The following is a 135,000-nucleotide window of genomic DNA, read 5'->3' as shown; positions in this document are numbered from 1 at the left end:
CATGATAACAAGTTTAGATAGCTGCCCGCTAGTGCTGAGCGATTAACCTGAATGTCGGTTATTTTTTGTTTTTTAAACAACTAATTGACCGACATAGGTTCAATTATTTGAATTTAATTTAAATTTCAAAAACTTCTGTGAGGTTAATGCGCACATTGCAGTTTCTCTAGAGAGAAATCAGATCCAGCCTGAACTGTGCGGTTTAGTAAGGAGTTGCAGTTTCCAACATGGCCAATATTCTACGTAGTTTAGCGCATAAAACATGGTCATTAACTACAATGACCATAATCCATTGCGCATCTACTTGTCCGGTCTGTGTCTGCTACGGAAGAGACAGAAGATTGCGCTATTTTGAGGGGATATAGTGAGCAGTTGTTGCTTCACGAGGTATCTCTACCTGAAAATTCATAATCAAAGTGATTGATAGTTGGTATTCAGCAGTCCTAAAAGTATGCCTTATTTACTGAGAAGATTTGATCAGACCGCATCGGTCAACAGCTCTATAGAGATGATGACCTGGAATTAAATAATAAAATCATCAAATAACACAAATATAATATACACAACAACCTGAAATAATTTAGTATTATGATGGTAATGTGATGGTTAATAAGTGATCAGCAGTAATGGACAGTCACTACCATCACGGGACTTGTATTGTTTTATTCTGTTGTTACAGCATTCAACCCACATATTGCATTTCATGTTAGAAAAATGACCAAAACCGAAATAAAAAAACATGAGAATTTTTTCATAATCGAATCAAAACCGAACCGACTTCAAAAAGCACTAATCACTCAAACTAATTTAGCAATCAAAAAAATGTTATCTGACATGGGCTTATTGACTGACTATCAGTGACTGACTTAACAAGAGAAAAACTGATGATGCACAGGTATATTTCGAAATTGCATCTTGTGCATTCCACTATTCTAACTCGCAACAGTAAATTGAGACTCAGACTGAGTTCCTAAAATAAATACAAATAAAAGGCCTTCCATGTAGTAGACTGTCTAAATTAGAGTCGGAGTGAGGTGGCCTTGCTCATCATATTCTGTTTAGTTGAGTGGATACGGGCGGCTGCAGTAAATACTGTAGGTCTGTTTGGCTACACCTGGGTATCCAGGTCAGAGAGAGAGAAGAGAGAGAGAGCGAGAGAATAGAGAGAAAGGGACCGGGGACGGGGGAGAGAGTTGGACAATCCAATCATTTCATCAGGTCAGTGATTGTATGTTAATTAATTGGCTAAAATAGCAGTATGATAATCCTGTATAATAATCCGATGCATTAATCCCGTTCTCTCCTGTTTTAATCAGACATATTAAGTCTGTGAGTGACGGGCCAGCCATCAGCTGATGAGGCTAATAAATTCTAGGCAGATCACACTCACACACACACACACACGCAGCCCACATACCCCCTCCCTTCCCTCACACACAGTCTATTATTCTGCATCCTCCTGCTCCCTCCTTCCCCTCCTCCCTCTCCCCATCCCCCACCCTCCCTGGGGTTGCTAAGGCCCTCCTCATCCACTCTGGTATCCAGGATACGGAGACACACTCAGCCGCCTGATTGGCTGCTCGCGGTAGGAAGGTAAAAAAAAAAAAGAAAGAAAGAAAAAAAACTGCGATCCAGGGAGTTGGATGGATGGTTGTGCTAGTGTAGCTTCAGGCAGACCCCAGCACCATTTTAGCTTCAGAGTACACTTAAAAGGGAGCGCAAGAGAGGGAGGGAGAGAGAAAGAGAGAGGGAGATAAAGGGAAAAGAGCTGCCATGTTAGAGGAGCACAAATAGCTGTGTGGACGTAACCCAGATACGGGACGAGGAACGACAGAAGAGGACGGAGGACAAGAAAAACTAAAGGAGGTGGAGGGGAAATGAGGATTGTATTGAGAAAGATGCAGCATTATCTCTACCTCACGTCCTGACAAGACGAAGAAATAGCGAAGACGGCGAGAGGAAGAGAGAAGAGGGAGAGAGAGAGAGGGAGAGAGAGGACGTGGAAAACAGGGAGGGAGAGAGAAGAGGGGAGTGCTCAGACACAGGCAGCAAGGCGTCGCAGTGAAGCAGAACGAGGGGAGCCTGGCGGAGAGAAGAGGAAGAGAGAGGCGGAGGACAGGCCGGCTGGCTAGTGAAGGAGGAGAAGAAGAGGAGGAAAGAGACGGACAGGGGGGGAGGGGTGAGGGCCCTGCCGGGGCCTACGTGATGGCTCGCGGTGGTGGCGCTCACCGCGCCCGGCAGCGTTTGGGCTACCTCAACACATTGCTGCGCTGCAACCTCCACCCAGAGACTCAGAAGGTGGTGGTTTTCATGATCATGATGCTGCTCGTCATCATCAACGTAGTGCTCATGTTCCTCCTGGCCTTCTAGTAGAGAGACACACACGCCGACGTCACACACACATACACACACGCCGCGTATCGTCGATCAAGGAAGACAGAGAGGAGGAAGGAGGAGGAGAGAGGGAGGATTCCCTGGTGGAGAGTTGGGGGTACAGCTGTGGATGGGAGTCCAGGATAAAAGGACGAGACCACAGGTAAAACCGAGCAAAGGATGAGCTAGACTGGGAAGAGTATAGGACCACTATGCTGCTGCTTAGCCCAGAGAGTGTGTCGGACGGGTTAGCTAGCTTGCACCATGGGGGTTGTTGACAAACCGTGGACGGTAGCAAATATTCTGTCTTGTACATTTTGAAAATGTTTGGTCTGTAGTTCAGTGTTTTCCTATGCCTGTGTTGTGAATGTGTGAGAAGAAGAACCGGTTGTGTTTATTATTTGTGTATGTTTGTGTTATTTATGTGTTTGAACATAATCCATTTCTCTGTTGTTGGGTCTATTCTTAACAATATGGTGTTGTACGTTGAGAATACGTGCGTTATTGCTTGAATGATAATTGGTCCTGTGTGAATCTACAGAATGCGTTTTGTATAGGCCACTGTTTAGCACCAGTTATGTGCTAAACATGAGATATCTATGAGATATATGTAGGTTACAATGTTTAGCACGTACAGATGAAGTCGGAAGTTTACATACACTTAGGTTGGAGTCATTAAAACTTGTTTTTCAACCACGCCACAAATGCCTTGTTAACAAACCATAGTTTTGGCAAGTCGGTTAGGACATCTACTTTGTGCATGACACAAGTCATTTTTCCAATAATTGTTTACAGACAGATTATTTCACTTATAATTCACTGTTTCACAATTCCAGTGGGTCAGAAGTTTACATATGCTAAGTTGACTGTGCCTTTAAACAGCTTGGAAAATTCCCGAAAATGATGTCATGGCTTTAGAAGTTTCTGATAGGCTAATTGACATAAGTTGAGTCATTTGGAGGTGTATCTGTGGATGTATTTCAAGGCCTACCTTCAAACTCAGTGCTTCTTTGCTTGACATCATGGGGAAATCAAAATCAATACTGCAAACTGCAAACCATAGTCTGAAATGTCCTCTGGTCTGATGAAATAAAAATAGAACTGTTTGTCCATAATGACCATTGTTATGTTTGGAGGAAAAAGGGGGAGGCTTGCAAGCCGAAGAACAGCATCCCAACCGTGAAGCATGGGGGTGGCAGCATCATGTTGTGGGGGTGCTTTGCTGCAGAAGGGACTAGTTTACTTCCCAAAATAGATGGCATCATGAGGAAGGAAAATTATGTGGATATATTGAAGCAACATGGGAGCAGCAGGGTAGCCTTGTGGTTAGAGCATTGGACTAGTAACCGAAAGGTTGCAAGTTCAAATCCCCGAGCTGACAAGGTACGAAAATCTGTCGTTCTGCCCCTGAACGGGCAGTTAACCCACTGTTCCTAGGCCGTCATTGAAAATAAGAATTTGTTCTTAACTGACTTGCCTAGTAAAATAAAGGTAAATAAAAATAAATAATAATATCTCAAGACATCAGTCAGGGAGTTAAAGCTTGGTCGCAAATGGGTCTTCCAAATTGACAATGACCCCAAGCAAACTTCCAAAGTTGTGGCAAAATGGCTTAAGGACAACAAAGTCAATATATTGGAGTGGCCATCACAAAGCCCTGACCTCAATCCTCTAGAAAATTTGTGGGCAGAACAAAAAAAGCGTATGTGAGAAAGGAGGCCTACAAACCTGACTCAGTTACACCAGCTTTGTCAGGAAAAATGGGCCCAACTTATTGTGGGAAGCTTGTCGAAGGCTACCAGAAACGTTTGACCCAAGTTAAACAATTTAAAGGCAATGCTACCAAATACTAATTGAGTGTATGTAAACTTCTGACCCACTGGGAATGTGATGAAAGAAATAAAAGCTGACCTAAGACAGGGAATTTTTACTTGGAATAAATGTCAGGAATTGTGAAAAACTGAGTTTAAATGTATTTGGCTAAGATGCATGTTAACTTCCGATTTACACTGTATATAACCGTCATACAGTCGAAGGAAGCATGTGGATGATCCATGTGGTTGGGTCAGATGTGTGTGTTTACCGCTTGACTGCTCTCGCTAGGGTTCAGCTGCATAGAGCGAGGGGGATCAGCTGTGTGTGTGTGTGTGTGTGTGTGTGTGTGTGTGTGTGTGTGTGTGTGTGTGTGTGTGTGTGTGTGTGTGTGTGTGTGTGTGTTTCTTAGGGAAGGGGATCATATGTGCCCTGGTTAGCTATGTGTGTGTGTGTGTGTGTGTGTGTGTGTGTGTGTGTGTGTGTGTGTGTGTGTGTGTGTGTGTGTGTGTGTGTGTGTGTGTGGAGCATTAGGGGCTTGGAGCGTTGCCATGAGGGGTGACGAAGCAGCTCAGGACACAGAGAGGCTGGTTTGAAACGGACGCAGGGGTGTGATGAGAGGGGCAGTAACAAGGCCTAGAGCTACTGACCAGGAGACTCAGGGAGAAGTGCACTGTTTACATCCACCGCCTGGCAGAGATACACTCACATTACAGTGTGTTTTTATGTTTGGATTCTCCCTCTATGTTCCCCCTCTATACAAACTCATATTGATGTCCCAGTACAGCTAATACTACAATATTTATGTCTTCAACCTGGTTTCTACTCACTGTGAAGGGAGATATTCTGGTGTTTTGTTGTATAATGATGGCAGGATCAGTAGAGGAGAGAAGAGGCGAGATGGTGGGTGTGTCGCCTAGCAACAGGCCCAAAGACCTCCTCGCCATGACGATGGATCGATGGCAGGACAGACATAGAAATAGACACTTAGTAGATCACCCTAACCAACAGAATAGACGTAGAAATAGAAACACATAGATTACCCTAGCCCCCAAAGAACCGACATGGAAATAGATACAGAGATCGTGTTCTGGTATCATTTAGCCTCTGCTTGACCTTCTGAAGGCCTTGCATAAGTATAGGAGCCTGCACTTGAGGAGTTACATTATAGTTAGTTAGTTAGTTGTGGCTTTTTGAGCAATAATACAATTATGACAAGCATCCTTTCCTGAGTGTTGTACTTGCTCATGCTATAGAAACAGGAGATAGGCTCCTGCCCTATGGGCCATTCTGGCTTTGATAAGGCTTACTGCTACTATGGAAGAATGACACAAATGCCCCTCTGACGCCAGCATGATGTTGACGCAGTAATGTGTGTGTGTTATGTGGCAGTGTGAAATACGAGCACTGCAGTACATTTATAAGTAACGCAGGCTTTTTAGCTCTCTCTCATTCTCCCTCTCGATCTCTCTCTCTCCCTCTTTCACTCTCTCTTTCTCTCTCTCTCTCCCTCTCGATTTCTCTCTCTCTTTCTGTCTCTCCCTTTCTCTCTATCTCTCTCTCCCTCTCTCTCTCTCTCGCTCTCTCTCTCGCTCTCTCTCTCTCTCTCTCTCTCTCTCTCCCTCTCTCTATCTCTCTTATCTCCACATTGATCTCTGTCAAGCCCCTCTCAGACTCAGTGGCTTGGCTCAACAGAGCAATCAATGCTTTAGGACCTGTCTCACTTAGCTTATCTAGGGCTGTAGCAGCAATATTATCATGTTGTGTCTGTTACTAAAATGTAGCTTACTGAGTAGAAATATTGTTGTTACAATGTCATCATCTTTGTGTTGGAACAACATTGTGTACATCTTGTGTTATAAATGTAAAGTCATCCCTTGTGTGATGAATGGTGTTCTATAGGTTGTTTGTGTCATGTCTTAAAGTCACACGTTCCAGTTGAGTGATACCGGACAGACCCACTACCTTGTAAATCATGTCTCTACTCTCTATATCAGCCACTTTGTCTTCCAGTGATGTTATTGATGTTATTTATAGACCAGCTTCACCTTGTTTTACAAAGTCATCCATTCTGAATGAAGAACAGACAGAGTTTTTCCGGACCACCTGACCAGGGAAACCTCCAGGGCCCCTGGTCAAGAATACAAATGTGGGCCTTCATAAAGTATTTCAAGCTTGTTCACCATGTATTACAAATGTTGTACATTTTTTGTTATGTCACTGTGAAGTCCTCCCATACTGACCTGTGTTGACCCCTGTCTGTCCCCTCTCCTTTTCCCCTCCCTAGCTGATCAGTGATGGCAGCTGTGTGTACGCCGAGGCCCTGTGGGACCATGTCACCATGGACGACCAGGAGCTTGGCTTCAAGGCGGGGGACGTCATCGAGGTAGTGGATGCCACCAACAAGGAGTGGTGGTGGGGACGCATCCTGGACAGTGAGGGCTGGTTCCCAGCTAGCTTTGTTCGGGTAAGAAACTAACTCTCCATATCTCCCATCTCTCTTCTTCTCTCTTTCTCTCACTCTTTCTCTCTCCATCTCTCTGGGAAACTGAAGACAACATCAATTAAATACTCTTTACCTTGCTTATCTTTGATATCTATTATTGCTGCTACAGTACAGGGTTAGATGGGAAGCTAGAGCTGTTGTCGGCAATTTGGGGCAACTGTGAAGCATTAGTGTAAAGGATGTGAAACGGCTAGCTTAGTTAGCGGTGCACGCTAAATAGCGTTTCAATCGGTGACGTCACTTGCTCTGAGACCTTGAAGTAGTAGTTCCCCTTGCTCTGCAAGGGCCGCGGCTATTGTGGAGCGATGGGTAACGATGCTTTGTGGGTGTCAGTCGTTGATGTGTGCAGAGGGTCCCTGGTTCGCGCCCGGGTATGGGTGAGGGGACGGTCTAAAGTTGTACTGTTACATTAGCTCATTATAAATAAATAAAGATAAAGATTGTTTTCTTTTTTTTTATGTTGACTTTCTTATGGTCCTTACTTGCTAAATGAATGTTTGTACATTTTCTCAGTTGATCCACATAGGTAGCCTAACTGAAAAATAAGACAGTATAAGAAATGATTGTAGCATCTAAACTGATCTGTTAGTGAAGGTATTCTATAACAATGACCCTTTCTTCTTGGTCCCTGTAGTTGCGTGTGAACCAGGATGAGCCCATGGAGGAGTACCTAGCCCAGCTGGAGGAGGCTGGGGCTGGGGAAGTGGACCGGCCAGGGGTGGGTCTGATCCTGGGACCAGGCCTGCCGTGTAAGGACCAGATGAGGACTAACGTTATCAATGAGATCATGGGCACAGAGAGAGACTACATCAAACACCTCAAAGACATCTGTGAGGTCAGTAAAGTTCCATTCAGACAACATCACTGTCTGCCTGTAGACCCTTTCCTTTGACACAGGCCATTATAGGACTTTTATAGGACTATTTGCATCAAAAACTCCCTGAAGAATCTGTCTTTTGTGTTCAAGTGTCTCTAAATAATCACACCAGCCTTTGTACCATCATAACCAGCACACAGGACATGTATTTCTGAACAATACAACTTCGTCCAATAAGACAAAATATATTCTTCAGTTTTAACTTGTTTATTTCTGGGAATTCTTAACATGTAAAATCAGGTATAAGTCTGTTCTACATGAGGTACCATGAGTCTACTGTTCCTCTCTCAGGGTTACATCAAGCAGTGCCGTAAGAGGATAGACATGTTCACAGAGGAGCAACTGCGGTGTATATTTGGCAACATCGAAGACATCTACCGCTTCCAGAAGAAGTTACTGAAAGGTCTGGAGAAGCGGTTCAACAAGGAGCAGCCGCACCTCAGCGAGATCGGATCCTGCTTCCTCGAACATGTGAGTATTGTACAGCACACGATCCACTGGGATTCTTCACCTGACTTCTGTCAGCCGTGACCAACCGCCTAAATTCTGTCTTATGTAGCAAAATTTGAAATAGTTTTACATTGGATAAAAGTAGAGACTCAGAGCTAGAAAATTATATATCATACACTGCAGTCGAGGAACAACGGGAAAGTAATTCTGCTTTTAAAGTGAGTAAACTTGTAACCCCACTTTTGAGTAAATGGCCTTTGAATGTTTTGGTTCACCTACTGGAGAACTCTTCTTTGCCTACACCTATTCAGCATCATTCACACCTTTTAAGTCTTAGTTCCACCTATCTCTTTATGGATTCACATGTGAGACCATGTGGTAAACACATGCTATATCAACGTTTATTTGTCACATGCACAGGATGCAGAAGGTGTAAACGGTACAGTGATAGTACTTGCATAGTAGCAATATCAAAAACAGAAAGTGTCCAGATAAAAATATTTGATCAATATTTGATCGTTATTAGATGACGCTTACCTGGCACACTTCTCTAAATTGATGGGTCGTGTGAAGGAAATGCTATAACCACCCCCCAGCCACATCTAGCTGAGTGGATGGGTCACTATTGTCTAGACATGTACACATGTTCATGAAATACAATCGATGGCCGTAATCACCCCCAGACACATCTGCTAATTTGATGGGCCATGTAATAATCCAGCCTAAGTGGAATCTTTTGTTTAGACATGTAGCTAGCTAGGTAGATAGCTAGCTAAACAATGAACTGTCATAACCCCAACTCATGCTACTACCAGTACAAACATTGTACTAGACTAGGTTCAATGTTAACTAGCTAACATTAGGCTATAACTAGCAATGCAAATGGATTTCTGATTCAAATAATATTACTACACAGATCATACACAAGCCAGCAAGCTAACGTTTGCTAGCTAACTAGTAGTATTCTTTAACTTGCAAAAATAATGACTTTCTGACAAAATTAGAAACTTATATCTGGAAAATGTAGCTAATCTCTTACCTGTATATATGGATGAATGCTTCACGGCAGACTGGAACCTTTGAACTATGTTTTGTTTGTAGCTACATCTTGTTTGTCCAGCTTTGTGTGAAGTCACTGGTTTACACTGACCATGGAATGTGCAGAAATTAGGCCATCACTTTTTCCTACTGATCTGTCAATAGCGCCTGCTAAATTCAGGGTATCAATGTTGTTGAGAAAAATACCAGAACTTTTGTAGTTATCGATAGTTAACGTTATATCATTCAAAAACGGCATGGTAGAAAGGACTGTCAACACATACTGAACAGCTCACGTTATAGACAGAAGCATGCTACGTGGCAGACCAATCCAAACTCATCTCCCGGCATGTCCAGCCCATTCATTATCTCAACCAATCATGGCTAATGGGAAGGTTCCCGCTTTTTCCATGGGTAAACCAACTAGGCTCGTAATGTTACAACTTTATTCATATTTATGGATGGAATACAAGTCTGTTATTAAGGCACATGAAAGTTCACATGTTCCAGAAGGCATTAGTGACGTGTGGCATACACCTAGTTTCATGATGCATTATGTAGCGTTATGGCCTGCATAACGCTACATAATGCTATCATAAACATGACATAACATGACGTAATAGGGGAAATTAAATCTGCTTAATAGATAACTACTGTATTATTATACACACTTGTTGGGGATTCAAGTCAAGCAACCTCTCTGGAGCCCAAACATTCATGTAACATTCCAGCAACCATCAATTTCGCCATTTTAAACCACCATTTTAAACTGCCATGTTAACGTCTCCTGTCTCCTCCTCACCCTCCTCAGCAAACAGACTTCCAGATCTACTCGGAGTACTGTAACAACCACCCCAACGCCTGTGTGCAGTTGTCCAGACTGATGAAGACCAACAAGTACGTGTTCTTCTTCGAGGCCTGTCGTCTGCTGCAGAAGATGATTGACATCTCGCTGGATGGCTTCCTGCTCACGCCCGTTCAGAAGATCTGCAAGTACCCTCTGCAGCTGGCCGAGCTACTGAAATACACCAACCCTCAGCATAGGTAAGTACCCTCTGCAGCTGGCCGAGCTACTGAAATACACCAACCCTCAGCATAGGTAAACACACACACACTTGTACTGTGCACACATGCAAGGAGCCGCACGTATTCCTTCTTATCTCCCAATTTCGCTCTCTGAAATCTCTGAAATTTATTTCAGAAATCACAAGACACTGATAGGTTATTAGTTGTGTTTCGTTTTTAAGTCGAAAGTTATTACAAGTCTATCATTAGTCTAAAACAATCATATAAGACTGAGAGGGCCTGATGTGTTTGTCTGTTCTGGGCAACCCAGGGACTATAAGGACGTGGAGGCTGCCTTGAACGCCATGAAGAACGTGGCCAGGCTGATCAACGAGAGGAAGCGGCGCCTGGAGAACATCGACAAGATCGCCCAATGGCAGAGCTCCATAGAGGACTGGGAGGTGAGTAACGGTGCATCGAGGGTAATGGAACAGAATCCATGACTAGGGCCAGGACGTTTTGCTGACCAAGTGACTTGTTCTGGAAACATGTTGCCAGGACACAACTTTTTTTGGCTGAACAAACTCTGTCTGTAGGCTCTAACAGATGCTTGGTGTGTGTTTGAACATCCTCAGGGAGAAGACATCCTCAGTATGAGTTCAGATCTGATCTTCTCTGGAGAGCTGACGAAGATCTCCCAGCCTCAGGCTAGGAGCCAGCAGCGCATGTTCTTCCTCTTCGACCACCAGATGGTCTACTGCAAAAAGGCGAGCAGCACTGTTAAAATGATTGTTATAATGTGGACATGAAGCTGGTAAGGGTTACGGTTGAGGCTACAGTTGTGATTGAACCATAATGTGGACATTAAGCTAGGGTCACGGTTAGTTTCCAGGTAGAACGCGTTTGGGTTGCGCGTAGATTTTTACATGGAACATCCAAAAGTTATACCTGGAACCAAAAAGGGATCTTCAAAGGTTCTCCTTATTTGGCTGTTCTCCTATGGGAACAGCCAAATAACCATTTTAGGTTCTAGATAGAGTGTAGGGATGTTTATGAAGTGGGTTAGTAGCAGTTCTCTCCCCCCTATAGGACCATGCTGTACTATAAGGATTAGAGTTAGTAACAGTAATATATAACAGCATTATCACGTATCCCTATGGTTTTTTCAGGACCTCCTGCGCAGGGACATGCTGTACTATAAGGGTCGTATGGACATGGACCTGATGGAGGTGGTGGATGTGGAGGACGGGAAGGAAAAGGACTTCAACGTGTCGGTGAAGAACGCTCTGAAGCTGCGCTCGCTGGCGGGGGACGAGGTCCACCTGCTGTGTGCCAAGAAGCCCGAGCAGAAACAACGCTGGCTCCGAGCCTTCCAGGACGAGAGGACGCAGGTGCAGCACGACCTCGAAACAGGTGAAACAGTTATCCGTCCCTCTGTCTGACATGCCACAGTTTGAAAAAGGACCCATTCTTACTTAGCTTGCTAAGCTAAAGCAACTCAGACATACAGAATGAGTAGAAAACACTAATAGAATACTAGGAGACTGCAATGAACTGCTTACCTGTAGTATTACTAGTCAGCTGTATAAAGCCACTGGGTGTGTATCCTTTCCTATTAGTAAAAGGTGAGCTGTGTCCTCCTGTCTCTCTCTGCCCCAGACTACTGCTGTATTAATAGTTTGTGATAAACGTTTCTGACAGTGGCTCCGGTCAGAGAATCAGGGAAGAGGAGTGTATGTGTAATATGTAACAGCTAATGGATCAGAACGTTGTTAATCGCTCAGATAAAAGGAGCTATGAATCCATTGAGCTGCCCCCTTCGCTCCTCAGCCATAGTCTCTGGGGTTTATCTGGGCTGTAAACAGAGTATGCGGATATTCCCGAAACCTTTCATCCAACAATCTGGCCTTCTATTATTCTGTTCCCTCGTAATAGCTGGGTATTGATAGGTGGCACAGGCAGAATGAATCTGTGATATCCACATTGACTTGTGACCTATGTGGTTTCCTCTTCCAGGATTCTCCATCACTGAGGTCCAGAAGAAACAGGCCATGCTGAACGCCTGCAAAAGCCATCCAGCTGGGAAGCCCAAAGGTATGTCTGGGTAATGGGTGCATGGCAGGAAAACTCCATTTCCATGGCTGTTTGGAAGGGTAGCAGATTACGTGTTGTGCATGTTTAGTTTTTTTTAAAGAGGATTACGTTTGCCAATATTTATACAAATGTTGTTTATCATATGTGCTTAATATTCATATAAACCACTTTAGATTAAAATGCAGTCGTAATCACCCCCCCCCCAATTATCTCTATGGATGTTTATAAACCCTAGTCTCTCTATGGATATGTATACCCCCAAGTCTCTCTCTATGGATATGGATAACCCCTTGTCTCTCTATAGATATATATAACCCCTAGTCTCTCTATAGATATGTATAACCCCTAGTCTCTCTATGGATATGTATAACCCCTAGTCTCTCTATGGATATGTATAACCCCTAGTCTCTCTATAGATATGTATAACCCCTCGTCTCTCTATAGATATGTATAACCCCTAGTCTCTCTATAGATATGTATAACCCCTAGTCTCTCTATGGATATGTATAACCCCTAATCTCTCTATGGATATGTATAACCCCTAGTCTCTCTATAGATATGTATAACCCCTAGTCTCTCTATAGATATATATAACCCCTAATCTCTCTATGGATATATATAACCCCTCGTCTCTCTATAGATATATATAACCCCTAGTCTCTCTATAGATATGTATAACCCCTAGTCTCTCTATGGATATATATAACCCCTAGTCTCTCTATAGATATGTATAACCCCTAGTCTCTCTATGGATATATATAACCCCTAGTCACTCTATAGATATGTATAACCCCTCGTTTCTCTATAGATATGTATAACCCCTAGTCTCTCTATAGATATGTATAACCCCTAGTCACTCTATAGATATGTATAACCCCTAGTCTCTCTATGGATATGTATAACCCCTAGTCTCTCTATGGATATGTATAACCCCTAGTCTCTCTATAGATATGTATAACCCCTAGTCTCTCTATAGATATGTATAACCCCTAGTCTCTCTATGGATATGTATAACCCCTAGTCTCTCTATAGATATGTATAACCCCTAGTCACTCTATAGATATGTATAACTCCTAGTCTCTCTATAGATATGTATAACTCCTAGTCTCTCTATGGATATGTATAACCCCTAGTCTCCCTATGGATATGTATAACCCCTAGACTCTCTATAGATATGTATAACCCCTAGTCTCTCTATGGATATGTATAACCCCTAGTCTCTCTATGGATATATATAACCCCTAGTCTCTCTATAGATATGTATAACCCCTAGTCACTCTATAGATATGTATAACCCCTAGTCTCTCTATGGATATGTATAACCCCTAGTCTCTCTATGGATATGTATAACCCCTAGTCTCCCTATGGATATGTATAACCCCTAGTCTCTCTATGGATATGTATAACCCCTAGTCTCCCTATGGATATATATAACCCCTAGTCTCTCTATAGATATGTATAACCCCTAGTCTCTCTATGGATATATATAACCCCTAGTCTCTCTATAGATATGTATAACCCCTAGTCTCTCTATGGATATGTATAACCCCTAGTCTCTCTATGGATATGTATAACCCCTAGTCTCCCTATGGATATGTATAACCCCTAGTCTCTCTATGGATATGTATAACCCCTAGTCTCCCTATGGATATATATAACCCCTAGTCTCTCTATAGATATGTATAACCCCTAGTCTCTCTATGGATATATATAACCCCTAGTCTCTCTATAGATATGTATAACCCCTAGTCACTCTATAGATATGTATAACCCCTAGTCTCTCTATGGATATGTATAACCCCTAGTCTCTCTATGGATATATATAACCCCTAGTCTCTCTATAGATATGTATAACCCCTAGTCACTCTATAGATATATATAACCCCTAGTCTCTCTATGGATATGTATAACCCCTAGTCTCTCTATGGATATATATAACCCCTAGTCTCTCTATAGATATGTATAACCCCTAGTCACTCTATGGATATGTATAACCCCTAGTCTCTCAATGGATATATATAACCCCTAGTCTCTCTATAGATATGTATAACCCCTAGTCTCTCTATGGATATATATAACCCCTAGTCTCTCTATAGATATGTATAACCCCTAGTCTCTCTATAGATATGTATAACCCCTAGTCTCTCTATAGATATGTATAACCCCTAGTCTCTCTCTATGGATATATATAACCCCTAGTATCCCTATGGATATATATAACCCCTAGTCTCTCTATAGATATGTATAACCCCTAGTCTCTCTATAGATATGTATAACCCCTAGTCTCTCTATAGATATGTATAACCCCTAGTCTCTCTATGGATATATATAACCCCTAGTCTCTCTATAGATATGTATAACCCCTAGTCACTCTATAGATATATATAACCCCTAGTCTCTCTATGGATATGTATAACCCCTAGTCTCTCTATGGATATATATAACCCCTAGTCTCTCTATAGATATGTATAACCCCTAGTCACTCTATGGATATGTATAACCCCTAGTCTCTCAATGGATATATATAACCCCTAGTCTCTCTATAGATATGTATAACCCCTAGTCTCTCTATGGATATATATAACCCCTAGTCTCTCTATAGATATGTATAACCCCTAGTCTCTCTATAGATATGTATAACCCCTAGTCTCTCTATAGATATGTATAACCCCTAGTCTCTCTCTATGGATATATATAACCCCTAGTATCCCTATGGATATATATAACCCCTAGTCTCTCTATAGATATGTATAACCCCTAGTCTCTCTATAGATATGTATAACCCCTAGTCTCTCTATAGATATGTATAACCCCTAGTCTCTCTCTATGGATATATATAACCCCTAGTCTCCCTATGGATATATATAACCCCTAGTCTCTCTATGGATATGTATAACCCCTAGTCTCTCTATGGATATGTATAACCCCTAGTCTCTCTATGGATATGTATAACCCCTAGTCTCTCTATAGATATGTATAACCCCTAGTCTCTCTATAGATATGTATAACCCCTAGTCTCTCTATGGATATGTATAACCCCTAGTCTCTCTATGGATATATATAACCCCTAGTCTCTCTATAGATATGTATAACCCCTAGTCTCTCTATGGATATGTATAACCCCTAGTCTCTCTATGGATATATATAACCCCTAGTCTCCCTATGGATATATATAACCCCTAGTCTCTCTATGGATATGTATAACCCCTAGTCTCTCTATGGATATGTATAACCCCTAGTCTCTGTATGGATATATATAACCCCTAGTCTCTCTATAGATATGTATAACCCCTAGTCTCCCTATGGATATGTATAACCCCTAGTCTCTCTATAGATATATATAACCCCTAGTCTCTCTATAGATATGTATAACCCCTAGTCTCTCTATAGATATGTATAACCCCTAGTCTCTCTATGGATATGTATAACCCCTAGTCTCTCTATAGATATGTATAACCCCTAGTCACTCTATAGATATGTATAACCCCTAGTCTCTCTATGGATATGTATAACCCCTAGTCTCTCTATGGATATGTATAAACCCTAGTCTCTCTATAGATATGTATAACCCTAGTCTCTCTATAGATATGTATAACCCCTAGTCTCTCTATGGATATGTATAACCCCTAGTCTCTCTATAGATATGTATAACCCCTAGTCACTCTATAGATATGTATAACTCCTAGTCTCTCTATAGATATGTATAACTCCTAGTCTCTCTATGGATATGTAAAACTCCTAGTCTCTCTATGGATATGTATAACCCCTAGTCTCTCTATAGATATGTATAACCCCTAGTCTCTCTATAGATATGTATAACCCCTAGTCTCTCTATAGATATGTATAACCCTAGTCTCCCTATAGATATGTATAACCCCTAGTCTCTCTATAGATATGTATAACTCCTAGTCTCTCTATAGATATGTATAACTCCTAGTCTATCTATTGATATGTATAACCCCTAGTCTCTCTATGGATATGTATAACCCCTAGTCTCTCTATAGATATGTATAACCCCTAGTCTCTCTATGGATATGTATAACCCCTAGTCTCTCTATAGATATGTATAACCCTAGTCTCTCTATAGATATGTATAACCCCTAGTCTCTCTATGGATATGTATAACCCCTAGTCTCCCTATGGATATGTATAACCCCTAGACTCTCTATAGATATGTATAACCCCTAGTCTCTCTATGGATATGTATAACCCCTAGTCTCTCTATGGATATATATAACCCCTAGTCTCTCTATAGATATGTATAACCCCTAGTCACTCTATAGATATGTATAACCCCTAGTCTCTCTATGGATATGTATAACCCCTAGTCTCTCTATGGATATGTATAACCCCTAGTCTCCCTATGGATATGTATAACCCCTAGTCTCTCTATGGATATGTATAACCCCTAGTCTCCCTATGGATATATATAACCCCTAGTCTCTCTATAGATATGTATAACCCCTAGTCTCTCTATGGATATATATAACCCCTAGTCTCTCTATAGATATGTATAACCCCTAGTCTCTCTATGGATATGTATAACCCCTAGTCTCTCTATGGATATGTATAACCCCTAGTCTCCCTATGGATATGTATAACCCCTAGTCTCTCTATGGATATGTATAACCCCTAGTCTCCCTATGGATATATATAACCCCTAGTCTCTCTATAGATATGTATAACCCCTAGTCTCTCTATGGATATATATAACCCCTAGTCTCTCTATAGATATGTATAACCCCTAGTCACTCTATAGATATGTATAACCCCTAGTCTCTCTATGGATATGTATAACCCTAGTCTCTCTATGGATATATATAACCCTAGTCTCTCTATAGATATGTATAACCCCTAGTCACTCTATAGATATATATAACCCTAGTCTCTCTATGGATATGTATAACCCCTAGTCTCTCTATGGATATATATAACCCCTAGTCTCTCTATAGATATGTATAACCCCTAGTCACTCTATGGATATGTATAACCCTAGTCTCTCAATGGATATATATAACCCCTAGTCTCTCTATAGATATGTATAACCCCTAGTCTCTCTATGGATATATATAACCCCTAGTCTCTCTATAGATATGTATAACCCCTAGTCTCTCTATAGATATGTATAACCCTAGTCTCTCTATAGATATGTATAACCCCTAGTCTCTCTCTATGGATATATATAACCCCTAGTATCCCTATGGATATATATAACCCCTAGTCTCTCTATAGATATGTATAACCCCTAGTCTCTCTATAGATATGTATAACCCCTAGTCTCTCTATAGATATGTATAACCCCTAGTCTCTCTCTATGGATATATATAACCCCTAGTCTCTCTATAGATATGTATAACCCCTAGTCTCTCTATGGATATATATAACCCCTAGTCTCTCTATAGATATGTATAACCCCTAGTCACTCTATAGATATATATAACCCCTAGTCTCTCTATGGATATGTATAACCCCTAGTCTCTCTATGGATATATATAACCCCTAGTCTCTCTATAGATATGTATAACCCCTAGTCACTCTATGGATATGTATAACCCCTAGTCTCTCAATGGATATATATAACCCCTAGTCTCTCTATAGATATGTATAACCCCTAGTCTCTCTATGGATATATATAACCCCTAGTCTCTCTATAGATATGTATAACCCCTAGTCTCTCTATAGATATGTATAACCCCTAGTCTCTCTATAGATATGTATAACCCCTAGTCTCTCTCTATGGATATATATAACCCCTAGTATCCCTATGGATATATATAACCCCTAGTCTCTCTATAGATATGTATAACCCCTAGTCTCTCTATAGATATGTATAACCCCTAGTCTCTCTATAGATATGTATAACCCCTAGTCTCTCTCTATGGATATATATAACCCCTAGTCTCCCTATGGATATATATAACCCCTAGTCTCTCTATGGATATGTATAACCCTAGTCTCTCTATGGATATGTATAACCCCTAGTCTCTCTATGGATATATATAACCCCTAGTCTCCCTATGGATATATATAACCCCTAGTCTCTCTATGGATATGTATAACCCCTAGTCTCTCTATGGATATGTATAACCCCTAGTCTCTCTATGGATATATATAACCCCTAGTCTCTCTATAGATATGTATAACCCCTAGTCTCTCTATAGATATATATAACCCCTAGTCTCTCTATAGATATGTATAACCCCTAGTCTCTCTATAGATATGTATAACCCCTAGTCTCTCTATGGATATGTATAACCCCTAGTCTCTCTATAGATATGTATAACCCCTAGTCACTCTATAGATATGTATAACCCCTAGTCTCTCTATGGATATGTATAACCCCTAGTCTCTCTATGGATATGTATAACCCCTAGTCTCTCTATAGATATGTATAACCCCTAGTCTCTCTATAGATATGTATAACCCCTAGTCTCTCTATGGATATGTATAACCCCTAGTCTCTCTATAGATATGTATAACCCCTAGTCACTCTATAGATATGTATAACTCCTAGTCTCTCTATAGATATGTATAACTCCTAGTCTCTCTATGGATATGTATAACTCCTAGTCTCTCTATGGATATGTATAACCCCTAGTCTCTCTATAGATATGTATAACCCCTAGTCTCTCTATAGATATGTATAACCCCTAGTCTCTCTATAGATATGTATAACCCCTAGTCTCCCTATAGATATGTATAACCCCTAGTCTCTCTATAGATATGTATAACTCCTAGTCTCTCTATAGATATGTATAACTCCTAGTCTCTCTATGGATATGTATAACCCCTAGTCTCTCTATGGATATGTATAACCCCTAGTCTCTCTATAGATATGTATAACCCCTAGTCTCTCTATGGATATGTATAACCCTAGTCTCTCTATAGATATGTATAACCCCTAGTCTCTCTATAGATATGTATAACCCCTAGTCTCTCTATGGATATGTATAACTCCTAGTCTCTCTATAGATATGTATAACCCCTAGTCTCTCTATGGATATGTATAACCCCTAGTCTCTCTATAGATATGTATAACCCCTAGTCACTCTATAGATATGTATAACCCCTAGTCTCTCTATGGATATGTATTACCCCTAGTCTCTCTATAGATATGTATAACCCCTAGTCTCTCTATAGATATGTATAACCCCTAGTCTCTCTATGGATATATATAACCCATAGTCTCCCTATGGATATATATAACCCCTAGTCTCTCTATGGATATGTATAACTCCTAGTCTCTCTATAGATATGTATAACCCCTAGTCTCTCTATGGATATATATAACCCCTAGTCTCCCTATGGATATATATAACCCCTAGTCTCTCTATGGATATGTATAACCCCTAGTCTCTCTATGGATATATATAACCCCTAGTCTCTCTATAGATATGTATAACCCCTTGTCACCCTATGGATATATATAACCCCTAGTCTCTCTATAGATATGTATAACCCCTAGTCTCTCTATGGATATGTATAACCCCTAGTCACTCTATAGATATGTATAACCCCTAGTCTCTCTATAGATATGCATAACCCCTAGTCTCCCTTTATATGTATAACCCCTAGTCTCTCTATAGATATGTATAACCCCTAGTCTCTCTATAGATATGTATAACCCCTAGTCTCTCTATGGATATGTATAACCCCTAGTCTCTCTATGGATATATATAACCCCTAGTCTCTCTATAGATATGTATAACCCCTAGTCTCTCTATGGATATGTATAACCCCTAGTCTCTCTATGGATATATATAACCCCTAGTCTCCCTATGGATATATATAACCCCTAGTCTCTCTATGGATATGTATAACCCCTAGTCTCTCTATGGATATGTATAACCCCTAGTCTCTGTATGGATATATATAACCCCTAGTCTCTCTATAGATATGTATAACCCCTAGTCTCCCTATGGATATGTATAACCCCTAGTCTCTCTATAGATATATATAACCCCTAGTCTCTCTATAGATATGTATAACCCCTAGTCTCTCTATAGATATGTATAACCCCTAGTCTCTCTATGGATATGTATAACCCCTAGTCTCTCTATAGATATGTATAACCCCTAGTCACTCTATAGATATGTATAACCCCTAGTCTCTCTATGGATATGTATAACCCCTAGTCTCTCTATGGATATGTATAACCCCTAGTCTCTCTATAGATATGTATAACCCCTAGTCTCTCTATAGATATGTATAACCCCTAGTCTCTCTATGGATATGTATAACCCCTAGTCTCTCTATAGATATGTATAACCCCTAGTCACTCTATAGATATGTATAACTCCTAGTCTCTCTATAGATATGTATAACTCCTAGTCTCTCTATGGATATGTAAAACTCCTAGTCTCTCTATGGATATGTATAACCCCTAGTCTCTCTATAGATATGTATAACCCCTAGTCTCTCTATAGATATGTATAACCCCTAGTCTCTCTATAGATATGTATAACCCCTAGTCTCCCTATAGATATGTATAACCCTAGTCTCTCTATAGATATGTATAACTCCTAGTCTCTCTATAGATATGTATAACTCCTAGTCTCTCTATGGATATGTATAACCCCTAGTCTCTCTATGGATATGTATAACCCCTAGTCTCTCTATAGATATGTATAACCCCTAGTCTCTCTATGGATATGTATAACCCCTAGTCTCTCTATAGATATGTATAACCCCTAGTCTCTCTATAGATATGTATAACCCCTAGTCTCTCTATGGATATGTATAACCCCTAGTCTCCCTATGGATATGTATAACCCCTAGTCTCTCTATAGATATGTATAACCCCTAGTCTCTCTATGGATATGTATAACCCCTAGTCTCTCTATGGATATATATAACCCCTAGTCTCTCTATAGATATGTATAACCCCTAGTCACTCTATAGATATGTATAACCCTAGTCTCTCTATGGATATGTATAACCCCTAGTCTCTCTATGGATATGTATAACCCCTAGTCTCCCTATGGATATGTATAACCCCTAGTCTCTCTATGGATATGTATAACCCCTAGTCTCCCTATGGATATATATAACCCCTAGTCTCTCTATAGATATGTATAACCCCTAGTCTCTCTATGGATATATATAACCCCTAGTCTCTCTATAGATATGTATAACCCCTAGTCTCTCTATGGATATGTATAACCCCTAGTCTCTCTATGGATATGTATAACCCCTAGTCTCCCTATGGATATGTATAACCCCTAGTCTCTCTATGGATATGTATAACCCCTAGTCTCCCTATGGATATATATAACCCCTAGTCTCTCTATAGATATGTATAACCCCTAGTCTCTCTATGGATATATATAACCCCTAGTCTCTCTATAGATATGTATAACCCCTAGTCACTCTATAGATATGTATAACCCCTAGTCTCTCTATGGATATGTATAACCCCTAGTCTCTCTATGGATATATATAACCCCTAGTCTCTCTATAGATATGTATAACCCCTAGTCACTCTATAGATATATATAACCCCTAGTCTCTCTATGGATATGTATAACCCCTAGTCTCTCTATGGATATATATAACCCCTAGTCTCTCTATAGATATGTATAACCCCTAGTCACTCTATGGATATGTATAACCCCTAGTCTCTCAATGGATATATATAACCCCTAGTCTCTCTATAGATATGTATAACCCCTAGTCTCTCTATGGATATATATAACCCCTAGTCTCTCTATAGATATGTATAACCCCTAGTCTCTCTATAGATATGTATAACCCCTAGTCTCTCTATAGATATGTATAACCCCTAGTCTCTCTCTATGGATATATATAACCCCTAGTATCCCTATGGATATATATAACCCCTAGTCTCTCTATAGATATGTATAACCCCTAGTCTCTCTATAGATATGTATAACCCCTAGTCTCTCTATAGATATGTATAACCCCTAGTCTCTCTCTATGGATATATATAACCCCTAGTCTCTCTATAGATATGTATAACCCCTAGTCTCTCTATGGATATATATAACCCCTAGTCTCTCTATAGATATGTATAACCCCTAGTCACTCTATAGATATATATAACCCCTAGTCTCTCTATGGATATGTATAACCCCTAGTCTCTCTATGGATATATATAACCCCTAGTCTCTCTATAGATATGTATAACCCCTAGTCACTCTATGGATATGTATAACCCCTAGTCTCTCAATGGATATATATAACCCCTAGTCTCTCTATAGATATGTATAACCCCTAGTCTCTCTATGGATATATATAACCCCTAGTCTCTCTATAGATATGTATAACCCCTAGTCTCTCTATAGATATGTATAACCCCTAGTCTCTCTATAGATATGTATAACCCCTAGTCTCTCTCTATGGATATATATAACCCCTAGTATCCCTATGGATATATATAACCCCTAGTCTCTCTATAGATATGTATAACCCCTAGTCTCTCTATAGATATGTATAACCCCTAGTCTCTCTATAGATATGTATAACCCCTAGTCTCTCTCTATGGATATATATAACCCCTAGTCTCCCTATGGATATATATAACCCCTAGTCTCTCTATGGATATGTATAACCCCTAGTCTCTCTATGGATATGTATAACCCCTAGTCTCTCTATGGATATATATAACCCCTAGTCTCCCTATGGATATATATAACCCCTAGTCTCTCTATGGATATGTATAACCCCTAGTCTCTCTATGGATATGTATAACCCCTAGTCTCTCTATGGATATATATAACCCCTAGTCTCTCTATAGATATGTATAACCCCTAGTCTCTCTATAGATATATATAACCCCTAGTCTCTCTATAGATATGTATAACCCCTAGTCTCTCTATAGATATGTATAACCCTAGTCTCTCTATGGATATGTATAACCCCTAGTCTCTCTATAGATATGTATAACCCCTAGTCACTCTATAGATATGTATAACCCCTAGTCTCTCTATGGATATGTATAACCCCTAGTCTCTCTATGGATATGTATAACCCCTAGTCTCTCTATAGATATGTATAACCCCTAGTCTCTCTATAGATATGTATAACCCCTAGTCTCTCTATGGATATGTATAACCCCTAGTCTCTCTATAGATATGTATAACCCCTAGTCACTCTATAGATATGTATAACTCCTAGTCTCTCTATAGATATGTATAACTCCTAGTCTCTCTATGGATATGTATAACTCCTAGTCTCTCTATGGATATGTATAACCCCTAGTCTCTCTATAGATATGTATAACCCCTAGTCTCTCTATAGATATGTATAACCCCTAGTCTCTCTATAGATATGTATAACCCCTAGTCTCCCTATAGATATGTATAACCCCTAGTCTCTCTATAGATATGTATAACTCCTAGTCTCTCTATAGATATGTATAACTCCTAGTCTCTCTATGGATATGTATAACCCCTAGTCTCTCTATGGATATGTATAACCCCTAGTCTCTCTATAGATATGTATAACCCCTAGTCTCTCTATGGATATGTATAACCCCTAGTCTCTCTATAGATATGTATAACCCCTAGTCTCTCTATAGATATGTATAACCCCTAGTCTCTCTATGGATATGTATAACTCCTAGTCTCTCTATAGATATGTATAACCCCTAGTCTCTCTATGGATATGTATAACCCCTAGTCTCTCTATAGATATGTATAACCCCTAGTCACTCTATAGATATGTATAACCCCTAGTCTCTCTATGGATATGTATTACCCCTAGTCTCTCTATAGATATGTATAACCCCTAGTCTCTCTATAGATATGTATAACCCTAGTCTCTCTATGGATATATATAACCCATAGTCTCCCTATGGATATATATAACCCCTAGTCTCTCTATGGATATGTATAACTCCTAGTCTCTCTATAGATATGTATAACCCTAGTCTCTCTATGGATATATATAACCCCTAGTCTCCCTATGGATATATATAACCCCTAGTCTCTCTATGGATATGTATAACCCCTAGTCTCTCTATGGATATATATAACCCCTAGTCTCTCTATAGATATGTATAACCCCTTGTCACCCTATGGATATATATAACCCCTAGTCTCTCTATAGATATGTATAACCCCTAGTCTCTCTATGGATATGTATAACCCCTAGTCACTCTATAGATATGTATAACCCCTAGTCTCTCTATAGATATGCATAACCCCTAGTCTCCCTTTATATGTATAACCCCTAGTCTCTCTATAGATATGTATAACTCCTAGTCTCTCTATAGATATGTATAACCCCTAGTCTCTCTATGGATATATATAACCCCTAGTCTCCCTATGGATATGTATAACCCCTAGTCTCTCTATAGATATGTATAACCCCTAGTCTCTCTATGGATATGTATAACCCCTAGTCTCTCTATAGATATGTATAACCCCTAGTCTCCCTATAGATATGTATAACCCCTAGTCTCTCTATGGATATGTATAACCCCTAGTCTCTCTATAGATATGTATTACCCATAGTCTCTCTATGGATATGTATAACCCCTAGTCTCTCTATGGATATGTATAACTCCTTGTCTCTCTATAGATATATATAACCCCTAGTCTCTCTATGGATATGTATAACCCCTAGTCTCTCTCTATGGATATATATAACCCCTAGTCTCTCTATGGATATGTATAACCCCTAGTCTCTCTCTATGGATATATATAACCCCTAGTCTCTCTATAGATATGTATAACCCCTAGTCTCTCTATGGATATATATAACCCCTAGTCTCTCTATAGATATGTATAACCCCTAGTCTCTCTCTATGGATATGTATAACCCCTAGTCTCTCTATGGATATGTATAACCCCTAGTCTCTCTATAGATATGTATAACCCCTAGTCTCTCTATGGATATGTATAACCCCTAGTCTCTCTATAGATATATATATAACCCTAGTCTCTCTATGGATATGTATAACCCCTAGTCTCTCTCTATGGATATATATAACCCCTAGTCTCTCTATAGATATGTATAACCCCTTGTCACCCTATGGATATATATAACCCCTAGTCTCTCTATAGATATGTATAACCCCTAGTCTCTCTATGGATATGTATAACCCCTAGTCTCTCTATGGATATGTATAACCCCTAGTCTCTCTATGGATATGTATAACCCCTAGTCTCTCTATAGATATGTATAACCCCTAGTCTCTCTATGGATATATATAACCCCTAGTCTCTCTATAGATATGTATAACCCCTAGTCTCTCTATGGATATGTATAACCCCTAGTCTCTCTATGGATATGTATAACCCCTAGTCTCTCTATAGATATGTATAACCCCTTGTCACCCTATGGATATATATAACCCCTAGTCTCTCTATAGATATATATAACCCCTAGTCTCTCTATGGATATGTATAACCCCTAGTCTCTCTATGGATATGTATAACCCCTAGTCTCTCTATAGATATGTATAACCCCTAGTCTCTCTATGGATATATATAACCCCTAGTCTCTCTATAGATATGTATAACCCCTAGTCTCTCTATGGATATGTATAACCCCTAGTCTCTCTATGGATATGTATAACCCCTAGTCTCTCTATAGATATATATAACCCCTAGTCTCTCTATGGATATGTATAACCCCTAGTCTCTCTATAGATATGTATAACCCCTAGTCTCTCTATGGATATGTATAACCCCTAGTCTCTCTATAGATGTGTATAACCCCTAGTCTCTCTATAGATATGTATAACCCCTCGTCTCTCTCGTCACAGCCATAACATTACCACGTAAAACATTTAGTAGCAGATTTGATTCTGGATGCCATGATTACTAACCCCGCTCTGTTCTCCTCTCCCCCAGCGGTGACCCGGCCCTACTATGACTTCCTGCTGCGTCAGAAGCACCCGTCTCTGCCCAGCACCGTACCCCAGCAGCAGGTCTTCATGCTGGCTGAGCCCAAACGCAAGGCAACCACCTTCTGGCAAAACATCGGCAGACTGACGCCTTTCAAGAAGTGAAACGTCGGAGAGGAGGATTCGAGGAGGAAGGCTAACGCCTGAACTGACTTTTTTATCCCCAATCCTTTTTTTTCCTTCTCTCGTTTTGTTCTTTGTTATACATAATGTTATCCTAATTCATATACTGATTATTGTGAAAGATCAACATGATGATGATAATGATGATATTTTTTCTTTGAGAAAGCACTTTATAGGTTGGTTACAATCAGACTTGGGAATGGTTCTCCCGGACATCGTGTATACGTTGGGAGAATGTTACTAGGACTATTTTACCTGCTACTGCTACTACAACTTCAACCAAGCACCGATTGGTACTAATATTACTACTGCTGTGTGATCATGTGACTGCCAATGAGGCTCCTCTTTTTGGAAAGACGTTGACTGACGCAACTAAATGATTATTTCCCCCCAGTGTTTTTGTTTTGTTTCGACAAATGCCAACTGTTCACAGTGCCAGATCAATTTTGCTTTTGTATTTAAGTTTGTGCTGTGTCTGCTATTGAAAAAAAGGTGAAAAGGGGGGATAAAGTTTATTGTACTTCTCTTTGTGCAAAGATGTTTTCCTGGTTTATTTTGAGCATTTCATAACAGTCGATACTTAAGGGTTTGGGTGTGGTGGGGTCTTAATGTTTGTGTAATCAAACAGTCTGAGAAAAACAAATGGTGCCCAGATTCGATTCTCAATTCTTCACAAATCTCCCGTTTGAGTTGCAGCAGCCCACAAACACACACAGTCACCTGACCTTTGTCATTAGCCTTACACTGTGCATATGAGTAATTAACCCCTTTATGGATGTGCCATCTGAAGTGTGTCCTGGATGCTTTGAAATAGTGTGAAGAGTATGTTTTACCTTTTATCAACCCTTGCAATTGCATTCATTTAGCAACATTTTCAAATTCAAGATGTATTCTCCTACTGTGGCAAAATGAGGCTCGATTTAAAAAAAAATATTTAACCGTCATTTAAATAGGCACAGTTAAGAAAACATTATATTTACAATGATGGCCTACACCGGCCAAACCCGGACGGCGCTTGGCCTATTGTGCGCTACCCCATGGGACTCCCAATCACGGCCGGTTGTGATACAGCCTCTAGCGCTGAGATGCAGTGTCTTAGACCGCGGCGCCAGTCGGGAGCTTGATTGAAATGGTACAACTGCACTTTCGTCCCCCTGGTAAGTGCAATGCCACAATACCACATGATTTCATATAATCAGGACATTTAACAGACTTTAAATATTGAATATTGAAAGTATAATGTTAGATTTTTCTAGCCTGGTCCCACATCTGTTGTGCTTTAGGCAACATTGCTGTCATGACAATTCCACAAGGTCTTTGCAAGAGCACAGAAACAGACTGGTATCCAGGCTACTTCTTTTCCATACAAGTTTAACAGGGTGGATCATCTTCTGAAAGTTCTACCTATTTCCTCCATGTCCCCAGAGGCTTCAACAGGACGTTTTCTGTTTGTCTGCGACACCTTTCAGAAGTCTTCATTTGTCGATGAATATTCATGAGTTTCTGGCAAGACAAAGTTGACTGTTGTGACAAAAATGTATTTTTGTGTTCCTGCTGATGAAGAGACTACAGGGAGCTTGAAGAGTCCCAGGAAGTAGGTTAGCTGGGCGAGATGACAGCGAAACAACACCTACTACTGATGCTTTTCATCTCGCTTCGCTGTCCAAAAGAACTACAAATTCACATTTGAGAAGGGTAACCTATTTTTTAGACGATCTGAGGCACTGAATTGTCAGTGCGGTGCAGACAATGTGGGTTTCTGTCTACTAAAATCGTAAAGATGCTAAAGACTGGAGTCATAAACCTTGCCTTGTATGCCACCTTCTTAACATGATGGCTGAGGCTTTTTTTATGATTCTGATTTGTCCTTTCCATTTCCAAAAAGACAAACTGATCATATCAGCGGCTCAATACATATAACACACATTTATAATCAATCAATTGACCATGGCTGCTGTATATTGACTGTGATCAGGTTCAAGAGGCCTACAATATGATGGGGTTGACAGAAAGAAGCCTGAATCCAGCTTTCAGTTGGAGATGTTTTCCTCTTCAAAAGAAAGTAGCTCGGTAATGGATTGCTCTCCCCTGGGATCCACTGTGATGTCTGGAGAACCGGGAGACACAGAGGGATGTGTGTGTGTGTGTGTGTATGATTTCTAAAACAAAGTGTGTGTCTTGTCGCCTCGAGGTAGAGATATGGAACATGGCCTCTCAGAATTCAGTATGCAGCTGTCACGAGGGTTATGCAGCACTATAACTCACCTGTCACGAGGGTTATGCAGCACTATAACTCACCTGTCACGAGGGTTATGCAGCACTATAACTCACCTGTCACGAGGGTTATGCAGCACTATAACTCACCTGTCACGAGGGTTATGCAGCACTATAACTCACCTGTCCTGAGGGTTATGCAGCACTATAACTCACCTATCACGAGGGTTATGCAGCACTATAACTCACCTGTCACGAGGGTTATGCAGCACTATAACTCACCTGTCACAAGGGTTATGCAGCACTATAACTCACCTGTCACGAGGGTTATGCAGCACTATAACTCACCTGTCACGAGGGTTATGCAGCACTATAACTCACCTGTCACGAGGGTTATGCAGCACTATAACTCACCTGTCACGAGGGTTATGCAGCACTATAACTCACCTGTCACGAGGGTTATGCAGCACTAGAACTCACCTGTCACGAGGATTATGCAGCACTATAACTCACCTGTCACGAGGGTTATGCAGCACTATAACTCATCTGTCACGAGGGTTATGCAGCACTATAACTCACCTGTCACGAGGGTTATGCAGCACTATAACTCACCTGTCACGAGGGTTATGCAGCACTATAACTCACCTGTCACGAGGGTTATGCAGCACTATAACTCACCTGTCACGAGGGTTATGCAGCACTATAACTCACCTGTCACGAGGGTTATGCAGCACTATAACTCACCTGTCACGAAGGTTATGCAGCACTATAACTCACCTGTCACGAGGGTTATGCAGCACTATAACTCACCTGTCACGAGGGTTATGGATCCCTATAACTCACCTGTCACGAGGTTTATGCAGCACTATAACTCACCTGTCACGAGGGTTATGCAGCACTATAACTCACCTGTCACGAGGGATATGGATCCCTATAACTCACATGTGACCAGGGTTTTGATAGGGTTTCTTTTGGATCCACACAAGCATTCTCAAACAGGCAGAGACCATATGGATCTTGACGCTGGACATTCAGGTATCTATGGCCTAGCGTGGTAGAATAACCTTGGTTTAAAAGCAGCATTCGTCTAACATTTTCCCAAATGGTTTATTTTGACATTTGAGAAGGTTTGGTCAATTGGAATTACATTTGTTACGTCATGATGTTTTGACTAAATTGAAGACTGCATGCATAGACCTAAACAGATGTTTTGTAGCTAATGTTGTGTTTTGCCTTTAAAATGCAGTCAGTGTTTTTACAACCTCTGCAGAACATGGCAGTTTCTCTGCTTTGATATGTCAATATCAATCAAAAAGTCGTTCAAATGTCAAAGGCGATTTTGCCCACGACTGAACTGCATGCCAAACACTCCTAAAAAAACATTTTCAAAAAGTCTGTCGGTCTGGAGTTGACTGACTCTTACTAGAGCTATATACTGTATACTCCCCCTGCCTCTCCACAATTTGTACACTCATTTTCGATCTATTGAGACATCATACAATCAATACTTTTTCACTGTCACTAATTAGCAAATGATTACCGCCCCCTCCCCCCAATCATTAGTTAATTGTAGTGACAGAGTAATTACACCTGAACTGATGCTATTGTTGTTGTTTTTTTTTACCTGTATTTAACTAGGCATTGTTATTTAACTAGGATCATTGATGACCTGGTTCTGAATAGACATCTTTAAACTCATATGTCCCTCTGGTGAGAAGGAAGAGGAGATACAGTAGACTACTTCAGTCTTTCAGTGGTATAAAAACAACCCCAAACATTTCTCTGAATGGTGAATTCCTTGAAATGGTGACTGAGCATTTTTTTATTTGACCTTTAGTTTGACCTTGAAGTGGGCTGGTCCAAAGAGAATGAAATGTCCTCTGCAAGAGAACTGTTCTGCCAACGAGTCATTGTTAACTTATATACTGATGTACACATTTCTATTTTCTTGGGTTGGGTGAGTTCTTACTTTCAGTCTCGTTATTTTCAGAAACACATTAAAACACTGAGAGTTCCAATGTTTCAACTTAAATATGCGTGCTTGTAAAAAAAAGGTTTAACTATAGTTTGTTTTAATTACGAAATGAAAAAGGAGGTGTTTGTATGGTTGTTTACATATGCACTCAATTATGGGAAAAATAAAACGATTCAATATGTGTCACTGACTGAATCATGTCCATTTCCGGATCTAATATATATATATATATATATATATATAATTATATTTTCAGGACTCTCCAGAGATGTTCGATCGGGTTCAAGTACAGGCTCTGGCTGGGCCACTCAAGGACATTCAGAGACTTGTCCCGAAGCCACACCTGCATTGTCCCGGTCATTATCTTGTTGGAAGGTGAACCTTCACCCCAGTGAAGTCTCTGGAGCAGGTTTTCATCAAGGATCTCTCTGTCCTTCGCTCTATTAATCTTTGCCTTGATCCTGACTAGTCTCCTAGTCCCTGCGCTGAATAACATCCCCCAGCATGATGCTACCGCCACCATACCTCATCGTAGGGATGTGCCAGGTTTTTTCTAGACATGACGCTTGGCATTTAGGCCAAAACATTCGATCTTGGTTTCATTAGACCAGAGAATCTTGTTTCTTAGGTGCCTTTTGGCAAACTCCAAAAGGGCTGTGATGTGCCTTTTACTGAGGAGTGGTTTCCGTCTGGACACTACCATAGAGGCCTGATTGGTGGAGTGCTGCAGAGATGGTTGTCCTTCTGGAAGGTTCTCCCATCTCCACAGAGGAACTCTAGAGCTCTGTCAGAATGACCATCAGGTTCTTGGTCACCTCCCCCAGTTTGGCTGGGCAGAAAGGTCTATAAAGAGTCTTGGTGGTTCTAAACGTCTTCCATTTTAGAATGATGGAGGCCACTGTGTCTCTTGGGAACCTTCAATGCTGCAGACATTTTTGGTATCCTTCCCCAGATCTGTGCCTCGACACAATCCTGTCTCGAAGCTCTACGGACAATTCCTTCGACCTCATGGCTTGGTTTTTGCTCTGACATGCACTGTCAACTGTGGGACCTTATATAGACAGGTGTGTGCCTTTATAAATCATGTCCAATCAATTGAATTTACCACAGGTTGACTCCAATCAAGTTGTAGAAACATCTCAAGGATGATCAATGGAAACAGGATGCATCTGTGCTCAATTTTGAGTATCATAGCAAAGGTCTTGAATACTTATGTAAATAAGGTATTTAATTTATTTATTTTTATAAATTTGCAAACATTTCTAAAAACTCATTTTGGCTTTGTCATTATGGAGTATTGTGTGTAGATCGCTGAGGAAATGTTTTTATTTAATCAATTTTAGAATTGAAGGCTGTAAGGCTGTAACGTAAGCTGTAACGTAACAAAATGTGGAAAAAGTCAATATACAGTACCAGTCAAAAGTTGATACACGTACTCATTCAAGGGTTTTTCTTTATTTTTACAATATTTTACATTGTTATTTCATAGTTCTGATGTCTTCACTATTATTCTACAATGTAGAAAATGGTAAAAATAAAGAAAAACCCTTGAATGATAGGTGTGTCCAAATTGACTCGTACTATATATATATATATATATATATATATATATATATATATATATATATACACACATTACATTACACACACACACTACATGACCAAAAGTATGTGGACAACTGCTCGTCAAACATCTAATTTCAACATCATGAGTATTAATATGGAGTTGGTCCCTCATTTGCTGCTATAACAGCCTCCACTCTTCTGGGAAGGCTTTTTCCACTAGATGTTGGAACATTGCTGCGGGAACTTGTTTCCATTCAGCCACAAGAGCATTAGTGAGGTCGGGTACTGATGTTGGGCGATTAGGCCTGGCTCACAGTTGGTGTTCCAATTCATCCTAAAGGTGTTCGATGGGGTTGACATGTGGCGGATTTAAGCAGAGGTGACATGGGCAGCATCTTGCCGGGGGTGGCATGGGGCGCCCGCACCCAAAAAAATATTCTGAATGTTGACATTTGCGCAATTGGTTTTCTATCGCTCATTTGCATGTCACGTCAATGATATAAATTTCACCATGTGGGACTGTGGGTCAATTAACCTTGTCAGAGTGGGCGCCCTGATTCTAGTTTGTGAGCTAGGCAGGCTACTGTCTGGGAAGGTCTCCCACTCAGAAGTACGAGATGCGGAGGGGGGCGGGGGTAGTTTGACCTCAGGTCTCCCCACTGGAAGCCAGAAGTAGGGAGAGCGAGGGAAACTATCAAATAGCACACCTCTAATTTTGTACAGTACTAATGCATTTAGTAATGCAGTTAGGTGTGCAATTTAGTTTGTGTTTCCTGTTTGAAGTGCAATAATCAGGTTCTCTTCTTTATAAGTGTTATCGATGTGTGATATGGAATTTGTGCAATTTAGTTGTGTGTTTTTTGTTAGCAATAGGGTAATAGCATAATAATTTGATTCTCTTTTTTATTTGAATTTATATACCACAATTTGTTTCAATTTGTCTTTGTTACATCTTTTTGATATTTATTAGTCTTATTTTATATATATATATATATGTTTTAAATGTTTTGATTATCTATTTATGTTGTTCCAAATGTCTGAATAAAAATTAGTTAATGCATAATGGTGCTTTTTTTGTTGGGGCGGGGGCTGTGGGGGGTCGCCCAGGAGGCCATACAAGCTGGAACTGCCACTGGGGATGAGGTCAGGACTCTGTACAGGCCAGTCAAGTTCTTCCACACCGATCTCGACAAACCATTTCTGAATGGACCTCGCTTTGTGCAGGGGGCATCGTCATGCTGAAATAGAAAAAGGTGTTCCCCAACATGTTGCCACAAACTTGGAAGCAAAGAATTGTCTGGAATGTCATGGTATGCTGTAGCGTTAAAATGTTTCCCCTTCACTGGAAGTAAGGGGCCTAACCTGAACCATGTAAAACATCCCCAGACCATTATTCCTCCTCCACCAAACTTTATAATTGGCACTATGCATTCAGGCAGGTAGTATTCGCCTGGCATCCACCAAACCTCGATTTGTCCGTTGGACAGCCAGATGGCAAAGCGTGATTCATCACTCCAGCGAGCTTTACACCACTCCAGTTGACATTTGGCATTGCGCATGGTGATCATAGTCTTGTATGCGGTTGCTCGGCCATGGAAACTCATTACATGAAGCTCCTGATGAACAGTTCTTGTGGTGACGTTGCTTCCAGAAGCAGTTTGGAACTCGGTCATGAGTGTTGCAACAGACAATTTTTACACACTACACTCTCCAGCACTCGGCGGTCCCGTTCAAGCTCAATGTGTAGCCAACCACTTCGTGCCTGAGCAGTTGTCGCTTCTAGATGACAACAAACTGAATTGCACAAAAAGGACTTCACAGGCAAGGATATTGCTGCCAGTAAGATTGCACCAAAATCAACCATTTATCGGATTATCAAGTACTTCAAGGAGAGCGGCTCAATTGTTGTGAAGAAGGCTTCAGGGCGCTCAAGAAAGTCCAACAAGCGGCAGGACTGTCTCCTAAAGTTGATTCAGCTGCGGGATCGGGGCACCACCACAGACTGATATTCTGCAAAAGGTACAGGCATTGGATGCTGAGGATTGGGGTAAAGTAATTTTCTCTGATTTTCCCGGATGCCCCAGACAAAGCTTGTCCGGAGAAGACAAGGTAAGCGCTACCATCAGTCCTGTGTCATGCCAACAGTAAAGCATCCTGAGACCATTCATGTGTGGGGTTGCTTCTCAGCCAAGGGATGCAGTGCCCTAGACCACTGCACCACTCACAATTTTGCCTAAGAACACAGCCATGAATAAAGAATGGTACCAACACATCATCCGAGAGCAACTTCTCCCAACCATCCAGGAACAGTTTGGTGACGAACAATGCCTTTTATTATTTGTATTTTACCCCTTTTCTCCCCAATTTCGTGGTATCCAATTGTTAGTAGTTACTATCTTGTCTCATCGCTACAACTTCCGTATGGGCTCGAAGGTCGAAAGACATGTGTCCTCCGAAGCACACCAACCAAGCCGCACTGCTTCTTAACACAGCACGCATCCAACCCGGAAGCCAGCCGCACCAATGTGTCGGAGGAAACACCGTGCACCTGGCGACCTGGTTAGCACGCACTGCACACAGCCCGCCACAGGAGTCGCTAGTGCACGATGAGACAAGGATATCCCTACCGACCAAACCCTCCCTATACCGGATGACGCTAGGCCAATTGTGCGTCGCCCCACGGACCTCCCGGTCGCGGCCGGCTGCGACAAAGCCAAGGAGCGAACCCAGAGTCTCTGGTGGCTCAGCTAGCACTCTGCGATGCAGTGCCCTAGACCACTGCGCCACCCGGGAGGCCCGAACAATGCCTTTTCCAGCATGATGGAGCACCTTGCCATAAGGCAAAAGTGATATCAAATTGGCTCTGGGAACAAAACATCGATATTTTCGGTCCACGGCCAGGAAACTCCCCAGACCTTAATCTCATTGAGAACTTGTTGTCAATCCTCAAGAGGCGGGTGGACAAACAAACACCCACAAACTCTGATAAACTCCAAGCATTGATTATGCAAGAACGGGTTGCTATCAGTCAGGATGTGGCCCAGAAGTTAATTGAGAGCATGGCAGGGCGGATTGCAGAGGTCTTGTAAAAGAAGGGTCATCACTGCAAATATTGACTCTATGCATCAACTTCATGTAATTGTCAATAAAAGCCTTTGACACTTGTGAAATGCTTGTAATTATACTTCAGTATTCCACAGTAACATCTGACAAAAATATCTAAAGACACTGAAGCAGCAAACTTCGTGAAAATTTATATTTGTGCCATTCTCAAAACTTTTGGCCACGACTGTAGACGCTGAAGGCAGATAGGAGACATATGGTCCACCTAGTGGGCATTTAAACAATGACTTGCATTATCTGACCAGATTACTGCAGTGAGCCTGAAAACAAAAGGTATCACCATGGGCTTGCTAGACGCAGGCTTCAGAAGACAGCTTGGAGCAAGTGTTTATAGTGGTCAGCTTAAACACCATATAGCCTGGGTCCCCAGAAATGTGAAGGTGACATGATTCAATGAAATTCTTAAATAAAAACAATTGACAATTCTCATAATTGTATTTTTTGGTCTTTCTTGAAAAAACAAAAACAAAAAAAACACATAAAACATTACAAAACAGATTCAGTAACTGAGGTGACATCTTGTAAAGGCACTATAGACGAGCAAATCAAAGACAATGATATATTGGTAAGTTCTGGTGGAGCCTTGAGGTGACGAGCAAACAATGTCAAGTTCTGGCTTCCTTAAAACAGAGCATCTCAAATGTGTATTTTCTTCCAATAGTGCTAAGAAAATTCTAATCTATTTAATCCATTCAAATAAATCCAGGATAAAAGTTTAAAACCTGTTAAAGTCTGTAGCTCTTGGTGTGGTTAAACCCAAACCAATAACAGAAAGGAATCTGTAGAAATGTTCAGGTGTGATACATACATTACGTCTGTCTGCACAATGGCTTTAGTATTTGAATCCGCTTTCAGCTAATAGAATTAAACACAAACACGCTCGCATGCATACAAATGCTCTCGCTCCATCACTCACTGTAGGATGGAGTCCGAATAGTTGTAAATTGCTTCCTTTCCTCAAATCCTATCCTTTGTGACCAGAAATAGATTAACTGTCATGACAGGTCTGTGTCATCCTGCTAGCTTCCTTTAGGGCCAGTACTTGAGTTGAACTGAAATTGGTGCCTGTACTCATTTTGGGTGCCAGATACTTTTTAGCTAATGGGAACAGGAGCTCAAGCAGTCAAACATTGGAGGTGCCTGTACTCAGGTCCGGTGAAGTAAAGCACTGTTCAGGGTCTCATCGTTTCCTTTCTCTTGGACCATTGGCCTATCTAAGACCTTTAGGACTCAAGTCTGTGTCTCATCTTCCATGGGCAAAGAGCGTGAATAATGTTTTCGTGTTGGATATCAGACATCTGAGACAGAGGCTTAAAACTCAAAAAGGCCAATTTTCCCATAATACGAAAATGGCCAACAGACAAATGTTAACACAGCATCCCCCAGAGAAATAAATGCATCCTAGCAACATTACCAAAAACAAGCAACGAAAACAATTGTTCTGCACAGCATTGTGTGTTAAACTCAAGTTACCAGTTTGTGTGAAATTAACTTGTTCCTTTCTTTTAATGTTTCACATTAAGAAATGGCATCGGTGATTCAAAATTGCAGTTTTCTTTCTTTTGTAGTTCATTAGAATGTTTCTTTTTGATGATTTTGCATTAGTCACGGAAGGTAGATTGAGCTAGTGTTATTTCTTCTTTTACACTGAGGTACAGAACATTAAGAACACCTGCTGTTTCCATGAGACTGACCAGGTGAAAGGGCAGCATCCCTGTGGAATGATTTTGACACCTTGTAGGGTCCAGGCCCCAATGAATTAAAACTGTTCTGAGGGCAAAGGGGGGGTGCAACTCAATATTAGGAAGGTGTTCCTGATGTTTATACACTCAGTGTGTATACACACGCATTCAACTCAATATGGATCCCAACAGCAAAACAAATTCAAACTCCCTTTGCACCACTTAATAGAGTTAGCTATAAAAATTGCAAGGCGGTACACAAAACACAACTTAGCCGTCAGACACAAGATATGCAGCAGAGTGAGTGAAGGATTCTTGGACAGCATCGTTCAAAACAGGAATAGTCAGCAGTAGGAATATTCCCTTCATCCTGTTCTGAACACACCTGGTGTTGTTTTGTAGTTGGGCTTCAGATTCACAGTATGCTTGGAAAGGAAGAACAACGAGACACCGGAGAGCGTCATCACCAACTGGAGTGTGAATGCATATCTACGATCTACTGACCTGAAGAGAGAAGCAGAGAAACAGTTGATTAAATACACAGTAATAATATGTATTGTCGGTCTATCAACACATAAAAGTACTTCTACTGACAGGGGGTATTATCCTAATTGACATGAAGCTATTGCCCACAGCTAACCTTCCCGCCCAACAAAATATATATACCCTACCTGCATTTAAATATTTCCTGACTAGAAATTGTAACCATTATGTATTCTGGTGTCAGTGCTGTTTCCCAGTGTTCATTCCCATCCATATTGACCAGAGAGAATATGATATGGAGGATGTATTTAGTACTCACAGTGCCATCACTTTACCACTGGGGGGGAACATAGCTGTAGGTGGGCACGCCTGGGTGTCGGTATGTGGGCATTGTAACTTGGTGGGGGGTCGGGGAGTGCGTCAACAAAGTTCCTGGAGAAAGGAAGGAGGTGGGAGAGGTCCGGAAATTAGACAGCGCAAAACCCATTTATTTAACACTGTTGCGACCAGATTATATACATTAAAAAAATACATTAAAAATGGTAAACGCATTAGAAAAAAAATTCTAAATGGAACTCGCCGGCTGACATGGCCATAGTGGTCCCTGCTATCATCCCCATGGCTATGCCATTGTGGGGGCGGGACTGGTGATGCATGGGCGGGGCATACATGGCTGCTGGCATCCCATTGGACTGGACCACTGTAGTGTGATGAATGACATGGGGTGGGGCTGCGTACAGAGGCTGTGTGTAGTAAGTGCCTTGCTGCTGAGAGAGAGAGGGCAAAGTGTTAATAGGTACAGTTTTATGAAACAGAATGTAATATTTTATATAGTTGAAGTCGGAAGTTTACGTACACCTTAACCAAATACATTTAAACTCAATTTCACAATTCCTGACATTTAATCCTAGTAAAAATTCCCTGTCTTAGGTCAGGAAAATAACCTGTCACCCAACATCAACAAAACAAAGAAGATGATCGTGGACTTCAAGAAACAGCAGAGGGAGCTCTCCCCTATCCACATCAACGGCACAGCAGTGGAGAAGGTGGAAAGTTTTAAGTTCCTCAGTGTACATACAGTTGAAGTCGGAAGTTTACATAGACCTTAGCCAAATACATTTAAACTCATTTTTTCACAAATCCAGACATTTAATCATAGTAAAAATTCCCTGTCTTAGGTCAGTTAGGATCACCACTTTATTTTAAGGATGTGAAATGTCAGAATAATAGTAGAGAGAATCTTTTATTTCCTTCATCACATTCCCAGTGGGTAAGAAGTTTACATACATTCAATTAGTATTTGGTAGCATTGCCTTTAAATTGTGTAACTTGGGTCAAACATTTCATGTAGCCTTCCATACGCTTCCAATAGGTTGGGTGAATTTTGGCCCATTCCTCCTGACAGAGCTGGTGTAATCGAGTCAGATTTGTTGCTTCAATATATCCACATAATTTTCCTGCCTCATGACGGCATCTATTCTGTGAAGTGCACCAGTCCCTCCTGCAGCAAAGCATCCCAAAAAGTACAATCTTAGTCCCCATGTGCAGATGCAAATCATAGTCTGGCTTTTTATGGCGGTTTTGGAACAGTGGCTTCTTCCTTGCTGAGCGGCCTTTCAGGTTATGTCGATATAGGACTCATTTTACTGTGGATATAGATACTTTTGTACCCGTTTCCTCCAGCATCTTCACAAGGTCCTTTGCTGTTGTTCTAGGATTGATTTGCAGTTGTCGCACCAAAGTACGTTCATCTCTAGGAGACAGAACGCGTCTCCTTCCTGAGCGGTATGACGGCTGCCTATCAGAAGCTTCTAAAGCCATGACATCCTTTTCTGGAATTTTCCAAGCTGTTTAAAGGCACAGTTAACTTAGTGTATGTAAACTTCTGAGCCACTGGAATTGTGATACAGTGAATTATAAGTGTAAATAATCTGTCCGTAAACAATTGTTGGAATAATTACATGTGTCAGGCACAAAGTAGATGTCCTAACCGACTTGCCAAAACTATAGTTTGGTGGTTGAAAAATGAGTTTTAATGACTCCAACCAAGTGTATGTAAACTTCCAACATCAACTGTAACTGCCTTAATGTTGCTGGACCCCAAGAAGAGTAAATACCAATACTAAATATCAGTGCCACAGTGAGACAAGTACAATTACAGTAGCAATAAGCAGCAAGCTAATGTGTATCTGAATTGTCTAAGGCAGACAGATATTATTACATTCCGTCTGACCTATGTAACTGTAATGACCTTGTAACAATGCAGCGATAAATACCAATTCTGCAGTACAACAAATAAGATAAACAGGTTCAGTTACATCATACTACTTCAGACGGTAGAGGCAGATGATCTCAGTTGATTACTGACTGACTGACCTGTGTGTAGGGTTTCTGTTGGGGGTAGGTGCTCCTCACAGGGAAGACTGCTGCAGGATAGAGGTTGGGTGATGAGGAGTAGGGTGGGACAGCCCCCGTGGTGGGCGAGCAGGTCATTTTAAAAGGAGTGCCCGGAGCGTAACCTATAAGAGAGGGTTTCAGAGATATAAACACACAACAAGGAGAGGTGTTGTTAACACACCGTCTAGGGTATTACACATTTTAACAGGGACCCCCCCCCCCCCCAAAAAAAATCAAATTTTAGGCCTATGTCCATAGGCAGGGTTCCCCAACTGGAGGCCCGTGGACCGAATTTGGTCCGCCAGTGGTCTTATTTGGCCCACCACGTTCTGAGCAATAAAAGAAGCCACTGCGCATGGGGACAAAGATCGTACTTTTTGGAGAAATATCCTCTGGTCTGATGAAACAAAAATAGAACTGTTTGGCCATAATGACCATTGTCATGTTTGGAGGAAAAGGAGGAAAAGGGGAGGATTGCAAGCTGAAGAACACCATCCCAACCGTGAAGCACAGGGTGGCAGCATCATGTTGTGGGGGTGCTTTGCTGCAGGAGGGACTGGTGCACTTCACAAAATAGATGGCATCATGAGGAAAGGAAAATTATGTGGATATATTGAAGCAACGTCAAGACATCAGTCAGGAAGTTAAAGCTTGGTCGCAAATGGGTCTTCCAAATGAACAATGACCCCAAGCATTCTTCAAAAGTTGTTGCAAAATGGCTTAAGGACAACAAAGTCAAGTTATTGGAGTGGCCATCACAAAGCCCTGACCTCAATCCTATAGAAAATGTGTGGGCAGAACTGAAAAAGTGTGTGCGAGCAAGGATGACTACATACCTGACTCAGTTACACCAGCTCTGTCAGGAGGAATGGGCCAAAATTCACCCAACTTATTGTGGGAAGCTTGTGGAAGGCTACATGAAACGTTTGACCCAAGTTAAACAATTTAAAGGCCATGCTACCAATTGAATGTATGTAAACTTCTGACCCACTGGGAAAGTGATGAAAGAAATAAAAGCTGAAATAAAATCATTCTCTCTACTATTATTCTGACATTTCACATTCCTAAAATAAAGTGGTGATCCTAACTGACCTAAGACAAGGAATTTTTACTAGAATTAAATGTCAGGAATTTGAGTTGAAAATTGAGTTTAAATGTATTTGGCTAAGGTGTATGTAAACTTCCAACTTCAACTGTAATATACACACACTACCAGTCAAAAGTTTGGACACACCTATTCATTCCAAGGTTTTTCTTTATTTTTTACTATTTTCTACACCATGGAATAATAGTGAAGACATCAAAACTATGAAATAACACATATGGAATCATGTAGTATCAAAAAAAGTATTAAACAAATCAAAATATATTTTATACATTACATTTTTCAAAGTCCATATTATGGCAAGAACCGCTCAAATAAGAAAAGAGAAATGACAGTCCATCAGTACTTTAAGACATGAAGGTCAGTCAATCCAGAAAATGTCAAGAACTTTCAAAGTTTCTTCAAGTGCAGTCAAAAAAAACATTAAGCACTATGATGAAACTGGCTCTCCCGAGGATTGTCACAGGAAAGAAAGACCCAGAGTTACCTCTGCTGCAGAGGATAAGTTCATTAGTTACCAGCCTCAGAAATTGCAGCCCAAATAAATGCTTCACAGAGTTCAAGTAACAGACACATCTCAACATCAACTGTTCAGAGGAGACTGCGTGAATCAGGCATTCTTGGTCAAATTGCTGCAAAGAATCCACTACCAAAGGACACCAATATGAAGAAGAGACTTGACTGGGCCAAGAAACACAAGCAATGTACATTAGACCAGTGGAAATCTGTCCTTTTGTCTGAGGAGTCCATATTTGAGATTTTTGGTTCCAACCGCCGTGTCTTTGAGAGATGCAGAGTAGGTGAACGGATCATCTCCGCATGTTTGGTTCCCACCGTGAAGCATTGAGAACGTGTGATGGTGCTTTGCTGGTGACACTGTGATTTCAAGGCACACTTAACCAGCATGGCTACCACAGAATTCTGCACCAATAAGCCATTCCATCTGGTTTGCACTTAGTGGGACTATCGTTTGTTTTTCAAAAAGACAATGACCCAAAACACACCTCCAGGCTGTGAAAGGGCTATTTGACCAAGAGGGAGAGTGATGGAGTACTGAAAAACCTTTGAATGAGTATGTTTATCCAAACTTTTGACTGGTACAGTATACCACGGGTATAACAAAACATGTATTTTTACTGCTCTAATTATGTTGGTAACCAGTTTATAATAGCAATAAGGCATCTTGGGGCTTGTGGTATATGGGCAGTATATACCACAGCTAAGGGCTGTATCCAGGCAGTCCGAGTTGCGTCATGCATAACACTAAGGTTGTGGGTTCAATTCCCAGGGATCACATACAAAAACAACCTATGCACTCACTGTTTATTTTATTTTATTTCACCTTTATTTAACCAGGTAGGCTAGTTGAGAACAAGTTCTCATTTGCAACTGCGACCTGGCCAAGATAAAGCTTAGCAGTGTGAGCAGACAACACAGAGTTACACATGGAGTAAACAATTAACAAGTCAATAACACAGTACAAAAAAGGCGAGTCTATATACATTGTGTGCAAAAGGCATGAGGAGGTAGGCGAATAATTACAACCTTGCAGATTAGCACTGGAGTGATAAATGATCAGATGGTCATGTACAGGTAGAGATACTGGTGTGCAAAAGAGCAGAAAAGTAAATAAATAAAAACAGTGTGGGGATGAGGTAGCTGAAAATGGGTGGGTTATTTACCAATAGACTATGTACAGCTGCAGCGATCGGTTAGCTGCTCAGATAGCACATGTTTGAAGTTGGTGAGGGAGATAAAAGTCTCCAACTTCAGGGATTTTTGCAATTCGTTCCAGTCACAGGCAGCAGAGTACTGGAACGAAAGGCGGCCAAATGAGGTGTTGGCTTTAGGGATGATCAGTGAGATACACCTGCTGGAGCGCGTGCTACGGATGGGTATTGCCATCGTGACCAGTGAACTGAGATAAGGCGGAGCTTTACCTAGCATGGACTTGTAGATGACCTGGAGCCAGTGGGTCTGGCGACGAATATGTAGCGAGGGCCAGCCGACTAGAGCATACAAGTCGCAGTGGTGGGTGGTATAAGGTGCTTTAGTGACAAAACGGATGGCACTGTGATAAACTGCATCCAGTTTGCTGAGTAGAGTGTTGGAGGCAATTTTGTAGATGACATCGCCGAAGTCGAGGATCGGTAGGATAGTCAGTTTTACTAGGGTAAGTTTGGCGGTACAAGAGTAGGCTACATGCAGCTCTCTGAGAGGGACTGATAACTTACCTGTGGGGAAGGCTGGGTGGTTGGCTCCAGGGTGGTACATGTTGGGAGTGTAAGCAGGGCCAGCCGAGTACCCCCCAGGAAATCCGGCTGCAGGGTCAAAGGTCATATATAAGTGACAAGAAAATCAGAAGCGTCAGACATACATTTAGAGAAACAGTGTGTGTTAATTACCCCGTAGTCTGTCTGGGTGGTATACATTTCCCAATCCATTACACACTAGTTACACTGCTTACCTGGGTATCCTACTAAATGTCCCTTAGGGTTGACATAGGGGACCCCTGTTGGTGCAGGGTTGTACACTGGGTTCATAATGCACTCCTTTCAGATACTGCAACAAAGACAAGACACATTTTTGAGAAAATATATTAAGATTGTAAAAAATAAAAAAAATAGTATTTTATTCCGTGGCTATATAACTAGCTAACGTTACATTGATCAATGATTTTTGTCATAATTAGCTATCATACGGCGCCTTTTCGCTTGATGCCTGTGGTTAAATGTAATGGGACCCTTGCCTTGATCGCAGCAGTAGCTAACGTTAGCAAGCTAAATGTATGTTGGTTATCGAAATATAAAATGCCTAGCGTAGCTAGCAAGCTAGATTTAAACAAACTAGATTTAAAACATGTTATTTTCCGTCTGTGCTGATAAATAACATCAGATAGCTATACTAATTTAGCTAGCTACCTAACAGACATGCATTTATCAATAGGCGATGCAGTAACTCCACAAAAACACAAGGGCCGGGCGTTTAGCATCTAACGTTGTCTATGTATCGTGTACTGGCTCTTCCAGTCACCCTTCAACTATCTCTTCGTCTTTGCCAATATTGGCAACATGTTTAACAATAGATGTCAACTGTGATGTTTACCTCTAGTTTTCAATGATACTCACAGTTGTAATTCTCAGTTTCCGACTGCTGTTCTTTGGCTCGACTCCTTACTTTTGGGTATTGTATTTTGGTTCTCACTGTCTGGTTGAGTTGACACTTTTTTATGCTTGGCTCACTGCACACTAAAATGATCCAGCAGCGGGCGTCACTTCCGAGTACAGCTTGTGGCGCTTTCATGAAAACTGGGATCTCAGGAAAAACAAGGTAAAATCATGACGTTATAGTGATCTTTAGGTCGAAAAGTCGGAGGCATCTTGAAGGCATTGATATCGTAATTCAGGGATTTCCGAGTTCCCAGTTGTTTTGAAAGCTGTATGAAGCTCATCTTGCCCATGTCACATGATGTGGTACTGTATAAAATGTTGACTTTCGCTTTACTGTCTCTGGGTCTGGGACGGCATTTATGTGAAACATTTTATACTCCATTATATAACTCGTATATCCCAAGTAGAGTAAAGAAAACACTGATGCATAGGCAACGTCCGTCTGGAACCAAATAATTACGAAGTTGTACAAGTTATCATATTGGACATGTTTAGGTGCTGGCATTTCTCAGCAATAAATTATTCATACAAAACCGGTATCAAACCTCAAAGAAGCATTCTTGCAGCCATCGAATAACAATTCTAGTCATGAGTATTACAGTATTATACAACGGGTTGGTCTAATCCTGAATGTTGATTGGTTAAAAGCGCATTCCAGTCGGTGTCTATTCCACAAATTTCCACCCGCTAAATCTATGACCTTAACCCTCCTGCTGTGTTCCGGTTTTCTCTCTGAAAAATGTAGTTATTTTAATCTACAGGCCATAAATAGCAAATAGAAGTTCAAAACAAGTAATGTTCACAAGAACTTCAGTTGATAAAAAGGTTTAACACAACATTAGGTGTTAATATATGTATTATTATGGATTTATAGCTGGGGCGGTCATTTTGGACCCGGGAACACAGAATGAATTAACATAACTGGAAGGTTAAAATGCCAATTTACTCTGTTCCATCTGACTGTGCAATCGACTGTCTCATCAGCCCAGGCAGGGAAGTTATAAACTTGATCTCCAATATAAAAAGCATATAGACATTATCACATTTCTTTTAGTCTAACATTCAGCCAGTCGAAATCATGAATCAGCTGGCATCATTTTCATGGATATACACAAAGAAATGTCAATTGAAAAAATGTCAAACGAAACGAAGTGCAGATAGTTTGCGGTCTTTCCAGCTTCAGTTTGAAGTTTTTGTGTTAGCTTTTGTTGGTTAGCTCTTAGCTCCTCTGAACAACGGTGTCCTAACGAGAAAACACAAATCGTGCCTCATTAGCTTATTGTTATGGATGTATCCAAATAAATGTCACTAGAAAACAGGTTAATTAAACAAATGCAGCTACTGTTATTCTGCCTGCACTGTTTGAAGTTAGCCGTAGTTGGCTAGTTGGCAAGCAAGGGATAAGAGTGTTGCTAGCCAGTATAGCGATAGAACATTTAGAACCTACGACTGGGTTGCGTCCATAGATACAGAACAAAAAGACTGAACGTCTGGGTTTTGTATCTGGCAACCGAACCAATTGAACGACCAGACGGCTTGGGTAGCAACCATATATTTGTTTCGGGACTATATCTTGTGGAAGGAAGAAATAGTATGAATAAATGCATCAAAATAAAGTTTTTAATGAACATCTGTCAATCATTATTTATATTGGTAACCAGTTGTATAAAAGTGATAATGCCCTCGAAGCCGGTGTTTTGGAGGATATGGCACCCGTAACGATATCTTCGAGAGCATTATCACCTAATTAAGGCAACCCACAGAATAGAAATTGACCCTGTGAACAGATCTAGGATCAATCCGTAAACCATACTACAAATTTGAGGATGGCCTCTTAAGGGGTAAAAATCTAAACTGACTGTAGATCAGCTGCGAGGGCCGCTGTATGACCGACAAAGGTCCTAATAGGTACACAAAGTAAAATACACCTATTATAATTTAAGACAAAACGTTGATCATGGGATTATCTTTGTCTCCTTCTTTATAATTGAACATGGCGGATCAGAATAAATATTAAATTTATAAATATATGATTTATCATTGCCATACAAAAATGTCCGGGACCTGACTGGATTTCCAACCGGGTCTGGGTCCATCGAATTAAATGCCTGACAATATCACCGCCGTGATTTAGCTAGTATTTAGAAATGGTCCATTTTAATACATTTTAGTTAACAATTTATGCTGTAAAACGCTGTTCATCGGTCGTTATTCTCAATTTAGCAAATTATGTCGGGAGCGGCCGCCGGAGGGGCGTCCTCTTGCTTTGGCGCAGCCGCTGCCAGTTGTAGCTCAGCTGGGTCGTCCTATGTTGCAGCGGGCGGAGATGTGGGAATAGCAGGCAGGCTACCTAGTCGGGTTCTGGAGCATGTGTTCTCCTATCTGGACTTGTATGATTTGATGCGGTGCTCGTTGGTGTGCTGGCACTGGAACAACTGCCTTGCCGATGAGAACAGCGAGGTGTGGCGGAGTCTGTGCGCTCGCTCTCTAAGTGAAGAGGCACTGCGCTCCGACATTCTTTCCAATCTGACAACATACAAGGGAAAGGTAGCAGCTACTAGCTAAGCTAATAACGTTTGTTTACTATTTGAATACCGAAGTGAAGGCCTATAGCTGTTGTTACAGATTTGGATTTCAATCCAGAAGATACCAAATTGTGAAAAGATCACAAACCCAATCAGCACACATTAACTTGCCATTCAATCATAGCCTAGGCTACTCATCAATGGTATGAGTCTCCCTGTCTGTCATGCACAGACTAGTGGCTAGCCGTCTATACACACACGCCCAGTTGTTTATATATGCAGCAACGCCAGCATTAAATACGATCCATAAGCATGGTGCAATCATTTCCTTGAATGAGATAATATTTTAAGTAAAATGGAATAGCAATGATTTTTGGTTGGCATGCATGTTGATTCTGCTCTCAGTCACTTGGATGTATGTCCTCTTCAAAACCCTAGCATATCTTTGTCTGCCTCTCCTGCAGCTCAAGTCCTACCTGCACGCTCTGAGTTCCCACGACTGCTCACGCAACGTCTACGTGAAGAAGAACGGTTTCACCCTTCACCGCAACCCCATTGCCCAGAGCACCGACGGAGCCCGCGGCAAGATCGGCTTCTCTGAGGGCCGCCATGCCTGGGAGATCTGGTGGGAGGGGCCCCTGGGGACCGTGGCAGTGGTCGGCATTGCCACCAAGCGTGCTGCCATGCAATGCCAGGGCTATGTGGCCCTCCTGGGCAGTGACGACCAGAGCTGGGGCTGGAATCTGGTGGATAACAACCTGCTCCACAATGGGGAGGTCAACGGGAACTTCCCTCAGTGCAACAACGCACCCAAATACCAGGTAGGTTAACGTTTTTCTCCTGGGTCGTATTGATAAGTGCACACCATAGCAAAATGTGTTGCAACGGAAACGACAGCTAAGCCGTGAGTGCCGGAGTTCAGGGACTTTGTCACCATGGGGTGGGTAGGCTGCAGACAGGAATAGACAACATATCTGTATGCATCAACTAAAAATGTTCAATTGAAGTTCTAAGCCATTGTTTTAGACTGATGACCCATCCCAAGGAAGTGATTCTAGTTGAAATATTATAAACATTTATTGGTGGGATGAGATAGGCCTGTGCAGTAGAATGCATGTCAAGAAGAACGCTACCTTAAATGAGAAGTTCTCTCAACAGTAATCATGTTAAATTGTAGCGTGAAAGAGAAGCCATTCCCTGTATTGTAGCTGTTACTTATTGTTATATTACTTTCTAGTGTAATGGTGTCCGTCCACAGATCGGGGAGAGGATACGAGTGATTCTTGACATGGATAACAAGACCTTGGCCTTCGAGAGAGGCTTTGAGTTTCTGGGAGTGGCCTTCAGAGGGCTGCCTAAAGCCTGCCTCTTCCCGGCCGTCTCAGCTGTCTATGGCAACACTGAGGTGACCATGGTCTACCTTGGCAAGCCTCTGGATGGATAGCACCCACACAACACCCGCTGGTGCCACGTCACATCAGGTGTGCCAAGGATAATGACTGATGGTTGACACCGAGAGTATTCTAAACTAACATTCCACAACCACAGGAATGGACTACAAAATCAACATGGATGAGAGTGAACTATTGATGGACAAGAGAATTTGACCAGGGTGGGGGAAGTGATCATTGATGGAGGGTGGGGGACTGAGGGCTGTTTCAAAGGTGTTTCTGACTCAACGTGGATCCTATCCACTTCAGCTGCTGGACCATTTTATTTAGAGTACGGGAGGACTTTACTTGTTTTTTTAATGTTATTTTATGAAGTAACAACACTGAGTCCTGTACATGCGGACGGTTTTATGATGTCTGTTCCTATGAGGCAAAACCAAATATGAACTGTGGCAAATAAAGACAAATCATAATGTGTGTGTGACACTGCAAGCTGTAACATTTCTAGAGTACACGTGTAACTGCCATGGATGGAACAGCAAAGGGGGACACTTCAGAGGACTATGCCGTGTGGGACACTTGGAAAAGACTGCTTCAGTAGAAAAGCTAGTCAGTCATTGCAGTATAACTGAAACGTCTCCTCTCTTCAGATACATTGTATAGGAGAGCAGAAGTGAGGAGACCATGCTACTGTGAATCCATTTGAATTGTGGTGGTATTCATCATACTATTTCATTATATTTATTTATAGGTTTTAATTCGTGGTACTATTGAAGAGGTCATGGAACCTTCAAAATAAAGTCTGCCTGGTGCCAGTCTGTAATTGATTGATTGAGTGTTTCATAATGCTTCCACAAGAGGGCAATCATTGACTTCTATATTCTATATAAAATAAGAACCACCCAATGATATTTGTTATGAAATCTGTGAATATGTATTGTAATGTTTTTTTTTTTAAATTGTATAAACTGCCTTAATTTTGCTAGACCCCTTGGCTGCAGCAGCTAATGGGGATCCATAATAAATACAAATAGGACATTATTTTACTTATTTCCCAAATTGAAAGCCACCTTTCAATGTCTCTAGTCATATTGTAATCTCCCTTTTATCTACAATCAAATGATTTCTGTTTTGTCTGACTTTCTCATGCAATTGGTGTTTGTGGGCTGAGTTAACTGCAGCACTATGTCATTTCCTATGCCCCAGGTGACGAGTGTTGGCAGGTTTCTGATATAAACTGAACAAAAATATAAACGCAACATGTAATGTGTTTGTCCCATGTTTCATGAGCTGAAATAAAAGATCCCAAGAATTTTCCATACTCACAAAAACCTTATTTCTCTCAAATTCTGGAACAAATTTGTTTATATCCCTTTGCCAAGCTAATCCATCCACCTGACAGGTGTGGCATATCAAGAAGCTGATTAAACAGCATGATCTTTACACCTTGTGCTGGGGACAATAAAATGCCACTCTAAAATGTGCAGTTTTGTCACAGCACAATGCCACAGATGTCTGAAGCTTTCGGGGAGCGTGCAATTGGGAAAGTGACTGCAGGAATTTCCACCAGAGCTTTTGCCAGAAAATGTCATGTTAATTTCCCTACCATAGGCTCACATCAGCAAACTGCTCGCCCACACAATGCCATACACACAGTCTGGCATCTACCCGGTACAGCGTGTTCCAGATCCCTCATATATCCATCAACTTCGCACAGCCATTGAAAAGGAGTAGGGCAACGTTCAGCTCTATGCGAAGGATATATGTCACGCTGCATGAGGCAAATGGTGGTCACCAGACTTGTTTTCTGATCCACAACACTACCTTTTTTCTAAGGTATCTGTGACCAACAGATGCATATCTGTATTCCTAGTCATGTGAAATCCATAGATTTGGGCCTAATACATTTATTTCAATTGACTGACTTCCTTATATGAACTGTAATTGTTGCATGATATGTTTATAATTTTGTTCAATATAGTTTGTGACAATAATGTACCAGTTAGTCAAGCTTCCTAGGTGTGTGTGTGTGTGTTTCAACCACATGAAAGCTTAGCATGTCATTGGGGTTCTACCTCAATGCTGCACACACACTTTTGATGAGGGAGCATTTAATTTTTTGTATTTTATTTAACCAGGCAAGTCAGTTAAGATCAAATTCTTATTTACAATGATGGCCTACACCGGCCAAACCCGACGACACTGGGCCAATTGTGCGCCTCCCTATGGGACTCCCAATCACAGCCAGTTGTGATACAGCCTGAATTCAAACCAGGGTGTCTGCAGTGATACCTCCAGCACTGAGATGCAGTGCCTTAGACCTCTGCACCACTCGGGAGCCCATGAGGGCTGTCTGTGTTTGTAGTTTCTACTGGGTACAGTTTTTAAAACAGGCATAAATGTGTTTTTCTAAATAGGATATTGGAAGAAAAGAGAACTAGGCTTAATATTTGAAGGGATGCCAAGCCTATGAAAAATGAATGTCAACTGAATTAATGAATTCAACTGAGCATAAAGCTGGCTTCAGCTGCAAATCACTTAATCAAGTCAGAAATTAGAACGAGAGGAGAGGACTCATTGCATGAAAACGGGAAGGAAACCCCAACAAATCACCACTGCGATGGCAGCTCCATCACTTCCTGATTCTAATTCCCTATTCTAATTCCAGAACTATGGGAAAATACGACACAAACTACGCTGTAGGCCGCAGAATTAAACGTAATTACCTGTACTTTCTCAGTGTGTGTGTGTGTGTGTGTGTGTGTGTGTGTGTGTGTGTGTGTGTGTGTGTGTGTGTGTGTGTGTGTGTGTGTGTGTGTGTGTGTGTGTGTGTGTGTGTGTGTGTGTGTGTGTGTGTGTGTGTGTGTGTGTGTGGAGAGAGAGTGCGCATGGGGAGCACCAATTTTATCTGTTTTGTGGTAAACTCGTATGTCATGGTCAGTAAGACCACAACCAGGTACTATGCTACTGATAAAAAGCCGTTTCTCTTCCAATGGTTCATGGTAAATGAGAGGGCTGGTTGAGTATTTACAGTGTAGATGTCAGTATGACTTGTCAAAGTAGCTGAACAAAATACAAAGAATCAAATCGTTCCCTTGGCTGTTGCAAAAGTGTCAGCTAGGCAGGAAGGGTGTGAATGTTTAGTGGTTTCCTCTCTGTAGTATCTGATGTTCAGAAACAGGAGTTGGAGAGTGAGAGGTGAGAATGGGGTTTGTCGGTAGGTTTTTGTAGTAGCCAAGATGAGCCTACACAAACACATGCACACACAAATTATGGTGTGGATGGCAGGTTTCCAATTATACCAGGTTTTTTTGTGAGAGGATGAAGTGCTCCACATTGCAAAAGTATTTAAAAAAAAAACAGAATTCCCAGATAGAAACAGATAGGTTAGAAAGTTGCATTTGATGTAAGTCTATTATCTGCAAATAACATAAGTTGACACTGATGTACTATGGGCATGCATGAAATGCATCACAAAAAAATACAGGGAATCTTCTAGTTCCAATGCAATATGTACAGGACATGCATGTCTCTGACCTAGGCCTGCAAACCTATATATATATATAATCTTGCTTGTCCATGTGACTTTGGTTTCCGTTGCTTGCCTGCTTCCGCAAATACTAAAAGCACCGCTCAGCAATGTAGAGAACACACACCGCTCCACATAGATGAGAACCGATTTACAGACCGACGCTGTGTCGAACAAACCAGAGAATATGGTCAGGAGCTCAACCGTCATTGGCTTGAATAACACACACCTAACCACCAGCGTAAGTAGTAGATGCATGGCGCCTTGTGCACTTGCTCTACCTGTGCGTGACCTATCTACACTCAACAGCGTCTGACAAAGTAATGAATGAATAGCATCAGCGCAAATGGCACACTTCTCAGTACGTGCTTGTAATATCAGAACAGAAAGTGTGACTTTGAATGTATTGTCATTCATGCTCTTAAGTCAAGGAATGTTACTTTGTAGCTTAATATCCTTATCGTTATACAGCCTATGCTAATTCGTTGAATTCCTCAATCTGCTTATAAATTGATAAAACGATTAGTTTATTTTACTATTAGGTAACGTCTTGTAAAGCATTATACTGTGCATTATCTGTTCAGATATGTAATATGTCAATTCAATATTTTGGATTTATAAGTAGATTTATATATTATTCCTTATTAATGTATTTGATTACTACAGTAGTGGAGAGTTCAAAAGGTAGTCGCACCCAAACCATGATAAGGACTAACCCTGAGGCTGAGATGCAAAAATGATATAGGCCTACTTAATTTAATCAATGCTGAAAATAATATAAAGGGTGAGAGTGAAATGCGTTAAATTAAACATACAATAACTTACGTTTCAGACAAGCATGTATTAAATTAAGTATGTTCTTTTTGCGTCTCAGCCTCCTTGGGTTATTCATTTTCATGGTTTGAGTGCGAATACCTTTTGAACTCTCGGTATATACAGTATTACAGTACAGTATTGATCAAATGTAATGGTTGCAGTATGAAAATAATTAATTGAACGCTTTATCAAGGTTAAAAGATAACGGAGATATACAGCTGTTATTCTGTTTTTATGGTTCAGAGACTGCGTTGGTGTTATATTGTCTGGCATACACTCAGTGGCCAGTTTATTAGGTACAGCCATCTAGTACCAGGTCGGACCCCCTTCCTTGCTCACAGAACAGCCTGAATTCTCGGTTGCATGAAAACATTGCTTAATCGGTATCAAGGGAACTAATGTGGGCCAGGAAAACATTCCCCACACCATTACACCACCACCACTAGCCTGTACAGTTGACACAAGGCAGGTTGGGGCCATGGACTCATGCTACTTATGCCAAATCCTGACTGCCATCAGCATGACGCAACAGGAACCGGGATTCGTCAAACCAGGCAATGTTTTTCCACTCCTCAATTGTCCAGTGTTGGCAATCACGTGCCCAATGGAACTGCTTCTTCTTGTTTTCAGCTGATAGCAGTGGAACCCGGTGTGGTCGCCTGCTGCAATAACCCATCTGTGACAAGGACCGACGAGTTGTGTGTTCCGAGATGTTGTTCTGCACACCACTGTTGTACTGTGCCGTTATTTGCCTGTTTGTGGCCCGCCTGGTAACTTGCACTATTCTTGCCATTCTCCTTCAACCTCTCATCAACGAGCTGTTTTCGCCCACAGGACGTCCCGCTGACTGGACATTTTTTGTTTGTCACACCACTGAGTTTGGGAAAACCTGACATAGATTACCTCTCATTTTCTGAGTCTCAGTCGTCTCCTGCTTCCCTTCTCTCCTCCACAGTGAGGATGTTAAGATGCCCATCCAAGGCCTACTCCCTACCCTGGTCTGTCTCACCATCTGGACCCTGTGGAGCCTGCTAATACCTGCCCTCAGCCACCCTCACCACAGCATCTGCAGACTGGTAAGAGCTACATTTCTTGAACAAGCTTATTAGAGCATAGAGGGAGAAAATATACACTCTAAAAAGAATGTTCCTATAGGCACCTCCAGGGCTGCCTCTTATTGCAACTCCAGTGGAACCCCTAAAGGTGCCTGCTGGAACCTTTTCCCTGAGGAACCTTTTAGGTTTTTAAGGATCCTGTAGGAACATTTTATGTCCCATGTATTCTCTTATGAATAATAGAAATAATAATACTATTAATATAAATAACATTGAGTGGCACACTTAGTCACAAATGTATTTGATTAACTTTGAAAGTCACAGAAATCCAAATACGCAATCAATAAATAAAGCACAATGCCAACCGTTGACAAACAGTCATATTTAATGTGTATCTACAACAAGATAGGAGCCTATACTAATCTGAATCTTGTGAGAAAATACAATAACTATTGTCATCAACTAGACAAATCAAAATACCCCATTTTACTGATAAAAATGATATGTTTAGACACATGGAGAATATTTCACAGGTCAATAATAAAACTCATAGGCATGTAGCACATTGAATAACAGCTTTTCTAAGTAGTTTCTAAATTGTATACGGTGAGGGTCTGAAATTATTGACATCCTTGATAAAGATGAGCAAATGTTTTATACTAATACAATTGCTCAGAGAAAGAGATGAGTTGAAGAACACATTGGGATGAATTTTAGACCATTCCTCCATATAGAATCTTTCTAGATCCTTGATATAATTTGATCTGCCCTTATGGACTGCCCTCTTCAATTTAAACCACAGGTTTTCAACGGGTTTCAGATCCGGAGACAGATGGCCTTTGCAAAAAAAAATAGAACATTTTGTGGCCAATTAAATATGTTTTTTTGTGCATTTTGATGTGTGCTTGGGGTTATTGTCTTGCTTCAAGATGGCTACCATTGTTCCTATACTCATGAATGCAAAGGTAACTAAACTAAATGACTATCGCCCCGTAGCACTGGCTTCTGTCCTCATGAAGTGCTTTGAGAGACCAGTCAAGGATCATATCACCTCCACCTGACCTGTCACCCTAGACCCACTTCAATTTGCTTACCGCCCCAATACGTCCACAGACGATGCAATTGCCATCACACTGCACACTGCCCTATCCCATCTGGACAAGAGGAATACCTATGTAAGAATTCTGTTCATTGAGTCCAGCTCAGCATTCAACACCATAGTACCCTCCAAGCCCATCATTAAGCTCGAGGCCCTGGTTCTGAACCCCACCATGTGCAATTGGGTCCTGGACTTCCTGACAGGCCTCCCCCAGGTTGTGAAGTTAGGAAACAACACCTCCACTTCGCTGATCCTCAACACTGGTGCCCCACAAGGGTGCGTGCTCAGCCCCCTCCTGTACTCCCTGTTCACCCATGACTGTGTGGCCATGCACGCCTCGAACTCAATCATCACGTTTGCAGACAACACATTTACATTACATTTACATTTAAGTCATTTAGCAGACGCTCTTATCCAGAGCGACTTACAATATGTATCACGTGGCGTACCAAGGTTAAATTTCGAGTCCGGTACTGTTCAGTTTATATATGTTACCCCTTGGCAGCATTATCAGAAAGCATTGATTTTCACTGCTTCGCACACAATACACAGCTTTACATTTCTGTGTCACCAGAGGAATTTAGCTCCGTGGATAAACGATTAGACTGTATTAGTGATTTAAATACTTCCTCCAGCTAAATCAAGACAGAGGTAATTATTGTTGGAGCCAAAGCACAGAGAGATAATTATTTTTTAATTTCACTAAGCAAGTCAGTTAAGAACAAATTCTTATTTACAACGACGGCCTACACTGGCCAAACCCAGATGACGCTGGGCCAATTGTGCGCAGGCCAACACAACAGTAGTAGGCTTGATTACCAACAACGACGAGACAGACTACAGGGAGGAGGTGAGGGCTCTGGGAGTATGGTGTCAGGAAAATAACCTGTCACCCAACATCAACAAAACAAAGAAGATGATCGTGGACTTCAAGAAACAGCAGAGGGAGCTCTCCCCTATCCACATCAACTGGACAGCAGTGGAGAAGGTGGAAAGTTTTAAGTTCCTCGGTGTACATACAGTTGAAGTCGGAAGTTTACATAGACCTTAGCCAAATACATTTAAACTCATTTTTTCACAAATCCAGACATTTAATCATAGTAAAAATTCCCTGTCTTAGGTCAGTTAGGATCACCACTTTATTTTAAGAATGTGAAATGTCAGAATAATAGTAGAGTGATTTATTTCAGCTTTTATTTCTTTCATCACATTCCTAGTGGGTCAGAAGTTTGCATACACTCAATTAGTATTTGGCCTTTAAATTGTTTACCTTGGGTCAAACATTTTGGGTAGCCTTCCCCAAGCTTCCTGCAATAAGTTGGGTGAATTTTGGGCCATTCCTCTTGACAGAGTTGGTGTAACTGAGTCAGATTTGTTGGCCTCCTTGCTCGCATGCTCATGATGCCAGCTATTTGTGACCAGTCTATAGTGCACCAGTCCCTCCTGCAGCAAAGCACCCCCACAACATGATGCTGCCACACCCGTGCTTCACGGTTGGGATGGTGTTCTTCGGCTTGCAATCCTCCCTTTTTCCTCCAAACATAACGATGGTCATTATGGCCAAACAATTCTATTTTTGTTTCATCAGACCAGAGGACATTTCTCCAAAACGTACGATCTTTGTCCATATGTGCAGTTGCAAACCGTAGTCTGGCTTTTTTATGGCGGTTTTGGAGCAGTGGCTTCTTCCTTGCTGAGCGACCTTTTCAGGTTATGTCGATATAGGACTCGTTTTACTGTGGATATAGATACTTTTGTACCTGTTTCTTCCAGCATCTTCACAAGGTCGTTTTACTGCGCTGTTGTTCTGTGATTGATTTGCACTTTTTGCACCAAAGTACATTCATCTCTAGGAGACAAAACGCGTCTCCTTCCTGAGCGGTATGACGGCTGTGTGGTCCCATGGTGTTTATACTTGCGTATTATTGTTTGTACAGATGAACGTGGTACCTTCAGGCGTTTGGAAATTGCTCCCAAGGATGAACCAGACTTGTGGAGGTTTTGGCTGATTTCTTTTGATTTCCCCATGAAGTCATGCAAAGAGGCACTGAGTTTGAAGGTAGGCCTTGAAATACATCCACAGGGACACATCCAGTTGACTCAAATTATGTCAATTAGCCTTTCAGAAGCTTCTAAAGCCATGACATATTTTTCTGGTGGTTTTTTTCCAAGCTTTCCAAGCTGTTGAAAGGCATAGTCAACTTAGTGTATGTACACTTCTGACCCATTGGAATTGTGATAGTGAAATAATCTGTCTGTAAGCAATTGTTGGAAAAATGACTTGTGTCATGCACAAAGTAGATGTCCTAACCGACTTGCCAAAACCATAGTTTGTTTACAAGAAATTTGTAGAGTGGTTGAAAAAAAAATGGTTTTAATGACTCCAACTTAATTGTATGTAAACGTCCGACTTCAACTGTATCACTGACAAACTGAAATGTTCCACCGACACAGACAGTGTGGTGAAGAAGGTGCAACAGCGCTTCTTCAAACTCAGGGGGCTGAAGAAATTTGGCTTGTCACCTAAAACCCTCACAAACTTTTACAGATGCACTATTGAGAGCATCCTGTCAGGCTGCATCACCGCCTGGTACGGCAACTGCACCACCCACAACCTCAGGGCTCTCCAGAGGGTGGTGCGGTCTGCACAACGCATCACCGGGGCAAACTACCTGCCCTCCAGGACACCTATAGCACCCAATTTCACAGGAAGGCCAAAAAGATAATCAAAGACAACAACCACCCGAGCCACTGCCTGTTCACCCTGCTGTCATCCAGAAGGCGAGGTTAGTACAGGTGCATCAAAGCTGGGACTGAGAGACTGAAAAACAGCTTCTATCTCAAGGCCATCAGACTGTTAAACAGACATCACTGGCACAGAGAGGCTGCTGCCTATATACACAGACTGTAAATCATTGGCCACATAAATGGAACACTAGTCACTTTTAATAATGTCACTTTAATAATGTTTACGTATCTTGCATTACTCATCTCATATGTATATACTGTATTCTAAACTATGAACTGTATCTTAGTCTATGCCGATCTGACATTGCTCGTCCATATATTTATATATTCTTAATTCCATTCCTTTACTTAGATTTATGTGTATTAGGTATTTGTTGTGAAATTGTTAGATATTACTTGTTAGATATTGCTGCACTGTCAACTAGAAGCATTTTGCTACACCCGCAATAACATCTGCTAAACATGTATGTGGCCAATAAAATGTGATTTTATTTTATTTGGAAGAGCCACTCCTGGCAGAGGCAACCAGCTTTTTGGCTCAAATATCCTGGTGCTGGGTATAGTTCATGATGTCATTGACCTTTAACAAGGGCCCAAGGACCAGTGGAAGCAAAATAGCCCACTAACATCAAAAACCACCACTATATTTTACGGGTTATTTTCTGCTTATGCAGACATACAACCCAAATCTAGCCAAAAAACTCTATTTTCACGTCATCCAACAACTGTAAACGGCAGGAGTTTGCTTGAATTGGTGCTTTGGTCAGATGACATGAAAATAGAGCACACCAGTGGTGGGTTTGGCGTCAAAATGAGAGTACACAAGAGAAAAAAAAAGAAAACGTACACTGTAAAATATGAATATACCCAGGAAAACCGGCACCCACTGTTCCTAGGCTGTCATTGAAAATAAGAATTTGTTCTTAACTGACTTGCCTAGTTAAATAAAGGTAAAATTAAAAATAAATTAAAAATACGTTAGCAAAAATGTCTTATGAAGTAACATGAGTAGACTTGGTAGATAGTTTTTCATTATTTTGATCCCCCCCCACACACACACATTATAATTGGAAGATAAAGTGTAAACTATAATATAGCCTATTAGATAGAAAGGTACTTCAAAACACTTTTGCGGCTGTTTATCTGGTTAAACAAAGTTTAGCCATGTGTGGTTCTCACTGAAAGCTGTGAAAAATTGCCTCTGATGACATTTTCATAAGAAATGCAGCATACACTCTGGTTTCTGAAGGGAAGAGAGAGCATAAGTTACCACAATAGATATAAGCAAAGGTAATTATATCATGGAAACTGCTGCTTCTGCTGCTTCTCAGGGTTTCCGTTCATGCATACATGAAATACTATTTATACCCTTGTATACTCTCTGGTCTGATTTGTGGTATAATACTTTGCTGTTTTAAAGTATTTTAACATATAAAATGAAGTATTTAAAATTGTATTGATCTCGCGTACACTGCATTTCTCTCCCTTTCTCCTTACAGACCCAAAAGATTGCTTTCTGTAGTGATAGTGAGATCTCATCTGTGCCGAGGGACCTACCGGACAACATAGAGGAACTCCACCTGACCCATAACCACATTCAGATGCTACAAGATGACTCCCTCTCCCGCTACATCTCCCTTCGCACTCTAAGCTGTGCAAAAAACCGCTTGGAGACAGTGGGGTCAAAACTCTTTCACAACTCACCTCATCTAGAGAGCCTCAATCTAGCTGCCAATCAACTTCACGTTGGATACCAGGAAACTAGCAGGGCACTGCTCACCCTGTCAAGACTCAAAGTTCTGGATCTGTCAGAAAACCAGCTTACAAACGACATAGCTTCGGTCCTCCTCCAGAATATGACGTCCCTGGAGTACCTCAACCTTTCCAGGAACCTCCTGCTGAGGCTGGACGAAAGTTCCTTCAGCGACCTCCACCAGCTCAGAGAGCTGGACCTGCAGAGGAACATGCTGTTTGAGATTGTTGATGCCTTTGACCACCTGCACAAGCTCCAGAGACTAAACCTGGCCTTCAACCACCTGGCCTGCCTGATGGACTTCGACATGACCCAGCTTGTGGTGCTCAACGCAAGTCACAACAACATTGAGTGGTTCATAGCCAACCAGGACCTCCAGGAAACTTTCCAGCTGGAGACCCTGGATCTCACCAACAACAACCTCCTTTTCTTCCCCTTCCTTCCCATCCAGAGCCGCCTGAGGAACCTCCATCTGTCCCAGAACAGGGTGAGCTTCTACGAACACCTGGCAGACACCGCTGGCTACCCAAACTGGACCAACAGTGTCCAGTTCTTCAACCTGAGGGACAACGTGACCAATGTCACAGCCCAGCTGTGGGACGAGAGCCTTCACGGTGACATCTCCTCTCTAGACCTGCTGGATCTGAGTGGAAATCAGGTGGGCTACTTCCCCCAAGGGTTTATCAGCAAAATGCCTAGCCTGGTGAGGCTCAGGATGCAGACAAACTGTCTCGAGGTTTTAAATCTAACACTGGAAAAACTTCCAGGGACGTTGTACGAGTTGGATGTGAGCAACAATAGATTGACGGAGCTCCATGCTGACCAAGGTAGTTTAAGTGAGTTAGGAAAACTGAGCTATCTCAACCTGAGCCAGAATGACCTGCAGAGTCTACCTCCTAGACTGTTCTCCTCTCTCACCAGCATCAGCTCTGTGGATATCAGCTTTAACAGAATTGGCATATGCCCCCTTGAGGAATGGGGCGGGAACAGAGATGGGGGTAACCAATCAGACTGTGTTGTTTGGAGAAACATCATCTCTCTGAGACAGCTCCACCTATCAGGGTGCAACCTGGGGAGACTGCCATCGTCAGCATTCACAGGGACACCTCTAACACACCTGGAGCTGTCTAACAACCCAGAACTCAACATTGGGCCCAGATCGATAGTAGGCCTCAGCAGAACTTTACACCATCTAGGATTGGGAAACACAGGCCTGAGAGACTTTGACTTCTCCCCTTTCCACCACTTAAAGTCTTTGAACATTTCCAGAAACTCTCTTACTCAGCTCCCTGCTTCACTGCAACACCTTGAGCTGAGGCTGCTGGACCTGAGGGACAACAAACTTAACACTGTCCCCTCAGATCAGGCTAACATATTAGCCTTGAAACTACAGACTGTTTTTCTTAATGGAAACACTTTCAACTGCTGCCAGTTGGACTGGTACAGGACGTTTGAGAGGGCAAAAACGGTCAATATCATCGACCTCTTAGACATTTCATGTCAGGATCTGACAAAAAATACACATAAAGTGGTGTTTTTAGACCCTTTAATGTGTGGTGGGAGTGAGGAGGAGTCTGTATACTGGTACATCCTGTTGTTTATCGTACCTGTCCTCTGCCTGGTTGGGATTTCTGTCATCTTCCTGCTCACCTTCAGGCCCAGACTGCTTCCCAAGGCCATTAAAAATAAATGCCGGAGGTCCACGTCATACTGACATTTGTCACCTTCCCTGTGTTGTGGAAGAAAGGTCAAATGATTAAGACAATGTGGTACATTCTGTCCAAGTGTGATGTTTTGCACATGGGTCGTTCCATGTCATTTCAGCAAGTCATGACATCCACCATCTCAGATTGTTCTGAAATCGTTTCTGTAGTTAGCCTAGTGGTTTGAGCATTGGACTAGTAACCAAAAGGTTGCAAGATCAAATCCCCGAGCTGACAAGGTAAACATCTGTTGTTCTGCCCCTGAAGAAGGCAGTTAACCCACTGTTCCTAGGCCATCATTGAAAATAAGAATTTGTTCTTAACTGACTTGCCTAGTTAAATAAAGGTTAAGTAAGATAAGCATTCCGGAAACATTATTTTGTTGAAAAATAATTGGATCTCTGAGAAATTAAGCTAATTGATTGCACCCAAATTGACCAGTTTAATTTATAGGATTCATTATAATATTCAATAATTATAGTACCAAATTATTTTCTAACAATGAGTAAGACATGAGAAATCCTCACACCAATCCCAACCCAGCAAAGAGTATATAATATCAGTTCTCTATGTTTGACAGGTAGTTTGGAGGTGAGGCTCTGAGTATTGTTTCTTCATCCTATGTAATGTATTCTCAGTGAATTTGGTTGTTGTTAGGTTTCAAAACTTTCTCCTGATATTACCATATCCAATGCAAGTCAAAGGTACCTATATTAGCATTTTTGCACTTCATCTCCAAATCATCTATAAGTCACATTTACATTTTTAAATACTTTAGGATGATTTGGAGATGAAGCGTAAAAGTGCTAATATAGGTACCAGGATGTAGGATGGGACATACAGTGCCTTCAAAAAGTATTCACATCCTTTGACCTTTCCAAATGTGTGAATACTTATGTAAATGAGATATTTCTGTATTTAATTTTCAATACATTTGCAAAAATGTCTAAAACATGTTTTCACTTTGTCATTGTGGGGTATTGTGTGTAGATGGGTAATTGTTTTAAATATTTAATCCATTTTGAATTCAGTCACAACAAAATGTGGAATAAGTCAAGGGATATGACTACTTTCTGAAGGCACTGTAAAAAAAATATCACCAAAATCACTGAGAATACATTGCATAAGATGAAGAAACAATACTCAGAACTGCAACTCCATACTACCTGTCAAACATAGAGAACTGATACTATATAACCATTGATGGGTCGGGATTAGCGTGGGGTGTGGGGGGTCAGTGGGTGGCGTTTGACCATGTCTTTGGATTCTTCATGTCTTACTCATTGTTAGAAAAAAGTTTGGTTCAAATCAGATGTAAGGTGCTACAGTATATTTATTGAATATTATATGAATCCTATAAATTTGAAATGTCAAATTTGGGTGCAGTCAATTAGCTTCATTTTAAAGAGATTAAATTATATTTCAACAAAATAATGCTTCCGGAATGCTTATGTTAACTGTTTGTAACTACAGAAACTATTTCAGAACCGATTTCAGAACAATCTGAGCTGGTGGGTGTTGAAATCCTCTTTCTGGTGCTTTTTGAGGAGGAATGATATCAATGCAATTCCAAAGCAGAAATAAAAGTTTCCTTACAAAGCAATTGAGTTTAGGTTAGTAACTAAAACATTTATATTAGGATAGAGTGGGGTAAATTGAGCCACAGTTGTTTGTAGGAAACCATACACAAACTGAATAATTTGACCAAATATTTAGGAAGATGTCATCATTTCATGGACTCTGTGAAGGAAGAAAACACATTGAAAAAGTAGTAAGCAAGTTAGATCCAAAAAATGGATTTTCACCAAGTCAAAAAGATGTATTATGTTAGATGTTTCATGATGCTTGTATCTTAACCAAAGTAGATAATTTTAAAGATCGTTCTATACATCAGTTTTGGTCTCTATAAGCTTCCATATGAAGTCCAAACCTAACATGAAAGTGCATCCCTGTAGCTCTGTGGGATAATATAGTCAAAATGTTTGCCTTGGGTTAAGTTGAGCTAATGACCATGGGGTAAGTTGAGCCAAGGGTAAGTTGAGCCAAGGGTAGGTTGAGCAAATTAAGTGTTTTCTTCCCAGGTCACTTTTTATAATAAAATAAATATATATATATATATATATATATATATATATATATATATATTATTTATTTTTTGCCTGTTTTGCACGTTATTTTGGCATTAATATGTGTCAGATATCAGTTTGCATGTCACATATAAAGCTGGCATACAAACATGGTCTCCTTTTTGCTTTCTTGAGTAAGGCAGCTCCTAAATGCAGGATTTTCTGCCTAGTTTAGTGCTTTCTGTGGTGGAGGTGCAGCCAGCGGAAAATACAGAGCATGGTGATTAGTAATCTTCTCTAGTTGCGTCGTGATTGGCTCAGTGTTCTGTCACTCACCGGTACACAATGTCACCGTAAAATGTACAGGGAGAGCTGGAAAGTTCAAGCCCCGTTGGGTACTGCCATAGATTTACATCAGAAGTGCCCATCCAAGAAGGCTCAAGGTCATTGGCCACAGATAAAAGGATGTCAAATCACATTATATCTACCGTAGCTTTGATTGGACTGATCATGTCAGCATTATACTTTCAAAATCGTAGCTAGCAAGCTAGACAAGCACTCATCATCATGATTCATATCAACAATCTACTGGCAAATCCTTTCCAATCCTTGTCATATGAAGAGAAATTATAGATAAGAACGTATCAGTACTTATCAGCCATTGGACATAAACATTACACAACAAAATAAATTCAACATTCAACATTCAAATTCATATTCAACAATGAGTAGTTTGCAAAACAATCAGCTATTGTCCTTCCCCTGCTATTCAGTGGAGAGGGTGTGTGGTCCAAGTTTGGGTTTAAGAGTCTCTTTTCCAAGCTTAAAAGGATTAACATTCACACGTAACTCCATTGGTCAGAAAAGGTTGAATATATTGGCCATGCTATCAATACAGCATGACTTCTGCTGCGTTCAAAACAACTGGGAAAACTACCTCAGACTGGAAAAATACATTGAAGTCGGGAACTCGGGCCTCTTTCTAGAGCTCAGACCTGAAGATCACTGATGTCATGATTCAACTTTGTTTTTTTCAGAGTTCCCAGTTCTCTTGAAAGCACCATAAATCCAGAGAATGGCAGACCTTGATGGCAAAGTTTCATGAAAAATTGGCACACAAAAGTCCAAAAATGTATTCTATGCTGCTGCATAAATGATGTAATATGCCAGGGAGATATGTATACGGTAGCTAAGAGAGTAATTCTAAGTGTATGTTATATAGTAAGCTGTTAGTAGCCCATTTGCCTCACCCTAATAATTTGGTCCCTTTCCCCCTCCTAACTTCGCCTACTGTTCTGACTTAGAGGTGCCCGTGTAGCCTATAGCCTGTTTTTAGAGAAACGTCATCATCAAATTTTGTAAGAGCTTCCATTGTCTGCTTATATGCCCCCTTTATTTATCCTACGGTTCTGACTTGAAGTACAGGGAGAATACTGTAAGAATGGCCCATGTTCTGAATTCTGTCCCTGTACATTTTAAAAGTGCTGAACAAATAGTTATATTGACCTCGTCCGTCTTAGCTCGCTCATTCTGTGCCTTAATCGAAATTACGGATTGCCTCTTATCCGCTCATCGTTCACTTATGCCATCGTTTGTACATCTCAATTGTCAGTAGAAACCACATTTGTTTAAGTAAGTCAGCCATATCAGCTATGTTTAAAAGGCAATAAAGAAGGCTGAATTAACAGTTTCACTGCTAGACAAGGCTTCGCTCATAGCCAGGTGTAGCGGTGGTAAGGATTCACTCCATGGTGCTGAAAAGAAAGCTCTGCTGTTGGGACAGCTTTATGTCGGCCCTAACAGTTTGTGGGCACCATTTGTCACCGTTATAGTACAATTAATGTATTGTTGAGTGTTGTGTAGTTGCTATGCTGGCATGCATCTAAACATTTTTTGTGGTTTGCCACACCAAGATTTACATGCTAAAATCCCCACTGCCCAGGCGTAATGCAAGGCATTATTGCTGGGATATGAGGTAACAACAGGGCCTGGCCTATGTTATAGTGTAAAATCAAAGTGTTTGTTAGATGTTAAACTTGTGTTAAATTATGCTTAAAATTATTAAAAGACAAAAAGTAATTGTGATTGTGTTGAATTAGATAGACAAGGTTTTAAAAATGTAGTGGTAATATTTTATTTGGTACAGAAATTTATAGGCGGCTTAACTTACCCTGTCCAGCGGCTCAACTTACCACATAACTTCTGCCAAGAGACCAATTTTTTTGGGACAAGCTATGTTTTCAAAGCTATAATGTTAACATGAGTTCTGATTATGTAACCCCACTCTCCTCTACATGTGGCGATTTCTCATATTGACGAAACATTAAAACAAACTGTTAAAATAACCAGATGTGATAAATAACTGCGTGCTATACATTTTTCGGAAGCCATTTCCCATAAATTTGCTGGACCTTTTTGCATTGTTATAATCTGATGGCGCAATGTGTAGTTGGTTCACACAATCCATGCCTCTACGGGCCTATTGTGTGCGCATGATGTGTGTATGTGTGTGCAGAAGTCTTGTGATGCAAACTGTTGCTAAAAGTGGCAGAGGAAACATGAAATTTCCTGTTTTGTTGAGTTGTGCAGCAATTGCCCAGTTCTTCAGAAAGGAGGGGTTGGCCTCGTCGCATTTGTGAGGCACAGTTACAACATTGGCCACAGGGACCACATCCAGTATTCCACCAATATGGGTTTGAAAGGTACAATTTTAGTATAAAAGTGTGTTAGACTACGGCACTTTATCCTTCACATTTGCTATGTTGTCAGGTCAGTCCTACGTACTGAACTAAGAGCAGTTAAAGGTTCTGGATTTCCTAAAAGTATTGTGCTTTCACTGTGTTTAAAACTGACAATCACTATGCTCCGTACAAATAAACCCTGCCTACAGTGAAGCACCAATCAACACCCGATGAAAGAAATTACACAGCTCAGAAAGCATTAACAACCTGTCTCAGGGCCACATTTCACGATCGGCACATGGGCCAAAATAATAAAAGTAAGTAAGAAACAGCACATACCTTTATCTTCATGTTCTTCAGGTCTAGTTTAGTTTGTGCTCGTATACTTTCAACTTCATCTGGTCATCTGGGCATGATGTGATGAAAAGTGGGTCTTCCATAGCTCTAGGTTGAAGATGACAAAGGTTAAGACAATGGGATTCTAATAGCCCATAGCGCTTTGCAAGAATGGGACCAGCTTTGCTAGTTAACAACGGTGCTGGTCCCAGATTTGTGATGGTGTTGACTTGTTTTAGACTTAGCTGCTGCCTGTCCTCCATTGAGGATGTAATGTCCTCCTCCAGTCCGGTGTCCCTCCTGAGCTGGTCCTCAAGTGAACCTATGAGTGGAGAAATTACAAATTAGAAATGGATTGAATTACATGTATATTTAATAAAATAATGGTTTGGTTAAATTAACCAGTTCATTAATTCAGTCCAAATTTAAAGCCAAAGTTCAGTATTTTATTTTTTGCTCACACTGAAAGTAGTCTAAGAGCCAGGTGAAACTGTAATCCACAGCCACTACAAAGCTAACCTTAGCCACAGCTAGCTAACAATCAATGGAAGGGGTAGGGGCAACCGGTTTATTTCAGTGAATATAAAAAATCCTCTTCATGTTCTTAGCCTACATTGGAAAGTACATAGACTTTTTGTTTATTCAAACATAAACAACCTGCCATGTAGACAGTAGACACCCATATAAGTAAATACAAATGCAGAATCCAGCAGAGGAGAAACCCATTTTCACAAAATACCTTTTATGATGAGACCACTTAACCTTTACAGAAAGCCAGCAAAAGTCTAAATAAACATAGCAGATTTTACGCATTAGGCCCACCCCACAGGCAGCAGTTTTTCAAAATGGCCACCAACCAGCTCAATGGGACCAAATTAGGCTTAGGGCTACTAAGAGTGGTTTCAATGGCAACAACTATCGAACGGCTTAAATAGCTTGAGATGGTCTGGAAGACCAAATCAAATGAAACAGATATCAGAACAGTGAATTACACATTTTCTTTAAAAGTTTTACTTTACCAAACAACCACACAGTTGTAAACCTCTAAAGTAGTTTCACGAGAAAATGCTGTATTATTATGCTTCTTAATCACTGCACCACACAGACCTTAGGCCTAGCTACTTAAAACAAAGTTACAGAATAAAAACCTTGGCAAAAAACTGAATCCTATAGATCTAGGGGAGACCGGGGCACAAAGTAACACAGGGCACAAAGAAACAACTAAATAGTGTATCTACATTCCTAGGAAGTTTTGCTTAAATCCGTGAATTTAAAAAAAATAATGAATTTACCAAAAACAAAATCTGGCCTAATTCTAAATATTCTTGCTGCCACTCATTTTTGATTATTGACCTGTGCAACATTCCCCATGAAGGCTATCTAATCATTAATCATTTTGATCAGTAAGATGAGATCTTTTGATTGGTATAGGTGATGACAATAATTATTGTTGTATTTTCTCACAACCCCTTACCTAAAATACAATGGTATTTTATATGGTATTTACAGTAGACACATTCACAATATGATACTAAACAGGGAGGCCCTTGGATCAGTTTCCCAAAAAGGAACTCAGTCGAGGTTTCAATTTACTGTTCAGAGTTAGAATAGTAGAACACACAAGATGCAATTTCTAAATTTGGTTGTGCATCAGCAGGTTTTCTTTTGTCATGTCTGTCACTGATAATCAGTCAATAAGCCCATTTCAGATAAAATTGTTTAGATTGATAAATTAGTTTAGAGGCCAGCTATCTAAACTTGTTATCATGGTCGAATTACCGGCCAGTGCGACCCCAATGATTGTGTCAGTCTCACTCAGATATCATATAAAAAATGAAGTCACGGGAAGGAGGGTTGCCAACGGGGCTGAAAGCATCTTATATAAAATGTATTCATTTTGGCTACTCCGTTTTTGGTCAATATGATATGACTATAAGATTAAATTAATAATTGATCATTTATAATTAGGGTATGTTCATCCAAATATCAGTTTCAAATCAGAAATGTTTTCAATTACCCCTAATTTTTTACAATCGAAGACAGTAACCAGGTCTCCATCCAACCATTTCATGTGGATTAATTACCTGACGCATGAAAAAAGTCCGGGCTGATGGAAACAGGACATGCCAGTACAATTTTCTAAATGTAATTTGTTCGTTTGACATGGTGGGATCTTTTCGTGTCAGTGGTTGTACTTGATTAACATTTTAGTAAAAGTATGAATTTCAGCAAACAAAGGAAGGCACACAACTACAGAGAACAAGCAGGCGTTTCCTAAATTACATTTTTTGAAGTATTGGCCTTGGGCGAACCGATGTAGGCGGTTCTGAATTCCACAAAGCCTGGTCTCTGCTCAATTCCGTTGGTGGAGTTCATCAGAAACTTTGTTCACCATAGAGTTGAGTTTAGTCAGCTACCTTAGCTCTGGTATGTAAGAGTGTTGGTGTGTGTGTATCAGTTCAGGACCCTCAGGGTTACTGGCAGGCAGGCAGTACTGGGTGCCAGTCAGGATGGCTGTGTGGAGCTGTGGAGTGTAGAGCAACCGTGAGTGGAGTGAATGCTTAACCAGAGCGTAACCAGATTACCACTGTGGTTATGGTGGTCATGGTGGTTGGAACCATAGAGATAGATAGAGGACTCTAGTGCCCAAAATCCCATTTTAGCATTGGCAATGCTATTGAGAACTTTCACAATGTTTAAGTAGTCAACTGGGTGGTACTTCCTAGGGGGAGAATGATCACATAATTCCATCCAGGTCACCAGGAGGGATCAGACAATGAATTATACTCGTGAGCAAACATTCCATAGCTGCAGGTGGCAGTAAATTGCCAACTTTGGGGTTATACTCAAAGTTAAGACACAGCTTAATGTGAGCTCTCATATTTTTCAACATGTTTTCTACAAAAGGATAGATTAGGAGTGAGACAAACTTGAATTTTTCGGCAGGTACATATGCAGGACGCTACGCTCCACAGCATGGCCTTCACTACAGATCAAAACTCCAAACCTGCAACCTAATTTTAACCAGAGAGATTACTCCTTTCAAGGTTTTTCCAAGCTATACGGAGGGTGCTCTAGCCAACAAACAGCAGAGAACTGAGGACACCATTCCAACCTGGAACTGAGCCAGATACAAATTCAATTAGCACTAAGGTGTGAATTAAAAGGCCTTTGGGCCCAACAAGTGTCAGGAGTCTTTGAAGCATCCTATGAAGCCCCTCCTGCTGTTCAAAGACTATTCACTGGCATTTTCTACAAGAAATCTGCCTCCAGAAATAAAAGCTTCTCCCAAGTGGGTGGGACACCTACTCCAGTTGCCTGCTGCACTGCAGCTTGGATTCCACCTGGTGATCTGTTCACCGTCTCCCCTGGCCTGTCTCCCCCTGTCTGGTACAGGTACCTCCACCACACTCACCCCTCTCTCCCGAACTTTCACTCGCCTCCAGCACATGCACTGTTGGGACGAGTGACTCTGCACTTACAATGACTAGCCCCAAGTCGTTATACAGTGGGGCAAAACAGTATTTAGTCAGCCACCAATTGTGCAAGTTCTCCCACTTAAAAAGACGAGAGAGGCCTGTAATTTTCATCATAGGTACACTTCAACTATGACAGACAAAATGAGAAAAAAAATCCAGAAAATCACATTGTAGGATTTTTAATGAATTTATTTGCAAATTATGGTGGAAAATAAAGGCCACCGCAGCCTGAGCTCCAAGCTGGATTGGGGGAAAGCTTACTGCCATTGGACTCTAGAGCACTACAAACGCTTTCTCTGGAGTGATTAATCACGCTTCACCATCTGGCAGTCCAACGGACTAATCTGGGTTTGTCGGGTGCCAGGAGAACGCTACCTGCCCCAATGCATAGTGCCAACTGTAAAGTTTGGTGGAGGAAGAATAAGGGTCTCGGGCTGATTTTCATGGTTCAGGCTGGCCCTTTAGTTCCAGTGAAGGGAAATCTTAACTCTACAACATACCATGACATTCTAGACGATTCTGTACGTCCAACTTTGTGGCAACAGTTTGGGGAAGGCCCTTTTGTTTTCAGCATGACAATGCCCCTGTGCACAAAGCGAGGTTCATTCAGAAATGGTTTGTCGAGATCGGTGTGGAAGAACTTGACTGGCCTGCACAGAGCCCTGACCTCAACCACATCGAACACCTTTGGGATGAAATGGAATGCCGATTCCAAGCCAGGCCTAATCGCCCAACATCAGTGCCTGATCTCACATGCTCTTGTGGCTGAATGGAAGCAAGTCTCTGCAGTAGTGTTCCAACATCTAGTGGAAAGCCTTTCCAGAAGAGTGGAGGCTGTTATAGCACCAATTCCATATTAATGCCCATGAATTTGGAATGAGATGTTCAACAAGCAGGTATCCACATACTTTTGGTAATGTAGTGTGCCATCTCCTGCTGTGGAAAAAGTAACCAATTGTCATACTTGACTGAAAATAAAGATACCTTAAGATACCTTAACCTTAAATGACAAGTAAAAGTGAAAGTCACCCAGTAAAATATTACATGAGTAAAAAGGTAAATGTATGTGGTTTTAAATATACTTAGGAATCAAAGGTAAATGTAATTGCTAAAATATACTTAAGTATCAAAAGTGAAAGTAAAAGTTTAAATCATTTCAAATTCCTTATATTAAGTAAACCAGACGGCACCATGTTCTTGTTTTTTAAATGTATTTGCGGATAGCCAGCAGCACACTCCAACACTCAGACATAATTTACAAATTAAGCATGTGTGTTTAGTGAGTCTGCCAGATCAGAGGCAGTAGGGATGACCAGAGATGTTCTCTTAATATGCGTGTGAATTTCCTGTCCGGCTAATCATTCAAAATGTAATGAGTACTTTTGAGTGTCAAGGAAAATGAATGGAGTAAAAAGTACATCATTTGTTTAGGAATGTAGTGAATTAAATATAAAGTTACAAAAAATAGAAATAGAAAAGTACAGAACTCAGAAAAGGACTAGTACTTTAAGGTATTTTCTCTATACACCTAGTCATAGAAAGTGATGGTTTCATCTAAGCGAGAGTCCTGGGCTGGGTTTCCAAAAAGCATCGTAGCACTAAGATCATCTTAAATCCATTGAAACTAAATGGACGAAAGATGAGGGGGGTTCAAAATCAAAAGTAACAGTCAGTATCTGGTGTGGCAACCAGCTGCATTTGGTACTGCTGTGCATCTCCTCCTCATGGACTGCACCAGATTTGCCAGTTCTTGCTGTGAGATGTTACCCCACTCTTCCACCAAGGCACCTGCAAGTTCCCGGACATTTCTGGGGGGAATGGCCCTAACCCCCACCCTCCGATCCAACAGGTCCCAGACATGCTCGATTGGATTGAGATCCGGGCTCTTCGCTGGCCATGGCAGAACACTGACATTCCTGTCTTGCAGGAAATCACGCACAGAACGAGCAGTATGGCTGGTGGCGTTGTCATGCTGGAGGGTCATGTCAGGATGAGCCTGTAGGAAGGGTGCCACATGAGGGAGGAGGATGTCTTCCCTGTAACACACAGCATTGAGATTGCCTTCAATGACAACAAGCTCAGTCTGATGATGGTGTGACACCATGACGGACCCTCCACCTCCAAATCGATCCTGCTCCAGAGTACAGGCCTCGGTGTCACGCTCATTCCATCGACGATAAACGCTAATCCGACCATCGCCACCGGCGAGACAAAACCACGACTCGTCAGCGAAGAGCACTTTTTGCCAGTCCTGTCTGGTCCAGGGACGGTAGGTTTGTGCCCATAGGCGACGTTGTTGCCGATGATGTCTGGTGAGGACCTGCCTTACAACAAGCCTGCAAGCCCTCAGTCCAGCCTCTCTCAGCCTATTGTGGACAGTCTGAGCACTGATGGAGGGATTGTCTGTTCCTGGTGTAACTTGGGCACTTGTTGTTGCCATCCTGTACCTGTCCCAAAGGTGTGATGTTCTGATGTGCCAATCCTGTGCAGGTGTTGTTACACGTGGTCTGCCACTGCGAGGGCTATCAGCTGTCCGTCCTGTCTCCCTGTAGCGCTGTCTTAGGCGTCTCACAGTACGGACATTGCAATGTATTGCCCTGGCCACATCTGCAGGCATGTTCATGCAGATGAGCAGGGACCCTGGGCATATTTTTTTGTGTTTTTCAGATTCCTGTAGAAAGGCCTCTTTAGCATCATAAGTTTCATAACTGTGACCTTAATTGCCTATTGTCTGTAAGCTGTTAGTGTCTTAACGACTGTTCCACAGGTGCATGTTCATTAATTGTTTATGGTTCATTGAACAAGCATGGGAACCAGTGTTTAATTAAACCCTTTACAATGAAGATCTGTGAAGTTATTTAGATTTTTACGAAATATCTTTGAAAGACAGGGTCGTGAAAAAAGGATTAATCCAGGTCAAGACCCTGGTGACGACAACGAGCACACAGATGAGCTTCCCCTAAGACGGTTCCTGACTGTTTGTGCAGAAATTCTTCGGTTGTGCCAACACACAGTTTCATCAGCTGTCGGGGTGGCTGGTCTCAGACAATCCCGCAGGTGAAGAAGCCGGATGTGGAGGTTCTGGGCAGGCGTGGTTACATGTGATACCCTTTGGGTGCACTGCCAAATTCTCTAAATTGACATTGGAGGTTGCTTATGGTAGAGAAATGAACATTAAAATCTCTGGCATCAACTCTGGTGGACATTCCTGCAGTCAGCATGCGAATGGCATGCTCCCTCAAAACATGTGGCATTGTGTTGTGTGACAAAACTGCACATTTGAGTGGCCTTTTATTGTCCCCAGCATAGTGCACCTGTGTAATGATCATGCTGTTTATTCAACTTCTTGATATGCCACACCTGTCAGGTAGATCATTTTGGCAAAGGAGAAATGCTCACTAACAGGGATGTAAACAAATTTGTGCACAAAATGAGAAAAATAAGCTTTTGGTACGTATGGAAAATGTATGGGATCTTTATTTAAGCTTGTGAAACATGGCACCAACACCTTACATTTGTGTTTATATTTTTGTTCAGTGTAGTTGATGATCCCTGATCTTAGTGCTGCGATGCATTTGGGAAATTGCTATGTGGCGGAAGCTGTGTGCGTGGGGCCCTGGTTTGCATTACATGGTTACACGCTCATGTTTTTGGGAAGGAACTGCTCTGGGCCTCTGCCCCAGTCATGTGAGCAGCAACACTGGAAGGTTTCTGAGCTCCACTTCCTCTTAACCCTCTCCTCTCTGACCTTAATCACAGGCTGGTGGATTGCAACCAAAGAGAAAAGGCCTACTAGTGTACAATAGTGTTTACTTCAACCATGGGGTTTAATAGGCTCTGTCCCAAATGACGTTAACTACTTTTGTTCAGGGCCCATAGGGCTCTGGTCAAAAGTAGTGCACTCTATAGGGGGTAGGATACAATTTGGGAGGCAAACATTGTATTAGTGTAAGTAGGCCTTAAAGTTAAACAAATTAAATTAATCCTGACCTATTTTTAAAGTTCATAATCATGTGTCAAGGCCAAGCAGGATGAACCTTGACTATGTACCAGCCTTTATACAGTGCCTAACGATGCATATAATCTTAAATTCAGATACATTTCCCCATGGGGTTAGACATTTGGTTGCAGCTCTGTGCATACATAACACAATCGAAGATAGACTAAGGACATATACGGACAATACATAAAAAAACTTGCAATTCATGAGTGATCAATGTTTAATCTGTACACAACAAAACACTATATAAACTACAATGTCAGCCATAGTCCAAGCTGCTCTTCCCACCAGTAGATGTAAACATTCAGAAGCCTTTCTGCCACTGGGACAGAGGATCATTTGTCCCTATTTATTTTGTGTCCAGTTGGATGCTTTGTAATAAGTCGTGCAGAATGCTAATGAATATCCATGGAGAACAAGTTCTTGACAGTTTTGTTATCTCATTTGAATTTCCTTGACTCCGTGTCCCATCTCCTCGCTTCCTTCTCCAAGAGCATCGGAGAAGGCCTGAGGGGAGGAACCTCTAACCTTCTCCTCCAGTGCGTTTTGAAGAGGCAAGGAGAGGACATGAGGATCACAATTGGGATGACTCTTGGTCCTCACAGAACAGTCACAAGCCTGTCCTCTAGTGGTTCCAAAAAGGAATAAATGACTGACATACTGCATGTTAATATGAAGAAAAACAAGAGACGGTCAAGCAACACATTGTTACTTTAATACCAAACTGCATATATTCTTTACAATTCTATGATTACATTTTTTTTTTAAAGAGCAGCAATAAGCCATTATATAATTTAACCCCCCCAATGAACTAGTGTGTTTGGGGTTGGTGGCACCTTAATTGGGGAGGACGGGTTTGTGGTAATAGCTGGAGGGGAATCGTATCAAACACATGGTTTGTGTGTGTTTGATGCCATTCCATTTGCTCCCTTCCAGCCATTATTAAGAGTCGTTCTCCCCTCAGCAGCCTCCATTGGTGTCTGTGCTCGCATGGGGAGGGGGGTCTGATTGGTTACACACTACATGTTAGTACTGAAAAAATGAAGACCACCTCTTGCTTTCCATTAAGGCACTGTTGCCCATCAAAGTAAACATAAAGCCGAGCCACACACCGCTGAGCAATGAGGACAGCCCATATTAAAACGGACTATTTAACCATATTGTATAATCAAATCAGAAGCAGTAAGAGAATACCTGAAGCTGCTTGAGAGTTGCTACTACTGAATGAATGAAATAAAAAGGCTTACCTAAAGTCAAAATATGCTTTCCTAAAATGACGTTGCCGACGGTGAAAAGGTTGGTCCCTAATTCTTAGACAATGTAAATAAAATACAGATTAGGAGTCAATATTAAGAAAGATTATTTGAAATGATTTCTTATTAACAAATACTTTACTGGGTAGCTACAGTTATGGCATTTATTTAATATATATATATATATATATATATATATATATAGATATATATATACAGGGTCTTAACAGGGTTAACTAATGTTTAACCCACCCTTACATCAGAGATACATCTCTCCAGACACCTCCGTCAGATTGAGAACGTAAATCAGAGGCACATGTCTCTCCGAGCCGTGCCAGACAATCCTTAATGTAACTTACAGTAAGACCTTACCCATTCTAACTGCATTCTAATCTAATGGAATTTTCCTGGACCGTTGTCATGGTTAAAGTTCCACAAAAGGCACTGTGCAATTGTCAAAAGGCAACCAGTAGCTAATATTTATTTAACCTTTATTTAACTAGGCAAGTCAGTTAAGAACAAATTCTTATTTACAATGACAGCCTAGGAACAGTGGGTTAACTGCCTTGTTCAGGGGCAGAACGACAGAATTTTACCTTGTCAGCTCGGGGATTCGAGCCCAACGTTCTAACCACTAGGCTACCTGCCGCCCCTGATTATGATCTACAAAATAATACTTAAAAGTTAAGATTGGTTTATTTTTAAGTCGTCCTATGCAAATTAAAGTGCTTTTTTGTCTCGTTGAAAATACAAAAAAAAGACATGCCTAGCATTTCAACCATATTACAAACTGGACTATAATTGGCAGTGAGTAGAAAAAGAAAAAAAATCACATCAAAAAGCACTTTAAGATCAACATCTGAATTGTACTTTAAACAAAAGGTTTGGTTGTACAAATGGAAGGTTGTGGAGAAAGTCTGGCACATATTGAATTAAGATTGCATTGAGCGAAAAACATTGAAGCGGCTTGTATAAACATAGTTGCATACATGGCACGGCAGGGATAGGGTCAGTTCCAATTCAATCCATCCAATTCCTTTGACGAATTTCAATTCACAATGTCATTGTCACTGTTTTCCATCGACTTACAATTCTCCTGATGAATTGACAGAATTAGCATGGAGCAGACCATATCCCGTGGTAGACAGTATAAATAGGGAAACCTTGCTCTACTACACTGGGCTTGCTTGTTGCTTTCCTCTGGATCCTGGTGCCTGTATCAACAAAGCGTCTCAGAGTATGACTGCTGAACTAGGATCAGGTAATCAGATCCCGCCTGTCCATATAGTTATAATCTAAACTGTAAATCTGATCCTAGGACCTACTCTGAGATGCATTATGAATACTGGCCCAGCCGTCTGGACTCTTGAGTCTCTCCACATACAGGCATCACTCCGCTCCGATCAGTTCAACAGCTCCAGATAGGTGATGGGCACTTTACCCTTCTGGGTACCCCGCTCACCCATCAGCCAATCAGAGTCCATGCCTGGGACACTGCTCACCATGATGACCTGGAAGTAAACAAGACATTACACACCCCTTCTCAGTCATGCAATAAACAAAATCTCATCAGCAAGAACCTCAGATGTTGCTGTCGGAACAAACAAGAGGGAAAGAGAAAGAAAAAGATGAAGAGATACGGTGGGAAGGAAAGATGGAGGAAGAGAATGCTAAAAGGCAAAGAGCGAGCAAGAAAAAACAGAGAGACGGAAGAGCATGCCCAAAACCAGAGCCCATTAAAGCTTTGAGAAGTGCTCAACCCCAGTCCCATGTTACCTCATCAGCGAGCAGGGAGAGTTCACTGCTGCCAGCAGCATCGTAGTCATAGAGAACGCGGGCTTTACGGCTGCCGCTGGAGTTCCGGAGCTCATGGAAGCCTGACAAACCCAGGCCGGGCGAGGGGCTGAGCATGGAGGCAGACAAGGGGATGGTGGGTACTGAGATACTGGCCCCACCGGAACTACTAGACGACTGGTTGTTGTTGGAGGAGAACGTAGACGGGAAGCTGGGGAGAGAAGACCACCACTGGTAAAAAAAAGGAAGGCTAACCACATTTAAGAGCAGATCCTCACACTTTACAAATAGATGTCATGCTGTGCCAACAAAACTGTAGTAGAATAAGCCTCACACGCTTAGACGGAGGTGAGTTGTCAGAGTAGGTAAACATACCTCCCCAGTTGCTTCTGGAGGTCAACCATGTACTGGTAAGACTGGGCATAGTATGTAGTCTGGGCCTCCACAAAGTCAGTCAGACAGCGGAGGTGGTGTGCCTATTGTAAAGATAGTACAGGGATTGGGGATAAGGGGAGAAAGAGAGGCATGTCTACTAACAGGAAAACTCCTCTACAAACAGGTATTTATGAATTAAACCAAAGATGCACGCTGGTACAGTAATAGACCCTTTGGGTTAGACAGAGTCTAGGTCATGCTGGCGTCATGGAGGGTTGTGGTGGGTAGGGACAGGAAGGGCACCCTATTCCACTAGGATCTGATCAAAAGTAGTGCACTATAAAAAAAGGCAATAGGGGACCATTTCAGACAAACGCTGATCGAGGTCATGCGAGTCGTGGGGTCAGAGGTTAGGGTACGTACATGGGTGCTGCTGACCCCCTCCAGGAGCAGCCTGGTGATCTCAGCCTGTCGATCAAACTCACTCTGGGTCATCCTTAGGTCCTGCTCTGCCTGGTGGGGAGGGGGGAACACAACATACAGTCAATCACAGACGCACAGAAACAACACTTTTCAGGGATGAAAATATGGTAAATCAGCTTAATATACAGTTGAAGTCAGAAGTTAACATACACCTTAGCCAAATACATTTAAACTCAGTTTCACCCATATTGAATCCAAGTAAAAATTCCCTGTCTTAGGTCAGTTAGGATCACCACTTTATTTTAAGAATGTGAAATGTCAAAAATAGTAGAGAGAATGATTTATTTCAGCTTTTATTTATTTCATCACATTCCTAGTGGGTCAGAAGTTTACATACAGTCGTGGCCAAAAGTTTTGAGAATGACAAATATTAATATTCACAAAGTCTGCTGCCTCAGTTTGTATGATGGCAATTTGTATATACTCCAGAATGTTATGAAGAGTGATCAGATTAATTGCAAAGTCTCTTCGCCATGCAAACGAACTGAACCCCCCCCCCCCCAAAAAAAAAATCCACCTAATTTCAGCCCTGCCACAAGTGGACCAACTGACATCATGTCAGTGAAGCTTCAAAAGGAGGGTGGTGCTTGGAATCATTGTTCTTCCTCTGTCAGCCATGGTTACCTGCAAGGAAACACGTGCCGTCATCATTGCTTTGCACAAAAAGGGCTTCACAGGCAAGGATAATGCTGCCAGTAAGATTGCACCTAAATCAACCATTTATCGGATCATCAAGTACTTCAAGGAGAGCGGTTCAATTGTTGTGAAGAAGACTTCAGCGTGCCCAAGAAAGTCCAGCAAGCGCCAGGACCGTCTCCTAAAGTTGATTCAGCTGCGGGATCGGGGCACCACCAGTACAGAGCTTGCTCAGGAATGGCAGAAGGCATATGCACGTACATTGAGGCAAAGACTTTTGGATGATGGCCTGGTGTCAAGAAGGGCAGCAAAGAAGCCACTTCTCTCCAGGAAAAACATTAGGGACAGACTGATATTCTGCAAAAAGTACAGGGATTGGACTGCTGAGGACTGGGGTAAAGTCATTCTCTGATGAATCCCCTTTCCGATTGTTTGGGGCATCTGAAAAAAAGCTTGTCCGGAGAAGACAAGGTGAGCGCTACCATCAGTCCTGTGTCATGCCAACAGTAAAGCATCCTGAGACCATTCATGTGTGGGGTTGCTTCTCAGCCAAGGGAGTGGGCTCACTCACAATTTTGCCTAAGAACACAGCCATGAATAAGGAATGGTACCAACACATCCCCCAAAAGCAACTTCTTCCAAACATCCAGGAACAGTTTGGTGACGAACAATGCCTTTTTCAGCATGATGGAGCACCTTGCCATAAGGCAAAAGTGATAAAGTGGCTCGGGGAACAAAACATTGATACTTTGGGTCCACGGCCAGGAAACTCCCCAGACCTTAATCCCATTGAACTTGTGGTCAATACTCAAGAAGCAGGTAGACAAACAAAACCCCACAAATTCTGACAAACTCCAACCATTGATGATGTAAGAATGGTCGGGATGTGGCCCAGAAGTTAATTGACAGCATGCCAGGTCGGATTGCAGAGGTCTTGAAAAAGAAGGGTCAACACTGCAAATATTGAATCCTTGCATCAACTTCATGTAATTGTCAATAAAAGCCTTTGACACTTGTGAAATGCTTGTAATTATACTTCAGTATTCCATAGTAACATCTGACGAAAATATCTAAAGACACTGAAGCAGTAAACTTCGTGAAAATTAATATTTGTGTCATTCAAAACTTTTGGCCACGACTGTACACTCAATTAGTATTTGGTAGCATTGCCTTTAAATTGTTTAAACTTGGGTCAAACGTTTCGGGTAGCCTTCCACAAGCTTCCCACAATATATTGGGTGAATTTTGGCCCATTCCTCCTGACAGAGCTGGTGTAACAGAGTCAGGTTTGTAGGCCTCCTTGCTCACACACGCTTTTTCATATCTGCCCACAAATTTTCTGTAGAATTGAGGTCAGGGCTTTGTGATTGCCACTCCAATACCTTGACTTTGTTGTCCTTGAAAACCTCTTTGGGCTGAGATCGATATGACAACAGCCAGTGAAAGTGCAGGGTGCCAAACTCATAACAACAGAAATACCATAATTAACATCCCTCAAACATACAAGAATTTTACACCATTGTAAAGATACACTTCTTGTTAATCCCACCACAGTGTCCGATTTCAAAAAGGCTTTACAGCGAAAGCAAACCAAACGATTATGTTAGGTCAGAGCCAAGTTACAGAAAAACAGCCATTTTTCCAGTCAGAGAGGAGTCACAAAAAGCAGAAATATAGATCAAATTAATCATTAACCTTTGATGATCTTCATATTTATATGTAAAAAATCTCAGTTTACATTGGCGCGTTACTTTCAGTAGTTCCAAAACATCCAGTGATTTTGCAGAGAGCCACATCAATTTACAGAAACTCATAATAAACATTGATAAAAGATACAACTATTATGCACAGAATTATAAGATACACTTCTCCTTAATGCAACCGCTGTGTCAGATTTAAAAAAAAACTTTACGGAAAAAGCACACCATGCTATAATCTGAGCACGGCTCTCAGAGACCAAAACAACACCAACAGATATCCGCCACTACCAGGAATTCCAGTTCCACAATAAATGTTTGTTTTGTTCAATAATGTCCATCATTTGTCCAAATACTTCCCTTTGTTAGCGCGCTCAGTTCACAAATCCAAATTCATGACGCGCGATCACTAGGAGCAGACAAAGTCAGAGTTGTATAGAATGTATCTTTAGGATGTTAACATAAGTCTTCAATAATGTTCCAACCGGAGAATTCCTTTGTCTGTAGAAATGCAATGGAACAAGAGCTCGCTCTCACGTGAACGAGCATGGCCAGCTCGTGGCTCTCTGGCAGACCTCTGACTCATTCACCTCTCATTCGCCCCACTTCACAGTAGAAGCATCAAACAAGGTTCTAAAGACTGTTGACTTCTTGTGGAAGCCTAGATGGAAGCCAATATCCCACTATCTTTGATAGGCAATGAGTTGAAAACCTACAAACCTCAGATTTCCCACTTCCGGGTTGGATTTTTTCTCAGGGTTTTGTCTGCCATATGAGTTCTGTTATACTCACAGACATCAATCAAACAGTTTTAGAAACGTCAGTGTTTTCTATCCAAATATACGAATACTATGCATATCTTAGCTTCTGGGACTGAGTAGCAGGTAGTTTACTCTGGGCACCCTATTCATCCAAGCTACTCAATAATGCCCCAAGCAATAAGAAGTTAAGCCATTTTGCCAAAACTTTGGAAGTATGCTTGGGGCCAATGTCCATTTAAGCTTCCTGACTGATGTCTTTAGATGTTGCTTCAATATATCCACATAATTCTCCTCCTCATGATGCCATCTATTTTGTGAAGAGCATCAGTCCCTCCTGCAACAAAGCACCCACACAACATGATGCTGCCATCACCGTGCTTCACGGTTGGGATGGTGTTCTTCGGCTTGCAAGCCTACCTTTTTCCTCCAAGCATAGACATGGTCATTATGGCCAAACAGTTCTAATTTTGTTTCATCATACCAGAGGACAATTTCTCCAGAATGTACAGTATTTGTCCCCATGTACAGTTGCAAACCGTAGTCTGGCTTTTTTATGGCGGTTTTGGAGCGGTGGCTTCTTCCTTGCTGAGTGGCCTTTCAGGTTATGTCCATATAGGACTCGTTTTACTGTGGATATAGATACTTTTGTACCCGTTTCCTCCAGCATCTTCACAAGGTCCTTTGCTGTTGTTCTGGGATTGATTTGCACTTTTCGCACCAAAATACATTCATCTCTAGGAGACACAACGAGTCTCCTTCCTGAGCGGTATGACGACTGCGTGATCCCATGGTGTGTATACTTGCGTACATTTGTTTTTGCAGATGAACGTGGTACTGTCAGTCGTTTGGAAATTGCTCCCAAGGATGAACCAGACTTGTGGAGGTCTACAATGTTTTTTCTGAGGTCTTGGCTGATTTGTTTTGATTTTCCCATAATGTCAAGCAGAGGCACTGAGTTTGAAGGTAGGCCTTGAAATACATCCACAGGTACACTTCCAATTGACTCAAATGATGTCAATTATCAGAAGCTTCTAAAGCCATGACATCATTATCGGTCTTTTTCCAAGCTGTTTAAAGGCACAGTCAACTTAGTGTATGTAAACTTCTGACCCACTGGAATTGTGAAACAGTGAAATAATCTGTCTGTAAACAATTGTTGCAAAAATTTGTCATGCACAAAGTAGATGGCTGCAAACGTTCTACTTTTAAATTCGGACAAAACAGAGATGCTTGTTCTAGGTCCCAAGAAACAAAGAGATCTTCTGTTGAATCTGACAATTAATCTTAATGGTTGTACAGTCGTCTCAAATAAAACTGAACGACCACGGCGTTACTCTGGACCCAGATCTCTCTTTTGAAGAACATATCAAGACCATTTCAAGACCATTTCAAGGACAGCTTTTTTCCATCTACGTAACATTGCAAAAATCAGAAACTTTCTGTCCAAAAATGATGCAGAAAAATTAATCCATGCTTTTGTCACTTCTAGGTTAGACTACTGCAATGCTCTACTTTCCGGTACCCGGATAAAGCACTAAATAAACTTCAGTTAGTGCTAAATACGGCTGCTAGAATCCTGACTAGAACCAAAAAATGGTATAATATTACTCCAGTGCTAGCCTCCCTACACTGGCTTCCTGTCAAAGCAAGGGCTGATTTCAAGGTGTTACTGCTAACCTACAAAGCTTTACATGGGCTTGCTCCTACCTATCTCTCTGATTTGGTCCTGCCGTACATACCTACACGTACGCTACGGTCACAAGACGCAGGCCTCCTAATTGTCCATAGAATTTCTAAGCAAACAGCTGGAGGCAGGGCCTATTACAGGGGCTGAGTCACTGGCTTACTGGGGCTCTCTCATGCCATCCCTGGAGGGGGTGCATCACCTGAGTGGATTGATTCACTGATGTGGTCATCCTGTCTGGGTTGGCGCCCCCCCCCCTGGGTTGTGCCATGGCGGAGATCTTTGTGGGCTATACTCAGCCTTGTCTCAGGATGGTAAGTTGGTGGTTGAAGATATCCCTCAAGTGGTGTGGGGGCTGTGCTTTGGCAAAGTGGGTTGGGTTATATCCTTCCTGTTCGGCCCTGTCCGGGGGTGTCCTTGGATGGGTCCACAGTGTCTCCTGACCCCTCCTGTCTCAGCCTCCAGTATTTATGCTGCAGTAGTTTATGTGTCGGGGGGGCTAGGGTCAGTTTGTTATATCTGGAGTACTTCTCCTGTCCTATTCGGTGTTCTGTGTGAATCTAAGTGTGTGTTCTCTAATTCTCTCCTCTCTTTCTTTCTCTCTCTCGGAGGACCTGAGCCCTAGGACCATGCCCCAGGACTACCTGTCATGATGACTCCTTGCTGTCCCCAGTCCACCTGGCTGTGCTGCTGTTCCAGTTTCAACTGTTCTGCCTTATTATTATTATTCGACCATGCTGGTCATTTATGAACATTTGAACATCTTGGCCATGTTCTGTTATAATCTCCACCCGGCACAGCCAGAAGAGGACTGGCCACCCCACATAACCTGGTTCCTCTCTAGATTTCTTCCTAGGTTTTGGCCTTCCTAGGGAGTTTTTCCTAGCCACCGTGCTTCTACACTTACATTGCTTGCTGTTTGGCGTTTTAGGCTGGGTTTCTGTACAGCACTTTGAGATATCAGCTGATGTACGAAGGGCTATATAAATAGATTTGATTTAGATGTCCTAACCGACTTGCCCAAACTATAGTTTGTATCAAGACAATTGTGGAGTGGTTGAAAAACGAGTTTTAATGACTCCAACCTAAGTGTATGTAAACTTCCGACTTCAACTGTAGGTATGTTTTGGAGCAATTTATTGTGCATAATGAACCCGTTTGTGAACATTTCAGGGCAATTGTTTCAACCATAAGAGAAATCAGGACAACCTTTGTTTTTCATTAGGCTGTGTGCTCTGTGGTTCAGGAACAGGAGTTATCAGGCAGAGTGAGGACAATGGCATATTCTTCTGACTCATTTGAGTCTAGTAGTTGCATGCAGAAGAAAAAGACCCATAAACATTGACTGATGGCCACTGTGACATTGACAATGGTGTTGGACCCCTCTGTTCCTTCCAGCTTTAGACTATTATTCCAGATAGACCGCGCGAGATGGCAGAGAGAGAAGGAGACCGAGAGTAGAGATACAGAAAGAGAAGATGGGAGATAGAGAGACCGCGCGAGATGGCAGAGAGAGGAGACCGAGAGTAGAGATACGGAAAGAGAAGATGGGAGATAGAGAGACCGCGCGAGATGGCAGAGAGAGGAGGAGACCGAGAGTAGAGATACGGAAAGAGAAGATGGGAGATAGAGAGACAGAGTGAGAGAGACAGTGAGCGAGAGAAAGATCGAGAGAGATAGGGAAAGAGCAAAAGGGAGATAAGAGACAGACAGAGACAGAGCACAAGAGACACACAAACAGCTGCTAACCATGACGCCAGCAGGAGGTGTTCCGGTCCTCAGTTCCAACATGGCTGCTGAACATTCTACTCACCTTGGTCACTTCCTATGGTCACATCTGTTTGTTAGCGCAGTGTGAAACCGTGACAGAGTCATTCTATTAGAGCTACAGCTGCTGCAACACCACAGCCAACACAGCCTACTATCCTGATACTGTGTGTGTGTGTGTTTACAGTACAACTACGCGATAGTGCATGTCAGTTTACTAGTATTCACAGATCCACAGACTGATACACAAGCTGCACTACAACCACATGACAGTTTCTCAACAAACGCCAAGCGGCCTACGCTTGCTGTTGTCAACATCCTTCAGGGAAACAGCAGACGGCTGTACCAACAAATTGTACTGTACTGTAGGAGGCCCCAGTCAAAGATACACAGCTAAGCTAAATGTAACTAGTTTAGCTGGTTCCTTTAAGGGGCAATCTGGGATTCGTACAGCATTGGTTACATTTCTCCAGTCCCATCCCTCATATTTTTACCAACACATTGGTGGGGTGACTGACCACTTTGCTGTTGTTTCAATCCCAGAACGAGGACATGCTTTTTAACCATCACTGCTATGTGTTTCACAACGTACCCCTTCATGGTTTGGTAATTTGCTGTGCCTGTTGTGATAGTCAACAGCTCAATCCTCTGAAGGACATGGTCAGTCAGTCAGTCATGATGATACATCCGATCATATCAGTCAGACTGGTAACAACATGCCTTGCAGGGGAACCCAGGCCACAGCTAAGGTCTAGTGCTAGCTAGATAATGAAGGGTGGGACCACAAGAGATGGCCAACCTACACAGTCCCCGTCTGATGAGGGAACACCACTTTACATCGGCCTTTGACCTTAGATACCATAGTGGAATACGCCTGTTTCAGCCGGTTATGTAGTACAGTATGTGACATCCAGTTCTCTTGTATAATAGGTTAAGTGCTGTAAGTAAATTATTAGAGCAGGATTCCAAAATATTCCCACGCATAATGGAGATATGTGATCATATAGAAAATGTAAGGTCAGTTCGAAATTATTATGTTTCAGTCGAATATATTTGTTCGGGCTTCACGCGGTTAATTTGCAGTCTACAAATGATTTGCAATTATGTTCTGGCCCCCTGACCATCCGCTCAAGAAAATAAATGGGGCCGCGGCTGAATCTAGTTGATCATCTCTGAATTAGCGTGTGTATGTACCTGGCCGGGGAGAGGCTAGTTAGCATAGAAACTAGCCTAGAAACTATTCCACTATAGCTTCAATGACACAGGCCATGCATTCACATGAATGAAAAGGCAACCAACCTTCAGCCACCCATGTGACGTGCAGGAGACTGAACATGTAGCTAGAAAGAGCAGACGTACACAGAGGAAAGGACGGAGTAGAATGGGAGTTCGGAGGAGGAGTGCTACAGGAAAATAGGATGGTGGAAGAGCTCCAGAGAGGAGCTCCAGAGAAATTGAAATGAGGAACTGGCCCTTCTCATAACGAGCCATGTGTGTTGGTCAGGAAGGGGGAACGATTCAGCCAATGTTGTGTAACCAAGGCCACAGCGTTGTAGGTCAGTCTAGTGACTTGTGTCTGGAGACTTAACAGACTACGCCCAGATAACTTTCACCCGTCTGACAATGTCTCCCTCTACAAGGTTTTTTGTTGTTGTTCTTAGTAATTTAGTTATCTACAAATGAACACTGTCCTATATTACCACCCACTTCAGACGCGTGTGTTTGCGCGCACGCGCACGTTTTGAGACTAAAGGGACAGTAAACAGCCCACTCACCACTGCTCTAGCGTCAGGAACTCTGGCTTTCTTTAGCCTGGTTTTTGCCGCGTCCAGATCCAAACGCTTCACCTGCAAAAGCTTCCGTTCTTTCTGCACACAACATAACAAACAACGGCAGATTACTATCAAATCAGCTGCATTATCACATTTGGAATCAAAACGGTTGATGTTAATAGGACTGTCTGCGGCTCGTCATTACATAGAATAATGACTATGAAACTAGACTAGAGTGTATGAGGGCCTGCAGAGAAACGGCAACATAACATCATGCCACAAATATGACTGGACTGACTATTACATCTATTAGGCCAATTAGGTTTCACGTGGTGGGCACTGGCAGAGAAAAGGGACCTTGACTCTTAGTTTCAATCCAAAAGGTCATGACCCTCAGGGGAATGAATGGGGACTGGGCCAAAGTAGTTCTGTACTACATAAGGATTGGGGTGACATTTGGGACGCTGAACGGATCATCCTGTTGATACTCACCAGGATGGTTTTGAAATCTCCTTCTAGAAAGTTCCTGAATGGCGTGAGGAAGTTGATGGCTGAGCTCTGGATGAACTCTCTCTCCGCTCCTCCAATCTGCTTCTCCGTCTCGCCACATTTAATAAGTGCATTTCCTGTAGGGACAGGAAGTAGACAAGGTATAACCAGGAAGTAGAAATGAAAGGTTTAACTATAGAGACATCCAGGAGGACACAGACGCTGGATATTTCAGCTTTGCTTTTATTTAATGATAACACACAGGAATTCCTTGGCACCTGGCCAATGTGAATGTTGTGCTCAGCTGAACGAGACAACTCTATATGGATTTGAAATATGTCCAATAAAAACTGATTCAGTCACAGGCTACATTAACATCATAAACGCTCATTCCTAAAATAAAAAGAGCAACTGCATTGTTGATAAGGCATAGCCTATACAGGGTTCTACACCATTTCCCCCCAGTTGGTGGCACCAGTACATGATAAGGTCACACCAATGTTTTTTTAAATAAAATCATTTATAATGGCCTGGCCTGTGTCCAATAACGTTCCTGCATTCCATACAGAACCAGGCTAATAACGACTAGCCATCTTTTAAATTAGCATGCCCTTGTGTTTTTACATTGATTTGGATCGATTTACTGTAACAGAAAAGAGACTGTTAAAATGAATTGCAAAATGTTTGAAAAAAAGAAATGAAAAAAAAGAAAAAAAAAGAAAAGAAATGGGGAGGACTGATTTCCCCTGGTTTCATCAGGGTTTCACTCTCAAAACACTTAATAGAAAAACCCAATTCAGATGTTCCAAGTCTACAACAATGCTTAAACCACGTCAGGGGACCATTTGAGGTCTGGGAAAAAGCAGATCTTTTTTGTGTGTGTGCACCAGCCAGGTTGTGTTTGGCTAGTGGCGTTTCTGTAGAGCACCTGTAATGGAGTTTGCGCACTAAGCAAGTAGTCTATTAGGTTATATGTTTGCAGCGCACGTGTGACAAGTAATCCACATAACAGTCTGCATGTTCTTCAAAGAGGGCAACGGATGCTACTGAGCCAGATGTCTAGGAGTCAGGGGAGAAGCAGGTGGTATCTGATTTTAAGTACCTTGGCATCATACTTGATTCCAACCTCTCTTTTAAAAAGCAGGTGAAAAAGGTAACTCAAATTCAACCTAGCTCATTTCCGATTCTTACAAAATTGTTTGACTATAGAGGTAGCCAAACTGCACTTCAAATCTATGCTACTCCCCCATCTAACATACCAGTCTTCCTGGCGTCCGACACAAAACGAAAAAGACAGACAAAAATACTTTACAATTTACATACATCTAAAACATTATCATAGACAACACCAAAAGTGTGCAAAACTGTCATCAATGCAAAGGGTGGCTACTTTTTAGAATCTCAAATAAAATATTTTGATTTGTTTAACACTTTCTTGGTTACTACATGATTGCATGTGTTATTTCATAGTATTGATGTATTCACTATTATTCTACAATGTAGAATTTAAAAAAACCTTGAATGAGTCGGTGTCCAAACTCTTGACTGGAACTGTATATAAAAAAATAAAAAGACAAACAATTAAACGAAGGAATCAGTGTGTGTGTGTGTGTGTGTATATCTACCAGTTACTCATACATGTCAGTACATACACACAAGAATGAGCAGTTGTCAACAGTGCCATTTCTAAGAGATGACATTGAGTTAACTGGGGGAGGGGTTATGACAGTGTTCCCTCCTATCGGCCTTTGTTCACCCCCCTTGACAGATCTGACAGGGGAGGTGAACAGCTTTGTGGAATGAAACGCAGCCTAAAAAAAATAGACTACCAGCATATGTCAAATAAGAAATGCCTGTTTTGATTTTCAGTTGCACTTATTAATGCACCCCAGGTACAATTCACTCACCATAGGCCGTTCCAGGGCCAAACTCACTCCCCGACTCGATCATGGACTGGCCAAGCACCTCGTGGTTGTTCATCCGCGTGGGGACTTTCTTCTCCAGTTTCTCATACAGAAATTCCTCTATTCTGACATCTGAAAATTGTACGATAAACTCAATTAGAGAGAAAGGAGAGTCACGAGGAAACAAGACTAAGGAGCAACCTTGTGCTGCATGACCCGAGCCAGTTAACAGGGATATCACACAGGCTATCCAGGAAAATCCAGTCTGCGATCTAGTCTAGTAAATCTTCAACAACATTACTGGGGTTCAAAGAGCCTTATAGTAGGCTAATTGAGCTAGCACAGACCTACATAAGACCGTACACTGACTACACAAGTCAATTCTGGCACTAGGCTAACTAACCACCTTTGATGGAGCCACCTGCTTTATCTACTAAACCAGAAACTATAGGACTAGCTGCTGAGTACAATCATAACTATGCCTAACAGCAAGCAGAAGTAGGTGTGCTTTGGTTGTGAGTGTGCCTGGAGATAAGATGTGTGTGTGTGTGTGTGGCCCTAGCAGCAGACTGAGCTATGCAGCACCATGGTGTAAACTCGGAGGGTCGACAGCTGAGCTTGCAGTCGCATAGACACCTAACAGTGGTTTAACAGTCAATACTCATAAGTACACATGGTGTGGTTTGTTGAAGAATTGGCAATATGACTGCATTTACACAGGCAGCCCATTCAGATCTTTTTGACCAATCACATCAGATATTTTTCAGATGTGATTGATTAAAATACCAATTTGTAATTTTTTTAAATCAGAATTGGGCTGCCTGTGTAAACGCTGCCTATGTAGCCTAGGCTTAGAAGGTAAAGGATTATGATCGTCCAATTGTGGCACAAAAGCTGGATAAAATGTAGCCTATTGGCTATGAAGGGAAAGTGGCTAACCAGTTACTGCATCTTTACCGAGGGGGAACTAGGCCCAAAAACCAAACGTTATTCTTACAAACTGTTTCAAGGGAATCTGTCAAAGGCTACACTAGCCTAGATTTGTACTTCCATGTAGGTAAAAAGTAGCCTTTGTCTTAGTATTCAAAGACAAATGATAATGTTAAAGTAAAACAGCAGCACCGTCTAATCTCTTCTGCTTTGTTAACATCCAGAGTAGGCTAACTGTGCATCAGTTGAATCCCTCAAGAGGTGAATTTTACTGCAGCAGCAGGTGCATGAATACATTGGCTCTCACTGTGTCTATAGCACAGTCATACCTAATAGACTTGTGGAACATCTAGGCCTGTTTCTCAGTCCTAATCTACAGCTGACTGAAGCCAAGACAACACACAGCCATAGAACCTACAGTATTAGACACCATGCCATCCTCCTGGATCATGACAACGTCCACATGTAATGCTTCAGAACTTTTTAATGCCATTTCTGGACATGTAGATAGTCCGGATGGCCATTTGATTAATTGTTCAGCAGTCTTATGGCTTGGGGTTAGAAGCTGTTAAGGAGCCTTTTGGTCAGAACAGTCTATGACTTGGGTGACTTGAGGCTTTGCAATTTGTTTGTTATCCTTCCTCTTACACCTCCTAGTATATAGGCCCTGGATGGCAGGAAGCTTGGTCCCAGTGATGTACTGGGCCATACGCACTACCCTCTGTAGTGCCTTAATGTCAGTTGCCGAGCAGTTGCCATACCAGGTGGTGATACAACCGGTCAGGATGCTCTCGAAGGTGCCGCTGTAGAACTTTGAGGATCTGGGGACCCATGCCAAATCTTTTCAGTCTCCTGAGGGGGAAAAGGTATTGCCGTGCCCTCTTCACGACTGTCTTGGTGGGTTTGGACAGTTTGTTGATGTGAGCCATGACCAGCCTTTCAAAAGCACTTCACGGCTACTGACGTGAGTGCTACGGGGTCATTTAGACAATATACCCTGACTGGTGTCTAAGTACTAACTTGGGGACATTCAATTCCGGTTGGTTCATATGTGAAAAATCCTAACATTGGATACTGATGTTACAGTTTGCCAACAACACAATGGTGGTAGGCTTGTTCACCAATGACAATGAGACAGTCTACATGGAGGAGATCAGAGACCTGGCAGTGTGGTGCCAGGGCAACAACCTCTCCCCGCAAGGTAAGCAAGACAAAGGAGCTGATGGTGGATGACAGGAAACGGAAGGCTGAGCACGCCCCATTCACATCGACACGGCTGTAGTGGAGCGGGTCGAAAGCTTCAAGTTCCTCTGTGTCCACATCACTAAGGACCAATCATGGCCCAAACACATCAACACAGTCATGAAGAGGGCGCGACAATGCCTCTTCCTCTTCATGAGTCTGAGATTTGGCATGGGCCCTCAGATCAAAAGCTCTACAGCTGCACCACTGAAAGCATCCTGACTGGCTGCATCCCCGCTTGGTATGGCAACTGATTGGCATCCAACCGCAAGGCGCTACAGAGGGTAGTGTGTACGGCCCAGTACATTACTGGGGCTGCCATTCAGGACATCTATACCAGGCGATGTCAGAAGGAGGCCCTAAACATTTTCAAAGACTCCAGGCACCCAAGTCAGACTGTTCTCTTTGCTACCGCATGGCAAGCGCCATGTCTGGGACCAAAAGGCTCCTGAACCGCACAGCAACCATATGACTGCTGAAGTTAATCAAATGGCTACCTGGACTATTTTCATATCCGCCTCCCCCTTTTTTTTGTTAATTTTGCACTGACATTCTTGGACTTGCTCTATACACACTCACACTCTTATCCTGATTGCCTAGTCACTGTCACCCCTACCCGCATGTACATATTACCTCCATTTTTAAAAAACATTTTAATCTTTATTTATCTAGACAACTCAGTTAAGAACAAATTCTTATTTACAATGACAGCCTACCAGGGAACAGTGTGTTAACTGCCTTGTTCAGACGCAGAATGCCATATTTGTACTTTGTCAGCTCTGGATTCGATCCAGCAACCTTTCGGTTACAGGCCAAACGCTCTAACCACTAGGCTACCTGCCACATTACCTCGTAACCCTGCACATTGACTCGGTACCGGTACTCCTTGTATATAGCCTCGTTATTGTCATTTTATTGTGTTAATATCTTTTCTTTCTTACTTTTAACTTAGCATTGTTGGGAAAGGGTTCTTAAGTAAGCATTTCACGGCAAGTCTGCATTTATTGTACTCGACGCATGTGACAAATATAATTTGATTTGACATCAGTGAGTGCAGTCTTACTTGGGTTTGGTTGTAGTAGAACCTCTGTCTGCTTCATGATTCTTTCCGTGTTTTGCTTGGTGCATTCTGCTCTGCACAGAAGGTTCTCCAGGTGAGCATCCAACTCAGTCTTCTCAGCTTGCCCAAGTTTTTCCTCTGTAAACTGTAGATGAAATGAAAGGGTGAGTCTCTAGTGGCTACAAACTGACAAAGGTCATGGTTGTCAAACTAGGCTACCTATAGCTCAATGAAAGTGAGGCTTTTATTTGACCTAAGTACTTGGCACTGTCTATTTACCTCTTCCAAGTTGGCTTAGATTGCTTGACTAGCTAACCCAATCACAGCTCTGATCCAGGACGCTGAAGCCTTCTTGCGGTACTGATGAACCAAGTCTGGAACCAACAGGACCCTTAACAGCTTCTACCCCCAAGCCATAAGACTGCTAAATAGTTAAACAGTTACCCAAATAGCTACCCAGACTATCTGGATTGACCCTTTGCATGTTGACAGGCCATGTCAGAGCAAAAAACAAATCATGAGGTTGAAGGAATTGGCCGACACAGGATTGTGTCAAGGTACAGATCTGGGGAAGGGTACCTTCTGCAGCATTGAAGGTCCCCAAGAACACAGTGTCCTCCATCATTCTTACATGGAAGAAGTTTGGAACCACCTACACTCATCCTAGAGCAATCTGAGCAATCGGGGGAGAAGGGCCTTAGTCAGGGAGGTGACCAATAACCCGATGGTCACTCTGACAGAGCTCCTCTGTGGAGATGGAATAACCATCTCTGCAGCACTCCACCAATCAGGCCTTTATGGTAGAGTGGCCAGACAGATGCTTGTCCTGAGTAAAAGGCACATGGCCGCTCGCTTGGAGTTTGCCAAAAGGCACCTAAAGGACTCTCAGACCACGAGAAACAAGATTCTCTGGTCTGATGAAACCAAGATTGAACTCTTTGGCCTGAATGCCAAGCGTCACGTCTGGAGGAAACCTGGCACCATCCCTACGGTGAAGCACGGTGGTGGCAGCAGAGCCCAGACTTGAACCAATCGAACAGGAGAGACCTGGAAATAGCTGCGTAGCAACGCTCCCCATCCAACCTGACAGAGCTTGAAAGAATCTGCAGAGAAGAATGGGAGAACCCCCAAATACAGGTGTGCCAAGCTTGAAGCGTCATACCAAAGAAGACTCAAGGCTGTAATCGCTGCCAAAGGTCAACAAAGTACTGAGTAAAGGGTCTGAATACTTATGTATATGTGATTTCATTTTGTTTTTCATGACTAAAAATCTGTTTTTGCTTTGACATTATGGGGTAGTGTGTGTAGATTGATGAGTGAAAAACAATTTAATAAATTCTAGAATAAGGCTGTAATGTAACAAAATGTGGAAAAGTGAAGGGGTGTGAATACTTTCCGAATGCCCTGTACGCTGCTGCTACTGTTTATCTGTCGGTTTATTCCTAGTTATAAACTGGGTGATTCGAGCTCTGAATGCTGATTGGCTGACAGCCGTGGTATACCACAGGTACGACAAAACATTTATTTTTAAATGCTCTACTTACGTTGGTAACCAGTTTATAATATCAATAAGGCACCTCTGGGGTTTGTGGTGTATTGGCCATATACCACTGGCCTTATTGCTTAATTATAAAACAACTTGTCCGAGTCAGATTTATATGGCTATCAAAATGCCATGCCCAGGGTAAGCCTACATGAAACACAGCGCTTATTTTATTTTAAGAACCCTTTTCTCCCCAATTTCGTGGTATCCAATTGTTTTTTTAGTAGCTACTATCTTGTCTCATATCTACAACTCCCGTACGGGCTCGGTAGAGACGAAGGTTGAAAGTCATGCGTCCTCCGATACACAACACAACCAAGCTGCACTGCTTCTTAACACAGGGCGCATCCAACCCAGAAGCCACCAATGTGTCGGAGGAAACACCGTGCACCTGGCAACCTTGGTTGGCACGCACTGCGCCCGGCCCGCCACAGGAGTCGCTGGTGCGAGATGAGACAAGGATATCCCTACCGGCCAAGCCCTCCCTAACCCAGACGACGCTAGGCCAATTGTGGTCGCCCCACCGACCTCCCGGACACAGCCCTTATTTTAATTGTTTCTAAAATTCCCTCAGGGAAAAATGTATGTAGAAAAAATGATTGGAAGCATTTCCCTGTTTGACCGCTAGGTTTTATGGGTATTATGACACCTCCACTGTGGGGCTCTATGAGAGATGAGATTATGACTTGAAATTCAAGTCATCAAATGTAATAGACAACTGAAATATTGTATTGAAGTTAATAAGTGATAAGCAGTAATGGGCAGTCACTGCCATCATGGGCATTTTATTAATTGTTTTATTCTATGTTGCTAAAGCAGTCGTCCCACATAATGCATAGTCCATTTAACGTTATTGTTGAAAAGATAATCGAAACCAACATCGAAAACCCCCAATTTTGTTTAGTGACTGGCTTCAATATACTTTTGTTAGTCACCAAAGTAAACATGTTGTTGGAGTTATAAGCTTCTCTCTTCGTGGAAACTGTCGTTTCTCAACAAACAAAAAATTATAAATATATACAGTATATATATATATATATATATACAGTATATACAGTATATACATATATATAAAAAGACTAACGCTTTCACTTTGTTTTCTGCCAGACTAGTATGCGCACGCGTCTGATCTATGCTCCGAGGCATGCACATGGAACAGAGTATGGGCAGCGCATTCAGAGAAAAATACGTCCACACTCTAGAAACACCTTTACTTTGCTCAGTGACTAAGTATACTTTATAAAACCAAAACACACCACATAGGGAGGGATAAACGGAAAGATGCAGGGCTCAAGCCGCACGTAACGCCCAGGACCAGAGATGACCCAATCACTGCCTAATTTACTCCCGCTAGAGCGGATGTGCTGAGTTTACTATTCTAAACTTTGTCAAACAAAACATGTATTTGTTAGTTGGCTGTTAAAGTGTATCAAATAAAGTCAGTCATGTAGAAGTAATGACATTATTACACACACACACATCTTTAGCCAAATATGACAAATTCCAAACTAGCTAGTTAACTAGCCTAGCAATAGCATATCGCCAGCAGTCGCAGGCCTGAAACAGCAGCGGAGTTTCCGAAGTTGATGCCTCGCTCTCAACATTGTTAGTTAGCTAGCGACATTGTGAAGACCGCAAAATATCTGAATTCAGAAAATAACAACAAATGTGTAAACTTACTTGAACCGCACGACTGAATAAAGTACCAGCGTCTGCTGCTAACCTTTTGACGTTGAAATCCATGTTTAGTTATAGATTACACTTTGTGCTCAAAAAGCTGGTAAATTACTTATCCATACAGAGGAATGGTAAACAAATTAATATTTTCTTTGCTAGCTACGTTTCCCGTGGTTAGATTTTGACAAGAAGCAGCCAAGTGTTGACTGTTTCGTTTTAGGGAGTTTTCCGACTGTCGATGTGTGGCATTCGTAGATAGAGTAGGCGGGGTTGGCAGTGGTCAGAGTTGATCCAAAACCTTTTGTCACCACTAGGGGTCAGATTTGTCTCAAATTTCAGCTGTTGCCTTCACTCTTCTGTGGGCCATATTAAACTTGAACCTAAAAAACATGCTTAATTGGAACATCTACATTGAAAGTGCTTTTTAGTCCAGGACTAGCCTTATTCTTCCTCTTGAAAACCAGCCCTATGTGTTCAGGGCTAAGCTTTTGCACTTGATGGTGTGGAGGCAATGTTCAATGCATGGGGTATACATGTACATTTTAGTCATTTAGAAGACGCTCTTATCCAGCATACATTTTCATACTTTTTCATATACAGTCAGTGACATGCATTAGCCATACTAATTTGAGCAGTTAGTATAATTAGTAGAATTTGAGCAGTCAGAGATTTGGTGCTGTCACGACTAGCACTTGAAGTGAAACGTAAAAGGTGCCAGTGGCTTGTTTACTAGTTCATATTTTACAGCTGCTGGATGGTAGGCTACTCCATTACTAAACACTTAGGGGGCCAGGCCGTTTGTTCGGCACCGGCTCACTACTTCATCCACATTGCCGTGGTCACTGTCATTCATAGTGTTCAAAATGACACTTACTGTAGGTAGGATATCAGTCTACAATTTGTATTTTTTATTTAACCTTTATTTAACTAGGCAAGTCAGTCCAGAACAAATTCTTATTTACAATGACGGCCTAACCCAGTCAAACCCTCCCCAGCCCAAACGATGCTGGGCCAATTGTGTGCCGCCCTATGGGATTCCCAATCACGACCGGTTGTGATAAAGCCTGGGATCGAACCAGGGTCTGTAGTGACATATCTAGCACTTAGATGCAGTGCCTTAGACCACTGTGCCACTCAGGAGCCCAAATCTCGTGCACTGTGAAGCAGAGAGTGAGCCAGATTTGTTTATCAGGGGAAAATGACACGTTGGCCATGCAATGCAGCGTGTGATCTGTTTCTCATTAGTGTGAGTCTGGTCTGATGGCTGTTTTGTTTCCCCTTTCATCTTTTACAGTGTTTGGTGGTGGAATCAGAAGCCTAGCACACACACACACACACACACACACACACACACACACACACACACACACACACACACACACACACACACACACACACACACACCCACACACACACACACACACACACACACACACACACACACACACACACACACACACACACACACACACACACACACACACACACACACACACACACACACACACACACACACCTCTGCTATATATGGGCGGGGTCTCCTCTCTCTGACAAGCTGGCTTAGCAGAGGCCTTCTGCCACACAGCTGATAAAGCCTGGAGACCATCACTACAGAATTTCCGTCGCCAGGGTGACAGGAAAGGGAAACTCCCCGTCAGATGTTACAACATGAGGTAAGGTGACTTTGTATGGAACTCAGAGCTTGAGATGTAATCTAAACACTTTGCGCTGACTGACTGAACACAATGCACCAGATAAATGATATTGCCCCCCCCTCTCTTCATCTCGCTCTCTCTCTTTCTCCCTCTCTCTTTACCCCCCCCCCCCCTCTCTCTCTCTCTCACATGTAGACATTCTGTGAATCAGTGCACGGACCAGATTTGAAGATAAAAAACAAGACACCTTGAAGATCTGGATACAATTATCTCCGATACAGCCGGTTACCTGCTGTGGTGCCTGCTGGGTAAGAGGAAGTGGGTGAGAGGGATCAAATGACTTCCCCTCATTACTCATAGACAGACACACATTGATACACCAATGTTCCTCCTGTTGGAAGGGCTGTGTTGTGTTGCCTCAGTTCACTGATGACTAGCAGTGAGTTTACCATAACACACCTAGTGAAATATTTAGCAAACAAAACAATACAAGAGGAAAATGTAATGATGAAGTAACCTTAAAATAAAATGTGCTGTCACTACTTTGTCAGTACACATAGTTATTGAGTCTCCTATGGTTATCCGACGTATACCGATTGAAATGTACACATTTTTAAAGGCTGGACTCTTGTAATGTAGGCCTATGCAATTTAAGCAAACTTAAGCCATTAACAGGTTGTAGTTTTGAATGCTGATCTGACGAGCCATGGCCTCCTGTTAGAGAGAGAGAGCAACGCAGCAGTTTTAAATTATGCCAGCCATATAAATAAGTAATAGTCGATGTTAGCAAAGTCACTATCTCTGATTGTACAAGTGCATATAATGTAATTCAGTCACACTGCTCTCAGTTATAACATCTAGTAGTCAACTTTCACCACATCTTATAGCCAGAGCCATGCAAACCCATGAAAGATTTTACACTGCATTACATCTTATATTCCTGTTTTCATAACCACACTCCATGTCAAAGATATTAAGATATTGGCTTCATTTTATGCATAGAGTACATTCAAAATCATCAGAGGAGCCATTGAGAACATGGTAATATGGAAGTCAGCAATTTTAAGAAAACAGACTAACTCCTTTGAGGGAGGGATAAGTTGCAGTCCCTTCAGTTGTTTCAGCACGGTAAATCTTTGTGTCTCTGTTATTTCACTTCAACAGAACACATGCCAGAGAGAGTAAGAGATAGAGAGTATTGAAACTTGCTGAAATTCATTTCCTCTTTTGCAAAATACATTTCTGTTCTTTAAATTATTGCAAGCCCTTGTTTCTCTAACCGGCAGAGGTTATTTCAACTGAAAAACCAAAACCATAGAGACAGCATTTCAGAGCTGTAGCTCAGGTGAAGTAAACAACTGCAATATCTGATAACTGAATCATTTCCTATACATGCAAGCACCACAACACACAAATGCTATTTGTAATCTTCCTCATTTAGTTGAGATGCTATGTTAATTCATTTTATGTACTCAGTTACATCAAAAATGGTTCACAAGTATCCTTCCTCTTTTAATCCTAATGTATACATGACAAGAATATTCCATATTCTATATACTCATCATTTTGCAACATATTGCAGCTTTGACAGAGCAACAAGGTTCAAGTTACATCCGTCAAATGTTACTTTAGGATGTAACTTTCATAAACTGTTTTGTCAAAGTACAACTGTGTTATAAAATGGGCTTACAAAGCAGTTGTAAAAAAAACTAAAAAAACATCATCAATACATAATTCATATTCCCAAATAATATGTTGGACTGGTTATGTTAATCAGCTTTAGCAATACATTCATTTAGTAAATACATTTGCATAACTGCCTTTAATGCAATGTGCCTAGTCTAGGCTTGCTGTGAGCCTACAACTTTCTTAGCCAGTCCCAGCAGCACAGGATATTTGAGGGTCCTGTTCTTCCAAGACTCTGGGATTCCCTGAAGACCTGTCTGGAAAGACAAGGAAGGAGGATCAGATAAAGGCTACAGTATATAAAATGCTAAGCCTTCAGAGCAGACACAAAGCAATCCATCCAAGGTCAAACTCATTACCCAGGCTGAAACTATGGACACGGGATACAGAAAAGTTATTTTTATTGATTGCTCGTTATATAGGCTACACCTTATAGTCAACATTTATAAATTGGATGAAGGTTGACTTATAGAACAAATAACTTGAATGATTAGGTTTGTATATCCCGCTGTGTGGAATGTCTTACAATCAAATGACCATGTGACAACTACAGTGAGAGAAAAAAGTATTTGATCCGTCTATAATTTTAACGGTACGTTTATTTGAACAGTGAGAGACAGAATAACAACAACAAAAAATCCAGAAAAACAATTGATTTGCATTTTGATTTGATTTGCATTTTGATTTGATTTGCATTTTGATTTGCATTTTAATGAGCGAAATAGGTATTTGACCCCCTCTCAATCTGGCTACCAGGTGTCTTTTATACAGGTAACAAACTGAGATTAGGAGCACGCTCTTAAAGGGAGTGCTCCTAATCTAGGATTGTTACCTGTATAAAAGACACCTGTCCACAGAAGCAATCAATCAATCAGATTCCAAACTCTCCACCATGGCCAAGACCAAAGAGCTCTCCAAGGATGTCAGGGATAGATTATAGACCTACACAAGGCTGGAATGGGCTACAAGACCATCGCCAAGCAGCTTGGTGAGAAGGTGAAAACAGTTGGTGCGATTATTTGCAAATGGAAGAAACACAAAAGAACTGTCAATCTCCCTCGGCCTGGGGCTCCATGGAAGATCTCACCTCATGGAGTTGCAATGATCATGAGAACGGTGAGGAATCAGCCCAGAATTACACGGGAGGATCTTGTCAATGATCTCAAGGCATCTGGGACCATAGTCATCAAGAAAACATGAAGGACTGAAATCCTGCAGCACCCCTAAGGTCCCCCTCCCAGGACAACTGGGTGAAAGTGTTTTGGTCAGATGAGACCAAAATGGAGCTCTTTCGCATCAACTCAACTCGCCGTGTTTGGAGGAGGAGGAATGCTGCCACCAACCCCACTGTCAAAAATGGAGGTGAAAACATTATGTTTTGGGGGTGTTTTTCTGCTAAATGGACAGGACAACTTCAACGCATCAAAGGGACGATGGACAGGGCCATGTACTGTCAAATCTTTGGTGAGAACCTCCTTCCCTCAGCCAGGGCATTGAAAATGGGTCGTGGATGGGTATTCCAGCATGACAATGACCCCAAACACACGGCCAAGGCAACAAAAGAGTGGCTCCAGAAGAAGCACATTAAGGTCCTGGAGGTCAGTGGGCAAATGTACAAAATCAGCAGGGGATCAAATACTTTTTTCCCTCACTGTATGTAAATACTAGCTACTTGAAATACTAGCTAGCTACTTCTGATGAATAAAAGTTCATATTTTGATCATATTTGCATGGGCCAGACAGTATAACTGACTGTAAGTTGCTCTGGATAAGAATGCCTGCTAAATGACCAAAATGTAAATGTAGGGTTTTGCTCCAACCCTACCTGTGCTCCAAAACAGGCCCCTATGAATGAGGCCCTACTGGCGGTGCATCCCCCGCAGCGCATGGTTCCCCTGACTGCCTCCTCCAGCTGGCTCATTGTCAGGACCCCGTGCAGTGCTCCCTGGAATGCACCTGGCAAGGCTGGGGATAGGAACCGCAGACACAGATAAGGACCAAGAGGTAATTGTCTTCAGACTATTTACTTATGTCATCAATCATTCAATATATTTCTTACGTTTTATTGGGCAGTGTATGTGGTTACATTTTCCATGTCAATAAATCCTTTTGAACTGAGAGGTGAAGGGAGGAGTTACACATGAGTTACACACTTCCTAACATGAGTTACACACATCCTGACATGAGTTACACACACATCCTGACATGAGTTACACACACATCCTGACATGAGTTACACACACATCCTGACATGAGTTACACACACATCCTGACATGAGTTACACACACATCCTAACATGAGTTACAAACACATCCTGACATGAGTTACACACACATCCTAACATGAGTTACACACACATCCTGACATGAGTTACACACACATCCTAACATGAGTTAAACACACATCCTGACATGAGTTACACACACATCCTGACATGAGTTACACACATCCTAACATGAGTTACACACACATCCTAACATGAGTTACACACTTCCTAACATGAGTTACACACTTCCTAACATGAGTTACACACTTCCTAACATGAGTTACACACTTCCTAACATGAGTTACACACACATCCTAACATGAGTTACACACTTCCTAACATGAGTTACACACTTCCTAACATGAGTTACACACTTCCTAACATGAGTTACACACTTCCTAACATGAGTTACACACACATCCTGACATGAGTTACACACATCCTGACATGAGTTACACACACATCCTAACATGAGTTACACACATCCTGACATGAGTTACACACACATCCTAACATGAGTTACACACACATCCTAACATGAGTTACACACACATCCTAACATGAGTTACACACATCCTAACATGAGTTACACACATCCTAACATGAGTTACACACATGCTGACATGAGTTACACACATCCTAACATTGTCAGGACCCGGTTACGAACCTGGGTCTCCGGAGTGAGAAACAGTCACTTAACCAACTGAGCCACGAATAGACAGCAGAACCCAGAAGATGAGGCAGACACAGCAGTACTTAAGACGGTGTATTTAATAAAGAAAAACTCCTAAAATAAAAAATGGCAAATCCAAAAGGTGGTAGGTAAAACATAAAAAAAAACTAAGAAACTCACTAAAACTAAACAAAAACAAAAAACAGAATACTACAAGAACTTCACCCGGAATCGACAAGAGCACACAGAACACTAGGGCAGGGTGCCAACATACAAACACAGAGCACAGAACTGAGGGAAACAAAGGGTTTAAATACAATCAGGGGAAACGAGACACAGGTGCAAACAATAATGGGGATCAAGGGAAAAACACAGGGACAAAAAGCACAATGGGGACATCTACTGACAAAAACACGGAACAACCCTGGCCAAATCCTGACAGAATCCCCCCTAGGAACGGCTCCTGACGTTCCTACCAGCTCTCTCAGGGTGGAGGACCCTGAACTGACGAATGAGGTCAGGGTCCAGGATGTCTTTGGCAGGAACCCAGGAGCGCTCCTCAGGACCGTAGCCTTCCCAGTCCACCAGATACTGCCAGGACCGCTGCACCCGGCGGGAATCCAGTATCCGGTGGACGGTATAAGCCGGCTGGCCTCCAATGACACGAGGCGGAGGGGGAGGTCTGTCTGCCGGGACAAGGGGAGAAAAAACAACAGGTTTTAACAAAGACACATGAAATGTGGGATTAATCTTAAGGGATCTGGGTAAGTGTAGGCGATAAGAAACTGGGTTAACTCTCCTGGCAACCTTGAAGGGACCGATGTATTTTTGGGACAGCTTGCGAGACTCCACCCGTAGAGGTAAGTCTCTTGTGGAGAGCCAGACTCTCTGGCCGGGGCGCAGGGTAGGCCCGGGACGGCGACGTCTGTTGGCTTGTTGTTGATACCTCTGTGAGGAACGCATCAGATTAAGACGGGTCTTCCTCCACATAAGCCGACAGCGTCTGACGAATCTCAAGGCTGAAGGCACTCTGACTTCTGCCTCCTGGTCCGGGAACAATGGAGGAGCATAGCCAAACTGACACTCGTGCGGGGACATACCAGTGGAGGAGGAGCGCAAGGTGTTGTGCGCGTATTCGGCCCAAACAATAAAGGATGACCATGTGGACGGGTTGTCACGAGTCATACATCGGAGGGTGGTTTCCAGCTCTTGATTCATCCTCTCTGTTTGGCCGTTGGACTCCGGATGGTACCCTGAAGATAGACTGGCAGAAGCCCCCATGAGTTGGCAGAAGGCCTTCCAAAACCTTGAGGCGAACTGGGGACCTCTGTCAGAAACCACATCTTGAGGAATGCCGAAGACTCGGAACACATGATTAATTACCAACTCAGCCGTTTCCTTGGCAGAAGGTAACTTAGTCAGAGGGACGAACCTGGCCGCCTTTGAAAACCTGTCGATTATGACTAGGATAGTAGTATTACCATGGGATGGAGGAAGTCCAGTAATAAAGTCCAATGATATATGGGACCAGGGTCTGTGGGGAACAGGTAAAGGGTGAAGGAGTCCTTGAGGGCGGAGGTGAGAAGATTTGCCCTGGCAGCACACGGGGCAGGCATTGACGAAAGTGGCAACGTCTTCTCTTATGGTAGGCCACCAGAACTTACGCTGGATGAACTCCAAGGTGCGACCTACGCCCGGATGACAGGTGAGGCGAGAGGAGTGCCCCCACAGAAGGACCTGAGTCCTCACTGCCTTTGGGACAAACAACCGATTGGCAGGACCTCCTTTAGGGTCCGGTTCGCTAGCTTGAGCACGTCTCACGGTATCCTCAACTTGCCACGAGATCGGAGCCACAATCTTAGCAGCAGGAAGGACAGGCATGTCCGTGTCATCTCGAATGGCAGGAGCGTAGACTCGGGACAGGGCATCCGGTTTGAGATTCTTCGACCCGGGCCGATAGGTGAGGATAAACTGGAATCGATTGAAGAAAAGAGACCATCTAGCTTGTCTAGAGTTCAATCGCTTCGCCTGCTGGATATACTCCAGATTCTTGTGGTCCGTAAGCACTTGAAACGGGTGAGAAGCCCCCTCGAGCCAGTGTCTCCATTCCTTCAATGCCATCTTAACCGCTAGGAGTTCACGATCCCCCACATCGTAGTTCCTCTCAGTCGGGGTAAGCCGGTGTGAGAAGAAAGCGCACGGATGAAGCTTCTTGTCTTCACCCCTCTGAGACAGGACAGCTCCAACACCAACCTCTGATGCGTCTACCTCCACCACAAATGGTTCATCCGTAGTCGGTAGTATCAGGATGGGAGCAGAGAGGATGCGCTGCTTGAGTCCTTGGAAGGCCGTCTCAGCTTCTCTTCCCCAAGAAAACCTTGCATTGCCACCTTTGGTTAAAGCTGAGAGAGGAGCTGCCACCAAACTGAAGTTCTTGATGAACTTGCGGTAAAAGTTTGTGAAGCCCAGGAAACGCTGAACATCCTTAACGGATTTGGGGGTGGGCCAATCCGCTACCGCCCCTACCTTCCTAGGGTCCATTTGGATTCGACCGGGTTCCACTACAAATCCCAGGAATTGTACTCGGGATGAATGGAATTCACATTTTTCCGGCTTAACGTACAGATGGCTGTCCAGGAGGCGTTTGAGTACTTGTCTGACATGCTTAGTGTGTTCTTGAAGGGAGCTCGAAAAGATGAGGATGTCATCCAAGTAAACGAACACAAATATGTTAAGCATATCCCTAAGCACATCGTTTATGAGCGCTTGGAACACCGCTGGGGCGTTGGTCAGGCCGAAGGGCATCACCAAGTATTCATAGTGACCAGTAGGCGTGTTGAAAGCGGTCTTCCACTCGTCACCAGGTCTGATCCGCACAAGATGGTATGCGTTCCGCAGGTCAAGCTTAGTGAAAACAACTGCTTCCTGGAGCAGCTCGAAGGCTGTGGCCATAAGGGGTAGCGGGTAACGGTTACGGACGGTTATGTCATTGAGTCCCCGGTAGTCGATGCAAGGACGTAACCCACCGTCTTTCTTGGCCACAAAGAAGAACCCTGCTCCCGCCGGGGAGGTGGATGGACGCATGAGGCCTGCTTCCAGAGAGTCCTTGATATAGGTATCCATAGCAGCTCGTTCGGGTGGAGATAGGGAAAAGATCCGACCCCTGGGGGGGCAAGTGCCCGGAAACAGGTCGATGGGGCAATCGTAAGATCTATGGGGTGGTAGCATGGTGGCCCTCTGTTTGCTAAACACCAGTTTGAGGTCATGGTAACACTCGGGAACTCGGGTCAGATCGATGGATTCTAAAGACTCGGGAGTAGAACTCGGGAATTCTGGAAAATACAAGTAGCTTGGCACGTAGGACCCCACTGCTTGATAGTGCCCACAGACCAGTCGATGTGAGGGTTATGGCTGTGAAGCCAGGGGTATCCAAGGACGAGAGGGAACTCGGAACAGGAGATCAAATGAAAGTTCATCAATTCCTGGTGTTGTGAAACTGAAAGTCTCAAGGAGGTAGTGACATGAGTGACAAGTCCAGATCCCAAAGGGCTTCCATCCAATGTAGTAACCCTCATGGGGTCACTTAGAGGTTCAGAGGGAACGCCATTCTTCTTCGCCCAGACACCATCCATGAAGTTACCTGCGGCTCCAGAGTCTACCAAGGCTTGAAGGTGAAGCTTGTGGTTGTCCCAGGAGAGGGTGACTGGAATGAGCAGACGGGAGTTGGACGGATGGGAGGAGGTTATGTTTCCCGTTACAGTTCCCCCCGGTCTGTACGGGACAGAGCGTTTCCCTGGAGCCTGGGACACGTGGAACGGAAATGGCCCGGTTTGCCGCAATATAGACAGTGTCGCTCCCTCATCCGGCGGTCTCTCTCAGCCTGGGAGATGCGTCCAATCTGCATGGGTTCCGGTGGAGCCAGTGATGATAAAGGTGGGGACTCGGAGCTGGGACTGATAGGGGCTAGAGGTCTACGGTTGAGTTCTCTCTCTCTCAGACGCTGGTCAATGCGTGAGGCCAACTTGATCAGGGACTCGAGATTGTCCGGTGGTTCCCGAGTGGCCAGTTCATCTTGGATAGTGTCGGAAAGGCCTTTCAGAAAGCACACCGTGAGCGCCTCGTTGTTCCAGCCACTCGCTGCTGCCACCGTGCGGAACTGGATGGCATAGTCCGTCACGCTGCGCCAACCTGATGGAGAGTCAGGAGCTGTTTGGCTGAGTCAGAACCACTGCTTGGGCCTTGAAACACTCGTTTGAATTCCTCAGCAAAGGCAGAGTAGCTGGCACAGCAGGAACTATGGGCATCCCACACAGCAGTAGCCCAGGCCAGGGCTTTTTCCGACAGCAGGGTGATGATATATGCGATCTTAGACCGGTCGGTGGGAAATGACGAGGTTGCAGCTCAAAGGAGAGAGAACATTGAGTGAGAAACCCTTTACAAGCACTTGGATCACCTGAGAACCGTTGGGGAGGTGGAAGACGAGGTTCAGCCAGGGGGTTAACTGCCATGGGTACGTGAACTTGAGGTACTGGGACGGGAACTGTTGCCGGGGTAAGTCGATCAGATACTTGCTTAATGGAAGTCAGCATCTCCGACAGAAGATGAGAATGTCTAGCCATTAAGGCCTCTTGCTGAACCAGGGCGGCTTCGTGGCGTTGGACAGTCTCCTGGTGGTGGGACAGCGTGGCAAAAAGGTCCTGGGAACTGGCTGCCTCTGGGTTCATTTTTGGCTCTGTGTTTCTGTCAGGACCCGGTTACGAACCTGGGTCTCCGGAGTGAGAAACAGTCACTTAACCAACTGAGCCACGAATAGACAGCAGAACCCAGAAGATGAGGCAGACACAGCAGTACTTAAGACGGTGTATTTAATAAAGAAAAACTCCTAAAATAAAAAATGGCAAATCCAAAAGGTGGTAGGTAAAACATAAAAAAAAACTAAAAAGAAACTCACTAAAACTAAACAAAAACAAAAAACAGAATACTACAAGAACTTCACCCGGAATCGACAAGAGCACACAGAACACTAGGGCAGGGTGCCAACATACAAACACAGAGCACAGAACTGAGGGAAACAAAGGGTTTAAATACAATCAGGGGAAACGAGACACAGGTGCAAACAATAATGGGGATCAAGGGAAAAACACAGGGACAAAAAGCACAATGGGGACATCTACTGACAAAAACACGGAACAACCCTGGCCAAATCCTGACAAACATGAGTTACACACATCCTGACATGAGTTACACACATCCTAACATGAGTTACACACATCCTAACATGAGTTACACACACATCCTGACATGAGTTACACACATCCTAACATGAGTTACACACATCCTAACATGAGTTACACACACATCCTGACATGAGTTACACACATCCTAACATGAGTTACACACATCCTAACATGAGTTACACACATCCTGACATGAGTTACACACATCCTAACATGAGTTACACACATCCTAACATGAGTTACACACATCCTGACATGAGTTACACACATCCTAACATGAGTTACACACATCCTAACATGAGTTACACACGTCCTGACATGAGTTACACACATCCTAACATGAGTTACACACATCCTAACATGAGTTACACACACATCCTGACATGAGTTACACACATCCTAACATGAGTTACACACATCCTAACATGAGTTACACACATCCTAACATGAGTTACACACACATCCTGACATGAGTTACACACACATCCTAATATGAGTTACACACATCCTGACATGAGTTACACACATCCTAACATGAGTTACACACATCCTAACATGAGTTACACACACATCCTGACATGAGTTACACACATCCTAACATGAGTTACACACATCCTGACATGAGTTACACACACATCCTGACATGAGTTACACACATCCTAACATGAGTTACACACATCCTAACATGAGTTACACACTTCCTAACATGAGTTACACACATCTTAACATGAGTTACACACACATCCTAACATGAGTTACACACACATCCTAACATGAGTTACACACACATCCTAACATGAGTTACACACACATCCTGACATGAGTTACACACATCATAACATGAGTTACACACACATCCTAACATGAGTTACACACACATCCTGACATGAGTTACACACATCCTAACATGAGTTACACACATCCTAACATGAGTTACACACATCCTAACATGAGTTACACACACATCCTAACATGAGTTACACACATCATAACATGAGTTACACACATCCTAACATGAGTTACACACACATCCTAACATGAGTTACACACACATCCTGACATGAGTTACACACATCCTAACATGAGTTACACACATCCTAACACGAGTTACACACACATGCTAATATGAGTTACACACATCCTAATATGAGTTACACACATGCTGACATGTGTTTTAGGTTCAAAGATGCAGGAGCTCCCGTCTCTACTTCAGACGTGAGGGAAATTTAAGCACGAGGTCATTAATGACGGGATCAAAGACTAGAGAGAAGGAAACCACTTTCTTAGACCAGGGCTAACTAACTAACTAACTAGCTAACGGATGTGCTGACTGGGATGGTGTGGTTACAGTGCCAAGTCGACAGACTGGACCCTGCTGCTGCCACAGCCGTGTTGGCGACGCCACCTACCTAGTGTGTGTGTGTGTGTGTGTGTGTCTGTGTGTGTGTGTGTGTGGGACCTACCTCATGTGTTAGTGAACACAGCAGGTATCAGCTCTGGGGAATGCTTGGATAAGTTGTCCTTCACCTGACAGATTTGTGCTGCAATGGTGAAAGGCAGAGCGAAATGCAACATTTAACACTTCCCATATGCATTTTTTATTACCATACTTTGGGGGGAAATTATATTTTCTTCATTGACCTGCCACTCAAGATTCTATGTCCATTTACATTTTACAGTCTTGTGTTAGGTTTTAGGTTTTGACTGGCTGAGATTTGGCTGTTCCCACCATTGTATAAATATTTAATATAAAATATGTATAATCTAACGCTCATAGGAGATTAGTAAAATAACACCTAGCGACCTGTTCAGCACGCACTGCACCTGGCCCGCCACAGGAGTCGCTAGTGCACAATCAGACAAGGATATCCCTACCGGACAATCCCTCCCTAACCCGGACGTCGCCCCATGGACCTCCCAGTCGCGGCCGGCTGCGACAGAGCCTGGGCTCAAACCCAGAGTCTCTGGTGGCACAGCTAGCACTGCGATGCAGCGCTTTAGACCACTGCGCCACCTGGGAGGCCTTTACTTAACATTCTAGCTAGGCTGCACATCAAATGGCACCCTATTCCCTAAATAGTGCACTACTTTTGACCAGAGCTCTATGGGTCCTGATCCAAAGGAGGGCAGAAAATATGGAATAGGGTGCCATTTGGGATGAAGCCCTAATAATATATGAGCAGAAAGATTGTGAATGTTTATAAGCGGGAGTGGCATTAGAGTCGTACCAATAACAGCACTGTCCAGGTCCTGAGGGTTGTTTCTGTTTGGGTCGTTGAGCTGGGCCAACACTGAGTCCAGAGCATTGGGGTCAGAACCATTCAGGATGAAATGCTCCAGGAACCTGACAAGAAATGCATTCTGAGCAAAATGATAAACTCAACATGCAACAATTTCAAAGATTATACTGAGTTACAGTTCATATAAGGAAGTCAGTCAATTGAAATGAATAAATTAGGCCCTAATCTATGGAATTCACGTGACTGGGAATACCGACATGCATCTGTTTGTCACAGATACCTTAAAAAAGAAGGTAGGGAGGTGGATCAGAAAACCAGTCAGTATCTGGTGTGACCACTATTTGCCTCATGCAGCGCAACACATCTCCTTCGCATAGAGTTGATCAGGCTGTTGATTGTGGCCTGTGGAATGTTGTCCCACTACCCTTCAATGGCTGTGCGAAGTTGCTGGATATTGGCAGGAACTGGAACATGCTGTCGTACACATCGATCCAGAGCATCCCGAACATGCTCAATGGGTGACGTGTCTGGTGAGTATGCAGGCCATGGAAGAACTGGGACATTTTCAGCTTCCAGGAACTGTGTACAGATCCTTGCAACATGGGGCCGTGCATTATCATGCTGAAACATGAGGTGATGGCAGATGAATGGCATGACAATGGGCCTCAGGATCTCGTCACAGTATATCTGTGTTTTCAAATTGACATTGACAAAATGTTATCCATAGCTTATGCCTTGCCATATCATAACCCCACCGCCACCAATGCAGCGTTCTGTTCACAATGTTGACATCAGTAAACCGCTCGTCCCCATGACGCCATACACATGGTCTGTGGTTGTGAGTTAGACGTACCGTCAAATTCTCGAAAACGATGTTGGAAGCAGCTTATGGTAGAGAAATTAACAATACATTATCTGGCAACAGCTCTGGTGGAAATTCCTGCAGTCAGCATGCTAATTGCACTCTCCTTCAAAATTTGAGACATTTGTGGCGTTGCGTTGTGTGACAAAACTGCACATTTTAGAGTGGCCTTTTATTTTCCTAGCACAAGGTGCACCTGTGTAATGATCATGTTGTTGAATCACCTTCTTGATATACTGCATGGATTATCTTGGCAAATGAGAAATGCTCACTAACAGGAATGTAAATGAATTGGTGTTCAACATTTTAGAGAAATAAGCTTTTTTGTACTTATGGAATTTTTGGGGGATATTTTATTTCAGCTCATGAAACCTTTACATGTTGCATTTATATTTTTTGTTCAGTTTAGATATTGTACCTACCACAACTGTAGTCAGTATTTTACCTTTATTTAGCAAGGCAAGTCAGTTAAGAACAAATTATTATTTACAATGACGGCCTACACCAGCCAAACCAATTGTGCACCACCCTATGCGACTCCCAATCACAGCATGTTGTGATACAACCTGTATTCGAACCAGGGTGTCTGTATTGACACCTCTAGCATTGAGATGCTGTGCCTTAGACCACTGCGTCACTTGGGAGCCCATTTAGCATGGATTGTGTTCTGAAGCATGTTAATGGACCTGAGTAATGAGATAAATTACACAATTTATGAGGCCTTTATGCATTAAGACCCATTATCTGCCCTTAAGGCCTACAGTACCTTGCTGCAGCCAGTGTCATGGCCACACACATATCATTGTTCTGGGTTACACGTATGGCCGTCTCCACCTTCTCCAACATCTCCGGCATCCCAGCAAACATCGCCACAACGGGAGCCATCTTGGTGATCCCGTCCATCTGACAGTCCACATCACATCCTGAAATGGAGAGTGAAAATGTAAAATCTTTGATTCCCTCAATTCCTCACGTCCCTCTCAAAGCTCATTGGAGGAGGAGGTCTAAGGAGAGGGACCTTGGAGCCTATCCCCAAATGCGCCTTGAGAGGGAGGTGAGGAATCAGTGACAGAAGGAATCAGCGATTTGACAGCTTGTACTTTTTTCAAACAGGTTGTGTCTAAATGTAACTCATAATAAATGAACCCAGGACAGACATGCTTCCTTTCAGCTGGTGATCTTTATGTTACTGTACCTGTCTTTTTGTTTCCTGCATCCACGTTCCTCATGAAGGCTTTGAGGCTTGCATTTCTCCAAGGGCCATCAATGGGCAGGACAGCTTTAGGACCTTTACATTTCAATTGAGAGTGAACAGCTTTAGCTGACTAAAAAAAATATAAACTCAATGAAAAAAGAACGTCCTCTCATTGTCAACCGCGTTTATTTTCAGCAAACGTCACATGTGTAAATATGAACATAACAAGATTCAACAACTGAGACATAAACTGAACAGGTTCAAAAGTAACAGTCAGTATCTGGTGTGGCCACCAGCTGCATTAGGTACTGCTGGCATCTCCTCCTCATGGACTGCACTCGATTTTCCAGTTCTTGTTACCCCACTCTTCCACCAAGGCACTTGCAAGTTCTCTGACATTTCTGGGGGGAATGGCCCTAGCCCTCACCCTCCGATCCAACAGGTCCCAGACATGCTCAATAGGATTGAGATCCGGGCTCTTCGCTGGTCATGGAAGAACACTGACATTCCTGTCTTGCAGGAAATCCCGCACAGAACAAGCAGTATGACTGGTGGCATTGTCATGCTGGAGGGTCATGTCAGGATGAGCACATGAGGAAGGAGGATGTCTTCACTGTAACGCACAGCGTTGCGATTGCCTGCAATGACAACAAGCCCAGTCTGATGATGCTGTGACACACCGCCCCAGACCATGACGGACCCTCAGCTCCAAATCGATCCCGCTCCAGAGTTCAGGCCTCGGTGTAACGCTCATTCCATAGACGATAAACGCGAATCCGACCATCACCCCTGGTGAGACAGAACTGCGACTCATCATGCCAGTCCTGTCTGGTCCAGCGACGGTGGGTATGTGCCCATAGGCAACACTGTTGCCGATGATGTCTGGTGAGGACCTGCCTTACAACAGGCCTGCAAGCCCTCAGTCCGGCCTCTCTCAGCCTATTGCGGACAGTCTGAGCACTGATGGAGGAATTGTGCGTTCCTGGTGTAATTCGGGCAGTTGTTGCCATCCTGTACCTGTCCTGCAGGTGTGATGTTCTGATGTACCGATCCTGTGCAGGTGTTGTTACACGTGGTCTGCCACTGCGAGCACGATCAGCTGTCCGTCCTGTCTTCCTGTAGCGCATTCTTAGGCGTCTCACAGTACGGACATTGCAATTTATTGCCCTGGCCACATCTGCAGTCCTCATGCCTCCTTGCAGCATGCCTAAGGCAAGTTCACGCAGATGACCATCTTTCTTTAGGTGTTTTTCAGAGTCAGTAGAAAAGCCTCTTTAGTGTCCTAGGTTTTCATAACTGTGACCATAATTGCCTACCGTCTGTAAGCTGTTAGTGTCTTAATGACCGTTCCACAGGTGCATGTTCATTAATTGTTTATGGTTTATTGAACAAGCATGGGAAACAGTGTTTAAACCCTTTACAATGAAGATCTGTGAAGTTATTTTGATTTTTACGAATTATCTTTGAAAGATGTGGTCCTGAAAAAGGGACGTTTCTTTTTTTGCTGAGTTTTACATGTTCAATAACCATACTGTGCAGAATAGTTTAAAAACCCTGGCTTCATGATATCCCAATAGGAAAGTGTTTTTGTCCGGAACATCGTTTTTCAAAAGGGGATTCCCCATAAGTTACCAAAGGGGAAAAGCACACAACCACTCTACCCCTCTGTGGGACCAGATGCCTAGTCAGTTATTCACTTCTTTTATACTGTTTCTCTTGTCATTGGTCAGATGATGGGGCACAGAAAAGCAACAGTTTGTACACATACAGGAAATGACTGCTGATTGGTTGCCTACCGTTCTTTTGTCTGTATGGGTTATTGAGAGGAAGATCATACACAGTGTCTGGGCCAAAGAACTTGTAGATGCGCTTGGTCAAGTCCTCCACGTTCACATCTAGTGATTACCAATAAAAACATAGAGCATATGAGTATATTATGTCATTCATGGAGTGAACACGATAACACAAACTCGACATGAAATGTTCTTTATTTAGCAAGACCTTGGGCCATTGGATGTTCGTCCTATTGGGTGTCAGTAAGCTACCTCCACATTGACTGAGTGACTCTAGCAGTACGTAGGCCTGGTCTCCGTAGCATGTCTGCTCTCCGGTCTCTCTGCGATAGAACGGGTTAGCAGACTGAGGGCGGAACTCTGGACACGGTTCTAGATCTGACAGAACCTCCTTCAGTCGCTCTGGGTTGTAAATCCAATGCATGGGCTGGGCTGTTCAGGTGGGGTACATAGAAAAGAGAAAGTTACTGGACTGATATTAGTGTAGCCTTAGTTGTATTTTGTCTCTTATTTTGGCATAGACCTAATGTGTTGAGTCATTGTTATAGTCTGTGACCCTTATTTCCTGTGGATGTTGTATAAGGTATCTACAACCAGAAATAGGGGTTTCATCAGCTTGGATCCAACTCACTTCCCTGTCATAATATTCAGTCTTCGGTATGCGTTATGTACTGTGGTTATTAGACATAATGATATTGAACACTTTCCAAATCTAGAACGAGTCCCGATCATGAATTGCCATACTGTACGTGTACGGCTTGTAATATTGCACAAAGCAAGAGCGCAATGTCAATCAATCCATATGACATTGATTGTATGTACTTTAATTCTAATGGAACACTATTGATTTTATAACACCGTTGTTTAACTTTGCTGAGAAGGCAGAGTAGGGTAACACCCTTTTACACTCTTAATATCATCAGTGGCAGATGTGCAGCTGTGCAGCTGTCTCATACTGATTAACACCAAGACATTACATCAGAGCTATGTTTGAGCCAGTGCTGCAGTATCTTATTGGGATATTACAGTTATTGAAAAGATATCAGTCCCGTGAAATTACCTGCTGCGTCTGCCACAGCTGCTCCAATGATTGCCCCCATGGCTCTCTCTGCCACAGTTGAAGCCATCTGTGTCATTTAGTCCATCAGGAACAGAATTAGTGGTTAAAATGGCTTTCTCTTGAAATGTACTTCAGCTTTTCAGTTTTTCTCTGTTTTTATTGTACTGGATGACAAAATGTGAATTTTGAATAATTGAAATTTTAAAACATTATTACTAGATACTATATTGGCAAGAAAAATAACAATATTTAACATGGCTGTAAAACAAAATATATGAATCAACTAAGAAATGTAACAGACAGTTGACCATACCGCCCTCTGTACTGTACATCATACATTCAAAACAATATGAGTCCATTAGCACACAAGATGAACACTTTTCTTACCATAGTTTTCTTCTTATGCTCCCCCCAGCATCACACTCATGTTGTTTTGAAAACTTGACTGACGTTGTGTCATCTGACGCTGGAGGACTGCCCAGATATACTGAGACGGTTATAACACTGCAACGATGACTCATGAAAAAGGCCAGAGGTCTGAGAGAGACCGGTAGGGGGGCATATATTCTGATCTGTTATTGCATCGCTCAGGTTTAAGATAAGATGGTTTAATAAAATATGTTACTCAGTGAAACCGTGGTAACCTTTTTTGAATATAGTGTTTGCTCCCAGGACACTCATGTGGGTGATCCCCCTCCATTTCCATGTTTGTATGTTTTCCACTCCACTGCTTTGTCCATCAGTTATACACAGCTGATGCCCTCTGGCCGTCTGATCTGATCCCCCTCATCCTAACCCTCTCCCGGGTCTCCCAGCCCATTGATTCATCAGGTCTCTCCTGGCCCTTTCAGACCAGCCACATACTGACAGTGTTAGGGTTATATCATTCAGACGATCAATACAGGAGAAAAAAACAATGATTGCCCCTGTGCTAACCTATGGTGCCTCTTCTATCACTTAGGGGCTATAATGCTAGCTCTCAGATCCATTTAGACCGTATCTGCTCTGTCCAGTGTTTTGACAATTCATCTGTAAGACAGTAAACTTCAGCTCTGTAATAATATATTTATATACTAACCATAATACACATATAATAACTTTATCTACAGTGTATATACACATTTTAAATCATGTTTATACCATAGGATTATACTATGGGACAAGGCCTAGGTAAAATCTAACATAGCACAACATGAGAAGGGTTTGTTCCTGCAAAAGGCTAATGTTACATTCTGGATGTAGCTTAAATAAAAACACCTGCCCACCTGACCAATCCAGCAACATCATCTCAGGATGTGGAGTGAAAGGAGCCCTGTGGTGTAAAGATATTATCCATTGTCACCAGATGAAATGTCAGTGTGAGCGAGGGCCGAGGAGAGGGTTTCCATATATTACAAACATGATGCCGGGCTCGGGAGAGAAGTGGATTGTGGGAATGTGGGCTATGTGACAGGGCCTGGGTGCTCAGGAGGACTGATCATCTGGCTGCCCAGTGGGGGTATGCCACTATGCCATCCTGTGCCAAGCCTCCGAAATAGCGGCAGGGACTGAGAGAGGGACAGGAGAGGGAAGAGGAGATAGCTTGACAGTGAGCCTGGCCTGAACACATAGTGCCCCTGTCTCTCTCTATCTCTTTCTCTCTATCCCTCCCTCCCTCCACTGCATTCCTCTGTTGGCCCTGCCCTGTCAGGCTTCCAATATCCAAATATGAGTTCAAAAAATAACCGTATCAAACCAAGTTGATGTTCCATAATATAAATAAACAGGAAATCTTACTCACCATTGTTCCCGTGAATCAAAACAGTTGTAAAAGCAGTTAGAAAGTTCAGGACAAATATGTACAAATACGGTCAGTGCTTTTCAGCCAGTCTCCATCGACTGTGTCTCGTATCTCATATTGTATGCCCCAAATCTAAACATAGACTCCAACAAACAGTTTTCAAAATCTACCAACCTAAATACATTGAAATGAGAGGCTACTTGTTTAGATGACCAGACACCCTCATAAGACAATGGTACACTATGGGTATGTCCTCTGTGACAAGGATTACGATTCAAAACATCATTCACATTATCAGACAAGGGGACTAGATGCATTTGAAGCCTGTCTGTATGTGCCTATCTATGTTAATGAATCTCAATATTTATCTCAGCATTCCCACAGCATGATGCTGCCACCACCATGCTTCACCGTAGGGATGGCGCCAGGTTTCCTCCAGATGTGATGCTTGGCATTCTTGCCAACGTGTTGAATCTTGGTTTCATCAGACCAGAGAATCTTGTCTCTCATGGTCTGAGAGTCCTTTAGGTGCCTTTTGGCAAACTCCAAGCGGGCTGTCATGTACCTTTAAGTGAGGAGTGGCTTCCGTCTGGCCATTTGACCATAAAGACCTGATTGGTGTAGTGCTGCTGAGATGGTTGTTCTTCTGGAAGGTTCTCCCATCTCCACCGAGGAACTATAGAGCTCTGTCAGCGTGACCATCGGGTGCTCCTAGACCTTAGTGCTGCTTTTGATACCATCGATCACCACATTCTTTTGGAGAGATTGGAAACCCAAATTGGTCTACACGGACAAGTTCTGGCCTGGTTTAGATCTTATCTGTCGGAAAGATATCAGTTTGTCTCTGTGAATGGTTTGTCCTCTGACAAATCAACTGTAAATGTCGGTGTTCCTCAAGGTTCCGTTTTAGGACCACTATTGTTTTCACTATATATTTTACCTCTTGGGGATGTTATTTGAAAACATAATGTTAACTTTCACTGCTATGCGGATGACACACAGCTGTACATTTCAATGAAACATGGTGAAACCCCAAAATTGCCCTTGCTAGAAGCATGTGTTTCAGACATAAGGAAGTGGATGGCTGCAAACTTTCTACTTTTAAACTCGGACAAAACAGAGATGCTTTTTCTAGGTCCCAAGAAACAAGATCTTCTATTGAATCTGACAATTAATCTTAATGGTTGTACAGTCGTCTCAAATAAAACTGTGAAGGACCTCGGCGTTACTCTGGACCCTGATCTCTCTTTTGAAGAACATATCAAGACCATTTCAAGGACAGCTTTTTTCCATCTACGTAACATTGCAAAAATCAGAAACTTTCTGTCCAAAAATGATGCAGAAAAATTAATTCATGCTTTTGACACTTCTAGGTTAGACTACTGCAATGCTCTACTTTCCGGCTACCCGGATAAAGCACTAAATAAACTTCAGTAAGTGCTAAATACGGCTGCTAGAATCCTGACTAGAACCAAAAAATTTGATCATATTACTCCTGTGCTAGCCTCCCTACACTGGCTTCCTGTCAAAGCAAGGGCTGATTTCAAGGTGTTACTGCTAACCTACAAAGCTTTACATGGGCTTGCTCCTACCTATCTCTCTGATTTGGTCCTGCCGTACATACCTACACATACGCTACGGTCACAAGACGCAGGCCTCTTAATTGTCCCTAGAATTTCTAAGCAAACAGCTGGAGGCAGGGCTTTCTCCTATAGAGCTCCATTTTTATGGAACGGTCTGCCTACCCATGTCAGAGACGCAAACTCAGTCTCAACCTTTAAGTCTTTACTGAAGACTCATCTCTTCAGTGGGTCATATGATTGAGTGTAGTTTGGCCCAGGAGTGGGAAGGTGAACGGAAAGGCTCTGGAGCAACGAACCGCCCTTGCTGTCTCTGCCTGGCCGGTTCCCCTCTTTCCACTGGGATTCTCTGCCTCTAACCCTATTACAGGGGCTGAGTCACTGGCTTACTGGGGCTCTCTCATGCCGTCCCTGGAGGGGGTGCGTCACCTGAGTGGGTTGATTCACTGATGTGGTCATCCTGTATGGGTTGGCACCCCCCCTTGGGTTGTGCCATGGCGGAGATCTTTGCGGGCTATACTCAGCTTTGTCTCAGGATGGTAAGTTGGTGGTTGAAGATATCCCTCTAGTGGTGTGGGGGCTGTGCTTTGGCAAAGTGGGTGGGGTTATATCCTTCCTGTTTGGCCCTGTCCGGGGGTGTCCTCGGATGGGGCCACAGTGTCTCCTGACCCCTCCTGTCTCAGCCTCCAGTATTTATGCTGCAGTAGTTTATGTGTCGGGGGGCTGGGGTCAGTTTGTTATACCTGGAGTACTTCTCCTGTCCAATTCGGTGTCCTGTGTGAATCTAAGTGTTCTCTAATTCTCTCCTTCTTTCTCTCGGAGGACCTGAGCCCTAGGACCATGCCCCAGGACTACCTGACATGATGACTCCTTGCTGTCCCCAGTCCACCTGGCCGTGCTGCTGCTCCAGTTTCAACTGTTCTACCTTATTATTATTCGACCATGCTGGTCATTTATGAACATTTGAACATCTTGGCCATGTTCTGTTATAATCTCCACCCGGCACAGCCGGAAGAGGACTGGCCACCCCACATATGCTCTCTCTAATTCTCTTTCTTTCTCTCTCTCGGAGGACCTGAGCCCTAGGACCATACCCCAGGACTACCTGACATGATGACTCCTTGCTGTCCCCAGTCCACCTGGCCATGCTGCTGCTCCAGTTTCAACTGTTCTGCCTTATTATTATTCGAACATGCTGGTCATTTATGAACATTTGAACATCTTAGCCATGTTCTGTTATAATCTCTACCCGGCACAGCCAGAAGAGGACTGGCCACCCCACATAGCCTGGTTCCTCTCTAGGTTTCTTCCTAGGTTTTGGCCTTTCTAGGGAGTTTTTCCTAACCACCGTGCTTCTACACCTGCATTGCTTGCTGTTTGGGGTTTTAGGCTGGGTTTCTGTTACGCACTTTGAGATATCAGCTGATGTACGAAGGGCTATATATATAAATTTGATTTGATTTGATTCTTGGTCACCTCCCTGACCAAGGCCCTTCTCCCCCAATTGCTCAGTTTGGCCAGGCGGCCAGCTCTAGGAAGAGTCTTGGTGGTTCCAAACTTCTTCCATTTAAGAATGATGGAGGCCACTGTGTTCTTGGTGCTGCAGAAATGTTTTGGTACCCTTCCCCAGATCTGTGCCTCGACACAATCCTGTCTCGGAGCTCTACGGACAATTTCTTCGACCTCATGGCTTGGTTTTTGGTTTGACATGCACTGCAACTGTGGGACCTTATATAGACAGGTGTGTGCCTTTCCAAATCATGTCCAATCAAGTGAATTTACCACAGGTGGACTCCAATCAAGTTGAAGAAACATCTCAAGGATGATCAATGGAAACAGGATGCACCTGAGCTCAATTTCGAATCTCACATGAAGGGTCTTAATACTTCTGTAAAGAAGGTATTTCTGTTTTTTTTAATCAACGTTTGCAAACATTTCTAAAAAAGAGATTGACTCAGACTGATGACTCAGACTGAGATTGACTCAGACTGATGAGGATTTTTGTTTATTTAATCAATTTTAGAATAAGGCAGTAACGTATACAATGTGGAGAAAGTCAAGAGGTCTGAATACTTTCCGAATGCACCGTATCTATTCATCTGAAGAATGATGATACCTACCTGGCAGTCAGATGGTCCTGCACATTGTGCTGTGCTGTGTGGAGTCTCTGGGAGATAGATAGTTGTACTGTAACAGGAGCTGAGTGGTGGTGAGAGGACAGAGGATGGTTGTGTCCCAAATGGCACCCCATTCCCTATGTAGTGCACTACTTTGGGCCCTGGTGGGCAGTGCACTATATAGGGAATAGGGTGCCCTTTGGGACACACACGCCTGGTCTGGACATAGGCCACCTCTCCAGTCATATGCTCTGCTGCGCTATCCTTGGCATCCAGAAACAACCATGCTAGGCCACACCATGCCAGCTGCTAACTGTTCAATCACTTCACTCCCCATCCTCCTCCTCTTCATCCCTCAGAGAGAGAGGGAGAGAAAGAGAGATGGAGAGAGCAACAGAAAGAGATATCTCTGCAGAAAATGTAAAGAATTGAATAACACAGAGAACAGTGTTTAGTGGATGTCTAAACTTTACATGTTGGTGATAAGAGTACGGCTGGAAGAGGCCTATACTGAATTCCATGGTTGTCCAACCCCCTCATACAATGATAGCATAAGAAACGGGTGCCGAGCAGAAATGGGAGCTGTGTAAGCCCACACACATTTTTTTAGTGAATCTTCACGCCCTGATCTGTTTCACCTGTCTTTGTGATTGTCTCCACCCACCTCCAGGTGTCACCCGTTTTCCCCATTAGTCCCTGAGTATTTATTCCGGTGTTCCCTGTTTGTCTGTTGCCAGTTTGTCTTGTTTTTCCATGCTCCTGCTTTTTCTTATCTCTCTTTTGCTAGTCCTCCTGGTTTTGACTCTTGCCTGCCTTGACTCTGAACCCCCCTGCCTGACCATACTGCCTGCCCTGACCTCGAGCCTGCCTGCCTCTTTGTACCTCCTGGATTCTGACCTTTATGATCTTTTGCCTGTCCAGGGCCATTATATTGCCTGACCCTTGGATTATAATACATATCAGAGGCTCGAACCATCTGCCTCCCATGTCTGCATCTGGGTCTCACCCTGTGGCCTTATAATACCTGTAATGAATAAGTCACACATAGCAATTATTTTGGGATTTTGGACCCTTGCATTGGTCCCTAAGTCTCATTCAAACACTGAATATGAATGCCTATTTCCATTATTTTTCAGAGCTTTAAATGGTGTGTTCTTGGGAGAAGATTGCGATTTTTGTACTTGTCACAACAGTACATGTACCATTATACCCAAGCATGCAACAATTTATTTTCAAAAACATGTAGGATTTCCTGCTTTGTTTCATATTTCCCTGGCAATCAAAATGCATAGAGGACCAGTGAACAGGAGAGAGAGAAAGGGGGGATAAAGAGAGAGAGAGATAGAACCTGGGCCCTGGCAGTAAACCCCAAAAATAGTAAAATAATGTTTTTCCAGAGAAGTTCAAGATCTCAGGAAATTAGACCAAAGTTGATGATGCAGTGTAACTTGAGAAAGAAATTAAACGCCATTAAAAAACATTCAAATTCCTGTAAAAATTTGGCTAAAACTAATTTAGTGTGTCATTGAACCAATTGCACTTTATGGCAGATGTGGGGTTCACTTGCAAAACAAGATTTCACCCAATGTGACAAACACCCCATTGGAAAACTACAAACAATGCATGCAGGGCAGAATTAGGCCAATATCCACTAATAATAAAACCTAAAAAAATAGCAATTAAGTTTTGGAAACTTCTGAAATACAGTGACCCCTCTCATATCATTACCAAGCTCTGCAATATCAAGAGCTGAGCAAAGAAAAGAGTCCCCTTGTTCAGCTGGTCTTGGGGCTGAGTTCACAAACCTGTTCTACTAACACCCGAAGCCTCAATACCAGAACATCTAATCAATCAGATCAAAACAAATGACAACACAGTCAAAACAAAACTACATTAGTTATTGGGAAGCAAGAACAAGCACAAAGCAAAATGCAGTTCAATCTGGCCCTAAATCGACACCGTGGCTAACAATTTAACCATGGTTACTGATCAAAATGTTTTTATATAGCCCTTCGTACATCAGCTGATATCTCAAAGTGCTGTACAGAAACCCAGCCTAAAACCCCAAACAGCAAGCAATGCAGGTGTAGAAGCACGGTGGCTAGGAAAAACTCCTTAGAAAGGCAAAAACCTAGGAAGAAACCTAGAGAGGAACCAGGCTACTAGGGGTGACCAGTCCTCTTCTGGCTGTGCCGGGTGGAGATTATAACAGAACATGGTCAAGATGTTCAAATGTTCATAAATGACCAGCATAGTCAAATAATAATAATCACAGTAGTTGTCGAGGGTTCAGCAAGACCGCACCTCAGGAGGAAATGTCAGTTGGCTTTTCATAGCAGATCATTAAGAGTATCTCTACCACTCCTGCTGTCTCTAGAGAGTTGAAAACAGCAGGTCTGGGACAAGTAGGACGTCCGGTGAACAGATTAGGATTCCATAGCCACGTGCAGAACAGTTGAAACTGGAGCAGCAGCACGGCCAGGTGGACTGGGGACAGCAAGGAGTCATCATGCCAGGTAGTCCTGAGGCATGGTCCTAGGGCTCAGGTCCCCAGAGAGAAAGAGAAAAAGAGAGAAAGAGAGAATTAGAGAGAGCATACTTAAATTCACACAGGACACCGGATAAGACAGGAGAAGTACTTCAGATATAACAAACTGACCCTAGCCCCCCGACACATAAACTACTGCAGCATAAATACTGGAGGCTGAGACAGGAGGGGTCAGGAGACTCTGTGGCCCCATCCAATGATACCCCCGGACAGGGCCAAACAGGAAGGATATAACCCCACCCACTTTGCCAAAGCACAGCCCCCACACCACTAGAGGGATATCTTCAACCACCAACTTACCATCCTGAGACAAGGCCGTGTATAGCCCACAAAGATCTCCGCCACGGCACAACCCAAGGGGGGGTGCCAACCCAGACAGGAAGATCACGTCAGTGACTCAAACCACTCAAGTGACGCACCCCTCCTAGGGATGGCATGAAAGAGCACCAGTAAGCCAGTGACTCAGCCCCTGTAATAGGGTTAGAGGCAGAGAATCCCAGTGGAGAGAGGGGAACCGGCCAGGCAGAGACAGCAAGGGTGGTTCGTTGCTCCAGAGTCATTCCGTTCACCTTCCCACTCCTGGGCCAGACTACACTCAATCATGTGACCCACTGAGGAGATGAGTCTTCAGTAAAGACTTAAAGGTTGAGACATAGTCTGCGTCTCTCACATGGGTAGGCAGACCATTCCATAAAAATGGAGCTCTATAGGAGAAAGCCCTGCCTCCAGCTGTTTGCTTAAAAAATTCTAGGGACAATTAGGAGGCCTGCGTCTTGTGACCATAGTGTACGTTTAGGTATGTACGGCAGGACCAAATCAGAGAGATAGGTAGGAGCAAGCCCATGTAATGCTTTGTAGGTTAGCAGTAAAACCTTGAAATCAGCCCTTGCCTTAATAGGAAGCCAGTGTAGGGAGTAATATGATCAAATTTTGGGGTTCTAGTCAGGATTCTAGCAGCCGTATTTAGCACTATCTGATGTTATTTAGTGCTTTATCCGGGTAGCTGGAAAGTAGAGTATTGCGGTAGTCTAACCTAGAAGTAACAAAAGCATGGATTCATTTTTCTGCATCATTTTTGGACAGAAAGTTTTAGATTTTTACAATTTTACATAGATGGAAAAAAGCTGTCCTTGAAACAGTCTTGATATGTTCGTCAAAAGAGAGATCAGGGTCCAGAGTAACGCCGAGGTCCTTCACAGTTTTATTTGAGACGACTGTACAACCATTAAGATTAATTGGCAGATTCAACAGAAGATCTCTTTGTTTCTTGGTACCTAGAACAAGCATCTTTGTTTTGTCCGAGTTTAAAAGTAGAACGTTTGCAGCCATCCACTTCCTTATGTCTGAAACACAGGCTTCTAGCGAGGGCAATTTTGGGGCTTCACCATGTTTCCTTGAAATGTACAGCTGTGTGTCATCCGCATAGCAGTGAAAGTTAACATTATGTTTTCGAATGACATCCCCAAGAGGTAAAATATATAGTGAAAACAATTGTGGTCCTAAAACGGAATCTTGAGGAACACCGAAATTTACAGTTGATTTGTCAGAGGACAAACCATTCACAGAGACAAACTGATATCTTTCTGACAGATAAGATCTAAACCAGGCCAGAACTTGTCCGTGTAGACCAATTTGGGTTTCCAACCTCTCCAAACGAATGTGGTGATCGATGGTATCAAAAGCAGCACTAAGGTCTAGGAGCACGAGGACAGATGCAGAGCCTCGGTCTGATGCCATTAAAAGGTAATTTACCACCTTCACAATTGCAGTCTCAGTGCTATGATGGGGTCTAAAACCAGACTGGAGCATTTCGTATACACTGTTTGTCTTCAGGAAGGCAGTGAGTTGCTGCGCAACCACTTTTTCAAAAAAAATTGAGAGGAATGGAAGATTCGATATAGGCCGATAGTTTTGATATTTTCTGGGTCATGGTTTGGCTTTTTCAAGAGAGGCCTTATTACTGCTTCTTTTAGTGAGTTTGGTACACATCCTGTGGATAGAGAGCCGTTTATTATGTTCAACATAGGAGGGCCAAGCACAGGAAGCAGCTCTTTCAGTAGTTTAGTTGGAATAGGGTCCAGTATGCAGCTTGAAGGTTTAGAGGCCATGAATATTTTCATCATTGTGTCAAGAGATATAGTACTAAAGCCATGACAAAGTACAGGCTCAGTGAGCACAGCCTTGCTGTTGAGAAGGGTAGACACAGGAAAACATGTCTCCCTGTAGAGAAAAGGCTGTGCAACCACTACACCACAGCAGAACCCGAGACAGAGCTGCATTTCCTGACTAAATGTCAAACATATAAAACAATTAGAGTGTAATTTCCCCAAATTTGAAACCCTTATTCAAGGTTTCAAAGACCTTTCTGATGTGGATAGGCTACCCATCCTGTTGGGGGAGGACGCAGAGGGCTGTGGGTTGGCAGCACACTACATTGCTACCAGGAGATGAGGAACAGTGCCTGACAGACCAACCAACCTGCACATGTCTTCTATGCTTATTGTTATTGTTCAATGAATGGTTATTTTGACACTTGGTTATTGTTGTTTCTGTTGTCCTGTTGACAATATTGATTATTATTATTAATTATGTATATATTGTAAATCTCCAAAGTAAGCTTTGGCAATAAGTACATTGTTATGTCATGCTAATATTGCAAATCGAATTGAATTGATAGAGAAAGAGTGAAAGAGAGAGAGAGAGAGAGACTTACGTTCTCCCCAACACACAAGTGATTATCTCCACACTGCTACCACAAAAAGACTTTCACCCTGCCACCATATAATGGGTGAATGCAAGCATTTAACGAGACTGTGCCCCAAAACCTAACGTATACCTGGCCCACCACTCCACCCTGGTCTTGAACAGCCTTTATGACCAGGTCCATCTCTACAAAGTAGCAATCCCAACTTTTACCAGCACCCCGAAGGACGTCACCCTGGACCGTTGTAGTACTGTAGTACTGCTGACTACTTTATCACTGACCTCAAACCAGAGTCTCTTAGAGCGTATCCAGTCAGTCTACTGACACCCCTATCAGATCACAGCAATATCACACTCTACTTGAACAGAGCTATGCTCAATCATAAGGCATCAAAGCCATAGGAACTGAATAATAAGAAATGCTATAGATGGAAGGAAAATAGTGTGGAAATCTACCAAAAACCAATTAAGCAACAACAAATTCAATCCCTTCTAGACAATTTCCTGGACAAAAGGTTTCATTGTAATAGTGAATGTCACGCCCTGACCTGAGTATTCTTTGTTTTCTTTATATATTTTGGTTAGGTCAGGATGTGACGAGGGTGGTATGTGTGTTGTTGTCTAATCTAGGGTTTTGACACTGTCTAGGGGTTTTGTAGGTTTATGGGGTTGTTTACATTCTAGGTGTTTATGTAGTTCTATGGTTGCCTAGATTGGTTCTCAATTAGAAGCAGGTGTTTATCGTTGTCTCTGATTGGGAACCATATTTAGGCAGCCATCTTCTTTGGGTATTTTGTGGGTTATTGTCTATGTCTATACTAGTATTAGTATAGAGTCGCGTTTGTTGTTTTGTATAGTTTGTTAAGTGTTCTTCGTCTTTATTAAAAGTATGTATTCATCTTACGCTGCGCCTTAGTCTCCTCCATACGACGAACATGACAGTAAAAAAACCTAAACAGTATATTTGACCTCTCAGCTTCTTTACCAAATCTAAAAATGTCAAGCAGACAACCTAAGAAAATTAACAACAATAACAAATGGTTTGATGAAGAATGCAAAAACCTAAGAAAGAAATTGAGAAAGAGAAAACATAGAGACCCAGAAAACATGAGCTTACGCCTTCACTATGGTGAATCACTAAAAGAATACAGAAATACACTACGGAAAAAGATGGAACATCATGTCAGAAATCGGCTCAATGTAATTGAAGAATCCATAGAATCTCATGGAAAAATTGGAAAACTCGAAACAAAGAGTTATCTATCCAGAACGGAGATGTATGGATAAAGCACTATTCCAATCTTTTTGGCTCTATAATAAAGCACAAACAGCAAAAACATATACATGATCAAATACAAATCTTAGAATCAACTATTAAAGACTACCAGAACCCACTGGATTCTCCAATTACATTGAATGAACTACAGGACAAAATACAAACCCTCCAACTGTGGGGTTGATGGTATGCTAAAAGAAATGATAAAATATACATACTACACATTCCAATTGGCTATACTTAAACTATTTAAAAATAATCTTCAGCTCTGGCATCTTCCCCAATATTTGGAATCAAGTACTGATCACAAATGTCACCCCAATACCTACCAGGGGATATGGGTCAACAGTAACCTTGGGAAAATCCTCTGCATTATCATTAACAGCGAACTCGTACATTTCCTCAGAGAAAACAATGTACTGAGCAAATGTAAAATTTGATTTTTACCCAATTATCATATGACAGACCACGTATTCACCCTGCACTCCCTAATTGACAAACAAACCAAAACAAAGGCTTCCGGCGCCGACAGAGATGGCCGCCTCGCGTTCCTAGGAAACTATGCAGTTTTTTGTTTTTTTTTACGTGTTATTTCTTACATTAGTACCCCAGGTCATCTTAGGTTTCATTACATACAGTCGAGAAGAACTACTGTATATAAGATCAGCGTCAACTCACCATCAGTACGACCAAGAATATGTTTTTCGCGACGCGGATCCTGTGTTCTGCCTTACAAACAGGACAACGGAATGGATCGCATGCAGCAACCCAAAAAAACGACTCCGAAAAAGAGGGAAATGAGGCGGTCTTCTGGTCAGACTACGGAGACGGGCACATCGTGCCCCACTTCCTAGCATTCTTCTTGCCAATGTCCAGTCTCTTGACAACAAGGTTGATGAAATCCAAGCAAGGGTAGCATTCCAGAGGGACATCAGAGACTGTAACGTTCTGTGCTTCACGGAAACATGGCTCACTGGAGAGACGCTATCCGAAGCGGTGCAGCCAACGGGTTTCTCCACGCATCGCACCGACAGAAACAAACACCTTTCTGGTAAGAAAAGGGGTGGGGGTGTATGCCTTATGGCTAACGAGGCATGGTGCGATGAAAGAAACATACAGGAACTCAAATCCTTCTGTTCACCTGATTTAGAATTCCTCACAATCAAATGTAGACCGCATTATCTACCAAGGGAATTCTCTTCGATTATAATCACAGCCGTATATATCCCCCCCCAAGCAGACACATCGATGGCTCTGAACAAACTTTATTTAACTCTTTGCAAACTGGAAACCATTTATGCGGAGGCTGCATTCATTGTTGCTGGGGATTTTAACAAGGCTAATCTGAAAACAAGACTCCCTAAATTTTATCAGCATATCGATTGCACAACCAGGGGTGGAAAAACCTTGGATCACTGTTACTCTAACTTCCGCGACGCATATAAGGCCCTGCCCCGCCCCCCTTTCGGAAAAGCTGACCACGACTCCATTTTGCTGATACCTGCCTACAGACAAAAACTAAAAAAGAAGCTCCCACGCTGAGGTCTGTCCAACGCTGGTCCGACCAAGCTGACTCCACACTCCAAGACTGCTTCCATCACGTGGACTGGGACATGTTTCGTATTGCGTCAGATAACAACATTGACGAATACGCTGATTCGGTGTGCGAGTTCATTAGAAAGTGCGTTGAAGATGTCGTTCCCATAGCAACGATTAAAACATTCCCTAACCAGAAACCGTGGATTGATGGCAGCATTCGCGTGAAACTGAAAGCGCGAACCACTGCTTTCAATCAGGGCAAGGTGTCTGGTAACATGACTGAATACAAACAGTGCAGCTATTCCCTCTGTAAGGCTATCAAACAAGCTAAGTGTCAGTACAGAGACAAAGTAGAATCTCAATTCAACGGCTCAGACACAAGAGGCATGTGGCAGGGTCTACAGTCAATCACGGACTACAGGAAAAAATCCAGCCCAGTCACGGACCAGGATGTCTTGCTCCCAGGCAGACTAAATAACTTTTTTGCCTGCTTTGAGGACAATACAGTGCCACTGACACGGCCTGCAACGGAAACATGCGGTCTCTCCTTCACTGCAGCCGAGGTGAGTAAAACATTTAAACGTGTTAACCCTCGCAAGGCTGCAGGCCCAGACGGCATCCCCAGCCGCGCCCTCAGAGCATGCGCAGACCAGCTGGCTGGTGTGTTTACGGACATATTCAATCAATCCCTATACCAGTCTGCTGTTCCCACATGCTTCAAGAGGGCCACCATTGTTCCTGTTCCCAAGAAAGCTAAGGTAACTGAGCTAAACGACTACCGCCCCGTAGCACTCACTTCCGTCATCATGAAGTGCTTTGAGAGACTAGTCAAGGACCATATCACCTCCACCCTACCTGACACCCTAGACCCACTCCAATTTGCTTACCGCACAAATAGGTCCACAGACGATGCAATCTCAACCACACTGCACACTGCCCTAACCCATCTGGACAAGAGGAATACCATTTACATTTACATTTACATTTAAGTCATTTGGCAGACGCTCTTATCCAGAGCGACTTACAAATTGGTGAATTCACCTTATGACATCCAGTGGAACAGCCACTTTACAATAGTGCATCTAAATCATTTAGGGGGGGGGTGAGAAGGATTACTTTATCCTATCCTAGGTATTCCTTAAAGAGGTGGGGTTTCAGGTGTCTCCGGAAGGTGGTGATTGACTCCGCTCTCCTGGCGTCGTGAGGGAGTTTGTTCCACCATTGGGGGGCCAGAGCAGCGAACAGTTTTGACTGGGCTGAGCGGGAACTGTACTTCCTCAGTGGTAGGGAGGCGAGCAGGCCAGAGGTGGATGAACGCAGTGCCCTTGTTTGGGTGTAGGGCCTGATCAGAGCCTGGAGGTACTGCGGTGCCGTTCCCCTCACAGCTCCGTAGGCAAGCACCATGGTCTTGTAGCGGATGCGAGCTTCAACTGGAAGCCAGTGGAGAGAGCGGAGGAGCGGGGTGACGTGAGAGAACTTGGGAAGGTTGAACACCAGACGGGCTGCGGCGTTCTGGATGAGTTGTAGGGGTTTAATGGCACAGGCAGGGAGCCCAGCCAACAGCGAGTTGCAGTAATCCAGACGGGAGATGACAAGTGCCTGGATTAGGACCTGCGCCGCTTCCTGTGTGAGGCAGGGTCGTACTCTGCGGATGTTGTAGAGCATGAACCTACAGGAACGGGCCACCGCCTTGATGTTAGTTGAGAACGACAGGGTGTTGTCCAGGATCACGCCAAGGTTCTTAGCGCTCTGGGAGGAGGACACAATGGAGTTGTCAACCGTGATGGCGAGATCATGGAACTGGCAGTCCTTCCCCGGGAGGAAGAGCAGCTCCGTCTTGCCGAGGTTCAGCTTGAGGTGGTGATCCGTCATCCACGCTGATATGTCTGCCAGACATGCAGAGATGCGATTCGCCACCTGGTCATCAGAAGGGGGAAAGGAGAAGATTAATTGTGTGTCGTCTGCATAGCAATGATAGGAGAGACCATGTGAGGTTATGACAGAGCCAAGTGACTTGGTGTATAGCGAGAATAGGAGAGGGCCTAGAACAGAGCCCTGGGGGACACCAGTGGTGAGAGCGCGTGGCGAGGAGACAGATTCTCGCCACACCACCTGGTAGGAGCGACCTGTCAGGTAGGACGCAATCCAAGCGTGGGCCGCGCCGGAGATGCCCAACTCGGAGAGGGTGGAGAGGAGGATCTGATGGTTCACAGTATCGAAGGCAGCCGATAGGTCTAGAAGGAAGAGAGCAGAGGAGAGAGAGTTAGCTTTAGCAGTGCGGAGCGCCTCCGTGATACAGAGAAGAGCAGTCTCAGTTGAATGACTAGTCTTGAAACCTGACTGATTTGGATCAAGAAGGTCATTCTGAGAGAGATAGCGGGAGAGCTGGCCAAGGACGGCACGTTCAAGAGTTTTGGAGAGAAAAGAAAGAAGGGATACTGGTCTGTAGTTGTTGACATCGGAGGGATCGAGTGTAGGTTTTTTCAGAAGGGGTGCAACTCTCGCTCTCTTGAAGACGGAAGGGACGTAGCCAGCGGTCAGGGATGAGTTGATGAGCGAGGTGAGGTAAGGGAGAAGGTCTCCGGAAATGGTCTGGAGAAGAGAGGAGGGGATAGGGTCAAGCGGGCAGGTTGTTGGGCGGCCGGCCGTCACAAGAAGCGAGATTTCATCTGGAGAGAGAGGGGAAAAAGAGGTCAGAGCACAGGGTAGGGCAGTGTGAGCAGAACCAGCGGTGTCGTTTGACTTAGCAAACGAGGATCGGATGTCGTCGACCTTCTTTTCAAAATGGTTGACGAAGTCATCTGCAGAGAGGGAGGAGGGGGGGAGGGGGAGGAGGATTCAGGAGGGAGGAGAAGGTGGCAAAGAGCTTCCTAGGGTTAGAGGCAGATGCTTGGAATTTAGAGTGGTAGAAAGAGGCTTTAGCAGCAGAGACAGAGGAGGAAAATGTAGAGAGGAGGGAGTGAAAGGATGCCAGGTCCGCAGGGAGGCGAGTTTTCCTCCATTTCCGCTCGGCTGCCCGGAGCCCTGTTCTGTGAGCTCGCAATGAGTCGTCGAGCCACGGAGCGGGAGGTGAGGACCGAGCCGGCCTGGAGGATAGGGGACATAGAGAGTCAAAGGATGCAGAAAGGGAAGAGAGGAGGGTTGAGGAGGCAGAATCAGGAGATAGGTTGGAGAAGGTATGAGCAGAGGGAAGAGATGATAGGATGGAAGAGGAGAGAGTAGCGGGAGAGAGAGAGCGAAGGTTGGGACGGCGCGATACCATCCGAGTAGGGGCAGTGTGGGAAGTGTTGGATGAGAGCGAGAGGGAAAAGGATACAAGGTAGTGGTCGGAGACTTGGAGGGGAGTTGCAATGAGGTTAGTGGAAGAACAGCATCTAGTAAAGATGAGGTCGAGCGTATTGCCTGCCTTGTGAGTAGGGGGGAAGGTGAGAGGGTGAGGTCAAAAGAGGAGAGGAGTGGAAAGAAGGAGGCAGAGAGGAATGAGTCAAAGGTAGACGTAGGGAGGTTAAAGTCGCCCAGGACTGTGAGAGGTGAGCCGTCCTCAGGAAAGGAGCTTATCAAGGCATCAAGCTCATTGATGAACTCTCCGAGGGAACCTGGAGGGCGATAAATGATAAGGATGTTAAGCTTGAAAGGGCTGGTAACTGTGACAGCATGGAATTCAAAGGAGGCGATAGACAGATGGGTAAGGGGAGAAAGAGAGAATGACCACTTGGGAGAGATGAGGATCCCGGTGCAACCACCCCGCTGACCAGAAGCTCTCGGGGTGTGCGAGAACACGTGGGCGGACGAAGAGAGAGCAGTAGGAGTAGCAGTGTTATCTGTGGTGATCCATGTTTCCGTCAGTGCCAAGATGTCGAGGGACTGGAGGGAGGCATAGGCTGAGATGAACTCTGCCTTGTTGGCCGCAGATTGGCAGTTCCAGAGGCTACCGGAGACCTGGAACTCCACGTGGGTCGTGCGCGCTGGGACCACCAGATTAGGGTGGCCGCGGCCACGCGGTGTGGAGCGTTTGTATGGTCTGTGCAGAGAGGAGAGAACAGGGATAGATAGACACATAGTTGACAGGCTACAGAAGAGGCTACGCTAATGCAAAGGAGATTGGAATGACAAGTGGACTACACGTCTCGAATGTTCAGAAAGTTAAGCTTACGTAGCAAGTATCTTATTGACTAAAATGATTGAAATGATACAGTACTGCTGGAGTAGGCTAGCTGGCAGTGGCTGCGTTGTTGACTTTGTAGGCTAGCTGGCAGTGGCTGCGTTGTTGACACTACACTAATCAAGTCGTTCCGTCGAGTGTAATAGTTTCTACAGTGCTGCTATTCGGGGGCTAGCTGGCTAGCTAGCAGTGTTGATTACGTTACGTTACGTTAAAAGAACGACAATAGCTGGCTAGCTAACCTAGAAAATCGCTCTAGACTACACAATTGTCTTAGATACAAAGACGGCTATGTAGCTAGCTAGCTACGATCAAACAAATCAAACCGTTGTACTGTAATGAAGTGAAATGAAAATGTGATACTACCTGTGGAGCGAAGCGGAATGTTGACCGGGTTGTTGAAGTTCTATTCGGTAGACGTTGGCTAGCTGTTGGCTAGCTAGCTAGCAGTATCTCCTACGTTATGGACGACAAATAGCTGGCTAGCTAACCTCGGTAAATTAAGATAATCACTCTAAGTCTACACACTTTAAACTACACAATTATCTTGGATACGAAGACAGCAAAGACAACTATGTAGCTAGCTAACACTACACTAATCGAGTCGTTCAGTTGAGTGTAATAGTTTCTACATTGCTGGTAGACGGTGGACGTTAGCTAGCTGCTGGGCAGATAGCAGTGTAGACTACGTTAGGACGACGAAATACGATAATTACGCAATTATCTTTGATACAGAGACGGCTATGTAGCTAGCTAAGAAGAAATTGCTAAGATTAGACAAATCAAACCGTTGTACTATAATGAAATGTAATGAAAAGTTATACTACCTGCGGACCGAAGTGTAGATGCGACCGCTCGCTCCAACCCGGAACCGGGCTGTTCATCGACTACAGCTCGGCATTCAACACCATAATACCCTCCAAGCTCGTCATCAAGCTCGAGACCCTGGGTCTCGACCCCGCCCTGTGCAACTGGGTACTGGACTTCCTGACGGGCCGCCCCCAGGTGGTGAGGGTAGGTAACAACATCTCCTCCCCGCTGATCCTCATCACTGGGGCCCCACAAGGGTGCGTTCTGAGCCCTCTCCTGTACTCCCTGTTCACCCACGACTGCGTGGCCACGCACGCCTCCAACTCAATCATCAAGTTTGCGGACGACACAACAGTGGTAGGCTTGATTACCAACAACGACGAGACGGCCTACAGGGAGGAGGTGAGGGCCCTCGGAGTGTGGTGTCAGGAAAATAACCTCACACTCAACATCAACAAAACTAAGGAGATGATTGTGGACTTCAGGAAACAGCAGAGGAAACACCCCCCTATCCACATCGATGGAACAGTAGTGGAGAGAGTAGCAAGTTTTAAGTTCCTCGGCATACACATCACAGACAAACTGAATTGGTCCACTCACACAGACAGCATCGTGAAGAAGGCTGAAGAAATTCGGCTTGTCACCAAAAGCACTCACAAACTTCTACAGATGCACAATCGAGAGCATCCTGGCGGGCTGTATCACCGCCTGGTACGGCAACTGCTCCGCCCTCAACCGTAAGGCTCTCCAGAGGGTAGTGAGGTCTGCACAACGCATCACCGGGGGCAAACTACCTGCCCTCCAGGACACCTACACCACCCGATGTTACAGGAAGGCCATAAAGATCATCAAGGACATCAACCACCCGAGCCACTGCCTGTTCACCCCGCTATCATCCAAAGGCGAGGTCAGTACAGGTGCATCAAAGCTGGGACCGAGAGACTGAAAAACAGCTTCTATCTCAAGGCCATCAGACTGTTAAACAGCCACCACTAACATTGAGTGGCTGCTGCCAACACACTGACACTGACTCAACTCTAGCCACTTTAATAATGGGAATTGATGGGAAATCATGTAAATATATCACTAGCCACTTTAAACAATGCTACCTTATATAATGTTACTTACCCTACATTATTCATCTCATATGCATCTCATATGCATACGTGTACTCTATATCATCGACTGCATCCTTATGTAATACATGTATCACTAGCCACTTTAACTATGCCACTTTGTTTACATACTCATCTCATATGTATATACTGTACTCGATACCATCTACTGTATCTTGCCTATGCTACTCTGTACCATCACTCATTCATATATCCTTATGTACATATTCTTTATCCCCTTACACTGTGTATAAGACAGTAGTTTAGGAATTGTTAGTTAGATTACTTGTTGGTTATTACTGCATTGTCGGAACTAGAAGCACAAGCATTTCGCTACACTCGCATTAACATCTGCTAACCATGTGTATGTGACAAATAAAATTTGATTTGAAAGGCAAAGTCTTCTCATGCTTTGTTTTTTGACTCAATTTGGCATGAGGTTCTGCTACACAAAATGATGGAAAGTGGTGTTGGGGGAAAAACATACAACATAATAAAATCCATGTATACAAACAACAAGTGTGCGGTTAAAATTGGCAAAGAACACACACCTTTCTTTCCACAGGGCTGGTGGCGGGGAGCAGACATGTCGGTTAAGCCCACCCTCTTCAACATATATATCAACGAATTGGCGAGGGCACTAGAACAGTCTGCAGCACCCAGCATCACCCTTCTAGAATCTGTAGTCAAATGTCTACAGTTTGCTGATGATCTAGTGCTTCTGTCCCCAACCAAGGAGGGCCTACAGCAGCACCCAGATCTTCTGCACAGATTCTGTCAGACCTGGACCCTGAGATGAAATCTCAGTAGGGCAAAAATAATGTTGTTCAAAAAAGTTCCAGTTGCCAGGACCACAAATACAAATTCCATCGAGACACAGTTGCCCTAGAGCACACAAAAACAATATACATACCTCGGCCTTAACATCAGCGCCACAGGTAACTTCCCCAAAGCTGTGAACAATCTGAGAGACTTGGCAAGAAGGGCATTCTATGCCATCAAAAGGAACATAAAATTCATCATACCAACTAGGATCTGGCTAAAAATACTTAAATCAGTTATGTCACGAACCGGCTCAAAGCCCGTAACAAAAGGGAGACAACGTGGAGATAAGGAGTAACAAAACATATATTTATTAAATAAAGTAAACTAAGTACAATATACAATGTTCCGTCTTCAAGAGAGCGAGAGTTGCACCCCTTCTGAAAAAACCTACACTCGATCCCTCCGATGTCAACAACTACAGACCAGTATCCCTTCTTTCTCTTCTCTCCAAAACTCTTGAACGTGCCGTCCTTGGCCAGCTCTCCCGCTATCTCTCTCAGAATGACCTTCTTGATCCAAATCAGTCAGGTTTCAAGACTAGTCATTCAACTGAGACTGCTCTTCTCTGTATCACGGAGGCGCTCCGCACTGCTAAAGCTAACTCTCTCTCCTCTGCTCTCATCCTTCTAGACCTATCGGCTGCCTTCGATACTGTGAACCATCAGATCCTCCTCTCCACCCTCTCCGAGTTGGGCATCTCCGGCGCGGCCCACGCTTGGGTTGCGTCCTACCTGACAGGTCGCTCCTACCAGGTGGCGTGGCGAGAATCTGTCTCCTCGCCACGCGCTCTCACCACTGGTGTCCCCCAGGGCTCTGTTCTAGGCCCTCTCCTATTCTCGCTATACACCAAGTCACTTGGCTCTGTCATAACCTCACATGGTCTCTCCTATCATTGCTATGCAGACGACACACAATTAATCTTCTCCTTTCCCCCTTCTGATGACCAGGTGGCGAATCGCATCTCTGCATGTCTGGCAGACATATCAGTGTGGATGACGGATCACCACCTCAAGCTGAACCTCGGCAAGACGGAGCTGCTCTTCCTCCCGGGGAAGGACTGCCCGTTCCATGATCTCGCCATCACGGTTGACAACTCCATTGTGTCCTCCTCCCAGAGCGCTAAGAACCTTGGCGTGATCCTGGACAACACCCTGTCGTTCTCAACCAACATCATGGCGGTGGCCCGTTCCTGTAGGTTCATGCTCTACAACATCCGCAGAGTACGACCCTGCCTCACACAGGAAGCGGCGCAGGTCCTAATCCAGGCACTTGTCATCTCCCGTCTGGATTACTGCAACTCGCTGTTGGCTGGGCTCCCTGCCTGTGCCATTAAACCCCTACAACTCATCCAGAACGCCGCAGCCCGTCTGGTGTTCAACCTTCCCAAGTTCTCTCACGTCACCCCGCTCCTCCGCTCTCTCCACTGGCTTCCAGTTGAAGCTCGCATCCGCTACAAGACCATGGTGCTTGCCTACGGAGCTGTGAGGGGAACGGCACCGCAGTACCTCCAGGCTCTGATCAGGCCCTACACCCAAGCAAGGGCACTGCGTTCATCCACCTCTGGCCTGCTCGCCTCCCTACCATTGAGGAAGTACAGTTCCCGCTCAGCCCAGTCAAAACTGTTCGCTGCTCTGGCCCCCCAATGGTGGAACAAACTCCCTCACGATGCCAGGACAGCGGAGTCAATCACCACCTTCCGGAGACACCTGAAACCCCACCTCTTCAAGGAATACCTAGGATAGGATAAGTAATCCTTCTCACCA

The 135,000-nt window shown here is 42.9% G+C and overlaps 5 protein-coding genes and 1 pseudogene across 12 annotated transcripts in view; 3 read left to right on the top strand and 3 right to left on the bottom strand.

Annotated features, from left to right (window-relative positions):
• LOC135522705 (rho guanine nucleotide exchange factor 4-like) overlaps positions 1-26,687 on the top strand; it is a 92,628-nt gene extending 65,941 nt beyond the window's left edge. For 2 of the 3 annotated variants that reach the window (XM_064949223.1, XM_064949222.1), the window contains 9 exons: positions 6,473-6,652; positions 7,326-7,526; positions 7,860-8,039; positions 9,868-10,100; positions 10,393-10,522; positions 10,697-10,828; positions 11,231-11,474; positions 12,078-12,155; positions 25,976-26,687. In XM_064949223.1, coding sequence (XP_064805295.1) covers positions 6,473-6,652; positions 7,326-7,526; positions 7,860-8,039; positions 9,868-10,100; positions 10,393-10,522; positions 10,697-10,828; positions 11,231-11,474; positions 12,078-12,155; positions 25,976-26,133 — 1,536 coding nt within the window. In that variant the 3' untranslated portion in view covers positions 26,134-26,687. Of the gene's footprint in view, positions 1-2,378; positions 2,537-6,472; positions 6,653-7,325; positions 7,527-7,859; positions 8,040-9,867; positions 10,101-10,392; positions 10,523-10,696; positions 10,829-11,230; positions 11,475-12,077; positions 12,156-25,975 lie in introns of those variants that run through there. The other variant, XM_064949224.1, reaches the window with a different exon arrangement.
• Positions 26,688-35,445: 8,758 nt separating this feature from the next.
• LOC135522704 (myelin-associated neurite-outgrowth inhibitor-like) lies at positions 35,446-44,513 on the bottom strand. Of its 3 annotated transcripts, none has more exons than XM_064949220.1 (7): positions 43,802-44,513; positions 43,164-43,258; positions 42,931-43,017; positions 39,571-39,713; positions 37,775-37,961; positions 37,514-37,626; positions 35,446-37,215 (listed from the first exon to the last, which is right to left on the bottom strand). In XM_064949220.1, exons 2-6 carry the CDS (start codon positions 43,237-43,239, stop codon positions 37,526-37,528), a joined length of 594 nt encoding a protein of 197 aa, XP_064805292.1. In that variant the 5' UTR covers positions 43,240-43,258; positions 43,802-44,513; the 3' UTR covers positions 35,446-37,215; positions 37,514-37,525. The 3 variants fall into 3 exon arrangements, with proteins under 3 accessions (XP_064805292.1, XP_064805291.1, XP_064805293.1); XM_064949219.1 differs by having other exon boundaries at positions 43,825-44,501; XM_064949221.1 differs by having other exon boundaries at positions 37,775-37,958; positions 43,825-44,496.
• A 645-nt stretch (positions 44,514-45,158) lies between these two features.
• Positions 45,159-48,820, top strand: LOC135522703 (F-box/SPRY domain-containing protein 1). 2 transcript variants are annotated; one of them, XM_064949217.1, is made up of 3 exons: positions 45,159-46,413; positions 46,856-47,212; positions 47,650-48,820. In XM_064949217.1, the coding sequence occupies exons 1-3, from the start codon at positions 46,096-46,098 to the stop codon at positions 47,833-47,835; spliced, it is 861 nt and encodes a 286-aa protein (XP_064805289.1). In that variant the 5' UTR covers positions 45,159-46,095; the 3' UTR covers positions 47,836-48,820. The 2 variants fall into 2 exon arrangements, with proteins under 2 accessions (XP_064805289.1, XP_064805288.1); XM_064949216.1 differs by having other exon boundaries at positions 47,629-48,820.
• A 2,592-nt stretch (positions 48,821-51,412) lies between these two features.
• On the top strand, positions 51,413-64,899 carry nrros (negative regulator of reactive oxygen species). Of its 3 annotated transcripts, XM_064949213.1 has the most exons (4): positions 53,121-53,203; positions 56,219-56,340; positions 56,830-57,067; positions 58,529-64,899. In XM_064949213.1, exon 4 carries the CDS (start codon positions 58,631-58,633, stop codon positions 60,494-60,496), a length of 1,866 nt encoding a protein of 621 aa, XP_064805285.1. In that variant the 5' UTR covers positions 53,121-53,203; positions 56,219-56,340; positions 56,830-57,067; positions 58,529-58,630; the 3' UTR covers positions 60,497-64,899. The 3 variants fall into 3 exon arrangements, with proteins under 3 accessions (XP_064805284.1, XP_064805286.1, XP_064805285.1); XM_064949212.1 differs by lacking the exons at positions 56,219-56,340; positions 56,830-57,067 and adding an exon at positions 51,413-51,552 and having other exon boundaries at positions 53,083-53,203; XM_064949214.1 differs by lacking the exon at positions 56,219-56,340 and having other exon boundaries at positions 53,115-53,203.
• An 8,840-nt stretch (positions 64,900-73,739) lies between these two features.
• sh3glb1a (SH3-domain GRB2-like endophilin B1a) lies at positions 73,740-94,374 on the bottom strand. The gene is made up of 9 exons (XM_064949215.1): positions 94,118-94,374; positions 90,898-91,039; positions 87,666-87,794; positions 85,762-85,895; positions 85,273-85,365; positions 76,893-76,982; positions 76,470-76,570; positions 76,077-76,305; positions 73,740-75,811 (listed from the first exon to the last, which is right to left on the bottom strand). Exons 1-9 carry the CDS (start codon positions 94,178-94,180, stop codon positions 75,704-75,706), a joined length of 1,089 nt encoding a protein of 362 aa, XP_064805287.1. The 5' UTR covers positions 94,181-94,374; the 3' UTR covers positions 73,740-75,703.
• Positions 94,375-96,740: 2,366 nt separating this feature from the next.
• Positions 96,741-113,274, bottom strand: LOC135522700 (crystallin J1B-like; annotated as a pseudogene).
• Positions 113,275-135,000: the final 21,726 nt, after the last annotated feature.

Source organism: Oncorhynchus masou, chromosome 30 (assembly GCF_036934945.1).
Source record: "Oncorhynchus masou masou isolate Uvic2021 chromosome 30, UVic_Omas_1.1, whole genome shotgun sequence".
Classification (NCBI taxonomy): Eukaryota; Metazoa; Chordata; class Actinopteri; order Salmoniformes; family Salmonidae; genus Oncorhynchus; species Oncorhynchus masou.
The sequence above is the reverse complement of the archived record's forward strand: the minus strand, read 5'-3'. Positions and strand labels throughout refer to the sequence as shown.

Bases quoted from the DNA above. Each gene is read 5' to 3' on its own strand.
- LOC135522704 (XM_064949220.1), bottom strand. From the start codon at position 43,239: ATGAACCCAGTGTACAACCCTGCACCAACAGGGGTCCCCTATGTCAAC. The intron at 43,018-43,163 runs GTAAGCAGTGTA...TTGACCCTGCAG, and splicing joins ACATTTAGTAGGATACCCAG to CCGGATTTCCTGGGGGGTAC. The intron at 37,627-37,774 runs GCGAGTTCCATT...TCCTTTCTCCAG, and splicing joins CACTATGGCCATGTCAGCCG to GAACTTTGTTGACGCACTCC.
- LOC135522703 (XM_064949216.1), top strand. From the start codon at position 46,096: ATGTCGGGAGCGGCCGCCGGAGGGGCGTCCTCTTGCTTTGGCGCAGCC. The intron at 46,414-46,855 runs GTAGCAGCTACT...CCTCTCCTGCAG, and splicing joins TGACAACATACAAGGGAAAG to CTCAAGTCCTACCTGCACGC. The intron at 47,213-47,628 runs GTAGGTTAACGT...ATTACTTTCTAG, and splicing joins ACAACGCACCCAAATACCAG to TGTAATGGTGTCCGTCCACA.
- nrros (XM_064949212.1), top strand. From the start codon at position 53,096: ATGCCCATCCAAGGCCTACTCCCTACCCTGGTCTGTCTCACCATCTGG. The intron at 53,204-58,528 runs GTAAGAGCTACA...TTCTCCTTACAG, and splicing joins ACCACAGCATCTGCAGACTG to ACCCAAAAGATTGCTTTCTG.
- sh3glb1a (XM_064949215.1), bottom strand. From the start codon at position 94,180: ATGGATTTCAACGTCAAAAGGTTAGCAGCAGACGCTGGTACTTTATTC. The intron at 85,366-85,761 runs GTGAGTATCAAC...TGTTGTGTGCAG, and splicing joins GAGATTTCAAAACCATCCTG to AAAGAACGGAAGCTTTTGCA. The intron at 76,306-76,469 runs GTATGTTTACCT...TTCTCTCCCCAG, and splicing joins CTCCAGAAGCAACTGGGGAG to CTTCCCGTCTACGTTCTCCT.